Raw genomic sequence first — 144,179 nt, 5'->3', positions numbered from 1 at the left:
AAATAAAGCCCTTTCTGATTCTGATTCTGATTCTGATTCTGATGTCAGTTTCTTCTCTGAGCCCTCAGTGAAGAGACTGGATATGTTAGCTTGGTGCAGAGGTGAGAGGAGGCAGCTAGCCATTGTTTTCAAAAAATATGTCGAATTGAGAAATGGAAAGAAATGTGTACAATAGCTACAATATCGTTATTATTTATTTTCCTAAAACATAAAGTGAGGAAAATTCAAATGCCAGCTTAACTTCAAAGGTACGTTTGTCAGAGCTGGACCAATGAAAAGTAATGCAATTAAATTATTTTTGCTGTTTAGTATAAATAATTATGTTTTGAAAGTTTTTCAGTGTTTGTAACAAGAAATCTTGCCCGATGGTTGTAAAATATGGATTTGATCGAGGGTCTCAATACAGTAGGTAGCACTTACAGTATAACCCTTGATTAAATCCATTAAAACTGATGGGGAGGGAAGAAGAGATTTATGCACATTTCAACTGTTTTAGCATTTCAATGTTTACGCTGCTAGAATGAAAACTACAAATATTGAAATCAGGCTTGGCTCTGTTCCCTGATCAGTGTCAACTGTACGATTACACAGGGAAGCTGTCAGCATCATCTCCATAAATTCTCATTGTTTCCCTTCACCTGCCGAGCATCTCCACACAGCCCATACGTGTTTCCTAATACCCTCCCCTCCCATGCCATGTCTATCCCTGAGGATATGGTGTGCAGTGTGTGTGTGTGTGTGTGTGTGTGTGTGTGTGTGTGTGTGTGTGTGTGTGTGTGTGTGTGTGTGTGTGTGTGCTTGTGTGCATGTGTGTGCATGGCACCTGGTGATAGCCCTTCTAAATCACTGTTACAGTTGATTGGACGGGTTGTGGATCACTCAGGCATCCGGTGCCATGTAAGTCATAAAACCAGGAAAAGAGACCATATATGCCATCAAATGAACAAAATATTAGAAGAACTAAACCATGTGAGTGTGTTTGAGTGTACATGCATGTAAGTGTGTGTGGTGATGTATAAGCAATACAATCATACAAAATATCTCAAATTAAAAGGTGTGTGTGTGTGTATTGTAACTGTCTCCCTCGTCTTCATATATGTGTATATCAGTCCTTGTGTAAGTATACAGTATGTGCATACAGGAGGTAACTAATTGTGTGTGTGTGTGTGTGTGTGTGTGTGTGTGTGTGTGTGTGTGTGTGTGTGTGTGTGTGTGTGTGTGTGTGTGCTTGTGTGAGTGTGTGTGTGAAAGGGAACCAAGACGGTTTATCACCTTAATGTTAGTTTGAGATGTTTTATGGCATCCATGAAGTGTCAGCAGATGGCACCTATGTATGCTGTTTGCTGTTCTGTCGGTTAAAATAGCTTAGACCATAAATGACTAATGGTGATGGCTGCATATCTGTGTGTGTGTGCGTGTGTGTGTGTGTGTGCGCGCGTGTGCGTGCGTGCCTGTGTGTGTTTTGTGGATGTTTATTTGGTTGTTAGTTAGTGTGAATGAGCTGCTGGGCACTGTTTCAGCATCATGACATAATTTCCCCTGAGCAGAGTCAAGAACATCCAAAACTGTTTCACTTGTCCAACAATGAAATTGTATTTGCAATGTGTTTGATTTAGTGTGTGATTTTTGTGTGTGTAGATGTGTCTTTGAACTGAAACTGACGACTAACATCATGACTGCAGAGTACACATTTCAATGTGAGTGTGTGTGTGTGTGTGTGTGTGTGTGTGTGTGTGTGTGTGTGTGTGTGTGTGTGTGTGTGTGTGTGTGTGTGTGTGTGTGTGTGTGTGTGTGTTTATAAGTAAGTAAAGTGTGCTTCATAGGTTATTTAATTTGTGGCTGTGGCCAAGCCTGCTCCTGAAAATAAGCTATGAAAACTTACCGGAGCTGTAGCCTCAGTCCAAGGCCGCCCTTAAAGCCAAGGTTTAATACCTGTGGGAGTGGAGTTTCCAAAGCAGCAGGTTTAATTTAAAATGAATACAGAAAGACAGTGAATGCAGAGGTTTGGTTAGAGGCGGAAGATTCATCATCATGAAAATAACTTAAGGTATTAGAATAATGATAGAATAATTCAACTTCAGACTGATCTCAGTCTCAAGGAACTATATATTGTTTTCATTGGTAATGGCATAATTATACTGGAGGTTTCTTCATTTGTTTAAAAGTCTGTTAAATAATATAAACAATATGGATCTGTTTCTACATCTTTCTTTGTCAGAAGTTTTATTTTGATAATCAGATTAAACTCATTAATCTTAATTAGATTCATCTCATTTCACTTAATCATTCAGCCTGACGTCGTGCTTATGTTAGTCATGTCCTGTAGGGGAACTGTTTTGTTTTGCCCAAACCAATCTGTAGCAAGTGTATCTGTCGCTATACATAGGTAGCTTGATAAATACAAAAGATAACTCATTTTAATCCTACCTACATAGCTCTTATTTGTTGATTGTTTGTCAAGCAGCAACTACAACACCACCAGACCTTTTTGATTGGCTGAACATATCAGAGATATGGAGGGTGATATAGAGGGCTAAACCAGGCTAATGAAGTGCAATAAAAACATTACTGCTTTCTATTGAAAAGTGGAGCAACTACTTGCTTTCAAGTAGAGCTCAGGAAAGACTAAGAGCTGAAAACGATAAGATTAGGTCAACTAACAAAAGTCTAAACCTCTGCATTTAGTATGTTGATTGCATACTCTTTTCACGGTTCCAGGTTCTGACAAAACAAAATCACACAAGGTCCATTTCTTAGCTGTTTTGAGTTGGTGATCCTATAGATGCTAAATTTATATATATATATATATATATATATATTTTTTTTTATTCAGGGAGGGCCAATTAAGAGCAAGCTCTCATTTCCAATGACGCCCTGATTACATGCCATGTAAAATTACAAAACATATACAAATTATTGAACATATTGTAGTAATAATATATACAGTTGCAATACACAGTTCACACATAAAACAATTACAGATTACAATAGGTTGGTTGAAGATGATCTTCTGATACAATTGAAAGCAGCAGAACCTCGTTTAAATGGAGCTTGTGGTGAGATTGTTCTGTCAACTACTGTTTCCAAGCTCACAAATGAACTTTCACTCTCACTTTTTCCTGTTTTCACTGCTATAGCAGCCTCCTTTTATGCCGTTAAGCGTTCAAGTCGATTTCCTGTCCAATACGAGCCAATAACACAATGCAACGCAATGTAAAACTCAGTGAAGAGGCTGTAAATCCTCTCAGCAGTGGTCCCATTTGTTAATGCTGACTTAGAAGGTTGAGACTGTTGATGAATATGTTGTTGTTAAAAAACCCTATGATGGGAGGCATCCACTTTGATCAAGGCACTAAAGCCTCCAACTGCCAGTGTGCCTGTAACATGCTAAAAAACTAAACAATTAGGGCTGTCAAACGATTAATTTTTTTTAATTGCGATTAATCGCTGAATTTCTATAGTTAATCGTGTTTAACCGCATATTTTATCACATGATTAAAATTCTATTATTTTGCATTTCAGAACAGTTTTTAAGTACATATTAACAATGGAAAGCCATTCTTACCAGTGTATCTTGATTGGGAATCAAATGAAAGTTACTTTATGAACTTGATTTTAAGATTTGTAATTATTTATTTACTGTAAACAAAAGATTATTGCACAATTCCTCCAAGTACCTAACTAAAAAACTAAAAATCCCTATCCTTACTAGAGTCAATATAGTGTTTAGTAACTCCTAAATAATGTTGATTACTCACTGACGTCCAGTGATCACCGGTTAATGAGACAGCGTTTGCAGCACCTTGCAGCAGTTCCAGTGTGGCTGCTTTCTCCGTGTGGTACAGGCTGTGTATCCGTAAAAACTACTGTCCCCCTCGACGGCAACGAGACAGGTCAGAACATGCCAGCCGTAGTACTTCTTTAAGACCCGAGTCCTCTACGATGCTGACAGGTCTGCAGTTAGTTGCCACCCGTTTCGCAAGAGCTGTAGTCATTTTTGGGGATTTGGTTTCATCCACAGGTCGGCAAGTAGCAAGCTATGCTAGCAGGTAGCATCACGTTAACTGTACTACTATGCTTAGCTCCGTAGGTGTTAGCTCAAGCTTGACGTGCTTCGGTGATATTTTAATGCGGCTTTACACAATGTGCATATGGCTTTCAACTTGTCTACGAGCCGTCTTTTGGAAAATAAAAAGCACCATTCAGGATTTCATTGCTGCTGTCTTTCTCCATCATGTCTGCAGCCTGCAGCAGCAGGATGTGTTAGGAGGAAGTGGCAGCTTGATGATAAGTAACGGTGCTGCAAAGGGTCAAAATAGTAGCCTGTTAGGCACCACGCAAAGCCGAGTGAAGTGTAAAATAAATTAATAAATGGCGGCATGTGATTAATGCAATTAAAAAAAATGAATCGCGTCGGCCCTTAATCGCATCGCGATTAACGCGTTAACGCTGACAGCCCTAAAAACAATACATGCTCCTCTGAAGTACTTCTCTGCACAAATAACTACAGACCCTGACTACACACCCTCAGCCGGCTTTGTCTCCGCCCCAGAGTCTCTTTTAGTGATAGGCTGTAAAGCATTAGCGCCGACAGAGTGTCAACGTCCTGCTCAGCTGTCAGAGCTCCTCTGTGAAACTGTAGATGGAGTCGGAACATGACTGTAATTACAACACTTGTCATTGACGTGGACAAGAGAAGAAGGCAGAGATACAGACAGCAGAGAGGGAAGAGCCATTCAGTTTGTTCATACAACAAAAGCGTATACATGTTACATGCATGGGAACAGTTATATATGCTCTACTGCATATCCATTTAACAATATCTCCTATAAGAAAAATAAAGATATACTGTAGATGAAACCTGAAAATCAATTCAAAAACTGGTAAACATCCATCACAGTTCACAGACCAATTTGCTGGTTCAACTTACATACTTACATTATTACTGATGTTACAGGTATGCTTACGTTTGGTTTTACTGGCTAAACAGTTGAGAATCATAACCAGTTGATTACAACCTGTCTGATTATTCAATTGCTCATGTTTTTCACATATTATAGCCACGTCGCAGTGCTTCCATATTACTTTGTTGAATACAATTTCATAATATCCAAAAGAAATGATGGCCAAAGCTACAAAACAAAGACACAAGTTTCATTAAACCAAAATTATCCTGAAGTACCAAAGTGGCATGTGATGGTATAACTGGTACTGACGCATCTTTGCAGATGTGTTGTTAGTGTTGACCTCCACCAAGGGCAAACATCTCCATGTAAAGCAACATTGTCATGTGGTATCCACGGCCGAATACATTCATTGTTGTTGTCATACATGTTTTCCACTTGATAAATCAGATGAAATCTACAAAGTGGAAGAAAGTGGGTTTTTTGAGCAGCTTCCTAATGGAAAGCTGAGGAAACAGGCAACCTTTTCCTTTGTAAACAAATGTTTTAGAAATAATTCTCACTGAGACGGAGACACTTTCAAATCCATAAGTTACAACTGCCTGTAAGAAAAAAAAAGTGATGTAAGCTCAGCACTTTTGCAAATGTGGCAAAATAAACAAATGTGTAATTTGCACAGTCCAGTCCTCCGTGTTACATTACTGGTCTCCATTGACTGAAAATGTTGCTGGTGGTCCAATGAGCTTTTACTGTCCCTGACCTTGAGTAGGGAAAACCAGTGCTTCCAGCCAAGTTGACAGACAGACAGACGGGCAGAGAGAGGATAACATTATTATTTTATGGTAGTTGTGGTTCACTGATCTTAATCGTATTGTACATTTTGTGCCTCACAGCTACATCTCTCCATGTCAAAGAGAATTAAAGTTACAGGAGTTCAAAGTAACTTTAATGTTCTGCTGTGATGCCCTCAACTCGGCACTGTATCACTTGTATTAGCCTGCTAACTCTTCTCAGCCTGGTTACCACTGCAGGCCAGCGCTTACTCATTACACTGTTTACTATGAGAGGGACAAATATGTTAAAATATAATATATATAAAAATATATACAAATATTTTCGAATACACAGGTGCCTCTAAGCAAGGCTCTGAACTCCCACCTGTTTTCTTAGAGATTCTCAGTGAAAGAATACTGGAGGAGATTTTTGCACAACGAAAACATCTCTCTTTAGTCTTTTCTGTAGCCATCTCTTATTTTTGTTATCTTTCCTGTTCATTATTTTATTGTTCATCTCTTCCTCCCCATTTACTTCTTCCTGAAGCTCAACCTCTGCACTTCATTGGCTTTCACATGGATAATTCAACTCACAGAACTCACCAATGAGCCTGACACACCAGTGTGCAGTAAGGTCAAGGCCTTACACTTCAAGCAAACCTTAACGTTGCTGCCAAGAAATGGCTTTCAAAACCCTCCTCTGTAGATTCCACAACATGCATGGTTTTTAGGAAGTTGCTAAAGTTGTTAAAAAGAAGAAAAAAAAAGGCTGCAATTATATATCTTGATTTGGACAAAGTAGCAGTAGTGTTATCAAGTGAAAACTATGCCTGCACATATTTTTTTATATTTTTTTAGTGAAGACTTCCAACAACCCCTTGGAAGGTTTTTGCAGCAGCCCGGGGAAAATATCAGAGTTTAGTGTTGTGGGATTGTTTAAGGGTTAGAAGCAGTCAAGCTGAGAGAAAATGGAGGGTGAGGGAGTTTATGTAACATGACATTGCAAGTAGAGCTTTCCCGTAAAGTTAGCCCCAGTGGCGACGTAAGAGGCATGCATGATATCCTTGCCTACATTACAGGCTATCGAGGCTCACCCTTCTGCTGCTGAGAATAAAGATTAATTTGTCAGTTGGTTCATTTTCATCCTATCATTCAAGATCAGAATCAGAATCAGAATCTGCTTTATTGGCTAGGTTTGTGCAAACAAACAAGGAATTTGACTCCGGTTAATATTTGCTCTCAAAGTACAACACTCACTTAACATATAAGAATAAAAAACAGAAGGTTGCTGACAGTTTGGAAAAAGTCGATACAGAGAGAGGCAGATTTAATGTGTTGTCTCAGTTCCCAATGCAGTCACATTACCTGAAGACATGAAACAATGTGTAGTAATAATGGAGATCATTTGTCCTGTCCTGTAATACAAGACTTAGAGTCTACAGCCGTGCTGGCAACTCTGTGAGGGTGTACTTTGAGTGGATCTCCGTGCTTTGAGCAAAATGCTAACATCAGCATGTTTAATATCAACTTGTTGATGTTTAGCAGTTATGTTTGCCATGTTAACCATCTTAGTGCAGTGTGTTAGCATGCTTACATTTGCTAACTAGATAATGCATTTCCTGCAAAAAATGCGTGTGAATGCTGAATAGCTAAATAGCAAAAACTAAACTGGATTTATAGTTAAATCCGTAAGAAGAAGTTGAAGTAGTGAGAATAGTTGGAATAGCGGGAATGCTTTTAATAGTATGAATTTCATTGCCAAGTTGAATAACACCACTATAACGTAAAAGGATGTGGAATAATTAAAAGTTTTTTTTAAAGCTAATGCTAAAGCTAAACTGGATTGCTGGTTAAAATGTGTAAGAAGAAGGTAAAGTTGTAGGAAATGTGGAAAAGTGATAAATGTTCTAATTAATATGATATATTTTAAGTTTAATAATAGCCATATTGTATGAAAGTTGTAGGTGTTAGTAGTAGTAAACATCTGCAGACGCAAATGCTGTTGAATCAGCATTCATACAATTAGCACTAAACACAAAGTCATTAGTTTTGCAGGTATTTGGTCATAAACATAACTATTGGACAAAGTGAAAATATGATAATGGTAATGGTGCAAGATCAAATTTAAACGATCAGTTATAGGCTTCATTGTCTGGGCACTATGAATTTCAGTTCCAAATTTGATGGAAATTCATATAATTAACAAGTCCTCCAATTTATGTCACGGCATAACCACACTCTGGGATTACGTGATATTGTTATTTGTCTAGGGTTTCCGGAGTTTGGTTTACTTGTGAATATGAAACTACAGAAACTAAAGGCTAGCCCCCCAGGCTGAAAGTAAGGATGGCCTCATTTGTCCCCCGCTCGGCGCTGCTTGCTCCGTCTTCAACCAGCTTAGTCCTTGGTGCAACGTTGACACACGGTTGATAGTTCATTTGTAGACATTTAAGACGTGGACATATACAACTTCATAGGGGAAAAGAGGATTCATTAACTGTCTGACAGTCTGTCTTTAACTTCCGTTTTTGTAAACTCTGATACAGGTAAGCCACACCCACCTCAGCCTGGCGATAGTCCAAAACAGCCAATAGGAAAAAGACACTTAAAAATGACACCGCGTTTTCTGATCTGACACCCCAATCAGCCCCAATCAATTTTTATGTTGGGGGGGGGGGGCAAAAGTGTGGGGTTGACAGCCTTAATACAATTTTTCTCCAGACATTTCACTTAAAAACCACAAATGTCAAACTCATGGTGCAGAAAGAGAAGCGAAGTGTAAGGTTCATCATCAGGGGACCATGAATGTACAAAATGGATTGACAAATTATCCAATACATTTTTACCTCTAAAAGATCCAATCTTCCTCCTGTCAGGAGAAACAGAAGGAGTAATGGAATCCATAGAGGACAATTTTAAACACATTTCATCAGGAAAAGAGAAATAGTAAAATCTTGACCTTATACTTATGGATCTGCAGATGAGTTCAGTTCATTTCATTATCCTTCCTGAAATGGAAAAGTTTGGTGGGAAATACATGGATTAAATGTTTCTCCAACATAACTGTGTTTCTAAAGGGAACACTGTTTTTCATTTTTCTTAAAGTGCCCATATTATGAAAAGAAAACACTTTTTTCTGGGATTTGGGGTGTTCTTTTGTGTCTCTGGTGCTTCTACACGCAGACAAACTTTGAAAAAAATCCATCCATGCTGTTTTGAGTGAGATACGGTTTCTGAATGTGTCCTGCCTTCAGTCTCCGGGTGAGCTGTTCAAAATCTAAACGAGCTGGCTAACCGCAACCATTAGCTCGTAGCGTTAGCGTTAGCATGCTACCTCGTTCTCTATAGCAAAGCACTGCTACAACACACACAAGTTCACCATAATCTACAAAAGAACTACTTACATGTGCGCCCTCATTTAGAAGTCTCCCAGCTAATCCTGCCTTGTAACTGACCGAAGTTGGAGAAACAGCCTTTCTTTTACTGTCTATGGAGCTAGCTAGCTGACATGATCTACATCTGAGCTACTGCGCATGTGCGAGTGCAATCAAAGATAGTACAGAAGAAGAAGAAGAAAAGAGGTCTCACTCTGTACCTAAAACAGAGACCAGCTGAAAAGAGGATCTGCAGCAGTGAGAGAGAGCTGTGCAGTACAACAAAAATATGGTGTTTTTTGAAAATTAAACCATGTAAACCTATTCTGGTACAACCTTAAAATACAATTATGAACCTGAAAATTAGCATAATATGGGCGCTTTAAGGATATTGTTTTGGTACAAAGAGGCCATTCCATAACTGATTGCTAGCTACATCAATATAAGTTGCTTAATGAATCCACCCTTTCAATCCATAGTTAGAATAGTTTGAAATACTGAATGTTATACTGAATGTCAAACGTGTTGTGAATGTTACGGATGTTACAGGGATGGATCCTCAACTTTGAACCCTCATTTTTGTACATTACAACTTCCAGCTCGCTCAAAAGTGCTGTCCTGAGTTGAGGAAAGGATAGTATTTCATCTAAGGAGAACGGACTAATGATGCAGTATGTCTTCTGAGGACAAAGTGCTTCTATTGGACATGGAAAGTGTTTCTGCTAAACAGAAATGATGATGGCTGTAAAACATTCTCTCTGGTAGCTCAGTGGCCATTAAATGTTGGATTTAAGCCATGCATCGCAAACAGGATGTTTCAAAAGACATTTATGCTGTGTGAGTCAGAAAGACAGTGTCCTCTTTGCGTTCAGCATTGATCTGGTTTGGCCATGACTAGATTAAAAATATCGCCTGGTGCAGCGTTGTGTGTTATTATGAGTGTTTGAATAATTCAATAAAAGTGTGTGTGTGTGTGTGTGTGTGTGTGTGTGTGTGTGTGTGTGTGTGTGTGTGTGTGTGTGTGTGTGCACGTGCATGCATGCGTGCGTGCGTGCGTGTGCTCTTCTGTTGTCTGTTACTCACTCTTACTCTTAGCTAATTGTGAACCCACAGTTAAAACTTAAGCCATTTTTACCTCACAGTAAATTATTTATCAGCATACATTATTCAACAAGTGTAATAAGTGCAGTGTGCTGGTTAAATGAATACGGGAATGGCAATCATTTAAAAAAACACATTTCTCACTTGATCTAACTGGCAAAAGCTTTTGCATGACTGCAGGGTATTCAGGCTGCCTTCCAGAGCCGTGCCGTGCTGAGCAATGCTGTGTTAGCTTATGTTCTAACTTTCTATGTGATGCTGCACAGATGCCTGTCACATACCATAACATTTGTTGTAGATACTAACAACTGCAGTTTGACTGGGTGTTTTCCGGGGATTAATAATAAGTCTGTTTGGATTGAAGCTAACAATTGTCTGTACTTTGTAAGTATCCTTCACATCAGATTAAATTTATATCACATCATCTGGTATAATTTGTGAAGAATGTGGCTCTGAAAACCATGAAGCATGAGAAAAGCCACCTTTGTTCTTGCTTTCAAGGCCGACAGCACCACTCAAGCCTTATATTGTCTTCAGAGGGGCTGTTCATTAATGGCGCTTACCCACTGCTAGTAGCAGCTCTACTCGGCTCGGCTCGGCTCGTCTCCACTCGACTTGGCCGCGTTACCCTGTCCTCCTTTTTTCATTGCAGATTTAGTACCGCCTCATGCGTGAGGCAAGCGCGGCTGGTCGTCATAGCGCCTCCGCAAGAAACTACTGTGACCTAACTCGACACACACAGAACGTCGAAGGTGTGTTGTTGTTGCCACAGCCAGAAGACAAATTTTGTTTCAAAAGAAGCTGGAGGCAGCAAAAAAAACACCGCTGGCTAAACTATTTAAAAACGGCGAGTTTGTTCAGGACACCCCTGTCTGTCGCTAGCAATGATGACGCAGTGATTAGTTATGATTCTCTCCGACCAATCTCCTAGTCTGCAGGTTTTCACGTCACCTTTTGGTATCGCCTCAGCTCGCTTGGAATGTCGACGGAGGTGATACTAAAAAAAGTACCTGTTGGCAGGTACCAGGGACTTTTTCTCATAATGGAAAACCAAAAAAGCCGAGTAGAGTCGAGGCGAGTCGAGCAGGTACCATGTAATGGAAAAACGCCATAAGTGACGGCAATGCAGGAGCAACATTTACATATTACATTTACGGTAACCTCTTATCAGTTTTAGCTCACTTATCTTCTAAATTCTTATGTTCCTGACAACAAAGCAGGGGGTGTGGAAATTGCTTATCCAGAGGTGTATTGCTTGTTACCCACATGTTCTATTCATTCTATTTACAAGTCCGATTTTCATTGTTTTTATTAGCTCTAGCTAGGTTAGCCATTGTTAGCAATGCCAGTTAATAACAACGCATTACGCTGTTTTTTGTGCATACAAACAGCGTAACATGTCCACAGATAGAATATGGACAGCACTACGTGTACGACTGATTTAGTGAGACACAAATAAGACAGAAGTGCTAATGAACTGTATGTTACTACAGCTTTCACGACTGTTGACCAAGGGGGTAAGCCAGCCTCCGCAAAGCGTACCTACTGTGGAGCCATTTTGATGCTAATAAGCCATCACCCGCCGTTAGCATTCCATTGACTGCCATTCATTTTGGCGTCACTTTAACAGCGAATAACTTTACGTCTGAAGCGTTTAAAGACTTTATTTGTCCATTGTTTATTTCTAAAGAAACACGACAATGTAATATAAAAGGCTCCATTACCTTGTATCTCACGTTATGGCCCCATAGCAGGCGTTTTTGTAAAAATAGGCTAACGATTGTGTCATAACCATGCGACTTTCTGTCACATAATAGACAAATTACCGTAAAGTACAGGAGAAGCTTGCAGGCAGTTTCGGCATTTTAGTTAGCAATAATTAGCCTGTGCCTATGTTATCTCCTTAAATATACCTACGCTCTCCGTCTCTGCAAGATTGGGAATGATTGAGATTTCTCTTGGCACAGCTACCAGAAGACTTACAACTTTCAGACAGGTTGCTCACATCACATCTACGTCATCAAGCTCAGTTGGAGGCTGCGCAGTAACGCTCAGCCATCACTGGAAAAGTGCTTCTAATAGACTTCACTGCTCTCCGTTGCAAGTCTACGGTGTTGCTTTGTCCATTAATTTTACTGTCTATGCTCTTGACGCACAGAGCAGCCATGTTGGATTTTTAGCTCGGGGTACTTGGTGAATCCGTACAAATGGAACGCACTATAACCCCAGTCATGGCCAGCTCATCATCACTGCAGGTGAAAATGTGATGATGTCCTCAGTTTTGGCTGCTTGGCTTTTATCCGTTTACCACTGTGAAGAATAACACAGTGTGTCTGACATTCAGAGAGGTTGGCAGAAAAATAGATAATGAACCGATGTCCAGAGGGGAAGGTAGCTGGATGACGTTCAGGTGAGGTAAAATGTTGAATTTACTTGAATGTCAAGCTTGTTGTGAGTTTAACTCTAGCCCAATGAAGTTGGGACTACAATCATCAGAGCCTGAGTGGATCAGGAATTGAATGATGCCAGAGCTCTAATCTATTTTGAAAATGAAAAAAGATGATTGCCCTCAAAAGGAATGAAGGTAACCCACCAGCAAGGATGTTTGTACGTCCCTCTTTCACTCTCCCTCTTTTGGTAACATCTTGTTTACCTAAGTCTCACTCTCCTCTGTTTGCAAACCTCTCTCCATTTCTCACCATCTCTTTCTACCACTTTTGATGCCTTGTTAGTTCCTATATAACTTATTACTTATTAAGTCAGATCTCACAGGCAGTTATTGCTCATTTGTTCAGAAAGGGATAGATGAGGCCTCAACATAAAACTGAAACAAACTACAATCAAAACCTTCCATTAAACTCAATTCAAAAGTAGTATGTATTTGTTTATTTATTTAACTATAAAGATGAAATTAAATGTTATAATTTCTGCAGGACACGATCTACCATGAAATAACTAATTTAAATACTTTCTACCTCTCCAGTTCCCCCTCTTTATAGATTACTTGCTCTTTTTTTCCACACTTTCATCTCGATAATGTTACAACTTAGTGATTCTCTTTCTTTTTCTCCCAATCTTACTTTGTTCTCTGTGGGTGTGTTTTCATCTAATCTCTCTTTCTTTCGTTATGTCTCATTAGCTCTCTTCTCTGCTGCCTGTCACCTACACACACACACACACACACACACACACACACACACACACACACACACACTCTTCCTCTTTTACGTTCTCTGCCTTTCTTCGGCCAAGTGTTTTTCTTCTGTTGCATTTAATTGACATTCAATCTCTCTCTGTTTCTCTTTAGGTGGTCAGGTCACCCCTGCCTGATTGTATGCTGATGTGCTTACAATTTCCTTGTGTTCCTCATCATCCCTCTTTCCCCTTGAAATGCTCAATCCCTATATGTCATCTTTTTTGTAGCTATTCATCCTTTTGCAAATCCTTTATTCTCTTCTTGTACTTCCCTTGATCCTTCTCTCCCTCCACCCTGCCTACCTTTCTCATTTTGCTCTTGTTACTTCCTCTTATGACTGCCTGTGTCCTTCCCCTTTGCTCCCTCCTTTCTTCCTTAATGCTTCCTCTCCTCTATACTTTTCTAACTATTTGGCTCTTTTATCCCACAATCTCCCCCAGTGTCTTTACTTACCATTCCTTCCCTTCCTTCAAATTTCTAGCCTCCCATTTCCCTTATTTTCTTGTCTACATTCTCTTCTATCTCCTCCACTTCAACCCTTTTTTGCTTCCATTCATTTCCGTCCCACTTCTCCCCCACTTCTGTCTCCTGCCCCCCACCTTCCTTTGATCACCTCACCTCACACGATTCCATTTTAAACTCATTTTACCCCCTGCATTCTTCCCATGTCCTTTGTTCATGTCAAATAAAGACACACATGGCCAGTGTGCACACTCCTTTCTCTCACTAACTTACGTACACAAACACACACACACACACACACACACACACAGACACACACACACACACACACACACACACACACACACACACACACACAAATACGTACATCTCTTTCTGGCTTTCAGAGTCTTTTCTCAACACTCCCAGTAACCCTACTTTTTCATTTCCGTTCCTTCGGTTTTGTTGCATGTTTATTTGTCTCTCTCCAACTTTCTTCCTCTTTGAGCCCCCCCTACTCTCCATATTCCCCCTCCACTCCCTCCATCAAGCCAAATGTCTAAGTACCATTGAATTTTCATCTTCTCCGCCTCTTTCTTTTGTATTTCTTTCTCCTGCTACTCCTGTCAACAGTAATGTTTCCATCAAGGCTGTTGTCACCAAATTACAATGTTCACACCACTTACTTTTCTTCAGTCGTCTCGCACTGTAGATATCACTTTGTGATGTTTATTGAATTCATAGAGTGGATTTTTGATGATATGTCATATTCTTTTCCCCAACCTGCCTCATCTTCCTCTAAATAAGTTAATGATTGTCTACTTTTCCCAAAATGCCTTCTGCTATCTGCTATGGGAACAATTTAGCTCTGGGTTATACTGGTAGCAGTAACAGTTTTGTGACTGAAATGTATTGTGATGCATTTTCTGAAATTCTTGTACAATGGACTTCTTTTGTGATTCTTGTGATTGCTTAATGATGGGGCAAAAATCATCCTTTCTTCTTTTATTCTCAAGGACTGACACCATGTTATACATTTATGAAAAGAAACCATCAAGTTGTATTGTAGCTACTGAAAATACCTGCATGTGATGTCAAATTGTCTAGTTGGCCACAGCAAAAAAAAAAAGACAAACACTGTGAAACAGCTGGACTTTGTTCACTGAAAAGTCCATCATTTTTGCATTTGCATTAGCTGTTCACAAGGTGTTGTAGACACTGTCTAGAAATGGATCAGAACATGTTACACACAGTCAGGTGAAAGATTGAGGGTGGTGAAAAAGATAGGACACAGCATTCTAGTTTTCTTGCATGAATATGTGTTTATAAAGTCTAGTTTTGCAAACATGCATTCATACAACATATCTTCCACCTCTCTATTCTTTCTTCTCCTCCCTTCTACTCCTTTTGTTTTTTAATGTTACATAATATTTCACTTGGTACATTTTTAATCCGCCACTGAATTGGCTGCATAATTTCCGACGTGTGTAAGAAGTTTTGAACATTTTTTTCTGTTAAACTATAAAGAAAAGTGAAAACGGAGGTGTTGTTCTCGAGGAGATGGATTCATTTTAATTGATCCTCAGTGATTTATATAGCTTTGTATAGCAAGGGACAATAACTGGTAGACAAACAAAAGGACAAAAGCAATGATCTAAACACAAGTAAGGCAGTTTCACACTTCATAGAAAAAATGTGCTTCAAAGGGAATTAAACAACTCCACTTCTCTATTCTCATCACTTTTGCTACCTCAAAACCTAAAACTTGGGCTTTTTTCTGTAAATCTTCTCTGAGAAGTCACCAAATTACTGCCTATTTTGCATCCTAAGCAAACTCTGGACTGCTGCTTTCTTCAGTGCTGAGTGAATAAACACATCAGGACTGCCTCTTTCTTTCATATTTCTTTCTCCTGCTACTCCTGTCAACAGTAATTTGTTTTTCTACCCATTACCCCTTGACAATTTCCTCATAAATAGCAACTTTATCCGCCCGTCAAGGCTGTTGTCACCAAATTACAATGTTCACACCACTTACTTTTCTTCAGTTGTCTCGCACTGTAGATATCACTTTGTGATGTTTAATGAATTCATAGAGTGGATGTTTGATGAAATGTTACATTTTGATTTTGATTCTTTTCCCCAACCTGCCTCACCTTCCTCTAAATAAGTTAATGATTGCCTACTTTTCCCCAAATGTGGGATTTGGGTTTGATGCTTCGGGCGACCCCTTTCACATCACTAAGTAATTTGACAGCCTATATCGAGTGCAGATTTAAATGCCAAAGAAGGAGCTGTGGAAGCTGGAAGACAATGGCAGCAGCATGCTAGTTATGTAGCCTACTGGTTTGTGGAGTACACATCATTTTTCAAAACAGCAAAAACCAAATACACATTTTTCCAGACCACATTAGCATTCATAGGAGACATTGAAGCAATATTCTCATGATGAGAGTATGCAGATTAACACAGCCACTGGCAAACGTTTAGGCATGGTTTTGATTTCTTTTTACCCTACTGGACTAATTCCATCAAATATCTGCTGAAACAACGAGATTAAAACGAAGCCAGGAAGGATTTCGTGACAATTATTGGTTCGTACAGGTGTGGTGTCACCTCCCCTCGCCTCCTGTCCCATCCTGTCTGTGTGAGGAGAGAAGAGGAGGGGCAGGAGAGGAAGAGGAGGTGTCAGAGAGTAGACAGCTGGGAGGTATAGTATCGATCCACGTCAGAAGGATGACCTAAAGACAACTCTGCTGGGAGAAGCCTTCAACTCACTTTCTAACTATCTGCCTCTGTCTTTCTGTTTCCTGCTGGTGTGTCTTTTCAGTTCAATTCAAAGTGCTTTGGAATTTTCAAAAGTACTTCAAATGCATCCTATACTATAAACAGATTTATTAACCATTCATAAACTGATTATATTTATATATATATAATTTTTTGGGAATTTTAGGCCTTTATTTGACAGGACAGCTGAAGACATGAAAGAGAGATAGATAGAGGGGGAATGACATGCAGCAAAGGGCCGAGGTCAGAGTCGAACCCGCTGCGTCGAGGAGTAAACCTCTATATATGGGCGCCCGCTCTACCAACTGAGTTATCTGGGCGCCCCACAAACTGATATTAATAATAAGCAACTTGATATCATGACTTTGTCTCGAAAGTGTTGTGTATGTTTACACATACACAACACTTTCTAAAGCCAAGTGGCGCGTGTTATCTGTACGCATTATAAGCTATCCACATGTTTGTCTACGCAGAAGTATGGGACGTTGCATTTGGAGCTATTCGCATGTATGTCTACACTAGAACGGGACGTTGCATTTGGAGCTTGGGTTGGGTTTAGGAAAAGAAGAACAGGACGGTTGGATTTAGGAAGACAATAACAGGAAGCGGGACAACAACGGCACAGTTGGGTTTAGGAAAAGAAGAACGAGAAACGCGGCACACAATCCCCGGTCTCCTGGGTGAAAGTCCTGTGTTTGACCCATCCACCACCCCGACCAACCTCCCTACGCGGATTTTCGGCCTTTCATACTACTCGCTAAAGCGTAAATTGACACGCAATCGCAAGGTAATGTAAGTCAATGGAGGCCAAACGGCGTTGATAAACACGCTAAAAATTGATTATGCGTCTTGATAACATGCCAAAATGGCATACAAATTGGCGTGTCATACATACGCCACTTCATGAGATCAGTTTGTAATAAGATATATGTTTGTAATTGAATTGCTGCCATTTAAACAACTGTCTATCTTTAACTGCTCTATGTGATAATTACAACACCGTTTAAAAGTATATTTAGTTGTTCAAGAAGTCTTTCCCTTTTTTCTTTCCATTCACACACAAGAAATTATGCATTTTGCTTTTATTTATTTTTGTTGTTTTGTTTGTGAAATCAGTCTAGAATTTTGGCAATGACATTTTTGTGGACAAACTGGAATTTTTGAAAAAGAAAACATGTGCACTGTAAAGAATAAAGACTTACAAAGATTGGTTGATAAGATGAAGAAAAGGAAAATGTATCAGTATGATACGGACATATCTTTTCATTTTAGAGACCATCCTCTTTCCCACGTTTCTTCCACTCACTCCCATATATTTATGATCTTTTAACTCGATATACCGGCACTTGTCAGATCTGCTGACCAGCAGCTGTTAAATGTTCTGTGGTCAAAGCTCAACATAAAGCTGTGCTTTTGTAATTTCAGCTCCAGCATCATGCACACAACCTCCTCCTCAGGTCAATACTTCATTTAAAAAATAAAAAAGCTTTAAAACTCAGTTTTAATAGAGTGTTGTGTTTACAATGTGTTCTTGTGTTACTCCCATTAGTTCTGTATGGTTTTAATTAGCTGTTTATTAGGATTTTGTGGTTTTCACTCTGGTCAGTTGCTTTGCTGTATCTTCCCATCTTTTTGGTTTAAACAGTGGGTTATAAATAAAGCTTTTTTACACACTTAGACACTTAATTATACTTTCTCTCACACACGCACAAACACACACACACACACACACACACACACAAACAGACTAAAATCTCTTTACAGGCACACTGTCCAACTCCTGACTCCCTGCCTAGAGAGAGGGTGGGAGAGAGTCATTGGCATGGGGTGAGATAGATGAGGATAGATGATTTCCTCTCCTTCCCTCTCTCTTGCTCATATTCCTTCCTCAAACTGTTAATATTATAACAGTGTCAAAAAGGTTGTGTGTGAAAAAGGTTATGGTTGTGTGTGTCGGGGTTTGACAGAGCTAGGTTAGCAAGGCCAATAGCGTACGAGTGACTGCTTTTTCCCAAATATAATATTGTGTGGTACCATTACATACTTTTAACTTTGAGTATATTTATTCCAAACTGTGTTCAAAGTATGAAGTGGTTTTTTTTCTGTACAACTCCAGATTGAAAGATCTACTGAATGAAGGATTGCCACGAAATGTTGCACAGACATTCATGTTCTCAGGAGGATGGTCTTGGTCTCGTAGAACATTGACCACAGTTACCTTTCCAAAACACAAACAAGTTGAGGGAATATTTTTTGAAATATTTTGCATTTTTATAAAGAATGTTGTTGTCAAGAAAAGTTAATCAAGGCAGCATTACATCAGCCCAAAAGCACATTTCTGCTAATTGCAAACTGCATGAACAACAGTGGTATGAGAAAAGATTGCTCAAGTGTTTAAGGAGAAGACCATACAGACTTTTAGTGTTCACAAATAAGTATAGATACTCATAATCCCATCTTTTTCTAATCAAGCTCCCCTAAACATAATAAATAGTACATGCATATGCAAGACAATACAACTTTTAATTTAACTTTAAATACAAATTTAAATTGTACATATCTAATGTAAATATACGTTTTCTAAACCATAAATAGGAGTATTTATTATGATTTTCTCCATATTACCTGAAGAGCACAACTATTCACAGACATGCTGTTGTACAGCGCAGCCTCCAAGGAGTACAGTACTTTATAACAGTACAAACAATGGAGGCAGTGTAGGATCAGAGTTGTAGTTCAAAGACAATAGATCATATCTAATCTGGAGAAGCGAGTATATGATGATCTTGTGAGAAAATGGTGTGCTAAGGAAAGCAGTAAGAGCTGAGGAAAAAGGTGGAGGTGACGTATTCTTTAAGTTCCAGATAAGAGTGCAGTGGAGTGTATGGAGGAGAAAGATTGGGATTCAGCAGGTAGAGGTGACATGAGGTCTTACTTTAAGCCAGGGGATTACAGTCTTTGATGGAAAATGTGGAGTTCAAGTATAAGAAGAGTATTAGAGTGTCAGTAATAAGATATAACATCAGCCATTCTGGGCCTTACTAAATATGAATGCCTACCTTACTACAAGAGGAATTTTCTGTTTTTGATTAAACTTGGATTTCTTTACTGATTTGGGGACAATGCTTCTCATGGTAACAAGACCAACTTGCCTTTTTAATTTGGGGACAACAAAACATGGACATATGTACCATAGTTGCAGAGTATCAGAGGCTGTTTGTTTGTGAAAGTATTTTTTAACACTTCTTTTGAAGCCCTACACACCCATGGCTCACCCAGGTGTTTTCACTTAATCAGCTTGATTAGGTTTCTTCTCAGTGGGTGCACAAATTGTTCCTTCTCTCTCCTGCAAGTTTTCTTGCACCTGTTAGCGCAGGGCGACTTATTCCTTATCATTCTTATTGGGAAATGAACTTTTGGTAACCTCAAGTAAATCCCATAGCTCCATCAAACCTGAACCTGAGCGCAGAGCTCTAATCAGCCGGAATGATTGAAAACAGCTCTGCAGGCTCTTTGATGAGCTTATCAATGTTCCTCAACATAGAAACACCTTAGTTTCCTGAGTCATTTTACATATATCTATATGTTTATATATGTTTATGCTACGACCATCCGTTTTAATGATTCATCTTTGTTTCTGTGAAATCATGGTTTTTCTGTTTGTTTGGTACAGTAAATACATATAAACAATTACCATTGAGCCTTAGCTGTTGTTGCTATGGAGAAGAAGCCAGTCAGAGGCTCAAATCAGAGCTGTAGCAAATTCAAATGCTTTGTCATTGTAATTCAGAAAGGAACATTGCCACATAGTTGGCAAATACATCCAAAATTAACTCAGGATCTGAAACGTGTATTTATTTAATAAGTATATAAAAGTCTAGGTTAGACTTGAAAGGGGAGATAGAAGGGGAATGACATGCAGCAAGTCGGAGTCAAACCCACAGCCACTGCGTCAAGGAGCAAACCTCTATATATGGGCTCCCACTCTAACAGGTGAGCTACCCAGGCACCCAATGCCATCCAATTTTCAATGTAACAGACAAACAGCTCACCCTTCTGGCTTGAAAAAGCCCACGGTGCAGAAACCAAACTGCATCACCAACTTTTTCTTAGTGAGCTGCACTTCTGTATTTCCAAGACAAACTTCTCTTACTTTGACTTGAGTAGCACTGAACTCTGGCAGCACTGTTTACCCTCAAAAAAATGATTTCCCACTCTTCACTCCTCCGCACGACACCATACAAAGCAGAGAATAGTGACTCACTCTTTCACATAAAACCTTGGATGAAGCTGTCATTATGGGGCAATTATTTTAAAGAAAAGTGAGTGTAGGAAATGAATTGATTCTTTCAGAAGCAAGTCCCGCCTCCTGCTGTCTCACAGTTGGGCGGCTGTCCTTTCTTCAGCAGCTCTTTGATTGCAGCCCTCCACCGTATTGTGAAAAGGGGGATGTAATATTGAGGCAATTATCTTAAATAGGGTGAAATTGACACTCGTACAGTGGATAATCACTCTGCTGGGTGGCAATCATGTTCAAAGGCCAGAGGTGCTGATCGGTGGCCTGATGCACACTCTCAGAGACAGCTGTGTAAATATGTTTGCATTGTTTTGGCACCAATTACATGAGTGAACATACAAATGGCATGTTTTCACATAATAATACATATAATTCAATACACAAAAATAGGTAGGAACCTGACGTCAGCAGGGGCTAGAGGTAGTTATCATTAGTTGGATCATTCTATCATGGTTTAATGAATAAAATAACATAACAAAATAGCTTTTTCTTTTAAATTCTGTGTATTGCTTCATTTATCAGATGATAATTCGATATATGCCTATACAGATAACCAGTGGTGGAAGAAGTATGTAACTTAAGTAAAAGCAAACAACACAATCGTGTAAAAATACTCTGTTACAAGTATAAATTGTGCATTAAAACTTTACTCAAAGTGGCTATATGTAACTTTCAGTTTGTGTTGATTCTAGCGGCCGCTTTGGACAAAAGTGGTAGTGTTTTTACCACACCTGCTGTCGTCAAGGTCCTTTCTAAACGGTGCTGTATTGCCCACTGTATTACCATTGTTAGTGTTACGGGGAGGTCATATAGTTGAGATGAATTTTTTGACAGAAAATCATTCATTTACAATAAGAGATAATGTTACAGATGCGTCGTAGCATTTCAAGTGTTGCAGACGGTAACTTAGTCTACTTTGGATGTATCGTGAGTTAAACCAGGTATCACTGTCACTGTGTCACGAGCCAAAGCAATAAGAAGTTGTTGTAACAACCAACGTAATAATAACTAAGATTTATATATAGCGCATTTCATGAAAACCAAGAACGCTTTACACAAGTACAGGGGGACAAGGGAAAAGAAAATAGTAAGCCAACACAAACATGGAGTAAAGGGGAAACCTCCGCGCTAAATGGAAGGAGCACATAATTATATGTTGGCTACTGATCTACAACCACATTGTACAGTTATTTTATGAATGAAATAGACATATTACATTCCTGAGGGCCAATTCGGGGTGGGTTTTGAATTATTTACAATCCCGTAATTGTCTCCATCTGTTGAAAGCCCTCCCGAAGTTGACTCACATTATCGCCATTGTCGTTCACTTTCCCTTTCCCTTTTTAGCTTTTAGTTGTTCTTCGTTTAATTTCCTTCTTTTCTGTGATGGCCCTGCCCCAGTATCAGCCATAACTACAACAGATAACTTCTAAAATAAGAATTAGGCCTATATAAAGAAATCTCCTGCTTAATTTTCCCTGGCCCAAAAGTAAAGGTGGGGCTAGTTACTTTATATAGTCTACTGCTGGGTAGTTTGTGAATTTCGCTCTTGGAATAAATTAAGTCCTAAAAAGTTACTTTCCACCACAGCACATAAAGACACACACACACACACACACACACACACACACACACACACACACACACACACACACTCTTCTTTGTCAGTACAGTGACAACGTTTTTACCCATGCTTGAATATAGTTTATCTTACAGGTTTTTTTTATTGCTAAAGCACAGTGGGCACAACTGGAGCTACATGTGCTAAACTCTAACTACAGTCTGCACCGCAGCAGTTCATGTGGACCAAACTCTAGTTCGTTTTTCACTGCTTGAACACAGTTTTCAAAACTCTACACATTTATCCCATGACTTTAACCACAATGTGTACAACACTGTGGATTTACAGCACTTTCTTAAAGTGCCCATATTATGAAAAAAACACTGTTTCTGGGATTTGGGGTGTTATTTTGTGTCTCTGGTGCTTCCACACACATACAAACTTGGAAAAAAAAACAACCTTCATGCTGTTTTGAGTGAGATACGGGTTTCTGAATGTGTCCTTCAGTCTCTGGGTGAGCTGTTCAAAATCGTCAGGGCTTTTTACGTCACTAGCCAAAACGAGGTGGCTAACCGTAGCATGCTAGTGCTAGCATGCTAGCTTGTTCTGAACGGCAAAACACTGCTACAACACACACTAGTTCACCATAATCTACAAAAGAACTACTTACATGTCCCTATTCTGCAGGTATTCCACGCAAAGTTGGAAGTGTGCCCTCTTTTAGAAGAAGTCTCCCAGCTAATCCTGCCTTGTACTACTGAAGTTGTAGAATCAAACAGCTAGCTAGCTCATGTAATCCTTACCTAGCTACTGCGCGTGTGCGACTGCCAACAAAGATGTTACAGCAGTGAGAGGTCTCACTCTGTAGCTAAAACAGAGACCTGAACACAGGGTGAAAAGAGGAGCTGCAGCAATGTGCTGTACGACAAAAATATGGTGTTTTTTGAAAATTAAACCATGTAAACCAATTCTGGTACAACCTCAAAATACAATTATGAACCTGAAATTGAGCATAATATGGCCACTTTAAAATACTAACACACTGCTGTCAAAACTGTTAACCACACATTCAAAACAGAATAGATTTCAGTCTGGTGCCTACCAAACACTGCTGATTTCAGTTTGAGCTGAAAGCCTAAGCAGGTGTCTTGTTTTAGACTAGTTAGTGAACATATACGGTTTTTATATAGAGAAAGCTCAGAAAGCCTTTTTTTGTATACAAACACCAAATAAGAATGAAACAATTATACACTGTACCGTTTGAGAGAATCAGGTAAAAGAGCAAAAATACCAATATGTCCGGGTAACATGTCTGAGGTTACATACACAGCTATAAAAACAAATGTGAAAAACACTATACCTTTACTACAGTAAAACTTCTTCCTTACTGTTTTTCAGAAAGTAATGAAGTGAAAGCAATGGAAACACCTCAGTCATTTGTATTTAGAGATGATGCAGACATCCAATGTGATGAAGAAAACTTGCCACATGATGCTGGAGAGAGGCAGAATTAGTCACACTATTCTTTGTTACTGTTATGCACCTTTAGTTTTTTCAAACAATCAGTAATTCCATAAACTACTAGAGACAAAATACTATATTGAAGCAAAGTGCTGATTTTCATTCCTTCTTGTTTACCTTACGTAAAAATTGGTATTTTACATAAAATCTATATCTTTTCTTTAAAGAAACTATTGAATGGTGTGAAGTCACTTCAATTGTTCAAACTGTAAAGATGAGAAAGTTTGTAATGTCTGTATTCGTGTTTGATGCTTTTTACTCTCAGTGTGTTCTGAGTAACAGTGTGTGTTATCTCAGTGAGGATTGTTAGTGTTTGGCTCCACTGAGCCTGTTTTGAGACGTGTGAAGAGTTGTGTTGCTTGGAATGAGTTTTGCAGGAGATGTGAACTGTTTAGTTCAGGTGACTGTTGGTAGTGTAGACTGTAGTTTCAGTTTTGCACGTGTGGCTTCAGTTGTGCCCAGTGTCGTTTAGCAATTGAAAACAAACTGTAACTGATATCACACTGTATGATCCTCTCAGCAGATTTCTTCGCTTTCATAACGTAATTTGCGCTGTGTGAATAATTAACATGCACATTTCTTATTTCATAACCATCTGTAAACAGGATTTAATTGCCCCACCCTCTCCCCTCACGGTTCTTCTTCCCTCATCAACTTCACCTTTATCCTGCATCATCTCCTCAGCATCTTCACATTATATTCATCTTGTTTCCTCTCCTCTTGATGTGATAATTTATATCAGAAGAAGGGGGGAGGGTGGGGTTTTATATTTACTGTCACTCAACAGACAACCTCTTGGAAAGATCTCCCTAATTTGTTTTTCCTCTGATTGTTTTGCTCCCGGGACTGAGATCTCATCAGACAGGCACACACATTTCCATGTTCCGTGCATGCGAGTGTGTGTGTGTGTGTGTGTGTGTGTGTGTGTGTGTGTGTGTGTGTGTGTGTGTGTGTGTGTGTGTGTGTGTGTGTGTGTGTGTGTGTGTGTGTGTGTCTGTGTGTAAATGCAGCAGTGTTTTAGAGGGGAACAGAAGGTGATGTTAGGTGTTGTTTAACAGGAAATTAAAACATGAAGGAGAAAATTAATGAAGATGGGCCATTTGAGAAAATGAGCAGAGGAAGAAGGGTGAGAATGAGAAGAAGGATATTTGCTCCGTTGGTTTTTTTTATACTATTTTATTATTTTCTTGTTTATTATATTATATGTGCAACGCAGTGCTGCAACTAAATATACAACAATATCCACGAGATCCAAAAGATTCACAGATTTTGTTTGATTAAAATTCCATACATTGAATTTTATTTTTTACTTTTTATAAATTATTTTTTACTTTTGTGTAGCAGTATCTAGCTTTTCTTGAGAAAAATATTCTATAATGATCTAAGACTTAGATCATTATAGAACATTTTTCACTTCACTTAGATTCTAAGTGAAGTGTATTAATAATACACCTTCAGTGTGATTGTATGATTATACTGTATAAACTGAAGGGCTACTTGGTCGGCTACTTTGTGCGGGTCTATATATATATATATATATATATATGTATATATATATGATCTTCTACATGAAATATGAATATTACAAACAAAAAAAGCCAGATACAGAAAACCCAGTTCTTCTGTATTCTTCTATTTTTCAACAGGCATAGTTCAGGCGCCTTGTTGTCCTCTGAAGGACCCTTCATAATTCCAACATGGCGGCGTCCATACGTGTGTGCTGTGCCCTCCGCATCACACTCGGAGGTGAATTATTTCTCTTTTTTATCCCCCACAGATTCGCTTAAACATCTCAGTGTATATATCGGAGTATATTCACTTTATTTATGTTTAGATGCGTGACTACGTGGTTATGGTCAGTTCTTTTTACGTTACTCTGGCCCGGGACAAGCCTGTCGTTGCTGCAGGGCTGCCATAAAACGGCACGTCCAGAAACTAACTTTAATTTCAATGCAGTCAGAAAATATGTATTGCATGTCGTTAAGAATAACATGAAGGTGTTTACATTTTAGACTTTTACGTAAAAAAAAATTAATTAAACTCGCTGTCATTGTGTCTGTTTTACAGGTTGATTGTTGCTCGCGTGTGTTAACGTTAGTGCTCTCTAATCGTTATTTAATAAGTTCAACGTCATTAAATGTTAAGGTCATAATTGAAATCTCAACTTTTATCAGGCTTTACTTTCCTCACTCCCTCCCTCCCTCTGTACTGTGTTAATGGGTTGTGGGAACCAAGTGAGAGACCTGGGAGGTGACTGATTCTGCTTAGCTTATGTTTTTTTTTTTTTAAAGGTGCCCTGTCACACGTATTTCATTACTTTGTGGTAATGTCTGAAGTTCTACCATGGACTCTGTAACATGCCTTGGTTACCTTGTTTCAAGCCATTCTAGTGTGGTATAGGAAGACTCAGCTCCATTTGTGCCAGTTCTCATTAATATTCAACAAGCTAAGCTGCTTGACTCTGATTGGCTAACAGCTAGCCAATGAGAGCCTGGCTATCAGCATCCTTTGCCCAGCGCAACTGGGTGAGCTCATGAATAGTAATGAGCTCAGGCAACACCACGTCAGACTGACCAGCTTTTGTAATTGGCCTGATTTCTCCGCTTATTTCTTTTCAGTGGCTAGAGCTGACAGAGGAGGTAGCAATTCATTTTCACATTCACGGCATAACACAAACACATATGGACCTAATATATTTAAAAAAAAAAATTGTTTTGTGTGGCAGGGCACCTTTTAAAAAGTCTCGGTGCTTGTAAGTATCGACCGAAATAACCAGGTACCGATTAGTATTGAAACTTCTTCAATCAAATGATACCTGCATTTGATCCTTTTTTGTACCTAGATCTACACATTTTTTTTACTATTTGTATGGTTTTGCTCGTAACCAATCAGCACTTGATTATTGGATTTAATGCGACATGTGATTGGCAAGCGACGGCAGCTGCTAGTGGTGGTGTAAGGAGAAAAAAAGATATCAAATGAAGTACTCTATCGGTATAATTATTGTACTGGTGTTATACTTTTCTAAACAATGCCCAGTAGCACAATATATTTGTAGCGAGCTACATGGAAGAAGTCAGAAAGTCAGAGCTACTGAAATCCAAAGCAGTTTATTCACTTTCTAATAGGGCTGGGCGATATGGAGAAAATCAAATATCACGATATTTTTTGACCAAATACCTCGATATCGATACCGCAACGATATTGTAGTGTTGACTACTGGTGCTTTCACAAAATATTTACACAATGAGATTTTTGATAAATAATCATTAGTTACATGGATATAATGAGTAAGTGGGTAAAGGCAAATAATAGAACAGTTACAACAGTCTGGTAAGTCTGTAATGCAGCCTTTAAAACCAGGAAAAGACAACACTTATGCCATATTATGATATTACGATATCCAAAATCTAAGACAATATCTAGTCTCATATCACGATATCGATATAATATCAATATATTGCCCAGCTCTACTTTCTACACACACTCGATACACAGATGTCGTCAACCTACCCCAGTGTCTCAGTCATGGTAAATAAACATGAACACTAAATCAAGACTAAAACCCAGGTAACATAAATGCATAACGAAAACACAAGAGAACATCACTTACATACTTAAACTAGGACAGGAACCGTTAATAGCATTGTCCCATGATCCTTTGCACTGCAATGCAGAACAGTCATCACAACGGCATCCTGCCGGCCGTTACAATATCGTTTTTCTTATCGTCATCGCGATATCAACTGCAATAAACACATCGCGAAAGGCTGCGACATATTGCGAAAGACACTCTGAGATTTGATGTTAGTTTAAAGAAAATATCAGTAGAAAACTGCACTTTAAAATGATGTTTTTTTAGTGTTGCCTTTTATATTCAATTCAATGTACAATGTGTTCAATAGAAGAATATTGGATTTTTTTCCCCTTTCGTTTAACAAGCAATACGTTGTATTTTAGCAGAATACTGAAAGCAGCAGAAACGCAGAACTGAGTACACTTTAATATCTATTTATTTATCGCATGTCATTTCGTTATCGCGATATTCAACAACATTATCGCATATTGCAAATGTTCCTATATTGTGCAGCCCTAACACCCAGCCCTAGTCAGCATGATGCGTGATACAACTTATACTTTAATTTGTCATTTTTCAAGTTGAAGTACCATTAAATTGGCGAAGCCTGATGCTTGCAGTTGTGAAGAGTGTATTCATAGCTGTGATGTCTCTCTCCCGATGTCTCTCTCTTTCAGGTGCAGCACCACTCCGTACTGTAGGGGGAGTAGTTCAGGTATCCCAGTTGGCGAGTCGAGCTTCAGCTGCCTCTCTCCAAAGAACCCCTGCACTTCCACTCTTCCCTGCAACAGCATGGCAGCAAACCAGACATGGCAGCTTCTTCAACAAGTGTAAGTACATGGAAAGATTCTTTCCGAAATTCCTTGTCCCCATGTTGGAGCAATAACATCATAATTTGCAGCCCAAAGTGACCCACTATCCTTTTAACCATTTTTATTTTATACAATAGCTTGATTTACAAAAGCACCTGTGAGTTGTGTTCCAATGATAATTGGCCGTTTATTGTTTATTGTCTCAAGTGCCTGTTGCTAAGTTTGGGTGGTTGGCCGGATATCATTCTTTGTTTTCTTTTTTTTTTTTCATTCATTTTCATGTTTATTTTTGTGTGTGTGTGTGTCTGTGTGTGTTTACAGTGACGGCTGAGGAGTTGTGGAGAGGTGTGTTGGCGGAGTCAGGTGCCGGAGCCAGGAAGGGCAGAGGGAAGAGAACTAAACGCAAAGTTAAGAGAAACCTGAACCGAGGACAGAACATCGGAGAAGGTGAGGCATAGTCTGTGTCCGTGTGGACGGACGGCGTGTGTCCGTCCGCCGAGTGTCCGTCCGCCGAGTGTCTGTCTTTCTTTCTCTGCAGATGTTTTTTTTTCTTTCCCGCTTTCTTGGGTGCAGTTCAGAAATTAGAAACTCACAAAATCCACCAGTGTAAATCTTCCTGGAGGTCTGTTCTACACCTTCCAAATATATATTAAATGTCATTAGTTGAAGTTGATTGATTTATAAAACCGCTATACTAGGGAGAGAAATTACCCTTCATTCACTCTGCTGTCCTCTTTATTCAGTTTTTCTTTGAAGAGTCTTAATTCAGTCTCTGTGTCACAGTCTTGTCAGTGTGTCTCTTCTCTCCTTCCTTTTCACTTTAACTAAATCTCTCTAGTTGACCATGCAGTGTTTTGTTTTTCTGGGTCAAAATTTTAAATGAAAACTTTTTTTTTTCAAGTTTTGGTCGTCTTTTTCGACACTTTTGTCGCTTTCGCCCCCCAATGTTTTTGTCACTTTTTCCGATGTATTTGTCGATTATTTTTTTTCGGCACCTTTTGACGTTTTTTTGTGTTTTTATTCCCCACGTTTTTGAATCTTTTTCCGACATCTTTGTCACTTTTTTCAACGTTCTTTTATGATTTTTTTTCCCCTCAAATGCTCGAAAATCGAATAAAACACCCAAATTCAATGAAAGTAGTCAACTGATCATTTATTTTACTTATAAAAAGCGTTTTAGGGAACCCTCCATGTTACTTTATTTGGTTGAAAGAAACCCAAATTTCTGATACTTCTTGAAAATGAAGTTTTTGTGAAAAATTTAGAAAAATATAGAAAATGAAAAATTTGACCCGAGGACAACAGGAGGGTTAAAAAAAAGTTTAAAGATGTCTTCAATGTATTTGCATATGCAGCTCAGTTCAAAAGAATGCTGCTTGTTGTTGTCGTCATGCCAACAGTAGCTGTTAGCAAAAACTAAGCTTGTGAGACTCAGCTGGACTTTGATTAAGGCGAGACACGGCAGGCAAAAACATCGTTTTTTTTTTCCACTGGTCAGTTTTGAGATATTGGGATATTTGTCTTCAATAACATGTCTTCTTTCAGACTTGTGGTGGGAAAAAAAAGTCAGAAATACACATTTAGGTCTTTATTTTACTACACTTTGTCTGTTTGCGTCTGTAGATTTCTCCTAAATTCAACAAAAGTTGGCGTCTCTCTCCTGTACAATTCTGTCGGATCCAAATATGGTCATTTCCTTTTTATCAGCAACCAATCGTGAAAGTAAAAGGGGGGAATTTAACTCTAAATGCGCAATCTCATTGGCTGGCGCCAATTTCTGACAACGTGATTCGTTCAGAATCGTCACGTGGTACGCTTTGACGTTTCCTGGTTTGGTTTAACTTTCTGCGGGACCTTTTGAGGGAATGAATGAAAATGACTTCACGTCAGTCATCGAAAAGAGTACAGCAGTTGTCACTTGCAAGGGGGAAAAGGAAAATTAATGATGGATTACCCGGTGAAATGCCCTCGGGAAGCGCATCTGAACGTAAGCTGTCGATGGGAAACCGGGGGGGTGGTTTAGATATAAGCCAATCTATAAATAAAGGTGAAGCGAACGCTACACAACAGTGGCTGCTTGTTCATGTTACGCGATTGAATGAGTTGATTAGTGATTTAACTTGTCCTAATTGTGGTATGTCAGGGCTAAAAATGAATATAGATCCACAGAATCATGGGTTCTGTAGCAGTTTATTGCTCGAGTGCTGTCTGTGTAAAGATGACAAGTACCGCAGGAGCGTGTACACGTCTACGCGACTTCGAGATGAGTCCAGGAACGATGTCGCATTTGATGTGAATGTGCGAATGGTCCTCTTGGCACACGAGTTAGGATTGGGATATGCAGCTCTCAGAAAAATCAGCAAGTTGTTGGGGCTCCCTGGCCTTCACCTTAAAACTTATCAGAGGCACGGCAAGAGAGTGACAGGTAGGCTATGGAAACAGGGTTGTGTCAGAAAAGCAGTCTGTAGAATTTCTAATGTCAGAAATAGCCCAATACGTGTGGCTGTTATCACCTTGTAACACATTATAACATTACTGTAACAATATTTGTTTTGTATGGATGGAATAAGGATGTATTTATAAGAATAGAATAAAGTGCCATCTCATTCATTATGTTGTGTTGCAGTGGTCAGTTTTACTTTTACAGTACAGATTTTTGTGTACTGTATCTATAAAAACAAAACAAATGAACAGTTATTTTTACAATACACATTTCATTTTTTCAGCAGAAATTGAGAGGGGTCTGGAGTCACTTCACAGGACCAGGGAGCAGGTCAGGCAGGCCTATGCGGATATTGATGCAGATGTGGCAGAGTTGCTGATAGAGAATGCAGATGCAGTCATAAATATCAGTGTGTATTTTGATGGCACTTGGCAGAAAAGAGGGTTCACATCACACTATGGGATCGGGGTGTGCATCGATATTTTTACAGGACTGGTGATCGACTTTTGAGGTTCTATCCTCCTATTGCCATGCGTGTGCCCTTAAAGAAGCTGCCAGGCATGAAGGAAAGATTACACATGAGGAAATTGACAGCTGGAGAGAAACACATGACTGTGCACAACATTTTAGGGGCTCAAGCAAGGCTATGGAGCAGGAGGCAGCGAAGAGGATGTGGGCTAGAAGAGGATGTGGGCCAGGTCCGTGAGTCGCCACCAGCTGAGATACATTCAGATGCTGTCAGATGGGGACAGTGCTGCATTCAGGGAGGTGGTATCCCTCAACCCATACCCTGGGCATGAGGTAGAGAAATTAGAATGTATCAACCATGCCCATAAGCGTATGGGCACAGCACTACGCAAATTAAGTGCTGAACGCAATTTGGAGGGGAAGGGTCTGGGAAAATGAACGGCCAAAAAATGTAAAACATTACAAAATTATTACAGGGGGGCAATTGTAAATAACCAGGGTTCCCTAGACAAAATGAAAAATGAGATCTGGGCTGGTCTCCTCCACAGCACGTCCTGTGACGAAGTCCCCTTGCACACCAGGTGCAACCTGTCCTGGTGTTGGTATAGGAGAGCGGAGGAAAATGGAGAAACTCCAGAGAGCCACAGGCTCCATGCAGGAAACCTTTTGTCTCGGGAGGTGGGCCAGAAGCTGATACCTGTGTACCACCGCATGTCAAGTGACAGCCTGCTGCAGCGCATGCAGCATGGTGGCACTCAAAATGCGAATGAGTGCCTCAACTCTGTTATATGGGCTCGCTGTCCAAAAACAGTTATTTGTGGGTAAGAGTAGGGTTGAGGCAGCCGCAAGTATGGCCATTTCAACTTTTAATGAGGGGGCCTCTGCCATGCTTGCCATCATGGATAAGCTTTGGCTGGAAAGCACTGTCGTTACCGTCACCACCATCAGGGAAACAGACATGCTGAGGATCACAAAAGCCATCCAGTCTGAGAGTGCAAAACGTTGCAGAAAGACTCTGAGCACACCTGAAAAGCTGAAAAGGCATCAGGAAGAGAGGGCTGAGGGGCCTACATATGGTGCAGGCATGGAGAGCTAGGCTTTCAACCCTCATGGGTGAACTTTGTGTTCTGTGTGGACATTGTGTGTTCCGATGGACATAGAAGACTAGAGTTGCAGTTCTGATGATAAGTTTGTGGTTCTCTGTGGTTAGTTGAAGGTCTTATTTGGCAATGTTGTTTTATTCAGTTGTCATTGTTCATGGTCTACCTTGTTATAAACATTTACTTGGCCAGTTGTTTTGCTTGTTAGCAATGTTTTCATATAGAAATGTGTGGAATTTTACAATATAAATCTTTAAAGCCCGTTTTCTCAAAATGACTTTTCTCTCATACTCCAAGTCTGAAATCTCCACTTGTATACCACTATATACAACAAACTTTCCAGTCTTGTACCTAGTTATATTAGGAAGACATTTACAGAGGGATTTGTAAGTATATTATTCCTAGCCTGATTTATATAACATTTTATTCCAAAAAACATGGCGAAAATCAATTTTTTAAGGCTATTGACAGTATATTCTAATTTACAGGATAATAAAAGTAGATATCCATAAATCCCTCTGTAATTTTTTCCCCATCTAATATGTGAACACAATGAAAAAATAATTTTGATGCTGGCTTTATCCAATACTCAGATTTTTTTTTTTTTTTTTTTTTTTTTTTTTTTTTTTTTATATGCAAATTAGCGCATATTAATTAGATAATGCCTAATTTGCATATTTAAACATTAAATTACAGAAAACATAATACATTTTCTCATCTTAATGTAAGTAATCAACTGGGAGAGTTTCATGGTGATATCTGCTAGTTAAAAATGTTACCCTATTCACCCGTAGTGTCTCGCCTTAAGCAAAGCAGGTTTTAATCTTTAATCTCTCTTCAAACTAATTTTCTGAAAGCTGCAGACACCCTAAACTCAAATACATCTGTGGGTACCTCTGTTCATTTTTTGTTATTCGCTACCCTCTCAGTTCTCAATGTACAAGAATAACAAATATAGACTTGCAAAATGATTGGTACAGTATATTTTCTTCTCTTGTGTTCCTCATTTCCCTGATGTTTTTTTTTTTGTGTCCTCTTTTCCTCTCTCCTTCTATGTCTTTACCCACCAGGTCGTGGTGGCTTTCTGTGGCCTGGTCTGAACGCTCCAGTCCTGAAGGATGGGAATCTGCAGACCATGAGTCGAAGAGGCGAGAGTGAGCAGCAGGAGATGCAAGCTGAACTAGGTACAGAGACAGAATGCACTGAATACATTCAAACACAGGCAGACATGCAGTTTTTTGATAAATAATCTCCAGTAATGTAGATGTAATGACTAAGTGAAAGTAAAGGCAAATAATAGAACACCTAGAACAGTCTGGTAAATTCATAAAATGACATCACTTTACTGTAATGCAGCCTCAAAACCAGGAAAATACAACACTTATGCCATATTCCATCCATCCATCTTCGTCCACTTATTAACTTTTGGCAGGAAGATGAAACGCGTCACTTATTTGCTAGTCTATATCCACGACGTTCCACTTCTGGGATTGCTCCCGTGCCGCCAGAAACTTTGCCGGGTTTCACTGTTCTGCCAGATGTCCGTTACCTTCTGCTTTCTTTGAGTTGGAATTTTAAACTCCGGTGGATTAATGAGGACTATGGTTAACTGCTCCTCAGATCTCTGCAGGGTAAATCCAGACAGCTAGCTAGACTATCTGTCCAATCTGAGTTTTCTGTTGCACGACTAAAATAACTTTTGAACGTACGCGTTCCACCAAAACAAGTTCCCTTCCTGAGGCTATTTTGCAGCGGCAACATGGCTCTGTCCAGCGTTTAGCACCACCCAAGACGATTGTGATCGGTTTAAAGAAATGCCAATTAACCAGAGCAGGTTTTTCTCCCATCCCAGAATGCTGTGTGGACTAGCCAGACCCTCCTCCTGTCTGGCAAAGCGAGACTACCTATGTGCACACGCACGTGCCAATTAATGCATGAGATAAACAAAACTGGGACTAACTCATAGGAAAACAGCTCCACAGTGCTGCTAGAGGTCTACAACTCCACAGGGAACCTTTACTTTTGAGAAACAGAAACACACACACAGCACCACTGGTGTGAGATGCCAATTTGTCTCCACTGTGATGTCAGTTGTTAAACCTAATTACACAGTTGATTAGACAGTGACAAATGGCACCTTTGGTGTTTATAATGTGGTGCTCCTTGAAGTCAGTGGTGGCCTCTGTGTGTTCTTGGGCTTCAGTGCTAAATGTGTCGGTTGTGTCTTTCTGCAGTGCGTCAGAGGGATGAGTGGGAGAGGAAGAGGAAGATGAAGGTGAAGAGGGAAAGAGGATGGACGGGAAACTCTTGGGGGGGCATCAGCCTGGGCCCCCCTGACCCTGGACCCAACGGAGGTAAACTAAGATGCAAACGCTCCCATGGTGTACAAACATGTAAACTAAACGTCTGTGTGTGTGTGTGTGTGTGTCTGCAACATTTAAGCCAGATTTATATATCTCGGTCAAGCTGTAAATGGCTGTAGTGACAGAAAAAGAAGAGATGGATGAAGCAATAGAGGAATAATAAGGGGTATAGGCTGCCCTGAGAGTGAGAAAGAGAGTGATAGTTCAGTATGGTGGCCCATTAGGACTGATGAAGATGGGAATGTGACTACAGTGTCAAGTAGGACAATTTCCTAATTTAGAAAGACATCTATTTCTCTGTTTCTCCTCAATTCCTTTCTCTGTCACACTTTCTGTCTCTTTCTCTATCTCAGGCTTTTTATTCTCTCTCTTTCTACTATCTCATTTTTTTTCTTTCATTCCCCTCAACTCTCTGCCCTCTTCCTTCTCTTTGTCACTCCCTTTCCATCTATTTTATAATTATTTCCGTTTTCCTTTCAGTGTTACACTCAGTCTACCTCATCTTCTGTCTGTCACCCTTTTTTTTCTCTCCTATCTCCTCTTCTTTTAATCTCTTTCCTCCCACACACCTGTTGTCTTTTTTTCTTCTCAGATGCCATGCATTTCAGATGCCATGCAAGGCAACGTTAGACACAGAAAAGAGCGTAGGCTGTAAGTAGAGGTGTGTCTCCTTCAGGTATCTCACTACTTTCTAAGCATAAAAACAATGTGTAGCCCCTCAGGATTTTACAAAAGGCCTCAACATAATATTTCCATGGTCTGATAACAACATGTGATTTCAGGTGCTGCCTGGGCCCTAGTAGGGAGGCACGGGAAATTCTAGGTTGCTTCATCTGTAATTTAGTTAAACTAGGCAAATCTAACCAGATTTCAGATTAACTTTAAATTGCAGGCAGAGACAAAAAAAACGGCACCAGTGAGTTTGTCTGACTGTGTGATTCAGGAAGAAATACAGTAGACCTTTCTCACTGTGGACATTCTGACTCATGATAGCAAGAAAATCTATATAGCCCCTGGGTGTCGTGGTAGAAAAATATAGTACTGAAAAGAAGTGTATCAACACTGTGTTCCCACCACCATCCTTTCAGTCCTGTCTGCTGTAACAGGAGGGTTTAAAGGTCCTATGACATGCTGCTCTTTGGATGCTTTTATATAGACCTTAGTGGTCCCCTAATACTGTATCTGAGGTCTCTTTTATATAGACCTTAGTGGTCCCCTAATACTGTATCTGAAGTCTCTTTTTATATAGGCCTCAGTGGTCCCCTAATACTGTATCTGAAGTCTCTTTTATATAGGCCTCAGTGGTCCCCTAATACTGTATCTGAAGTCTCTTTTATATAGGCCTTAGTGGTCCCCTAATACTGTATCTGAAGTCTCTTTTATATAGGCCTTAGTGGTCCCCTAATACTGTATCTGAAGTCTCTTTTATATAGGCCTTAGTGGTCCCCCTAATACTGTATCTGAAGTCTCTTTTATATAGGCCTTAGTGGTCCCCTAATACTGTATCTGAAGTCTCTTTTATATAGGCCTTAGTGGTCCCCTAATACTGTATCTGAAGTCTTTTTTATATAGACCTTAGTAGTCCCCTAATACTGTATCTGAAGTCTCTTTTATATAGGCCTTAGTGGTCCCCTAATACTGTATCTGAAGTCTCTTTTATATAGACCTTAGTGGTCCCCTAATACTGTATCTGAAGTCTCTTTTATATAGACCTTAGTGGTCCCCTAATACTGTATCTGAAGTCTCTTTTATATAGACCTTAGTGGTCCCCTAATACTGTATCTGAAGTCTCTTTTATATAGACCTTAGTGGTGCCCTAATACTGTATCTGAAGTCTCTTTTCCGAAATTCAGCCTTGGTGCAGAATTACAGCCACTAGAGCCAGTCCCACAATGAGCTTTACTTATGATGTGCCATTTCTGTGTCTGTAGCTTTAAATGCTATTGAAGAGCAGAGAGGGGGGGCAAGGTGGAGGGTGGGGGTGTGGCCTTGACCAACTGCTATGCTTCACTTGTTTGCAAGCCATGATGTCTCTCTCTCTCTCATGGGTGGGCCAAACGCTCTGGGCGGGCAAAGCAGAGAAAGGGGAGGTAACCTTGCTCCTTATGAAGTCATAAGGGGGAGATTCCAGATCGGTCCATCTGAGCTTTTATTTTCTCAAAGGCAGAGCAGGATACCCAGGGCTCGGTTTACACCTATCGCCATTTCTAGCCACTGGGGGACCATAGGCAGGCTGGGGGAACGCATATTAATGTTAAAAAACCTCATAAAGTGAATTTTTCATGCCATGGGACCTTTAAATAAGGACTTTGGGTTGAAGGTTGAATGTAATGTCTTATTGTAAAGTCTCTGAAGGTGCATCTCCAGTATAATCAACTTCTCATTACAAACCCTGAGGAACCCTGTGTTAATTCCACCTGATTCACTGACGGAGCTGCTAGCCTCCTGTTCCCAGCCGTATTACCTGTTTAAATCTTGGTCATTGCTGTCAGAATTAAGTTTATCCCATTTACCTCAAACTGCTGACAGTTGAGGGATGAGTCTCTGTAGTCATGCTCCCTCTTCTTGTATTGAGTCTCTTATTTGCTCGTCGTTTGTTCGTTTCTTTCTTTCTTTTCCTTCTTTTTTTTCTTCTCATTTCCTCTTGATATTTCCTCTGTCTTGTTACCATGCTAACAAGCTCTCATGCCATTAAATCCTCTCTCTCTCTCTCTCTCTCTCTCTCTCTCTCTCTCTCTCTCTCTCTCTTACATGTGCAAACATTTTCTTTTTACACACTCTGCCTGTCGCTCTCACTCAAACGCAAATACACACTGGGCCCGGTTACTGTGATGTGCAGAGAGCTGTAACTAGGTTGCTGGTCTCTGATTAGGTTCAGTTTCTCACAGATGGTGAGCTAATGCCCCAGCTGAGAGGTGTGTGTTTGTGTGTTTTCTCCTTGGAGCCTTTAAGTCAACTCTCCTTTGTTTCTTGTTAATTGGTTAGAAGTGAACAGGCTGCTGTTGGTAAGAAACATCCTTCAGAGGTCACCAACAATGAAAAGTGTCAACACAGTGTCTGCTGCAAGAGCTTCTGGGTATTTGTTACGCTTGTAGGAGCCCGGTTTAATCTGTTTATTGTGTGTCCGTGTGTTTGTTTGTGTGTGTGTGTGTGTGTGGGGGAAAGCTTTTGTTATCTAAACTTCTTTCTTTCTTTTCCCCTCTCTCCACAGAAACCTATGAGGACTTTGATTCACGTATTATTGAGGTGAGTGTCTTACCAGTCAATGTTGTTCTTAATTATTCCTAATTATTAAGTTATAAGTCAGCACACTAAACAAGACGGCTACATTGAAAACTGTTCCAAATATTAAGAAAGCAGCACTGAATTGTGAGTAAAAACAGTATCATGCTGCTCACAAACATATTGAACTGTCATGAAATTGTCACGTTAGTTAACTTTTAAAGGTCCTATGACATGCTGCTTTTTGGATGCTTTTATATAGGCCTCAGTGGTCCCCTAATACTGTATCTGAAGTCTCTTTTATATAGGCCTCAGTGGTCCCCTAATACTGTATCTGAAGTCTCTTTCCCAAAATTCAGCCTTGGTGCAGAATTACAGCCACTAGAGCCAGTCCCACAATAAGTTTTCCTTATGATGTGCCATTTCTGTGTCTGTAGCTTTAAATGCTATTGAGGAGGAGAGAGGGGGGGGCAAGCTGGAGGGTGGGGGTGTAGCCTTGACCAACTGCCATGCTTCGCTTGTTTTCAAGCCATGATGTCTCTCTCTTTCTCATGGGAGGGCCAAATGCTCTGGGCGGGCAAAGCAGAGAAAGGGGAGGTAACCTTGCTCCTTATGACATCATAAGGGGAAGATTCCAGATCGGCCCATCTGAGCTTTTATTTTCTCAAAGGCAAAGCAGGATACCCAGGGCTCGGTTTATATCTATCGCCATTTCTAGCCACTGGGGGACCATAGGCAGGCTGGGGGAACTCATATTAATGTTGAAAAACTTCATAAAGTGACATTTTCATGCCATGGGACCTTTTAATTGAGTGAACAGTTTAAATAAAAACCTTTCACTTTATTTTGACAGAAAACTAACTATTTTTTAAACCGAACCACTGGCCACTTGAGCTGAGCTTTTTTAGCAGTGGAAACAACAACACAGCATTGACACGTTATCACAAACAGCTAAACAATGAGCTGAACTCCGGGGGGAGTGGATGGATGATCGGCTCTTGTCAGATAACTCTTTTGCAGCCCGGTAGCAGCTGGCAGCCCGGCCGTTGAGAGTCACTGCTCTAACTAAATGAGACTTTTTCAGAATAATGATGGAGAAAGCCTCAGAGGGGGAAACTGTTTTTAGGAAACTCCAGTGTGGCGTGTACACATAGATGGTGTTGGAGGCACATTTGCTGAGAAAGCCTAGCTGCGGTTGAGCACTACATTGCATGTCATTTTTGCAGCTGCAGTGTGGGGAGATGAGATGGTTAATTACATATCCAGTTTTGACACTTGGTAGTTCGGGATGCTTCATTTCGAAAAAGGAAAAAAAAAAAATCTTGTTTTGAAGGAAGACAACCTCATCAGCTTTTACTAAAATATAGAAGAGCTGTGCTGAAAAAAGGTGTGCATGTTTCTTTCCAAACACTGTGGCCGAGTACTTGAGCTAACTACCGTCCAGTCTGGAGCCCACGTCCCTAACCCACTCAAACCGTTGTGCTGCTTTCCCTAACTGAAAAAGATGACATACTGCTGTGTGATAAGATCAGCTGTATGGACAGACCCAGTTCATTTAGAGTCTCTCTCTGTCGTGCTGTATTTGACCTTCAATCAATTAGCCTTGATGGACCATCCTCACTAAACTAATGGGGGTAATGCCACAAGGTCACACACACACACACACACACACACACACACACACACACACATTAACTTGCACAGGGACACACTCGCAAGTCAAATACACATTCTGTACATAGACTTTCTGTCTCACACACACACACACACACACACACTTGTAGGAAATCAATTTCAGTATCAATATGCCATTTACACCTGGACATTAGAGGTCAGATTACATTTAACATTTCTTTTGATCATACACACTGTATGCGTGTGTGTGTTTCCCCCCCGTCTCTTGTTTTTGTCATTTCTTTATCAATGACCATTTCTGAGTGCGCTTGCTTTCGTGTGTGTATTGTGTGGTTGTGTACGTCTTCTACTCTTTTTATTTGCATTTGTTTATTCCATACACACACAGTATCAGAGTGTGTGTGTGTGTGTGTGTCTCACATTGATAGTCTTCCCCATCCCTCCTGCCTGCATAAATAAGAGTGGTGTCACAGACATTAGGCTTCCCCCTTGAAACTGACTGATGCTTTTATGATGCCATCTCCCTCTATAGATATATGGTGTGTGTTGTGTGTAACTGGGTGTGTGTGCGTGTGTATCTGTGTGTGTGTACACCACTATAAATTCAGGCCTAATGAAATGAAAAAGGCTTACTGGAATAAAAGGCTTGTCTCGCAAGGACGATAATGCCGGCATGCCATTAGTGAACACAGCCAACAGGAGGAGAGGAGGAAGAAGGAGGGAGGGAGGGACAGAGGGAGGGAGGGAGAAGAAGAGTGGAATAGAAAGTAAGAGGTGGTGGAGGAAAAGTTGTGAGAGTGAGTTAGGAGGTTGGGAGGTGAAAGAGAGGAAAAATCGAAAGAAAGTAAAAAGAGAGAACGCTAAGCAGTAGAGACTGATACAAGGTGCCATGTGTCATTAACCATAACAATAAGTCATTAACTGCAGAGATCAGCTATTATACCTACTCTAATATATAATCTAAAATTAATGAAACGCATCAATAATAAATCATTAAAAACATTTTTTACTTGAATTTGCTTTTGTTACTTGACAGTTTTCTATACTCAGTCATACAGACACAGTTTCCATATATTCCACATATTGAGGTTTGATAACCAGCCTTAAAATATATATTTAAAATAATATGTAAAATTAATCATAAGCACTGTATTGACTCCAATGATAACTTCTAAGAATTTGGGGTACCCAAAAGATTATTACATATTCTATGAGACGTGTGATAATTGTTGAGAGAATTATATTATCACTACAAGGTCATATGTATTATCAACCCTGACTATATTAAATAAGTTAATGATTTAATCTTTTTATGTATAAAGCACAATGTGGCTCTTGCGTCACCTATAAATCCAGCTTCACGGTCCAAAAATGCCGGTTAATTCAAGAGTAGAATACAGAGAAACATTAAATGAAAAACGAGCACCCTATATGTATGATTTAATCCAATAATATCCAAAAATGGCCATCAAGTTGAATCTGCGTGCCCTGGCACAGTCTCTGTAAGAATTACAATCAGTTGGACCTTTTGAGAGATGAAAAAGAGAGCGAGGGACGACAGAGAGAAGAGGTAACAGTAAAGAAAAGAATGGGAGGAGAGTTAGTGCGACTGACAGAAAAGTGATGTTCATGGCCTCTCTCCAGGGACAGCATCCACTTGGACAGGACTCGGTGATTTCATTAACTGAGATGGAACGTTGTCAGTGTCGGAACAGGGTTTTTGTCCCTTTCCTTTTTTCTCTCTCCTCCTCTCTGAAGTCAACAACCTTGAAAGTGTTGCTGAGAGTAAACAGGCAGCCGGATGGATGACGGCAATGTTGTGAAAACTTTCAATTGGATTAAACGTTGTGTTCTAACGGCCAAGCGGCGCTCACCTAGACAGACAAAAGTTAATATCTTAAGTGAAATTCCCCATAAGGGGCATTACTACAGCCTGATTATTAATTTGTTAAAAGCATTACCTATATTAGGTATATGTGATACAGACATTCACATTCTCTCTCTCTCTCACTCTATATATATATATATATATATATCATATATGTGTGCATATATGTATATATATGTATATGTATATATATATATATATATATATATGTATATATGTATATATGTATATATATGTATATATATGTATATGTGTATATATATATATATATATATATATATATATATATATATATATATAGTGTATATATCTATATGTGTATATATATATATATATATATATATATATATATGTGTGTGTGTAACTTAAAAAAATATAATGCTGCTGCACCTCATGAAGACTTTTTGTAATTCAAGAAAATTTCAATAAATTACTGTAGCAGGAATCCCATTTGGACCACTTTAAGGTTAAAGGTGCTTTTCCAAATATTTTTAATATTGTGGATATCTAAGTAACATCAAATATTTCCACTTTAAATGGTTCTTAAGATCACATCAGTTCATTTATCTTCCATTCATTCATTTGAAGATAAAAGTCTGCTGCCTTTCATCACCGATGATCTTGAAAGTAGTAGCAGGTTAAACCGGGATGGTTGAAATCTACTTGGGAAGTTGACCCATGGTGACACTGGTCATTAAAGCTCATCCAGATCATAACAGTTTGTCTTGAAGTACACTTAATTGAGGAACACGAACATGTCGGCTGATTTCAAGAAGAACAGAAATGAAAAGATTAACTTGCTCATTGTTTGGCTCACTGCGGCGGTTTGTAGATGTGGAAGCATTGGCCGTGATGAAATGAAGATGTTTTTAATGAAAGCAATGTTGAGTTGTTGAAATTACTAGAGAGAGCTCATTCATCACGAAGACGAAGCCTGTATATTCACTTAAATCAACTTTAAATTGCAGACAAACGCAGCCGTTTCAATTAAATGTGAGAAATGTAATTTGTTCTGTTGTAAGATTCTGATTTACACTTTTAGCTTCTTATCTTTTCCCACATTGTTCATACACTGAAGTCAAAAGACAAATTAACATCAGTTCAATTTATTTTTGTCTCATTTTCTCTTGTTCAGTCACACAATCACACACACATCCACTTCTGAGTCATTTTCGGGATTGATTCATGGTTTCCTGAGCCAACATGACGATTGTTTAATAGACAGTTTGTCATTATGACCAACTCATTTTCACTCTTCCTCTTAATCATACACCATGATAGTGGGTCAGAGATCTTGTGCGTGTAAGGTAATTTCTAAACAATTCAGAATTTTCTAAAACCATATTGTGACTTTTTTAAAGTGAAATCAAACTTTATTCATTTAACAATTCATTGGAGTTTAGTGTCTGTATCTGTCGGTCAGCAGGATCTCTCAAAAACTTTTAAGCAGATTTATTTTGACGTAATCTGACATTTTAACCTATTCGATAATTATCAATATTTAGGCGTAGCTTTGAAATGACACAGAGACTTGAGTTCCAATCCTAAAAGCAGATTTGCAGAAGTTCAGATCTCACTCATCAGATTTCTGGAAGTTTTTTTTTTTTTTCCTTCCACATCCACCTCTCTTCACGTTTGACCATCTAGCTGTCAACACATCACAAGTGCCATACACACTGTGATTACATGACCAACGTCAAAATGAAATTAGTTTGAAGTTTGTTGATCACCAGGGTCTGGACGTCTGGCTGTATAAATCTTACTAAACAAGCTAAGGGAACACAGAAATGAAACCCACTAAAACATGATGTACTGTATATGAATGTTATCATATACTGTAATACTATATGATACATATTATGAAAACTGTAACGCACAATGTAGTGTATTATTTAGAGGTAGGCTATAAGACATGACATTATGAACAGGTGAAATGTAACGTATGTAGTCAGATATTGATATGTAATAATTTGGAAAAGCATTTGTCCTGTAGAGCACCATATGAAGACATTTTTTCCAGTTGTGCAGGAGTAAATAAACTCTTTATACTATTCAGTGCGTTTGCAGTGTCAAGATGTCAACTTAAAAAGAAATGAAGTGTAGTTGCGCAACAGTAAGTCAGAGAAGTGTCTAGCGTTGGCGGAGGTTTGTGCTCTCACAGCGCCTTCTGGTCTCATGGTGAGAACTCCTCCCCTGCACTGAAGCTTATAGACAGATACAGATAGGGAGACATGCAGCAACAGATTGAGAAAATAAGAGATGAAACAGAAGTGCGAGCGAGCTAGAAGCATCCTCCCACCGACATGCTGTCGCTCGTCTGGTGGAGGAAAAACTAAGCCCATCTGCTCTGCTGCTAATGCTCCTCCAAAACTGCTGCATCTTCACCTCAAATGAGGAAAGTAAAGCCAAAAGCTCAACATCACTGGAGGCGTCCGCACACACTTCAACTACAGCACTGTGTGTATGCAACGTTGTGTTTTCAGTGTTTTGGTGTTTGCTGCTGCCCTGAACCCAATCCTTCTGCTGTGGCCCCTGCAGTGAAATTATAAAACCTTTGCTGAAATGTTTGTTACATAACTAGTGAAGCTGAAGGCAGATCTTGACTTTGAAGTTCCCTCAGCTGAAATCCAACACTGTTCTATCACTTGACGCTCTCTGGCGGGGACGAAAGCGTCGAGACAAACTGTGTTTCAGATAAAGTGCCTGAGAAAGGCTGCAGTTGGTCACAAGCTGCCCATAGAAAAGCAAGAGGCAGTAGGTCAATTTATATTTATACATTTAGTCACAAAGTGCTTCACAAGAGTAACATTGTTTCAAAGCAACACTAGAGCACTTTTCGCGCTTCGGTCCCCCTACAGGTTGGAAGCGGAATTGTCCATTACATTACATTATGCAAGTTTGCCAGATCGGGTAGCGGATCTGTAGTTTGAATGAGACATAATGAGACATTACGACAGCAGTAATGGACAATTCCATTCCAATTCCTTACTCCGGATTTCCACTGGATGCGGAACGTCTGTGGACCGGCTGCGCTGCGGAACGGCTCCCTGCTCCGCCGTCCGTCAATACCCACTGAGTGACAGCTGTAGTCACGAGGACCCACAATATCTCGCGAATTCACGTAGAGTGTTTGTTTCCATCCAGAGGAGTAGAGGGGAAACAACTCTGTGCTGTCTTTTCAAGGTGTAGTGCAGGGAAATATGATCCGCCGTGGGCACGGTGTATTTTATTTTGAAAACGAACCGGATTTTTATTTTGTTTCTGAGCTCGACTTCCTGTCTCGCACTATCTGCCGTGTGCTGAATTGCTGCGGAGCTCTCCGGCGTCCGGCAAAAATAGAAGCTCTGCGTATCTGCTCCGGAGGGCTGCGGACCGCCAGCGCTGGGACGCAGTCGGAACGCAGCCGTTCCACAGTCAGTGGAAATACACACATTGACTTTAATGGAAACCTAATGACTCCGCCGACGTTCTGGAGCGGATCCGCAGCCGTTACGCATCCAGTGGAAATTGCCGGTTAGTGGTCCCCTAATACTGTGTCTGAAGTCTTTTTCCCGAAATTCAGCCTTGGTGCAGAATTACAGCCACTAGAGCCAGTCCCACAATGAGCTTTCCTTATGACGTGCCATTTCTGTGTCTGTAGCTATTGAGGAGGAGAGGGGGGGGGCAAGGTGGAGAGTGGGGGTGTGGCCTTGACCAACTGCCACTTTGCTCGTTTGAAAGCCATGATGCCTCTCTCTCAGGAGTGGGACAAATTCTCTGGGCGGGCAAAGCAGAGAAAGGGGAGGTAACCTTACTCCTTATGAGCTCAATGAGCTCATAAGGAGGGAGATTCCAGATCGGCCCATCTGAGTTTTTATTTTCTCAAAGGCAGAGCAGGATACCCAGGGCTCGGTTTACATCTATTGCCATTTCTAGCCACTGGGGGACCATAGGCAGGCTGGGGGAACTCATATTAATGTTAAAAAACCTCAAAGTGAAATTTTCATGCCATGGGACCTTTAAGGAAATGTTTAGCTGTATTAATTGGCTCTGGGAGATGTTTTGTGCAGAGTGGGGAGATGATGATGATGGCATTTTTGATTTTTTTCTTGCGGTGTAAAATGTCTGTGCTTAATTGTTGTACGTGTATGAAGGGATTTTTTATTTAAATCCTCTTGTCTCTTTTTATCCATTCAGCTTCACACACACTCATTCGTCCCTCATTTACTAATTTCTTCTACTTATTTCCCTCCTTGCTCTCTGTGTGACACACATACACACTCACAATATGAGCCGCAGAAGCTTTAACATTTCCAAATGAATAAAAGTCATGTTTGCTTACATAGCTTTTCTGCAGAATAAATACATATTGGATGATGGATATTATTGAATCTATTATCTCTTGTCTTCCCACCTCATTGTTGGATGTAAATAGACAGATATTCCTGTATTTGTATATATTTATAGATGCACTGTCCGATGAATACTGTTACCACAACATCTCACAAAGGAATTGAATTCAGTACACCGCCACAAACTGCAGCCTCAGAAATAACCACAGTATTTTAAGTTTCTTTGTCCGGATTGACAAAACGGATACCAGAAAATAAAAACCACCCACCACCACACAGCCACAGCAACGGAATACCAACACAGCAACAGGCACAACAAAGGTTTTAACCACAGTGTTGAAGTGTCGTCTCTGACTCAGTTTTAGCAACAACAAACTTCACAAAGATAATATTTAATGCAGAGCTTTTTCATGGGATCACATTAGATTGGTCTAGATAGGTCTTGTCTGTCACTGCAGATCATTTAGCAATTTTATACTTTGGCTGCACCAGTCAGTATTTTTTATATTAACAATGGATCAAATGTATAATGGGAAAGGTGTCTCTTGTGAAGTATTTTAGGAGCTTCAGAATCAGGAGTTATAAGAGAAATTGGTAGAGACCAAAATAGAGCTAAAAGAAGAGTAAATATCAGACTTATATCCGCCAGGTCTCAACTCACATGACTCCAAAATGCTAAAGTTGCTCCACATCTCCTGGATTTGTAAACAGGCAGCAGTTTGCTGTCACTTCCGGCATATTTTGTCAACCGTTTGTAACCTTTTAGCTTGTTGGTGGTCCAAGTGGCCCAAAGAAACAAGCAGCTTAAAGCTATAGTGCGTAGTTTCTGTCCCCCCCCCTTGAGGAATTCTAAGTAATGACAACAAAACTGCCGGCACGTCCACATGATTACATGTCATTTAGCTGACGCTTTTATCCAAAGCGACTTACAATTGCTATACAGGTGCTGGTCATATAATTAGAATATCATGAAAAAGTTGATTTATTTCAGTAATTCCATTCAAAAAGTGAAACTTGTATAATGTATACATTCATTCCACACAGACTGATGTGAAGTGTTTATTTCTTTTAATTTTGATGATTATAACTGACAACTAATGAAAACCCCAAATTCAGTATCTCAGAAAATTAGAATATTACTTAATTTTTAGAAATGTTGGCCAACTGAAAAGTATGAACATGAAAAGTATGAGCATGTACAGCACTCTATACTTAGTTGGGGCTCCTTTTGCCTGAATTACTGCAGCAATGCGGCGTGGCATGGAGTCGATCAGTCTGTGGCACTGCTCAGATGTTATGAGAGCCCAGGTTGCTCTGATAGTGGCCTTCAGCTCTTCTGCATTGTTGGTCTGGCACATCGCATCATCCTCAAGGAAATGCACAAAACCTTCATCAGAGAGCATTACTTTGGACAACTCAGCAGCAGTCCAGTCCTTTTTGTCTTTAGCCCAGGCGAGACGCTTCTGACGCTGTGTCTTGTTCAGGAGTGGCTTGACACAAGGAATGCGACAGCTGAAACCCATGTCTTGCATACGTCTGTGCGTGGTGGTTCTTGAAGCACTGACTCCAGCTGCAGTCCACTCTTTGTGAATCTCCCCCACATTTTTTAATGGATTTTGTTTCACAATCCTCTCCAGGGTGCGGTTATCCCTATTGCTTGTACACTTTTTTTTCTACCACATCTTTTCCTTCCCTTCGCCTCTCTATTAATGTTTTTGGACACAGAGCTCTGTGAACAGCCAGCCTCTTTAGCAATGACCTTTTGTGTCTTGCCCTCCTTGGGCAAGGTGTCAATGGTCATCTTTTGGACAGCTGTCAAGTCAGCAGTCTTCCCCATGATTGTGTAGCCTACAGAACTAGACTGAGAGACCATTTAAAGGCCTTTGCAGGTGTTTTGAGTTAATTAGCTGATTAGAGTGTGGCACCAGGTGTCTTCAATATTGAACCATGTCACAATATTGACAATAATACTGAATTTGGGGTTTTCATTAGTTATAATCATCAAAATTAAAAGAAATATGTCAGTCTGTGTGGAATGAATGTATACATTATGCAAGTTTCACTTTTTGAATGGAATTACTGAAATAAATCAACTTTTTCATGATATTCTAATTATATGACCAGCACCTGTATATGTCAGAGGGCGCACGCCTCTGGAGCAACTATGGGTTAAGTGTCTTGCTCAGGGACACATTGATTGATGGATCACAGTGGGACTCCAACCCAGGTCTCCCACACCAAAGGCATGTGTCATATCCACTGTGCCAGCTCTAGAGATATCTCGTTGTATCCCTTGCGCCGGAACAGATTACAAGACTTTGAAATCCGTTTTAAATGTCGTATCGAAACAATATAATGGTGACGACTTGCAAGCAAAGCAGCAATGTCCTTTTAATGATGACCTAGATTATAATATAGTGCAACTAACTCCTGTGCTGTAGTCATTTCTCTAGCTGTCACTGTCTCCAGTATGGCCCAGGCTACATCAATGTTTTGCATGCTCACACGAAAAAGTTTCATATGCTCACACAAACACATGAAACTAAACTTCAGATTTTGTTTTGCTCATGTCCCTTTAGGGGCTCCGTAGTAATGCATAAAACTACTATGAAATTAGTTTTTATTCATAACATTACGTAATGAGTATGACATTAAAATATCTTCTAATCAGTCCTCTAATTCTCTTAATTAACTTGGCGTAATTAACTCATAAATATGACTGGCTAGTTTTATGTACCATAGTGACGTTCAGCAGCTCACTCAATTCGTTTTGGGCTTGTGGTGAATTGATATCATATATTATATCATTGCGTGTGTGTCTGTGTGTGCGTGGGTCTGTCTGTCTGTGTTATATTGTCTTTTTTTATCATGCGTTTAGTCTTTTTCTCTCTCTCTCTCGCTCACACACACATACTGGACACATATCTGCGTGCTCAATCAAACGCACATTGTTTGTGATTGACGACAGACGCAGAGCTTTCACTGTCTGCCTTCTCTCTTTTTTTTTCTTCTATAATTTTCTTTTTCTTCACCGCTTTTCCACTTTTTCGTTTCCTTTACTTTTCTTGTTTTCGCCACTTACCTATGTTGTCTCATGTCTAAAGTGGCAACAAATCATCTCCCTTCCCCTCTCCCCCCATTTGCCACCTCTATTCTCCCTTCCGTCTCCTCCTCATGCCTGCCTCCTTCTCTCTCTAAATCTCTGTTCTCATCTTTTTAATCTCTTTTTCTACTCCCTATTATCCACCACCACTTTTCTCTCATATCCTCTAATGCTATTTCATTTCATTTTCTTTTCTCTGACCTGCCCCATTTCTTCTATTTGACATGTTTTTTATCTCATTTTGCCTTCTCTCTCTCTCTCTCTCTCTCTCTCTCTCTCTCCTCTCCTCTCCTCTCCTCTCTCCGGTCAACTCTAACCTCATCTTTCCTCCCTGTTTCTAATCCTTATCCTCCCTCCTCTCTCGTCCTCCTCACTGTGGTGTATCAATGCTGCTCCCTGGTGTTTTTAAAGTCATATTGCAGTCAGTGGATCAGCCTACGTGGTTGCACGAGGGAGGACAAGGTGCTGTGTGTGTGTGATAGATGACTGTTCGCTGTGCTTACTAACAGGTCGATGAAAGTCACTTAAATCTGGACAGGCGTTCTGGTCCGGATTGACAACACACACACACACACACACACACACACACACACACACACACACACACAGTAAAATGCCCTAACCATCTGTTGTAGTGTTATAACTGCAGATGTTTTCACAAACACATTTGTCTGTTCAATGGGTTCATTGACCTGACTGGAGCAGAAAATACAAAATGTGCACGATCAAAGACCATTTGAAAGCACAGAGACGAGCTGAATATGTAATTATTACATGTAATTTATGTTATGAGCCAAAGCAAGCCCCTTCATCTGCTTTCCTTAGTTTTTAGTTTAGTTTCTTCTTTGTTCTTGTTGGAGATTCAGGGTTTTTTTTTTTATTAAGTGAAATTGCATCTTATCACGTATGGATGACACTGATTGGATCTGTCTACAATCACAAGAGCACATAATGAGCAATGTCAGTAATTACATGCGACAGTGGTTACATTCAGAACCTGTAGAGAAGGCAGCCTAAGATGGTTTTGTGTGTGTTTGGTATTTTAAATAGCGTTCTTAGGCAACACTTCAAACACACAGTTGTATTAATGTTCATACCATAAGTGTGTTTAACATGGCGGCCAAGCAGAACGTGACAGATGTCAGGTGGTGATGCTGTTGTTTATTGTTTATTCGTTGCTGTTTTGTAGGTGAAGAGTGTGTTCAACATGACGGCCAAGGAGGGCAGGAAGAGGTCCATCAGCTGCCTGGTCGCCGTGGGAAACGGCAACGGAGCCGCAGGTTCGACACTGTCTAAAAATTCAACCTAGATCACGACTCTGGGAGCAACTTGAAAGAAATGAAGTATTTTTGACAGTTTCAGGGTGTTTGCAAAAGTTGAAAAATAACTTGTCATATGTAGATATGGGGAAGTGCAGGAAAGAGTTTCGGCACTTGTCAAGCTCTTCAGAAATAAGAAATGCTGAGGAAACTCTTTCACAGACTCCTGAGATTCACCTGCCTTCAACCTTTCACTGCAGATTCTGTTAGGGCGGCTTGATTTAGTTTATAAATGTCATCATGTTACAGTGTTCATGGCGGCTCCTAATCAGTGACACTAATTTAATAAACATTTGAAACAATAAAGCCGGGGTTTATTTGGCCGCATGGCTAACAAATAATACCATGACCTTTTCTCCGTCCACCAGGCTTTGCGTTGGGGAAAGCAGCAGACAGAAACACCGCTCTGAGGAAGGTGAGTACCACAAGGTTTTTATTTCAACAAAAATAATCAATAAGTCAGTTTTTGTGTGTCTCAAAGTGTGGAATTTGTGTATTTTAAATGTACTTACTGAGTAATTGTTTTCAGCAGAACTTTATTGTCAGAGTGCAAACAGCATTTAGACTTTGATTAAAATATATATATATATATATATATATATTTATATTTATATATATATATATATATATTTATATTTATATATATATATATATAAGGTTTATTTAGTTGCTTTTGGTGCTCATATAGCATTTAGACTATAACAGGGCAATTAATCTCCACTGAGACCCAGAATACAAATAACAATAACCACATTTATCATCGTATGCATGCATACAATCCAAATAATTGAATTACTATGCAGATTAATTAACTAAAACTAAAACTTAGATATTTGTTCCCTAGAATTTAACAAAAACTGAACCAGTTTTTTAAATGGCCTATTTGGACTCTTGCGACAAGATCCAGACCTAAAATATTTGCCTGTGTATGATTACACCCTGGTACTTTGGAATCACACAATAAACTTTACAGAGGGCACTTAGAGATAGAAAATCCCCAGACCCTCTTTTATGTAATTCAGCATATTTGACTATAAAGGCTTTATTACAGAGCAGTCCCACAAAACAAATGTAGAGTCCCTTGTGACACATAATGTACCTAATAATTGATGCTAATACAATTTGTTTACGGCAGCAGCAATTTCCCAACTGGGATGCTAATTATAATAACAACACTTTCAGTCAACAAATGACAATGACATCAATGTGTGTTTGTGTGATCTGCAGGCCAAGAACAGAGCGATCCACTACTTGTACTATATAGAACGATACAACAACCAGACCAGTAAGTCATTCTCCTCATTTCAGTTTTTACTTTTTACTTCTTCCTCAACGTTACTTAAGATAGAAACATGTTAAGTTTCTGTTTCGTCCATCATTTTGGTTTGGCATTTTTCAGCTCTAAAAAGTACAATAGCCATGAGCCTCGGCTGCTATGCAGAAGAAGCCAGTCAGAGGGGTGAATCAGAGCAGCAGCAAATTCAAAACTCCTCCTGGTCGCAATTGTAAACAAAGCATGGCTCCATTGTACCTGAACTCATCCAAGTTCTAATCTGAAAGTGACCTGCAGACCATTATCCATTTTATCAACACTGTAATCTTTAGCTTTTACTTGCCGTTAGCAGCGTACACACAGTTTTAAGCCCATTGTTTCTTACAGAGATGTACCTTGGGAGTCATGGATAACTCTTCATCTTTCATTTTCATGTTCAGTCTTTGACCTTCCATTTATTATTTTTATTAAAAAACCAGATGAGAAAAAATGAATGGGGCTTTACTTCCAGAACCAGGGGTTCCCGCAATAGCTTCTCCCACTTCACAAGTCGATTTCTTCCACTCCTCTGGTTTTCCCTTCTACCTCTCTCTCCCTCTCTTTCTTTCCCTCCAACTTCTACTCTTTTTTTTTTATTTTCCCCTTCCTCCTCTTCCTCTCTTCCACTCCTGTTCTTCCTCCCCCTGCTTAGATTTGTGAAGAAAGATATAATAGTTTTAAGTGCACTGCTTGTACTTTTTCTTTTTATTGTAAAATGCTATTTGGCTACTTGGGCTGCTGCTTGAGAGCAAAGCCAGAAAGATTAATGTGTGTGAGTCATCAGCCTCCACCGCAGCCACCGGAGGAGAAAGTTAGCTTCCTGCTTTGGCCCGGGTTTTTGTGTGTGTGTGTGTGTGTGTGTGTGTGTGTGTGTGTGTGTGTGTGTGTGTGTGTGTGTGTGTGGTTGTTTGTTTACTTCTATCTACAATCTTCACTTCTTTTAAGGAGTATCTCATGGGTTTTGTAATCAGGACAGATCTGATAGCTTCAAGGTCATTTTTTTCACCTATTTTGCTCACTTACTCAAGCCACTGTCACCTTTTACTGGCAAAGTTCAGTAAGACAGTAAAAAAAAAAAAAGTTTAAACGTGGCTTGATATCCTTCAGGCCACTCAAGTTTTGGTGGCGATCCTGATCTTGGATTTCGTCCGGCAGATGATTAACAGTTTTTCTTCATGATCGTTAAGCTGGGTCAATGTGTTCATTGGGAGGTCAAACATCTGGATGCCCCCAACTTGGCCACTAAAAATGTTGTTTTGGTAGAAAAACAAACCGCTCCGCTGACCTTCCAGTTGTTGTTGTTGTTGTTGTAACAATGCGAAGCCAAAGGGAATTTGAATACATTTGAATGTGGCAGAGTGTTTGATTGTTTCTGTTTTTGGCATTTCCACCTTTTGTTGGAAGAAATTAAAAGATTTTGGACTGACAAACAACTAGGCAAACTTTCATATGTCCTTTTGGTTCAGCTTTAAGTCAGGGTTGACCGAAAAACACTGGAATGTGGAATATAAAAGTGTAATTCAGTTATTGTTTCTCTCTCTCTCTCTCTGTACCCTCCACCCCACCCCCCCTACAGTTTATCATGACATTCAGTCCAAGTTCAAGAGGACGACGCTCCGCATGAAGAAACAAAACGAAGGTAAGATGATTTTTTTTTTTTTTTTGGAACAAATTATAAGGAAAATAGGAACTTGCTTTTTGTTAAAGAAAACTCAATTCAAACCCACGTAAATATGTATTCATTATTCATTTATTAATGGAAACTATGTGGAATTGTATGCTTTCCTATGTAGACAAATTACACATTGTTGCTATAAGTTGCGATAAGTTATCCAGCTAAGCATCGACTAATAAAATCTCTAGGTTATGACTAGGTTAGAAATTGGAGTTAATTAATTGGAAGGGTGTTAATTGAACACTGTGTCTTTTCTTCTGCATAAGTGGTATTGAATTAGACGGTTCTTTTCAGGAACCTTATTAAAAAAAAGTAGTATTCCAAAATGAAAGACTCATATAAAGAATAATTTAACTAGAATAATTCTTTAACTAGAATAAAGTGTTAAAAAACACATTTAAATGCTAATGAGAAAAGGAGACAAAAACTGTAAAAAAGACAAAAACTTGGAAAAAGATGGTAGAAAGAAGAAGGAAGGAAGTAAGGCAAGAATAGGTCAAAATAGTATCAAAAACTTCAAAAACAGTGACATAAGAAGAAAAAAACGACAGTAGAAGGAAGGAAGGCAAGATTAGGTCCAAAGAAGGCGTCACAAATGTCACATTTTTGGTAGGAAAAAAAAAAGTCTACATAAAGAGGAACAATGTTCTGGCAACAGCCTTGTAACTATTAAACATTTTGTTAAATATCTCACGTACCCCCTGCAGTCCTCCAAAGTACCCCTAGGGGTACACATACCCCCATTTGAGAAACACTGCTCTAGTTGTATGTGCAAACTGTCCAGATAATTTACTATATCACACTATTTGTCAATATTGTAAAATAGCATACCATGATAGAGGACTTCATATTGTCCCGATCTAGTGCTCAATCATGGGGATACAACGTGCATATTTATTCTGTCTCTCTGTCTCTGCAGGTTATGGTCTGCACTGCCACCGGGCGGTCATCACTCTGTGCAAGCTGATCGGCATAAAGGACTTGTACTGCAAAGTAGAAGGATCTGTCAATCTCCTCAACATCACCAGGGCCCTTTTCACTGGATTAGCCAATCAGGTGAAGTCATGTCAGCATAGTGGGAGGGATCTTCTGTGGGAGCGTTCCGAAATTAGTTTGAATTTAAAAGTACCACTCTCTCTTTTAGTGAAAAGTCAGAAACAACACAAAATACTCTACCAAGCAATAAAGGGAGCTCCTAAACATTTTTAAAAATCTGAAAAAAGCACCATCATCTGGTGGAATTATGATGTAGAGGAACATTATTTAAGTATTTAAGCCCTGAAATGCATTTCTGTGTACATTCTAATTTATATCATATACTGGAGATATGTGTACTCTAGAGCTGTATCTCTGTTTGCCCCTCCACCATCAGACACACCAAACAGTGTTGAAGTTGTCTCGCTGAGTTCGGAGTCTAATTTTCCTTTCGGACCAGATAGGGTTTGCGCTGCGCTTGCCGCTGTGTTCAGTGCATATCTGCAGCACGCTGCTGCTGCGCCGGCGCTTTGCTTGTTTGGAAACAATGGATTTCAGACCGCAGCTGTGCCGTTGCCGCTTTTGGTCCGAAAGACCCTTAAGTCACACTTCTCCTTATTCCTCTCTTCACTAACATTTACTTCCTTTTCTTCTTCAACCCTGCAGGAAATTCACCAGAAATTGGCCGACAAGAAGCAGCTCCACGTCGTCGAGTTTCAGTCGCAACGAGGCCCGCTGCCCATGGTGGTGGCGAGTCCGAAAGACGGGGCACGCCCCGACCCGGAGCCTGAAGATGAGATCCCCAACACCCGGCTGCACTGGGACGATGTACGGGCCGCGCAAGGAATCAAACGCTCAATCTGGGCGGGTGTCAAACGCACTATCTGGTAGAGTGGGAGTACGCAGATGACTCACGAGACAGATAATTGGACTGATGGGCGATTTGTTCAAGCAGAATATCAGTTTTTGTTAATATTTCCAAATCTAGTGGATTGTGATTGTTTTGTCAACCGAGGACTAAAGTTACGTTTCTCATTTGAAAACCAAATTCTCCAGAGTCACCCAGTAAAGGCCAATAGTGACAAATATTAATGTTCAAGATGTCATTTTCTTTATAACTGTAAAAGGAAATCTTCTACTTCCTCATCCATGTGGATGTGTTGTAAAATGTAAGAACGTAATAAAGTACGGAACTGTAAACACGTGTGTGTGTGTGTGTGTGTGTGTGTGTGTGTGTGTGTGTGTGTGTGTGTGTGTGTGAGAATGCTCCAACTACTGGAAACTACTTAGTTCTGTACTTCCTGACATGTAAAAGTGTAGCTAAAGTTGAGATCACTTGGTCATTCATCTCTTGTTCATGGCTGAGATGCTACTGAATAACTTGGACATTTTGAATGCTATAATCCTGTACATCTTTGAGTCAAATGATACACTGGTCAACACTGAACTATACGTTTTTTTTTTCATTTTGATGCTCAAGTTTTAGTGCATCCGTGTGTAGAGGTAATGGATAAGAACTGCAGTAACCTACATGTGTTTCTTCTAAAGACTGCTCTCTAATTAAAAAAGTTAAGTACAACCCTATACGTATCATATTAAACCTGTAGAACCAATGATGTTAGGTCAGTGTACCAATATGCTCCAGGTGAGGCTTGAACTCACATCCTCGGCATCACTTTGCAGCATACTGTCTTATAAGTACCGCGCGCTGACCGATTGCGCCACTGGAGCTCAAACATTAACAGAGACACTGCAATGTTTATTCAGTACCTCTACACACTGCAGGCACTGAGCAAAATTGAAACATGTTGGAAGCGTTCCCATTTTGGATTCAAATCAGAGACAGATTGCATTGTGTGATACTGTAAGTCTTATACGGTATCAAACCAGAAGCAGCAACAACATCAACACACACAAGTGGTGATCACAGGTTTGGCTACACTATCACGCACAAGGACATACAGCTCCAGTGGTGTAATCAGTCAGCGCACGGTACTTATAAGACGGTACCACCGCAGAGTGATGCTGAGGTTGTAAGTTTAAGCCAATGTGTTTACATCGCCTGTCCTGCTTGCCTTTTTTTTGCAGGGTGGTAGGGGAAGACTCATGAATATTCATTAGGGAACTCATCCCTGAATGGCTAGTAGTCATTGCCTGCTCTGGTTGGGCTGGTTAGCTTTAGGCAAGAGGAGTGGGATTGGTTGTGGTTAGGGTAAAAATGTAAGGGCGAGCCAATCAGGGATGAGTTCCCTAATGAATATTCATGAGTCTTACCCTACCACCCTGCAATAAAAAAAATTGCGTCCTGCTTGTCAGGTTCAATATGACACATGTAACAAGGGCATCGGTTTACATCCATATCTTGTTTTAATCTTCAGAATATAAAAATGGCAAAACTAGACAAATTTTGGCCTTTCAGCTAAAAAATACACTTCACCATCCTTAAAGTACTGATGATTGGTTGGCACTAAATGTATATGACAAAGACAACATAACAGATTTTGTCAACTCTTCATAGTTACAACAGAGAAACGTCTGTTAGTCTGATTGATCACAAAGACATAAGAGATGGCTCCGATGGCAGTAAGAGGCAACTGTTTGGATTTAAAGTGCTCATATTATGCTCATTTTCAGGTTCATAATTGTATTCAGAGGTTATATCAGAATAGGTTTACATGGTTTAATGTTCAAAAACACCATATTTTTGTTGTACTGCACATTGCTGCAGCTCCTCTTTTCACCCTGTGTGTTGAGCTCTCTGTTTTAGCTACAGAGTGAGACATCACACTTCTAAGATATATAACACAATAAAGGAAAGGGAAAAAGCCAAAAAGCATAACAGGAGCATTTTAAGAACATACCAGTACATGTTTTTTATCCATACCAGATAAATGTAATACAAAAAGGTTTTAAACTTAATTTATTTAAGACTAGAAGCAGGGGGAATGTGTCCAAAGGTAACAACAATCCACAGACCATAACATTTACTCCACGTTCCATGATTCTCTTAAAGGATAATAAATATGATCCCTTGTCTTATGAAATAAATGAATAAATGACCAGTTGTTCAAAATGATATGTGGTTGAAGCACTTTTACCAATTTCATCATTTAGACTTTAAATGATAAAATTCATGCAATTTTGTTTTCACAAAAGCATGATGTTTGGGGTACAACTCCTCATTTACTTTAATTTTTCCCAATACATGATGCTTTAATGTTTTATGGTGGCATAAACACGCATAGACACACACACACACACACACACAAACACACACAAACACAGGATGCACAGTACTTCTTGGAAACCCAGGTCTGTGATTCAGCATCGCTTTTCAGAAGTTTTTCCATCGGATAGAGGAGAGGATTGTGTGGATGAAGTAGAGGAGTGTGGCCAAGAAGGCGAACACCTGAGACACACAAACACACAAGTAAACAGGCTTAAATCTCAGTTTTGTTTTCGAGAATCAGTTTGTGTTGTGATGCTTTACCTACTTAAAATGTAATAGTTTTACATTTGGGGAAATGTAAGTGCTTATTTGCTGTCTTGCTGAGAGATCGATGAGAAGATTGGGTAACACTTTACTTGAAGGTATCTACATAAGAGTGACATGACACTGTCATGAACACATGACACTGTCATGACACAGTCATGACACATGAACCCTAACCATAACCCTAACCATAACTTGTCATGACAAAACCGAATGACACTTACTAAAAGAAGCGTTATGTCATAAACATTTATGACTTGTTTATAATGTTTATGACATGTTCATGACAGTGTCGTAACACTCTTATGTAGATACCTTCAAGTAAAGTGTAACCGAAGATTGGTATCAATCTTCTCATCTAATTTTTGGCAAGAAAATCAAATTGGTGTATATACAGTACTACATTGTTGAACTGTTCCTTTTGACTGTGGCTGCTGAGAATAACGTTGTTATTTTGTGTTAACATGTGTTATTTTGGCACGTCAACAATTGGATTTGAACACTTTTTCAAGGAAATAAAAAAAAAATCAAACACTAAAATGGCTCTAGAAATGTAAAGATACTACAGCTGTTACTTAAGTGTTTTTCAATAAATACTGTATAAAGGAACAGTTGTTGGTGTGTGTGTGTGTGTGTGTGTGTGTGTGTGTGTGTGTGTGTGTGTGTGTGTGTGTTTGTCTATCAGTTCTCACCACAGCAGCGATGTCAATCTGGTAGATTCTTAATTCACCTGATTTCTTCATTAAGGTGATGTAAGCCAAATCCACCCCTGCACTGAGGTAGAACAATACTGCCAGGCCGTGGTAAGCAAAATCCTGGACACAAACACAGATTACATAATATTACTACATTATTCTTTCTCTCAGTTTTTTTTCCCCTTTCATTCCATCTTTCTCTCATTCTGATCTGTTTTTTCTCTCTCTCTCTCTCTCTCTCTCTCTCTCTCTCTCTCTCAGGTCTTACAGCAGCAGCCCAGCCAGAGCTGTTTTGATGAGCTCCAGAAGCGAAGATGACCAACCAGAGGAATGTCATGACGAAGCAGAAGACGGAGACAAACATCACCCAGCCCAGAGGGTTCGGAGGGTCCACATGGGTCGACGCCACCAGAATCCACACCAAACCACCAAACACCTGAAAAGACGAAGGGAGCGAGTGGACAGATGGTATTGTGGTTTTTGAGATTTGACCTTAAACTGAAAGTTGTAAATCACACCAAGGTGTACAAAGATAAATTCCAGACTTAAAGATTTTTTCTGTGATTGCCTTAACTCTCAAACCATATCCCACCCGTCTGGCACACACAATATATTAAAAGCAAACACAATGTAGTTTATAGTTTTACACAGATGTGACTTTAGAAACTATTTACCGGTTAATTCTCTTTTTTTTTTTTCATCTATTTGCTCTCCTATTTGTCAATCTTTAATCTCTAAATTCCATTGCCCCACTGTGACTGTAACTGCATCAAGTCCCTGAATGCTGCATCAGTCTGAAATGACTTGAGATGAATATTTTTCTGCAGTGGGGTAATTCCCTGAAGGCATGAAATCCTGCCAGCAGAAATGTGTGTTGATACTGTTGTTTCTTGCTCCTTATGCAGGCTATTTTCCCCAAAACGACCCGTGACCTACATGCATATTTTCTTTCAGTCTAATTAGGCTACGCTGCAATCCCTTTTTGATTTGTCCATTAAATGCACCTTGGTGATGACAGTTTAATGAAAGGAAAAAAATAATAAGGAAGCCTGTGCAGTTGAAAATGGGCAAAGTGTGGAATGAGAATATGTTTTACTAACTGTGGATCTGATTCTGATGAAACCTTTGACTGTTTTTCTGTCATGATAACTGATCTGAGTGGGGGCTACGTTTGCTGTGTAGGCATCCTTTACCATTATTTTGACTTGGACAGTGCTGTGTTATGGCTTAAACATCCCCAGGTTTCAGGCCGATCTACGCAGCTGCATTCTGTATGGATCCGATACTATTGACTGGGTGCCCAACTAGCTCAGTTGGTAGAGCAGGTGCCCATATGTAGATGTTTACTCCTTGACGCAGAGGGTGGGGGTTCAACTCCAATCTCTGTCCCTTTGCTGCATGTCATTCCCCCTCTCTCTTCCCTTTGATTTCTTCAGCTCTCCTGTCAAAATATAGGCCTAAAATGCCCCAAAAAATCCTATTGACAAAAAGGCCCACTAAATTTCTCTTTAGCTTTACATTTTTGTAGTCTGATTAAAGTCAAGACCTTTTTTGAAGCTACAGTGTGAGCTACACAGTCACAGCTATACAGTCTGCAAATAACAATATCAGCAGGATCTGAAGCCACATCGCTTTAAATGTTGACTAAACAAACACTTCTCTTTACTTTCTAAAGGTCTCTGAGCACAAGGTGGGTGTTGTTTAATTTGCCAGGTTACTTTAGATAGAGCTTTAACCACATCGGTAATAGTCGAAACTCTCTGGAATTCAAAGTGTTATACTGTGTCGTGCCCAACATGGCTGATGCTATGAGCGTGTTAAAGTGAACACACATCATAATTTGACCACAGCTTCATCTTGAAAAGGCTTTGCGTCAATATAACCATGAGTCATGCCTGATTTCATGACCACTGACCCAACTTTGGTACAGATTCAACTGTTGTAAACAGAAATAGGTTTCTATGCCAAGTCATGCCTCTAAGATTTCGCTGCATGGTTAAAGTTCTGAGAAAAACACTGTAAAACTCTTCTCAGTCAGAATCACAGTCACAGAACAGAGGTTTTACTGCTGCACACCACAAAATAACAAAAAAAAAATGAACGGAGATAATTGGTGAAAGTAAACTGTCAAACTGCTCTTAACCCTCCTGTGGTCCTTGGGTCAAATTTGACCCATTTTCAAGAGAAACATTTTTTTTATATCAGAAATATGGGTTTCTTTCAACCAAATTGCCCAAACATAGCATGGATGGATCCATACAATGTTCTTTGCTAGTAAAATTAATCAGTGGAATTTTGGATGTTTTATTAAATTTTATAGCATTTATAGCATTTATAGATTTCTTTTCCCTCTGATATTAACTATTTAAAATAATTAATAATTTCATTTTTTAACAATAAAAAAATGGGCTTATTTTCATATAAATGAGGTTTATTGACCATGAATTCAAAAATCTGTATAAAACTAGTGTCAATAAGTTGGTGTTAGTGGTGTATATACTAGTGGTAGTGAAAGAAAGCTTGCCTACAAACAAGAACAGGTTGCATGGTCGGCAGTAAGACAACACAAGGGTTAAGCAAGGAACTCAATCAGTGGCCAACAGAAGACGTTAATATCCAAAAGACTTGACAGATGCAGGAAAAGCCTTTGGCCATTACGATGTCTGCAAATGTGTTGCATGTTTTTCCTGCAGCTCGGAGTTTCTGCATGGATGAAGCAGGGTGTTAGTGACATGGAACCTACTTCCTCATCACAACACCTCCCTTGATAAATAAAAGCTAAAATAAACAACCTTAAATACATTAAGGTCCAATTATCAGACAAATAAATTGAAACACGTCCCTCAGTGCATTTAGTTTTCCAGTGGTCATATGAGCAGTTTCTATCTCTTGTCATCATCCAGGGAAAAGAAGAGTTGGCCGCATTCTTTCCTTTTAGTATTTAGTAGTAAAACGTGAGCTGTGAAAAGGCAAAGGTGCTCCTCCCATATCAGGAATTTCAAAAGCACATTTTTGCACTTTGCACAGTTCAATTTCAATCTTCAACTATGCATCGTATTATTTATTTGGACATTTACCAACACGAAATGAAAACAAATTCTGATATTTTCTTTGAGGCAATCATATAACTTAGGTAATGAAGTTATCGCATCATCCTGGCATGAACTATTCTTCTATTTTATTCATACTATTATATGCACACATTTGAAAAATGTCATACATTTGGTTCATCTTTTGGATACAAAGTGTACAGCTGAGGCTCCAAACAGTAACAGTGTTAACACTGTGTCTAAAAATTGCCTTTTGTCCCTTACAAGCCTTTAATTCATTTTAATTGTATCTATCATTATGCATCATTCTGTAAGAAGGGATAACTTTTGAGATGTGAACAAAATAAGTTAATTGTTGCCATGAAATAAACTAATGACAGTCAGTTTTGTTGCATTATTCATTGTATTTAAACACATTGACATCAAATCAGTTTATTCAAACTAAGGAAAACCAAAAATTGATCCAAAATGCAAATAATTCCTTAAGAAACTGACGCCAAAGTCAGCCGCTCTGTCCTCTGTCATTGTCCACTCACCAGTTCAGGCAGGTAAAATATATCTGGTGCTGTGGTGCATATCCCCAGTCTGCTGGGCAGGCTCCCCATAGGCTGAGCAGTAGTTTCAGCCATCTCTGCCTCTTCCTTCTCTCGGTTCCGAGTCAACAGCAAGCGCCCTGTCCTCTCCGCTGAACTAACAAAGTAGCAGCAGGTGTCACTCAGCCTTGTAGGAAAACTTAGTTAGCAGGCAAACCCGTTCTGCCCCCGTCCCACAACAGCTCCTCACACTGGCACAAAGTAGACACACCCTTCATCTTACAGAATCCAAGGCTACCTGGTGTTTAATGTGAGTTGGTGACCTGTGAAGGGGGTTTTGAAACAGGGGTTAAGGTTAGGGTCCGAGCAATTTTTACGTCCTGGGGCCACAGTAAAACCTGAAATATCTTCATTGTTGCTGCTGAGTAAAGAAACAGCTCACTGAGTTTTATGTCTTCTTTCTAACTTTGTGACCCTTACATAGTATTAGCTGAGTGCATGGAGCCTCTATCTGTATTGCACACAAGGGCTAGAACAGGAGTTTCTTTTCAAAAATATACAATTGTCTTTATGGTTGAAGACATTTTATTTCAACCACTTTAACCTCACAAACAACATTTTCACTTTAAAGCTGCATTAATTGATATTTCAAATGAAATGTGCAATATGAAAGATGGCACTCGTGGTCACAAACCCACAGAGAAATAATTATCCTGACTCCCTCAAGAAGCACTCCACACTCCACACACAAACTCCCTCACCCTTTCCCCTTCTTCCCCGATCCCCATGTTGGAGTTCAGGGGTAGGATGAGGAAGCTGGTGGACGCTGGTACCAGGTTTGCCCCCCTACCTTCTTCCATCGTTCGCCCCCAGACAAAATTAAAGCGCCAGGCACCTCTGCCAGGATGGTAGCTAACTCCTCCTAAGGATGCTTGTGTACAAAATGCAACAAGCGTTAACTGATATATGCGGGGTCCAGCCTGCACGCCTAGTAAGGCTGAGCAATTTTATCGATTCTGCGATATAAATCGATATTTTTTCTCCCAAGAAAGTATCGATTTTTAAGCCACGAGTATCGATACATAAGTCCCATTCAAGTCCCCCGTGTTAACCCCGTTCACGTTGCAGGAAGAGCGATTTGTCAGCCAGCCGCTAGTGTCGCTGTAGAGCAAGTTATCCGTACTAACGTTACACAGACGCCGACGTTTCTGCGGCGCTGACACACAGAGACGATTAGCGTCCGTCTGACCGTCTGGCGAGGTCGGTGACTCGAGTCTCTTCAGTGTGTTCCATGCCATTGTCCGTTGGAGGAGCCGTCGGCCTTCATTTTGGCCGACCTGACATGTTCAGTCAGAGACAGGGCAGTCGGGACTCAGCCGGAAATGGCAAACGGATGAGCCTCTCAAAATCTGACGAAAATCTTTTAAACTGACCTTTGTCGATCTGAAATGAAGACAGATTCAGCAACTGCACGGTCTATTTCTCGCTTTCTCTCGCAATGTTTTCAGAATCACGTTTCGGTGAACTATTTTAGTACAATATGAGATCGTATTCTGAACAAGCCGCCATGACAGTCTGACTGTGAATTTCCGGAGAAAAAAGAACATGTGACGCGTTTGTCCAATCAGCTGCCGGTTTTTATTTTCTGGGAAACAATCAGACTGTTTGGAAACAATACAGAGCAGCGCCGCCTGCTGCTATGGAAACGTATTACGTTTTGCGCACGTGCAGAGCGTACGCTCAAGTCGGCGTTTCTTCGGTGTGTTCTGAGGAGAAGCCATGGTACTATGTTTACTTACCTGGTGCCTAGACTGGCTACCTCATATGTTCAGTGTCAAGCTAAAAAAGCTGTCAAAAAAACTGTTTAACTCTCCATTGTTAATTGCAATACTGCATTTTATTTACTTTTCAAAGGCTTGTAAGCTTTCAATAAATGGAGCTAATTTTCTCAACACATCTTTGATTCATTTTGTCCAGCATTTGCAAGCTGTAGACTGTCTGTCCAGTCAGAGACATATTGTGTAATTTTGAGGTTTTTAGTTTTCAGTTCAGTTAATTAAATCCAAGTAAATTGATGTATCGAATTATATCGAATCGTATTGAATCGTATCGTTGGCTGAATATCATGATATATATCGTATCGTGAGCTTAATATCGTGTATCGTATCGTATCGTGAGATTAGTGTATCGCTACAGCCCTAATGCCTAGTGGCACTCATTACTCTTTCCAGAACAAGCCCAGGCCCTGTGTATTAAATTCTTCCTCAATTTATGTTGTGGTAGGTAACAGAAAAAGAATGGTGAATCCACTAAGTAAGAAGAAGCACTTAACTGCAAACTTAGCAAATTTAGCATCCATTCCCCGTCAGCCGTCAGCCTGTCCCAAAAAATGAGACAGATCATTATTTTAACACACTTACACTAGCCTGACTAAACGTCAGGTCGTTGGCAGGAAAATCATTTTTAATCAATGGTTTTATCATTAAGCACAATCTTGATTTTATTTTTTTAACTGAAACCTGGTTAGACCATAATAACAGTGCTGCTGTTCTTATTGAGTCAGCTCCCCCTAACTTCAGTTTTATGAGTGAGAATAGAGTGAATAAGAAAGGAGGTGGAGTCGCCATTTTGTTTAATGACTCATTCCAAGGTACGCAAATATCTTATGGAAATTTTACTTCTTTTGAATATGTGGCTCTTCAGCTAAGGTCTTCCCCTCGAGCTATATTTCTAAATATCTACAGGCCACCTAAATACTGTGCAACCTTCCTCGATGACTTTACTGAACTGCTGTCTATAATATGTATTAACTTTGACTGTGTAATTATTGCTGGCAATTTCAACATACATGTTGACAACCCCCAGGATAGAGGGACCAAAGAACTGTGTTGTGTTTTTGAGAACTATGGACTGACTCAACATGTGACGGAGCCTACGCACAATAAGGGTCACACTCTGGACTTAATTATCTCCAATGGTCTAAACATTTCCAAGGTTGTGGTGACTGATGTAGCTCTCTCTGATCATTCCTGTGTTTTCTTTAATGGCACTATCTCGGCGCCCAAAAGTGTTCAAACAAAGGTAATCAGAAAACGGTATATAACTGAAAACACCTGTGAAACATTCATTCAGCTTTTCTCCTCCACACCCGCCATCTCTGGGGTCTCAGTCACTGAGCTTGTAGATCAGTTCAATTGTAAAACTACAAATGTTATTGATGCCATTGCTCCCACTAAGGTCAAAGCTGTCTCTGGTAAGAAAAGATCTCCATGGAGAAATGTCATACTGGTGAGAACAGAAAAAAAGAGAGTGTTGAAGAGCTGAGCACAGATGGCGAAAAACTAATCTCCAGATCCATTATAACACCTGTAAAGAGAGACTTCACATTTATTTTGGAACTGCGGAATGCAAGGCGGTCCTTTTTCTCTAACATTATCGCCAGAAATAATAATAATTCACGTGCTTTGTTTGCTACTGTCGATAGGTTAACAAATCCTCCAGTACCAGTAGCATCTGAACTTTTATCTACTAAGGCCTGTAATGAATTTGCCTCCTTCTTCAAAGACAACATTCAGAAAATTAGACAAACAGTCAGTGCCTCCATATCAAGTACAGGATATGTGTTGTCACAGTGTTCAGGCAAAACTAATTCCAATATGACACAATTTCATACGATCAACCACAAGAACCTGGAGGACATTATACAACATCTGAAAACCTCCTCCTGTTGCCTTGATATTCTACCAACGGGCATTCTCAAAAATGTTTCGAATTATTTGGCTTCAGATCTTCTAGAGATTGTAAACACGTCTCTTCTCTCAGCTATCTTCCCACAGGCCCTGAAAACTGCAGTCATCAAGCCACTCTTAAAAAAGAATAATCTAGACACGTCACTAATGAGCAACTATAGACCGATATCAAACCTTCCGTTTTTAAGTAAAATCATAGAAAAACTTTCTTGTCACTAAACGACAGTTTTGATGCCTTCCAGTCGGGTTTTTGACTGTACCACAGCACTGAGACGGCTCTTGTTAAAGTCTTTAATGACATCCACTTAAACACAGACAGTGGCAAAACTACAGTCTTAGTATTACTTGATCTCAGTGCTGCATTCGACACTGTCGACCACGACATATTACTAGACCGAATGGAACACTGGGTTGGCCTTTCTGGCTCAGTACTAAACTGGTTTGAATCCTACTTAAAGAATAGGGACTACTTTGTGTCCATAGGTGATTATGTATCTGAGCATACAAATATGACATGCGGAGTTCCCCAAGGCTCCGTTCTGGGGCCTTTTCTGTTTAACATCTACATGCTTCCACTGGCTCAGATTATGGAAAACAACAAAATAAGTTACCATAGCTATGCGGACGACACACAAATTTACATAACCTTGTCACCAGGGGACTATAGACCAATACAAAAACTGACTAAGTGCATTGAACAAATTAATGACTGGATGTGCCATAACTTTCTTAAATTAAATGAAGAAAAAACTGAGGTGGTTGTTTTTGGAGCAAAAGAGGAACGATTAAAAGTCAGCACTCAGCTACAAACGACAATGTTAAAAACAACAGACAAAGCCAGAAATCTTGGTGTAGTTACGGACTCAGACCTGAATTTCAACAGCCACAATAAGACAATTACAAAGTCAGCCTATTATCACCTTAAGAATATATCAAGGGTTAAAGGACTTATGTCTCAGCAGGATTTGGAAAAACTTGTCCATGCTTTTATCTTCAGTAGACTTGACTACTGTAATGGTGTCTTTACAGGTCTCCCTAAAAAATCAATCAGACACCTGCAACTGATTCAGAACGCTGCTGCTTGAGTCCTCACTAAGACCAAGAAAGTGGATCACATCACTCCAGTTCTGAAGTCTTTACACTGGCTTCCAGTGACTCAAAGAATTGATTTCAAAATACTTTTGCTAGTTTATAAAACGCTAAACGGTTTAGGTCCAAAATACATTTCTGGTCTGCTAGTAAACTATGAACCACCTAGACCTCTCAGGTCATCTGGGACAGGTCTGCTTGTTGTCCCCAGAGTTAGAACTAAACAGGGGGAAACTGCGTTCAGTTTCTATGCTCCACATATCTGGAACAAAATCCCAGAAAACTGCAGGTCTGCCGCAACTCTGTTCTTTTAAATCAAGGCTGAAGACTTTTCTTTTTGTTCTTGCCTTTCTTTAAATAGTTGTTCATTTCTTATGCTGAAGTTGCATTGTTGAAACTGTATTGAAATCTATATAAGCATGTAAAGACAAATTAAAGGGTAAGACCGGTGACACCTGCCCATTCTGGGAACGGCGGGGCTTGCGAGTGGATTACGTGTGTAGAGCAACGGCTTACACATTGTCCCATACTAGCACTAGCACCATCTGCTTTTATATTTTTAACTGCTTTTAATGTTTAATTTCTTATACTGCACTGTAACTTTTATTGTTGTATTTTAATCGTTTTTGTGTAAAGCACTTTGAATTGCCCTGTTGCTGAAATGTGCTATACAAATAAAGCAGCCTTGCCTTGCCTTGCTATAATAATAAATACATATATTCATTGTTATCCAGTGAAATTACTGGTTTAGCAGGGGGTGTAGGCTTTATCCTGTCACATTCTCATTAGGGGCTGAGCCCCCCCTAAAGGTCTGATCCTAGAATCACCCCTGGGAAGTACTGATTTTATTGGGTAATTTTTATGCCAGAATCTGTGATAAATGCAGCATTGTTGACTGGAAATCTGAAATATTCTGGCATACTATCTCAGAGAACTTGTCGCCTGAGGCTACATTATGTAAAACTAACACAACTTACCTGACAGTACACTACAGGTGAGTCTGACACAGAAACAGAGAGGATGAACAGACAATACACTATTCTGCAGGTGCATTGTCTTTGCAAAGAGCAGGGGTACAAGTGTCTTAAAGTTTCCGTATCATTCAGTCTGCTCTACTGTACTGACATTTTGCACATGAAGTTGTTTCAATACTGTCAATACCGTACATCCAAACTGGCCCTTTCAAAAAATGAAACTTTTGAAGAAAATTGAAGAAAAAGACTTGTCAAGGTGAGTCATTTATCCATTATACATTTACATTTTGTTACAATGGTACAAGCCTCTGAGGATTTATTAGCAATTTAAATGTACTGTGCTATACTAACGCTAAGCTCTGCTATTACATGTCTTGTCCACTTTCTAGTGAAATGCTTTAATGTCACTTTGATTTGTAAAAATGTTCACTGCAAGCTGGACGCAAACTTCTGTCATTCATTATTGATCTGTAATACATGTTTACAAATTTTATTTAATTTTTATTTACTTTTTTATTTTACCTGTACAGTAAAGCCACCAACAACAATAAATAAGTAACATTTATCAATACCTTCCTTGTATTTTCACTCATTCACTCACTTTGGCACTATTGTTAATAAGCAAGTTACTCTTGCTGACATAAATAAAAAGAACGAAAACACAAAATGTAATTCTGTGTTTAGTCAAATGACAAGTCGGCTGTTTATTTGGTTTCTTTGTATTTTGGTCGTCTTGTTCTTGATTTGGGTTTTGTCTTATTAGGACCTCTTCCATCGGATGGCAGAGAAAATGGCATGGATGAAGTAGAGAAGAGTGGCCACATAGGACATCACCTGAAAACACACACACACACACACACACACACACACACACACACACACACACACACACACACACACACAGAAACACAGAAACACACGGATGATTGTCACCTTCAGATAGAAAGATGGAGGTGTTGCCAAGCCTGGTCACAAGACCACAGACAGATGTCAACACATTGATTTAAACAAGACAAATAGAGATGCATACAATTGCATTTGAGCTGCAAGATGAGATTATATATTTAACCCCCAAGTCATTACAATTACACACTGTGCAGCCAAACATTATTCAAACCCACAGAACTTAATTTCAAATTCTAGTGGAGATCTCAAAATTTACAAAGATGCCAAATTTGTCAGGTTGAAATGGGTAGAAATATGTATAAAATGACACAACTAGATAAAATGACGCATGCAGATTACTGTACTTCCTATTTGATTGAATTATGTAGCAATTAAAAACATAGCTCCTGTTGTGGTTGTGTATGTTTCTGTTCCCTGTTTGTATATTTCTGTTGCTGTTTTGTATATTTATTCTGTATTTTTCTGTTCCCTGTCTTGTAGATTTATCCTGTTTTGTGTATTCTGTGGACTGTTTTTCGTTGTGTATATTTCTGTTCCCTGTTTGGTATTATGTTCTGTTTCCTGTTTTATTTTGATAATCTAGTTTTCTGTCTAGTCGTGTCTTGTTTTACTTCCTGAGTTTTCCCGCCTTGGTTGATTACCCTGCCACTCCTAATGTGTTTCACCTGCTGTGTCACCTGCCCCTCGTTACCCCGTTACCCAGTGTATTTAGTCCTTGTGTTTCCCTTGTCTCTGGTCAGATTGTTTTGCGTCTGTTTGTGTTTCCTCACTGTCTGTTCGTGCCTTGTCAGCGTGTCTAAGCCTGGTGCCTTTGTTTTTGATTCTTCTCTGTGTTGTTTTGTAAGTTATTCCTCTGAGTTTTTTCCCTGTGTTTTCCCAGCCTCTGTGCTGTCGTTTTTTGTTAAATAAATCCTTGAGTTTAAACCTCCTTCCTGCCTTTTCCCTGCATTTGGGTCCTTTAATCCCTGGAAACCATCACAGCTCCAAAAGAAACGAGCTGATACAAAAATAGTGTATATGATGCTGACAATCCAACCTTAAAGCTACTTAAGGGGAGGTTTATGTAATTATTCTGTACAGAAAAGATCTTACTGTTAACTCTAAATTGGAAAAATCATAGAAATGCTGTTTACATGTTAGTTTCCCCAAAATGTTAATTTAGTTATGTACATCTGAATATTGTAGTATGTGAATAGTAATTAGAAGAAATACAGAAGTGTGTGTGTTACATACCACTGCAGCAATGTCCAGTCGATATGTTTTTAGACCAACTGATGTGCCCTGAAGGGACTGAAACGCTGCTCTCAGAAGGGTGACGTAAGCTAGAATCACCGACGCACTGAGGTAGAAAACCACCGCTACAAAATGATAACCCACATCCTAAAAAGATACAGTAAGAAGGCAGGGAGAAAGATTGATGGAGAAAGAAGGCAGCCGGAGGAATAATATGTTAAAATATGATTGGTGAACAAGTTTATGGTATCTACTGTATCTAAATTAAATCAATCAGCAGGTGGTGGGCGTGTCTAACCAGGGATGGCCAGATGCCGCTCTGATTGGCTCCGCAGAGGAAGATGAAGAACCAGAGTGTCGTCACTACGAAGCAGAAGATGGAAACGAACATCACCCAGCCCAGAGGGTTGGGAAACACAACAAGTTCAGCCGATGCCACCAGCATCCACACCAAACCCCCGAACACCTGCAGGGGGGGCGGAGAGAGGGGTGAGGGGGAAGAGACAGAGAGAGAGAGAAAGATGGATTTAAAAATGTAGTTTTCTCGGCTAGCGTACATTGCATTTTAGAGTTTTGTTTTTGTATAACTGACATACTGTGAATAACAGTATTGCACCTTTAAAGCTGCAATAAAAGATTTTTTGGCCACTTGGTGGCAGCAGAAAGTTGTAACCACACACTTACATATCATTTTTAAAGTTACTTGTTAGCAAACAGTTGCTTATGTACACATCCTCCGTTTGGAGTAATGTTTGTGTCTACCTGCTGAATGTAAGTAAATTATTCTCTCTCTTTTAGTGATGTGTTTGGTCTCTTCCAACTCCTGAGGGAAATATTCGGCTTTTTAGCTGCTAAATGCTCGACTATGTCCCCAGTCTCTAACTTCAAGTCCCACTACCGACCAAATATGGAGTGCGGACTGGTAGCTGGAGAGGTGCTAGTTCACCTCCTCTGCACTGCCAAGATGCCCTTGAGCAAAGCACCAAACTGCAAACCACTCGGGAACCTTTCTATGGGCAGCCCCCTCACTCTGACATCTCTCTATTTGTGCATGTATGCTATAGGTCCTGGGCATGTTTGTGTATTTTGGGCCTGTGTGTAACTGTAACAACAGAGTGAAAAATGTAATTTCATGTGCTTCATGTGTAAAATTGGTGGTGTGCCTTTAAAATAAGGATTGGGCCTTTAAAACACAGACGCACACACACAGTCAAACAAACGTCACTCTTGGATATAGTTTCACATTCTTTCTCTTTCCTCCTTTGACAAACATTGTGCCTGAAAGAGTGTTTGGTATTTAGATTAGGAAACATGAACCTCCACCATTTGTCCCATGATAAGAGGTGTTTGCTGTAGTCACTGTGTACAGGAAAACAATTTACATTAACAGCTATCGTACATGTTAACAAGTGTCTGCTGTGGAAAAGGCCTTGTGTGTCTTAGCTTTGATTTCATCCAGTTGGGCGGTTAAGGGCTACACACAGGTGTCTCTACAGCTCAATCGATCAGCATTAAGCCATGAAGTATCAGGTGTGCAGGAGCAGAGCTGGCACAAACACTTGAAGGGGCACATTATGATCCACAACACATGGATTTTCTGGAGAGGATTTTTACCATAACTGCAGCAAAGAACAAACCCTCAGCCTCTCAGGTGAAGACTTAACATATGTAGAGAACATAACTGCCCTCCCAGCTTTCTGGAAAAAGTACCCTACAGTATAAACCCATTTTAAAACAACCTTTTCCCATAGTACACATGTCTTGCTACAAAGTGATTTTGAGGTGCAATTTTGACAGGGATAATCAGGTTTGTATTAGAAGCTTTTTGCCTGAATTTGTGGAAGACATACATACTTGTGGTGTGTCATTTAAAAGGTTGGCATGGTTTTATGGTTGAATATATATAAGTAAACAGGATATCTCCAGGGTTCTCTCTTCTCTCCTCATCTTTCTTAATGAAGTCATCCAGTCTACTTTGCTAAAGTTAAACCAAAATAGGTAGTTTGTTACTACGCTATTTAAAATATTGTCACTTAACCAGCTGAATTTCCACCAATAATTTGGAAATTAAACACAGTGAGTTCAAAGCCAGGACAGTCTGTTCATAATCTGCCACAATGTTTTTTTTAATAAGCTAGGCAACCAAAATTCAATCAGACTACATGGAAAGAATGTGCCACGCCATAAAGTAAATAATTTACCTGCTGGTGGTTCAAATATTTTATTACCAAAATACATTCATTTTCTCCTCAAATGTTAATTTGAAGGTACGAAGACTTTTTTTATGTTAAATAAAATGTTTACTTCATTGAAACTACAGTATATGATGCTTACACTCACATTTCATGCACCGTTATGTATGAGAAAATGTCCAAATGTGTTTTGCATTGTATTTCAGACAGTTTGCAATTTTGATTAGAATGTAGATGGAGTTCTGTGGGTTTAAACAAGGGCTGTCCACACAACATGAGTACAATCTCTCACTGGTAGAGAACCTATGGTAAAAGTAATGTTACAGTTGGCTGATGTTGCTATGAAACAAACAACGCTTTTCATAACAAAAAGATTTCAACTCAGCAAATTATACATTATCTGTTCTGGTTTACAAAGAGTTTACCCTGATGTTATATTCCAACATTGTTAATTGGTAAATAAGTATTTTAACTAAAAAATAAATAACAATAACAAATCTGTGGCTAAGTATGTTACGGAAAGCTGGAGAAAACGTGGACCCAAAATGCAGAGGCGGAAACTGAGGAACGTTAGATGATTTAATAAAAATAAAAGTATACAAAACCAAAGGAGTCCGGGAAAACTAGCAGGCAAAAATGGAATCCAAAAATAAAGTACAGTAAAACAGAAACTAAAACACGAACAGGGAAGGCAAACAAACTTGAGCCAAAACACACGGGAATGCTAAACTGGCTACAAGACACACACAATGATCTGACACAGGACAAAGGGAACACAAAAACTAAATACAGAGGGTAACGAGGTAACACAAGACAGGTGACACAAGGGCTGGGAAACAGGTGAAACACATTAGGGCTGGGCAGAACAATCAAAAAAGGCGGGAAAACACAAGACATGAAGTAAAACCAGACTAGACAAGACAGAAAACCAAACTATCAAAATAAAACATGAAACTGAGCAAAATACAGAACAGAAACAGACTACCAAAATAAGATAAAACACACCAACCCATAACAAAGTATCCTTTAAACAGACAAAGATATGGGCTTCCTGTAAAAGCAACCTGATCTCACAGAATTCCGTGAAATGAACACGGCCCCTTAACTCAAAATATTTTTCACATTGTATTCAGGGGGCAGGCAGCTAGTGGATCAAGGAAAAATGCCTACGATTTGAGACAAAAATGAAATTGCGCTGAAACCATGCAGGAACGCATAGTGCTAAGGAAAAGGCCATGGGTGGGCTTAGCCTACAGTTCCGTGACACACGGGAAGAACGGGACGATTGGGTTCAGGAAAAGGTAATGAGTGTGCTTAGGGTTCCGTGACACGCGAGAAGAATGGGACGGTTGGGTTTAGGAAAAGAATAAAGCAACTTTAGGAAACGTGACATGCAGCCACGAACCCCGGTCTCCTGGGTGTAAGTCCTGTGACGGAATTTTCACACATTCCGTGCCACCACCACTATATACTAATATACTAAAGCTCACACTCCGTTGCAAGTGTCCACTGATTGTGTAATGATCTGCAGCTGTCGCTAATATATTGTCACAGTTTTCAGTTGCAATACAAAGCAAAATGAATTGTTCAGTACATCTGTTTCTCTTTATCTATTACTATTACTAACTATCCTGCCAAATATTACAGAAGTCATTAATGCGCTGTTAACAGTTCGTGATCATTTCACGGAATTCTGTTTTTGATATCACGTTAAGTGGTAAACCAGTTCAAATCAGCGTGTCAGTGTTTCTAGTATTATGTAACAAGTCCCCTCATTTGTACGACGCTCAACTTTGGATTCAAACCTTTGATGGGAGAAAGCCACATTAGTTGATACCCGAAGGTGCTCGAGCACAGCATGTTGAGAAAGTGAGATACACAGGTGAGCAAACACAATTCATTACTGTAAAAACACAACGTTACTTTACACAACTTTATACAAACATTACTTTAATCTGTAGTAGTGGTATCTGCAAATATTGTGTAAGCCTTATCTCTGCTTCTCCATATCAGTCTTATCTTTCCCCATACCAGAGGAACATTATCCATGTATTTCCATTCCAGGTAAAAGGGAATTGGTCCGCAGCCCATTACATTTCCACTGAAAATCTATCTTTGAAGTACAAAATACTCTCCGCCAGGTGGCTCTGAAATGCTTGTGTCAAAATGTACGTCAAGAAAATTCTGCAACATGATTCACTTTCTCAATGTTGATTCATATGTTCAAAACAATCCTTGCTTCACAAATACATATGTGGTGATTAGTGTATTATGCTGCTGCTCTTTTGGTTGGTTTTCATGTGCATTTTGATACATTTGGAACCATTTTTTGTCTTATTCTATTGGAATTCATTGTAACTGGTGTGAATCCCAGCTGACTACAGCTGCCGTCCACCCCCCAGGAGCTACTGTAGCTTTCCAGAGCCCTCTTCACGCCTACAAGGAGTGAGCATTTTAGTGGAGTGTTCCTTTAAATCAATGGAATCCAACCTACAGTTTCCCACATGACCTAAACTCGGTTTTAAATGTTTGTTTGAAATAATTGCCAACTCAAACAACACTCTATATGCTGTATTTATCATTGCATTGTTTGCAATCTTGTTCAGTTCATTCATGTAGCACACAAAATTTCACTTAATTTCATCATTTCAGATGTGAATGAGGAAAATGTGTTGTGCAATTGTGTGATTACGTTTATTTTTCTTCTTTCTGGTTTCTCCTTCTACCTTCTGAACTCCCTTTGTTTGAAATTGCTCCATCATTCAGTTTCATTCCAGTAAAAACAACAATGGACAAAAAAGCTACCGAGCATCTTCAGCTATCTTCAGCTATCTTCCCTGCCCTTTTTTATTGTGAAAGAAAGCGATCCTAGAATAAGTGAAGACAAGTACAGGGACATATAAAAAGCCAAAATAGGTTAATTACGGTAAGACGACTTACGACAAAAGCAAACCCTGCCTTTTTATATCTGTGATGGTTTAGATTTACAGTGCCAACTCTCACCAGCATAATAAACATTACCAGTGCATTTACAGTACATAGTAGGTTATTTCATGGAAAGGTGAACTGGCCAGCAGCCAGGAAAAAAAAGATCCAAGCCAGCAAGTAAACCATGTGAGCTGATGGTTGGTTTAGATTTACACCTCCCTCTGCAACTAAAGCTGTTTTTCCACCTGTGTCACACAGATTTAATCTTTAGTTCTCTGGCCCGAAACTGTGGTGGGCTGTAATATTTTCTGAATAATTCATTTAAACAGGAGCTTTATCAACATATTGACTCTTAATTGACTCAAGTAGGGAAATTCTCTCATATCCCACCTCCACAGTGAGGACAGCTGCACCTCAGGACAGATTTGAGGGATAAACAAGAAATGGAAGGTTTCAATAATAGTTTTCCCCTGAAGAACAAAGAATGCGCCCTAAATCCACAAATTTAGAAAATTCTGATGAACCAACATGATCAAAGTTTGATTGGAGAACCAGATCTTGGTTAGTTAAGGTTTACCATCTCTTGCCCTTCACTACTGTCCAATTAGGAATAAAGACACAAAAAAAATTAGGTTTAGTATTTTTATGGTTAGCAACTACAAACTACACCTCTGTTAAGAGAATTTTTTCCAAAGTAGTCTATATTGTGAAAAGGGTGATGAATACTATTGCTTAATGATTAAAACCTTAACTTTTAAATGCTTTACTGCAATGTAAAGGATTAGATAACCTTAGAATGGTTTTACAAGCTGCCTCAAGCTGAATTTTAAACATTAATCAGAATGTGTAAAATGTTAAAATTAAATTAAATAAAAATCCTTCTAGAAATAGTGGTTCTAAATACATTTCTCCTCTCTGAGAGTCTGGACATAGCTTTGTGACCTGCAGTGTTTAATGTTTTGGGCTGATTTTTTTTAAAGTAATTTTCTGCGGCTCAAGACCCAAACATGGGGTGTACAACAGTGTTCCAAATTATTATGCAAATTATATTTTACACTGATTTTCCTAAATGGTCAATGCAAATGAGATAATGTATATATATAATATAATATAATTTTCAAGTCACCAACCGTTAGGGTATAAGTCAAATTTCATTGAACAAACCACCCAATGAAAACAGTATTTTTTCAAAAATAAAAAACTCAAAATGCACTGTTCCAAATTATTATGCACAACAGAGTTTCAAAGCATTTTATAGGTTGTAAAGAACTGAAAATGGTAATTTGCTGAATTTGCAGCATTAGGAGATTATATTTACTGAAATCAAAAGCTATTTCAATTAAACACCCGACACTGGATAAGCGGACGAAGATGGATGAATGGATTTGCATTGACTATTTAGGAAAATCTGTGTAAAATATCATTTGCATAATAATTTGGAACACAGTGTATGTAGAAAATGGTTACAATGTTGCAAATTGGTCCATTTCAATAATTGTTACTAAAATAAAGCTATTGCATTACAGAATACTTTCAACCTACAAGTGAAAAAAACTATACAGGCCAAAGTAGTGTAAGTTTTTCACTTTTGCTTTTTGTTGCCAAAACTTGTTAAAGTTATTGTTTTCCTATTGCTATGGCAACCTGTGTTTTTCACAATTTGTCCTATGGGAACAACTGTCAGTATAAACTTAGTCTCGCATTGCCAGACCCTCCTCCACAGCACTGTGGAGGAGGGTCTGACTAGTCCACACAGCATTCCGGGATAAGAGAAACCTGCACTGGTTTGTTGGCATTTCTTTAAACCAATTACAATCGTGTTGGGCAGCGCTAGGCACCGGACAGAGCCACGGTGCCGCTGCAAAATAGCCTCAGGAAGGAACTTGTTTTGGTGGAACGTGTACATTCAAAAGTTTTTGTCGTGCGAGAGAAAACTCAGATTGGACAGATAGTCTAGCTAGCTGTCTGGATTTACCCTGCAGAGATCTGAGGAGCAGTTAACCATAGTTCTCATAAATCCACCGGAGTTTAAAATTACAACACAAAGAAAGCGAAAGGTCGAAAAGAGGGAGATGCGGAATTATATCCGAAAAACGTCGTGGATATATTATAAACCCAACTTGTTGCCATGTTTTCTAAATAACATGACCACACAACAATCAGTACTAAAAAGAGTAGGCTAGATGAAGAGTAGATTGTTTTGACTGACGGGGTTCTCAATAACCAGTTTAATCGGCATATCCTTGTATCTTATTGGACCAGACCAAACCTATCAACTCCACTAATCTTCACGTTTGCTGGTCCCTCTGCTCTGTGTTGGCTCTACTGATCAAACACTGAAGCCTGCTGAGCAACATAACAAGACAAGAGAGATTCCAAAACCAGATATGCAACAAAGACTAGCCTCAAGGAGCCATGATGACAGATTGTCAAGGAAACAAGATCATAATATAAATGATGCTGACCCAAGTGAAATAGGCAGATAAAAAGAATAAAGTATTAGTTTAACAACTCACTTGGGTAAAGAGCAATGAATGAGAGACCAAAAGGGATAATAAAAGAGGAGAAACCCAAGGGGAAAGAGGAACTCCCAAATAATAACAAAATGCCATGACAAGATGAAAAACTTACAAATTCAGGGATGAAAAACAGGTCAGGAATGGAAGTAAAGATCCTGCCGCCTGTGGGCAGAAAATCTCTCGACATGGTGGAAGTCATGGTCCAAACACTGTATGTGTATGTGTGTGATTTCCTCTAGAATGAGAGGTGTCACCTGTTTTGATCTGCTTTTTAAAGACTATCTTTCTCCCCCTTCCCCCTCCCGCACCTCCCTTTACATCTTCTCCACTCCACCTACTGATCCACTCCAATGGGCGAAACTACCAGTTTGACAGGTGCTTTTTGGCTTTGTCAATGGTTCTTGCATGTGTTATTCTGTGCGCCCTCATGTTTACAGTGTCCTGTTGGGTCTTTGTAACTGGCAACCAACTGTTTACATGCACACAAGTGATTGAAAGACAACAAATGCAGCATTCACATGGGATATGCATGTCCAACCTTCTAACTCCTTATCAGCTGAATGGTTGAAGACATTTTATTTCAACCACATTAACCTCACAAACAAAGTTTTTAATTTAAAGCTGCACTAATTAATATTTCAAATGAAATGTGCAATATGAAAGATGGCACTCGTGGTCACAAACCCACAGAGAAATAATTATCCTGACTCTGCAGCCTCCCTCATCTCTTGGAGTGTTTGAGTATCTTTAAGCACATTATTTTTCTTTTTAAGGGGCCCGCAACTTCACTGTTTTTTGTTTTCTTTCGCTTCCTTTATTGACAAAAATAAAACAATACATATTTTTACTTTGCTTTAAATTCCAGTCAAAATCCACGATTTTCCAAACATGACAAATCAGGCTAATGTCTGGGCAGACATCATGTGCGTATGCTAAATCTTTACAACTATGAAGAAAATGAAGAAAAAAGCAAGACGTAGCACATAAAGATTTGCTGTACTTTACTGTTTTTTCATGAGGCAAACCCCAAACAAGAAATATATATACAGTAGATTTTAATATTTAACCTGCAGAGATAGGAAGTACCAGTGGCGATTTTAGACCCTTTTTCTCAGCCCCTCTAAAAATTATAATAAAAAAATAATTCTTTTTTATTTATTGTTTATTAATTTTAGTGCCTCAAGTTAGAGTTTGTGAACTTGTCTGTTAGTGACAAACAGGACAAACAATTACAGGTTCAAAGAAACGGTTTAAAAAGGTTTAATATCCTGTGTCGCCAATGCTATGCACCTGTAATCCAGTCAAGGAAAGTTTTATGTGTTCAATATTTATTGTTTACACCTCATTATCATTTCATTTGATTCTGGTAGTCCATAAATGGACTTTCTTAGTTTTTTCATATGTTCAATATTTTGCATTTATCCTCTGTTATTGCTATCCAGTGAAATTACAGATTTAGGGGGGGGCTTTATCCTGTCACATTCTCATTAGGGGCTGAGCCCCCCCCTAAAGGTCTGATCCTAGAATCACCCCTGGGAAGTACTGATTTTATTGGGTAATTTGTATGCCAGAATCTGTGATAAATGCAGAATTTTTGACTGGAAATCTGAAATATTCTGGCATACTATCTCAGAGAACTTGTGGCCTGAGGCTACATTATGTAAAACTAACACAACTTACCTGACATTACACTACAGGTGAGTCTGACACAGAAACAGAGAGGAGGAACAGACAATACACTATTCTGCAGGTGCATTGTCTTTGCAAAGAGCAGGGGTACAAGTGTCTTAAAGTTTCCGTATCATTCAGTCTGCTCTACTGTACTGACATTTTGCACATGAAGTTGTTTCAATACTGTCAATACCGTACATCCAAACTGGCCCTTTCAAAAAATGAAAAAGTTATTCAAATTGAAGAAAAAGACTTGTCAAAGAGAGTCATTTATCCATTATATATTTACATTTTGTTCATTGTAAACATAGAGAAACATGCAAGGAAACAAATCTTTTAAATGCTTGTGTCAGATTTTGAATGATACAAGCCTCTGAGGATTTATTAGCGATTTAAATGTACTGTGCTATACTAATGCTAAGCTCTGCTATTACATGTCTTGTCCACTTTCTAGTGAAATGCTTTAATGTCACTTTGATTTGTAAGTTCACTGCAAGCTGGAGGCAAACTTCTGTCATTCATTATTGATCTGTTATACATGTTTACAAATTTTATTTTATTTTTATTTACTTTTTTTGATTTTACCTGTACAGTAAAGCCACCAACAACAATAAACAAGTGACATTTATCAATACCTTTCTCGTATTTTCACTCATTCACTCACTTTGGCGCTATTGTTAATAAGCAAGTTAGAAATATAAAAAAGAACAAAATAAAAAGAACGAAAACACAAAAAGTCGGCTGTTTATTTGGTTTCTTTGTATTTTGGTCGCCATGTTCTTGGTTTGTGTTTTGTCCTATTGGGACCTCTTCCATCGGATGGCAGAGAAAATGGCATGGATGAAGTAGAGAAGAGTGGCCACATAGGACATCACCTGAAAACACACACACACACACACACACACAGAAACACACGGATGATTGTCACCTTCAGATAGAAAGATGGAGGTGTTGCCAAGCCTGGTCACAAGACCACAGACAGATGTCAACACATTGATTTAAACAAGACAAATAGAGATGCATACAATTGCATTTGAGCTGCAAAATGAGATTATATATTTAACCCCCAAGTCATTACAATTACACACAGATTACTGTACTTCCCAAGCTGATACAAATATAGTGTATATGATACTGGCAATCCAACATTAAAGCTACTTAAGGGAGATATGAAATTACTCTGTACAGAAAATACTGTTAACAGACTCTAAATTGGAAAAATCATAGAAATGCTGTTTACATGTTAGTTTCCCCAAAACGTTAATTTAGTTATGTACATCTGAATATTGCAGTATATGTAACTAGAAATTAGAAGAAATAGAGAAGCTAGGATCTGTGTGCTTGTGTGTGTGTGTGTGTGTGTGTGTGTGTGTGTGTGTGTGTGTGTTACATACCACTGCAGCAATGTCCAGTCGATATATTTTTAGACCATCTGATCCCTGAACGGACTGAAACGCTGCTCTCAGAAGGGTGACGTAAGCTAGAATCACCGACGCACTGAGGTAGAAAACCACCGCTACAAAATGATAACCCACATCCTAAAAAGATACAGTAAGAAGGCAGGGAGAAAGATTGATGGAGAAAGAAGGCAGCCGGAGGAATAATATGTTAAAATATGATTGGACAAACACAATGTTGTGAACAAGTTTATGGTATCTACTGTATCTAAATTAAATCAATCAGCAGGTGGTGGGCGTGTCTAACCAGGGATGGCCAGATGCCGCTCTGATTGGCTCCGCAGAGGAAGATGAAGAACCAGAGTGTCGTCACTACGAAGCAGAAGATGGAAACGAACATCACCCAGCCCAGAGGGTTGGGAAACGCAACGAGTTCAGCCGATGCCACCAGCATCCACACCAAACCCCCGAACACCTGCAGGGGGGGTGGAGAGAGGGGTGAGGGGGAAGAGACAGAGAGAGAGAGAGAAAGATGGATTTAAATAATGTTTTCTCAGCTAGCGTACATTGCATTTTAGAGTTTTGTTTTTGTATAACAATGACATACTGTGAATAACAGTATTGCACCTTTAAAGCTGCAATAAAAGCTTTTTTGGCCACTTGGTGGCAGCAGAAAGTTGTAACCAAACAAACAGTTGCTTATGTACACATCCTCCGTTTGGAGTAATGTTTGTGTCTACCTGCTGAATGTAAGTAAATTATTCTCTCTCTTTTAGTGATGTGTTTGGTCTCTTCCAACTCCTGAGGGAAATATTCGGCTTTTTAGCTGCTAAATGCTCGACTATGTCCCCAGTCTCTAACTTCAAGTCCCAGTACCGACCAAATATGGAGTGTGGACTGGTAGCTGGAGAGGTGCTAGTTCACTGCCAAGATGCCCATGAGCAGGGCACCAAACCGTTAACCACTCGGGAACCTTTCTATGGGCAGCCCCCTCACTCTCCATTTGTGCATGTATGCTATAGGTCCTGGGCATGTTTGTGTATTTCGGGCCTTTGTGTAACTGTAACAACAGAGTGAACATATAAAATTGGTGGTGTCCCTTTAAAATAAGGATTGGGCCTTTAAAACACACACAGACACACACAGACACACACTCAAACAAATGTCACTCTCTTGGATATAGTTTCACATTCTTTCTCTTTCCTCCTTTGACAAACATTGTGCCTGAAAGAGTGTTTGGTATTTAGATTATGAAACATGAACCTCCACCATTTGTCCCATGATAAGAGGCGTTTGCTGTAGTCACTGTGTACAGGAAAACAATTTACATTAACAGCTATCGTACATGTTAACAAGTGTCTGCTGTGGAAAAGGCCTAGTGTGTCTTAGCTTTGATTTCATCCAGTTGGGCGGTTAAGGGCTACACACAGGTGTCTCTACAGCTCAATCGATCAGCATTAAGCCATGAAGTATCAGGTGTGCAGGAGCAGAGCTGGCACAAACACTTGAAGGGGCACATTATGATCCACAACACATGGATTTTCTGGAGAGGATTTTTACCATAACTGCAGCAAAGAACGAACCCTCAGCCTCTCAGGTGAAGACTTAACATATGTAGAGAACATAACTGCCCTCCCAGCTTTCTGGAAAAAGTACCCTACAGTATAAACCCATTTTAAAACAACCTTTTCCCATAGTACACATGTCTTGCTACAAAGTGATTTTGAGGAGCAGTTTTGACAGGGATAATCAGGCTTATATTAGAAGCTTTTTGCCTGAATTTGTGGAAGATATATGTAATTGTGCTGTGTGTCATTTAAATAGATGGCATGGTTTTATCGTGGAATGTGTATAAGTAAACAGGATAAGACTTTTGCCACCAGTTCATCCAGGGTTGTCTCTTCTCTCTTCTTAATGAAGTCATCCAGTCTACTTTGTTAAAGTTAAACCAAAATAGGTAGTTTTTGTTACTACACTATTTAAAATCTTACCACTTAGCCAGCTGAAATTCCAACAATAACTTGGAAATTCAACTGCACTTTTAAAGTCTAGCTGTTGGGTAAAAATTGAAATGAAAGTTAATGTGCCTTTTTTATGTAACATTGTCTCATAAATGCAGAAAATCCAGGTTTCACTTGTAAACAGTGAGTTCAAAGCCAGGATAGTCTGTTCATAATCTGCCACAATGTTTTTTTTAATAAGGTAAGCAACCAAAATTCAATCTGACCACATGGAAAGAATGTGCCACACCATAAAGTAAACAATTCACCTGCTGGTGGTTCAAATATCTCTAATATCTCAAATAAATCTCTACCAAAATACATTCATTTATCCCCAAAAACTCCACCATTATGTATGAGAAAATGTCCAAATGTGTGTCGTATTGTATTTCGGGAAGTTTGCAATCTTGATTAGAATGTAAATGGAGTTCTGTGGGTTTAAACAAGGGCTGTCCACACAACATGAGTACAATCTCTCACTGGTAGAGAACCTATGGTAAAAGTAATGTTACAGTTGGCTGATGTTGCTATGAAACAAACACGACGCTTTTCATAATGTTAATAATTCCAAAAAAAAAATGCTTTCAACTCAGCAAATCTGTTCTGGTTTACCAAGAGTTTGAAATATTTTATTCAGAAAACACCCTGATGTTATATTCAACATTCTTGTGAATTAGTAAATGAGTATTTTATACGATGGCCGACAGGGGCAAAACAACACAACAACAACTTCATTAATTTGACAACAGGTGCAGCATTCAGCAAACGCGCTGCAAATACACACAACACAAACAAATACATAAACGCGCTGCAAATATGAAACGATGCAAAAAGAAAAGCACGCAAACCCAGAAAACAAATGCAACAAAAACAAGCAGCATCCAGATTACACAACGGAAGTTCTCCAGACCTCTAGAGGGAGCAGCTAGTGGAACAGCTGGATTTTCGACCCCACGGGGAGAGAGCGCTCTGCCTTTTTATTAGAGTCGGGTATGGCTACAGCCTGGAGAACTCCATAGACTGTATATTAAATTCATATTATTATTATTATTATTAATAACATAATGTATTAGTAATATACAGTCTATGCTCCCGTCTCATGCCCTCCCAGCTGGTGCCATCCCCGAGCTTTGGTTTTTCAAAATAAAAGCTTGCGTCTGGTCCGCTATGTGTTTGTACTTTGGTGTGTTGGATGTTTGTGAACTAAACAGTATTCTGTTGATAACCGTTGTTGTATAATCACAATATTACACTTGAGGAGGCCTATACTTAAGTAATGGGCCTTTCGGACCTCGAAATGAAACCCTCTCATGTAATATGGCTTAAACAAACGTCAACGTTAAACGCTGATGCAGTTTTAAATGTTTTATTACCACGAGTTTACAGACGTCTCTGCTGATTGAGTTTCACCTGTGACCTGAGCCGAGACACACCCACCAAACATACAGACTTAGAATTTACAGTCTATGCAGTTGCTCTCTCTCTCTCTCTCTCTCTCTCTCTCTCTCTCTCTCTCTCTCTCTCTCTCTCTCTCTCTCTCCCTCTCTCTCTCCCTCTCTCTCTCTCTCTCTCTCTCTCTCTCTCTCTCTCTCTCTCTCCCCCTCTCCCTTTTTTTTGTTGCATTTGTTTTCTGGGTGGGTTTGCATCGTTTCATATTTGCAGCGCGTTTATGTATTTGTTTGTGTTGTGTGCATTTGCAGTGCGTTTGTTTTAAATATTTGTTTGAAATAATTGCCAACTCAAACAACACTCTATATGCTGTACGTATTATTGCATTGTTTGCAATCTTGTTCATTTCATTCATGTAGCACACAACATTCCACACAGATGTGAATGAGGAAAATGTGTTGTGACATTGTGTGATTACGTTTATTTTTCTTCTTTCTGGTTTCTCCTTCTGCCTTCTGAACTCCCTTTGTTTGAAATTGCTCCATCATTCAGTTTCATTCCAGTAAAAACAACAATGGACAAAAAAGCTACCGAGCAAGTACTCTGACAGTTATCTTCCCTGCCCTTTTTTATTGTGAAAGAAGACGTTATTGTGAAAGAAGTGAAGACAAGTAGGCTACAGCCGCGGCGTCAGCTGATTTTGCCGGGGCTTCAGCCCCGAATGTTTAGAGTGTAGCCCTGAATGTATTATGAAAAGTTCACTGACAAATATGAAACCGGACAATTGCCTATGTAAACGTGCCTGATCGCCTGGCCTTTCATAACGTACGCTTATTTCTCCGTGCCTGTCACAAAGCGATCCCTCCCCTCTCTGCTGCTCTCTATCTATCTCTTTCTCTCTCTCCGATAGAAAGAGACAGGATGAGTGGGGAAAACTGTGGTAATTGTAGCCTATATGTGGCTGTGTGTGTGCGTGCGTGCGTGCGTGCGTCTCTGTCCATCCGTCGGTCTCTCCGTGTGCCTGATCGCGTGTCTCGCTATGAGAAGTCAAGACATTAGGGGCTTTCCGACCGGAGGAGTTTTTGCAGTTCTTAGAACTAAACGTTCCTAGAACACTTTTTTCGTCGTTCTGACAGGAAAAATTTGGGGATTTTTAAGTTCCTCTGGCCGCTGTAGCGTACTTTTTTAGCTCCTACTTCAGAGCAGGGTCTTTTCCCTTTTCCCTTTCCCTAGGTGTACTTGATTGGTCGAACTTATAAGTCACGCCCACTGCCAACTCGGAAACTTGCAGACAGAGCAACAACGGGACATTTTTAACAATTTTCACCATCTTATTCATCATTAAATTCACTTCTGACAACGTTTTAGGCGAGAAATTAACTGTTTAGATTTCAAATATAGGCAGTCTTGCGAAAATTTATGCCGAATTGACAATTTGCTTCAAAGTTTTCGGAGTTGAGAAGCTCCATCAAGTGAGGCGACACCCAGCAAGTGCCTGCCCCGGCCGCTAGCTCGTCACTCGGCCAGTCATGCTCAGAGACCTCTGGAAAGCTAAGCTGGAGGTCTCTCAGACCGCTCTCATAAATAAGAGGCTTCTATTTCGCCGTTGACGGTTCGTTTGTTTAAATATCACAACACATGTCCATCATAAGATTAACGGGAACCTGTGGTTAAGTTAATGTAAGTTAAGTTAAACTCCACAAGCGTGTCCTGCGGCTCACCGGCAAAGACCGTTGCAGTGCTTGCGTCACTCCCTTACCCCTCCTACCAGTCCCATATGGCCACTTGGCCAGTGGGAATGCAAACGGAAAAAAAGATTCTGGGGGAGAGTAGTTCTTAGAACTGCTTAGAAGTGTACTTTTCCTCTAAAAAGTACTATCCGGTCGGAAAGCACCTTATGAACCTACAGTGAGACCTCGCCCGCTCAGCAGGGGTAGGAGCGACTATAGACCGCCTCCGCGGTAGGCTACCGACTCGAAGATCCAGCAGATCAGATAAGCACAGCCCATGACTTGTTGTCGCCATAGCGACTGCAAGCAACGGTGATTAGACTGTGTTGAAAGCGCCACTTTTCAAGCTGAAGCCAAGAAGTGCTCTACCATTAGGCTACATTCAAGTTAAAGTGGTGTGAGGAGTAGTTCAACTTGGAAATTGCAACGGACTCAGCTCTATTAACCTTGCATTACAGTGCTTAGCATACATGTTTTGGGGATGAATCTAATGTGCTGGTGTTTCTGGTTGTTACATGCTACAAGGTGTAAAGGGGAATCTAACTCCATAAGGGAGTGAATACGTTTTTAGTATAAGGTGAAAGAAACATAAGTTGAAGTACTCCTCCACGACTCCTCCAAATCACAGAGAACACAGATGGGAGGAGTTATATTTTGAATGTGCACAAAGTTTTGAGCAGAAATCTTGTTCAAATACATCTGAAATATTACAGTCCAGGGCTTTATTAATTCATTAAAATGAATGAATGTATCATTGAGGTGAATAATTGTCATGTGCACATTTAAGGAGGTTACTTCCCCAACAAAAGACGCAAAACAGGAGGGAGGGGTAAATGATGCCAAGGCTACATGTGTGCTGACTCAGATAGAATTAGAAAAGTTGATCCAAAAGGAGAATAAAGTTGAAAGCAATACAGAATGCCTGAGAGCCTTACTGCAATATATTCCATTATGTCTTTATATTTTGAATTGTCCCCTATGTTTCCCTTTACATATATCCAGCATAAATTGATTCAGAAAAGGGTAGAAATAGGTGCATACAAATTCACCTGAACCCCCCCAGACCCCCCGCATCATAGGTCGCCACACAGATCTGGAAAAAAAACCCTGGGCTTTGGGTTGGCAGGCCAGTTATGATTAGGCCAAATGTTGGTGCCATCTAAATAACATCTACAAACTGGAAGCTAAAATGAACATACACTGGCTATTAACGAGCTGGGCAAGCCAATTGCTGTTTTGCACTGCATTCAGTTTATTTAAATGGGTCCGGGCTAAGCCCCGAACCTCCTCAAGTCCTAGAAACGCCCCTGACTACAGTCACATATAAAAAGCCAAAATAAATTTAGAAAATTATGATAAACCAACATGATCAAAGTTTGATTGGAGAACCAGATCTTGGTTAGCTAAGGTTTACCGTCTCTTGCCCTTCACTACTGTCCAATTAAAGAAAAAAAAAAAAAAGAGGTTTAGTATTTTTATGGTTAGCAACTACAAACTACACCTCTGTTAAGAGAATTATGTTTCCAAAGTAGTCTATATTGTGAAAAGGGTGATGAATACTATTGCTTAATGATTAAAACCTTAACTTTTAAATGCTTTATTGCAATGTAAAGGATTAGATAACCTTAGAATGGTATTACAAACTGCCTCAAGCTGAATTTTAAACATTAATCAGAATGTGTAAAATGTAAAAAAATCCTTCTAGAAATAGTGGTTCTAAATACATTTCTCCTCTCTGAGATTCTGGACATAGCTTTGTGACCTGCAGTGTTTAATGTTTTTGGGCTGATTTTTAAAAAAAAATTTAAGTAATTTTTTTACTTAAGACTCTACACCATACATTGTAGAGAATGGTTACAATGTTGCAAATTGTTCCATTTCAATAAGTGTTACTAAAATAAAGCTATTGCATCACAGAATACTTTCAACCTACAAGTGAAAAAAAATCACGACATAAATCCACCGGAGTTTAAAATCCCAACACAAAGAAAGCGAAAGGTAACGGACATCCAGCCGAAAAGAGGGAGATCCTTTCAGATGTGGAATTTCGGGCGGCACCGGACCAATCCCGGAAGTGGAACGTCGTGGATATATTATAAACCCAACTTGTTGCCATGTTTTCTAAATAACATGACCACACAACAATCAGTACTAAAAAGAGTAGGCTAGATGAAGAGTAGATTGTTTTGACTGACGGGGTTCTCAATAACCAGTTTAATCGGCATATCCTTGTATCTTATTGGACCAGACCAAACCTATCAACTCCACTAATCTTCACGTTTGCTGGTCCCTCTGCTCTGTGTTGGCTCTACTGATCAAACACTGAAGCCTGCTGAGCAACATAACAAGACAAGAGAGATTCCAAAACCAGATATGCAACAAAGACTAGCCTCAAGGAGCCATGATGACAGAGAGTCAAGGAAACAAGATCATAATATAAATGATGCTGACCCAAGTGAAATAGGCAGATAAAAAGAATAAAGTATTAGTTTAACAACTCACTTGGGTAAAGAGCAATCAATGAGAGACCAAAATGGATAATGAAAGAGGAGAAACCCAAGGGGAAAGAGGAACTCCCAAATAATAACAAAATGCCATGACAAGATGAAAAACTTACAAATTCAGGGATGAAAAACAGGTCAGGAATGGAAGTAAAGATCCTGCCGCCTGTGGGCAGAAAATCTCTCGACATGGTGGAAGTCATGGTCCAAACACTGTATGTGTATGTGTGTGATTTCCTCTAGAATGAGAGGTGTCACCTGTTTTGATCTGCTTTTTAAAGACTATCTTTCTCCCCCTTCCCCCTCCCGCACCTCCCTTTACATCTTCTCCACTCCACCTACTGATCCACTCCACTGGGCGAAACTACCAGTTTGACAGGTGCTTTTTGGCTTTGTTTGTGCAGCGGGAGGCTCCGTTTGAATTTGCATGAATTTGTATGGGAACCCACTGAACTGCATTCCTAAAAGGAGAAAAGGAGGGAGGAAGGGAGGAAGGGAGGGACGGAGAGAGTGAGGGAAAAACAGTTAGATTTGTCAATGAGGGTGTAGGAGGATAGGAGAGGACAAACAGGGACCGACATGTAGAGCAAAGGGAGAGGCTGGGATTTGATTTATCACCTGTTACACCTGTTTCCAACTGACACCAGAAAAGAAATGATCCAACCAGCGGAGACTGCAGAAAGTTTCTACTGGTCCCAGCCAAGAAATTGTCCAACACACAACCCACTGCCATCATTTCTCTAATATTACTAATGATACATTTTATTTAATGGCCCCCTTCAGGACACCAACGGTCACCTTGCAGTAGAATAAAAACAAAGACATAGACAAAACACGATAGAACAAGAGACATATGTCATATTAATTTGGATACAAAAACGAATAAGTGCAATTCCTAAAATGTCAAACATATTGTGTTTAGTGTTTGCCAAAGATGATGTCAAATGTCAGTCAGCTGTAAGTCACAGAAGTGGTGTGATTTGAGATTGTGATTGTGCTTTTGTCTCCGAGTGGTTCATCCAGTCAAACTGCCAAACACAGCGTGATGGTTTCTAGGCAGAGGGATTTAATCTCTGCATAATATACAAAACCTTTTGTGTGGGACGACTCAACGTCTTTTTTTAATCTCTATCGCAACACAGTGTAAATTAGTCTGCTGCATTGTTACGAAATAAATAACACATACGCACATTTGAATTTGTTGCTCCGTTGCTAAACGCTCATCAGAAAGAAACATGAAAACCATTATGTTTCACCATTGTGTTTCAGTTGAATTAACTTTTTTTGTTCAAGCCGTGGGTTTAATAATGTAAGTCACAAATTAGAGATTTTTCAAATTTTATTTTAACTTTATTTATACAGGTTATCTAATAGAGACACCGGGTCTCTAACTCAAGAAAGACCTGTTTAGATTACTGGAAACAATGTAGCTACCGGCTCAAATTATATACAGTCTTAATGGCAAAGAGTGTCTCATTGACTTCAATATCATGTTTAACATCTAAAAGTGTTCTCATTCCCTAGTTTACCAGCATGATAAAACAGCCTCGTTGAATGACGAGGGCTGGTTTCTAAATGACGCACAGAGCTAACTAGCCTTTTTAAAAGTACACAGCATCCCAATACAGTGCAGTGAGTCATTTTGTAAGAGTAGATTTCATCTTGTCCAAAGAGGAGATGTTGCTTTGTTCTGCATATGTTGACACACCCTAAGTCAACCTGTTCATCTAGCTTCTGCTAAAATCAGTCAAGTGTGTTTGGAGACCCATCCTCTGTCGCTACACATCTAAAGGTCATTGGCACCATGAAGTCTAATTGGACTCTTTTTTTTTGTTTTCTTTTTTCTTTTTTTTTTCTTTGAGAGAAGGAACAACCTTCACTCCAATTACACTTCGAAATGCGAAAAGCGAGCTGAGCCAGAAGGCAAAGCTTTTGATCTACCGGTCAATTTTCGTTCCTATCCTCACCTATGGTCACGAAGGCTGGGTCAAGATGGTGTAGTCTACGTGATATGCAGGTATACGCAGTATACCCACTAAGAAAGCTCCAGAATTTCCATATACCCACTTAAAAATGCGCAATGACATGTAACAACATACTTTCCATTATAATTTTGATATATTTTGATATGTCATCTGGGTTTTTTTTCCGTTGCATAGGCTAAATAAAGGTATTTCCTCCGTAAATTGGTGCTTAAAAGCGTGTCAGAATGCAGAAAATGAATTCTTTGAAGCTGAAAATTTTCCTTGGGGAGGACACTCTCTTATATCTCTACCCTACAGTGGCCGACAGGGGCAAACGCCCTGCAACTTAAGAAAACGCACCCAAATAGACAAAACACAAGCAAATTAAGCAACTTCATTAATTTGACAACACATGTGCAGCATTCTGCAAACGCGCTGCAAATAAAAAAACGATGCAAAAAGAAAAGCACGCAAACTCCGAAAAAAGTGATGCAAAAGAAAAACAACTTCATTAATTTGACAACACATGCGCAGCATTCAGCAAACGCGCTGCAAATACACACAACACAACCAAATACATAAACGCACTGCAAATATGAAACGATGCAAAAAGAAAAGCTCGCAAACCCAGAAAACAAATGCAACAAAAACAAGCAGCATCCAGATTACACAACGGAAGTTCTCCAGACCTCTAGAGGGAGCAGCTAGTGGAACAGCTGGATTTTCGACCCCACGGGGAGAGAGCGCTCTGCCTTTTTATTAGAGTCGGGTATGGCTACAGCCTGGAGAACTCCATAGACTGTATATCAAATTCATATTATTATTATTATTATTATTATTATTAATAACATAATATATTAGTAATATACAGTCTATGCTCCCGTCTCATGCCCTCCTGGCTGGTGCCATCCCCGAGCTTTGGTTTTTCAAAATAAAAGCTTGCGTCTGGTCCGCTATGTGTTTGTACTTTGGTGTGTTGGATGTTTGTGAACTAAACAGTACGGCAATCATGCTAATGAATACAATAACTTATTCAGCAGATGTCTTACTTACAACACGATGGAAGCAGTTTTGTGTTTAGATGTGCAAGCGGGATTTATTCAGATTGATAAATCCCACGGTAAATTGGCTGGTTTACTAAACGGGGAGGGACTATAAATCCTGTCTGTTTTTTGTATTTCAAGAGCGACTTGCTCCACAATATGAATACAGATTGATCACTTATTTTGTTGATAACCGTTATATAATCACAATATTACACTTGAGGAGGCCTATACTTAAGTAATGGGCCTTTCGGACCTCGAAATGAAACCCTCTCATGTAATATGGCTTAAACAAACGTCAACGTTAAACGCTGATGCAGTTTTAAATGTTTTATTACCACGAGTTTACAGACATCTCTGCTGATTGAGTTTCACCTGTGACCTGAGCCGAGACACACCCACCAAACATACAGACTTAGAATTTACAGTCTATGCAGTTGCTCTCTCTCTCGCTCTCTCTCTCTCTCTCTCTCTCTCTCTCTCTCTCTCTCTCTCTCTCTCCCTCTCTCTTTCCCTCTCTCGCTCTCTCTCTCTCTCTCTCTCTCTCTCTCTCTCTCTCTCTCTCTCTCTCTCTCTCTCTCTCTCTCTCTCTCTCTCTCTCTCTCTCTCTCTCTCTCTCTCTCTCTCTCTCTCTCTCTCTCTCTCTCTCTCTCTCTCTCTCCCTCTCTCGCTCTCTCTCTCTCTCTCTCTCTCTCTCTCTCGCTCCCTCTCTCTCCCTCTCTCGCTCCCTCTCTGTCTCTCTCTCTCTCTCTCTCTCTCTCTCTCTCTCTCTCTCTCTCTCTCTCTCCCCGTGGGGTCGAAAATCCAGCTGTTCCACTAGCTGCTCCCTCTAGAGGTCTGGAGAACTTCCATAATCTGGATGCTGCGTTTTTTTGTTGCATTTGTTTTCTGGGTTTGTGTGCTTTTCTTTTTGCATCGTTTCATATTTGCAGCACGTTTATCTATTTGTTTGTGTTGTGTGTATTTGCAGTGCGTTTGCTGAATGCTGTGCATGTGTTGTCAAATTAATGAAGTTGTTTTTCTTTTTGCATCGCTTCTTTTTTCGGGGTTTGCGTGCTTTTCTTTTTGCATCGTTTTTTATTTGCAGTGCGTTTATGTATTTGGTTGTGTTGTGTGTATTCGCAGCGCGTTTGCTGAATGCTGCACATGTGTTGTCAAATTAATGAAGTTGTTTTCTTAATTTGCTTGTGTTTTGTCTATTTGTATGTGTTTTCTTAAGTTGCAGGGCGTTTGCCCCTGTCGGCCACCGTACTACCCTGACCAGGGAACGCCTCAAAGTCCCCCAGTGACCCAGGGAAAGGGAAGTTTGGGGTCCCCTGCTGAAACTGCTGCCCCTGTGACCCGACCCCGGATAAGTGGATGACGATGGATGGATGGATGGTTGTTTCTATCTGAGGATGTAACCCAGTCAATCTGACATGACTGTAGAGAAATTTCCAGAACCTCTAGTTCATTATAGCTGTAACCTTTGCTGTTTAAACACTTAGAAACAAGAACAGGAAGTAGGACATGATGTCTTTCCAATTTTTGGCAACAGAAAAGTTTGTTCAGGAGTATTGTATTGTATTTTATTTGAAAGGATGTCAGAAGTTCAATGACCACACCCCGTCAAGGGCTTTTTGAATGTGGTATGATCGTATGACGCAGTATTCCAATGTTTAAGATGAGGTTATCTTTACAAATAAGCCCCTCCCTTGTGGGGGGAGGGGCTTAGGAGACCGTTTTGGGCTTTAGTGGAAAGGGGGGTGGGACTGAAAAGTTGTTGATGTTCAAATGTCCTGGATCTTCGCAATCCTACCTACAGCACCTTTAAGCCATAAAAACATCTTAACATGTTTAAGTCATGACCCAAGATTTATGAAAGTTAATTAAGTAGCGTGCATACCTTTTAAAGATGTGAGCTGTTTTCCATGCAATTTCCATGAATGTAATGCTAAAAGTTTAACATGGTAATGATTCATCCTAATAGTAAATGTAAGTTAAGTAAGAGGATAATCGGAGCCTGTCTGTGCCCGGACTGATCCAACCTCTCACTGCTCTTGTTCTTTTATACCAGGCTATAAAAAGACAACACTGTGATAATTAACTCTGAACACTGCTTCTATACCCTGTAACTCTACACTACGTACACACACACACACACACACACACACACACACACACAAACTAATGTTGAAATAATGGGTGGAGATGAATGACAGTTCAGAAAACAGCTTGGTGCAAAAAAAAAAAAAAAAAGTCTGTAACAAACAACTGATTATAATGTTTATTAAAAAATAAAACAGAATTTGGCAATATATATAAATTGCAGTATCAACATAATGTCACTATTGGTTCTATTACATAAATCTGCAGTGTCCCTCCCTTATAACTGTAACCTGTTTTAATGTTTACTGTGGTGGGAATTCTAAAGGAGTGAAGAAATAAATGTTCGTTGAGACCAAAGTTGTCTTTGTCTATTTATTTAGCCACAATTAATAAATCAGAATTCCAATAGTTAATAGTTTCAGCTGAAAAGACAGAGCCCTGTACCACACTAGGTGTTTCAGAGACCAACAAATAAGTGCCTCAACCATCCCATTTTATACAGTTGGCTTCACCTTTAATCCAGACAGGTTAAAGCTATTTCCTAAATATGATACATATGAGATGTTAAACAACACCTAGTGTGCTGTCTAGAAAACTGCCGACAGTTTTGAGTGTTTATCTTTTGGCTTAAAGTCAGAGCACTATGTTCAATCCACAACTTCTGGTTTCATAAACAAGTGTGCATCTGAAGATATACTAAGCCACAGGGTTCAGTCTGAGGGCAAGGCTTTTTGCAACATACACATAATCAAAAAAATACAATTACACAGTTAGCATACTTAACTAAAGACATACGTTTGACACAACATTTACTTTAAGAGGAGCAGAGTTAACTCCATGATTTGATTAAAGAGGGATCTTTGGTGATACTGTTAGAATTGTACACATTGTCCATATTTTATTTTATTTCTATTCTATTCAGGCAATAGGCTCATAATCCATAATCAGCATCTCATGTAATCACAAGGTACAAAAAATGTTTGTGTACTGTGTGTTATGTATGTGTTAGCATTGTGCTAGCATTTCTCAAAACTGGACCACTTTATTTCTTGTCACAATGCAGAGTCAAGGCAACAAATCCAAACAAAAGACTAAAACCAGCTATTAATTGATCCATTGTTGTCCAAAAACTATTAAAAACATACAGTTACACTGGGTGACATGTTCCTTCATCACAATGAACATGGGCACTGTAGTTTATTTTGAGTCGACCTACATACACAGTCCTGCTGCCATAAACTAGAGCACTAACTATGTATTAATTCACAGCTGAAAAAAGTCCCTAACAAATATACTGTACTATTAAGGTAACTCCTGTTTGGAAGTCAGAAAGTATTGAGAAATGCATTTTCGATTTTTAATGGATTTATTGACAGTAACATAAATATAGAATATCACCAGCCTTATCCTTTAAGATTTCACATATCAAAACTGTTCCAAAATGTTTTTATGGCACATGTAAAGCTTTAAGGCAAACTGATCTCTAGAATACACTTCAATAATGTTTTTCTATTTGAATATTCCCTCCAAGTGATTTGATGTGACTGTTACCGTGACACACGGAGGAGGTCAAAGGTCAACTCTGTGATATCAAAGGCAAGATGCTGATGCATGGGGTCGACAAAGATCTCTGGGCCTCCTGATTGGCCAGTGGTGTGCTGGGTGTGTTTGAGAGTATCCAGGGTGGCGTGGATGACTCTGGCACGCTGCTCCTCTAAGGGTGGGTCCGCCCAGCGATGACAGGGCAGCGAGGGCGAGTGAAGGAGGAAATAGACAGACGACATGTAGACTTTGACAAACTCCTGTTTTAAATAGGACAAGTCTCTCTGCGAATATAGGAAGGAAGAAATGGTTTATTTGCAAACCTTGTCAGCTGTCTGCCGTGACAATATGCACTGGAAGCACAAACACATTTTAACTCCTTGGAAGAGAAAAGCCACCAGGTTACTTACACTGTCAGCACCTACTACAGGTCTGTACTGGTATTACACACACGTATGCACGCACGCACACACACTGCAGTAGGTAGGTCTGCTGCTTTGAAAAGATTCCAGGCTGTATTTAAAGGATTCTGAAAGACTTCTGGTTTATTACATTTATAGTCACTTATTATCACTTGGACCTTATTTTCATTGATTTGGCCGTGACTTCTAATACTTCTAGTAATAACTTTGTCTATTAATAAGTGAATTGCTTGAAATCTTGGAGCACAGTGACATTGATCAAAAGAAATCCGGCTTGGTGTACTGTTATTTATCTACTCTCTGGAGTCTGTCCATAGATACTGCCATCTGTTGTTTTTTTTTGTACACTCCAGGGCTGAGGGCACGGCCTGGACGCCTGCACTGGTATGCAGAGAAATGCATTTCATCCAACCAGGTAACCACCACTACCGTGTGCGCGTCACACACACACACACACACACACACACACACACACACACACACACACACACACACACACACACACACACACACACACACACACACACACACACACACACACACACACACACACACACACACACACACACACACACACACACACACACTGACCCTCTGTGCTCTGCTCATGTTGGTCTCAGCATCCAGCCAGGCACTCTGAAAGAAAACACCAGTTACATTTATTCTAAATTGTGCACAATTATTGAATGATGTTGTTTCGTAAACCCAATCATCTAAAATCATCAGGATTTTCTGGCAATTTAACAGATGAGGTGAGTCACATTGCTTAAGGAGCTCTTCACTCTGAACTAATTAAATGACTGTAATTTTAAAATCTAGATGATGTTTCAAAAGCTTCCTAATTTAGCTAGGAATGAGTTTCTGGAGGAAACACGTTTTGGTATCAGTAACGGTGAATACATTTCTGGCATGAAAATGTTCACAAAGGATTATAAATGATTGACTGACCCTGAGAGCATCCATCAGGTCTGGTTGGTCCAACAGCATAGGAAAGGTAGAAAGTATAGGACTGCATATCAGATCTGAAACGGAAAGACATTTGAGTTCTTTCTAAGAACCATGAATATCTGCAATTTGGATAAGAAGCATTACATGTGTATATTACCTGCATTCTGCATGGTAGGCCTGTCCATCAGTAGTGTGTCGGCTAGCAGCTGCCTGTGTAGAGCCAGCAGGTGGATGCAGCTCAGACAATGCAGCAAAGTGTCTGGAAGGAGACTGAAGAGGAAAACATACTAACACATATGCAATGAAGTAAATATGCTCACACATGCAGTACATTTGGCTGAGGTGAGACACAAATGTCTCCAAATGAATCTAGTAATGATTTATAGTTTCTAATAGGGCTGGGTATCGGCAAGAATTTTCCGAATCGATTTGATTCTGATTCACAAAGTCCCAAATCAATTTTAATCCCGATTTGATTCTATATCAGTTAGGTAAGGAACATTTCAGTTACAATACCAATTTAGCTTGGATATGAAAGAGATTCTACAATTGTACAAGGTTCCCTCCAACCTACTGCATTTTTAAAAAGGATCAATGTTTACATTAAGAACTGACCCCAAAGCAGTTACATAATGTACTTTTTATTTAACATGAACACACAATAAAGTGCAGCTCTACAGACTCTACAGTCAGTGAGTATTGAGTGACATTTCATTCTGATATCTTGAGGTGACAGAGAGAACCCTTTGAAAATGGCCATGCCAGTTTTTTTCCTCACCCAAATGTAGCCTGAGATCGATTCCGACTTTTTAAACCCAGCCCTAGTTACTGAATTACATCCCATAATCCACTTCATGTTAAATCTCTGTGGTAAATCTTTCTTACTGATCCTCCCACCTGAGCTGCGTTCTGGTTCGGCTGTTGGATGATTTCAGCTTTATAATGATTCTGGGCTGCTGCCTGGTCTGAAGAAACTGCTGGAAAACACCAGCTGGAGCTGACAGGAGAAGGAGAGAAAATATCATGATACAATCAAAGTTTGTATACTGAGCAAGTTTCAAATCTGATTATCTCATTTCAACAAATACTAATGCTGTTGTATGCTTTTATTTAGGCACGTTGTCACACATGTAACACAAGTGTTGAGCTCTGCTGCGTCTTCTTACATCCTCTGGTGACTGATGCCTCCACCGCGACATCCTTCTCATAAGGAGTGCCACCATTGACTGGCAGCTTATAGATCCTAAACACAGTTTAGATAAGATTACTCATGCAGTAGGTATGTATGGTAGGTTTTATTTTCACAGATATCCATTCATTCTTTCAAACACGACGTGTATAAATAAAAATGCATGACGTTGAAAATAAAAAAGTGTATTTCATATTTGTATTGTGTTGATTTAACTGTATGTATGATGGTCTATTTACAGTATGAGACTGTTTGCATGTATGAATAATACATATTGTGAGTATGTATGCGGCTGGCTGCATAAGTGAGCACATTTTTGTGGATATAATACTGCGTGCACTGTATGCACTGATATACAGGTATGTGTGTGTGTGTTTTGTGTGTGTACCTGTTAGGGAGTGGATTTCCAGTGTCATCGGTCAGTTTGAGGAAAGACCAGCCGCAGCTAAGGTCCCCTCTCTCACCTGTAGACTAAAATACAACCAGAAGATCGGACACAGCTGTTTCCCAAAACACTCTCTGCTTTGTTACCAATTGCTCACATGTAGAAAAGAGAAACTCTGCTTTTTTTGTCTTTTGTGACAACAGAAAAGGGTCTCAACAGTAAAGTGTCTTATCTTACTTAATCTAATCACTATCACATGTGTATCTGTATCTGTGTGTGTGTGTGTGTGTGTGTGTGTGTGTGTGTGTGTGTGTGTGTGTGTGTTTGTCCTTACATTGCGTATAAAGGTGACTCCCAGTTCAAAGAGGATACCGAGGTCAGGAGATGCAGAGTTGCAGCGGAGGAAACAGTCTCCATCTAGCAGGGCGGGTAGCATACCTGCCATCTGGAGCAAACAGACATACACAAACACTTACGCTGAATTTCAGTTCATTTAAGTCTGAAGCACAAGATTAACTTCAATGCTATGGTTTAGTTTTTTTTTTTTTTTAGCTTTGCTGGTGCCAAATCTGTCAAATTCTATCATTGCAACTCAGGAACAATCATCAAAGTTTAAGTAAAGTTCACATCACCTGACCAGACAGAGAAAAACAACCACAACAGTGTGAAATTCCATGACCATAATGCTGAAAACATACCCTTGGAGAGAAGCTCCAGGTCTTTGGAGTCTTGGAGTTGTACGTCGCCCTCACTGTGTGGATGTTACTCAACACCTGAAACACAAGTACAGCTCATTTAAAAAAAAGTCTGGGGTAGAACAAGAGAGTGAAAGGTAGGAAGGTCTAGTCTGAATAACAATGTGTTATAATTTCATAATTTCCTTGAGGTCAGTCAGGACCACTTTGTCAAAATAGATTCATTCATCTGCAATTTGTATTTGGTGGTATGGCTCTGTTCTGGGGCCTCCCCGCACTTCCACGGGCATACGTGGAAAGCATGAGGCAGGGAGAGCACACGTCCCTGGAAAGCCTTAAGCGGGGAGAGCAGTAGTGGAGGATCCCCATAGGGTACAGAACACAGCAGCATCAATGACATGACATTGATTAAGTCAGACAACATGAATTTAGGCTGGGGTGGAGGTGGTTTGCATGTGCTAGCAGAGATGCAGCAAGGTAGGCTGGGAAAAGCAGAGCGTGCCATTTGGAAATCCAATCAAAAGTGGGAATCAGCTGAGCCATCAGCTGGTGTGCTGGCTTAGGAACTGTCAGCTATGAGCTGAGATAATAGCCAAGCTTGACTCCGTGACCTGCCAGAACTTATGCTACGCTTCATTTGTGTCATAAATGAATAAGAGTTGCCTGACATATGGAATGTGACAGTTAAATAACAGCTAACATACCAAAAAATAACTTATACATGATTTTTCCTAAACACATTATGGAGATGAATCGCGTGAAATGTGCATACAACTTTACATGGATTTTGTAATCTAATTTAGCTAATAATTTTAAAAAAAACAGTATTTATTAAATTGTTTCCACACTGCAGAGACTTGGGTAGGGTAAAAAAAAAAAAGCTGTATATACAGCAGAAATACCTTACCTGAGTTCCATCAAAGGCACAGAGGCGGATGTGTCTGCTGAGGACCTGAACTCCAACCCCAGGAGTAGGAATCATCTTGCAGCTCCACAAACTGAAACAAACACAAGTCCTGACCTGCCGAGCACGAACCTACGAGTCACAACGGGAGACTGATAAGTTAACAGAAATTTGTTTTTGTCAAGGAAGCCTGTTCATTACTGGATGCTTAACAGTGTGAGGAATCTGAACATTGTCTTTAATAAACACACACACAGTATATATATATATATATATATACACACACACACACACACACACACACACACACACACACACACATATATATACACACACACATATATACACACACACACACACAGTCTCACCCTGCCTGTGTCTGGATCCAGGAAGAGGTCACTAAAGGAGAGCTGTGATTGGCTGAGCTTAGGCTGAATATAGTGACTTCCTCTGTATGTTATACCTAGAAAAAAGACACACAAACGGTTACTGCTTTGCCTTTTTAATCATACGTAATTTTTGGGTTAAAGAAGTACTGCTACTAATAGTGACTGGCACCATTAGCAGCTGTAGTGGGTGTGGTATACATTGTGAAGAAAAACCCAAATGGTCTCTCTGCCTCTGCTTCTACCTGCAGGACTGTTGCTCTTTGATTGGTTTTAAGGATGCCACTTAGATTCTGGGACATTGTGATCTGTATTTTACAATTTTTGGAAATTTTATAGACAAAATGATTCATCAATTATTCAAGAAGATAATTGGCAGTTTAACTGATGAAAAGAATTGTTCATTGAAGCCCAAAACAGTTAATTTATCTGTAGTGTGTTCTGAGACAAGTGTGCTACAGTATAGCTGTCATCAGCACCTGCATCCCTGTCATTTTAAATTAACTTTTAGTGCTCCTAAAACTGCTCAACCCTTGACTTATTGGTATACCTTATTAAGTGTGATTGTGTGTGTGTGTGTGTGTGTGTGTTTGTATAATGACCTTCCTCCATCAGCAGTTTATTGAGAGATGATGGTCTGAATCCTGAAGGTATAGCTCCCATGGCAGAGAGCACATCTGTTGCATCAATCTGACACACACACACACACACACACACACAAAAACACACACACACACACACACACACACACACAAAACAATAAATATACTGTATATACAATTCACATATTGTGGATTTAATATTTGTTGATAGGAAGATTAACAGTAGCATCAGTTCCAGTAGCAGTAGTTGTAGTGTATAGATATTTACCTCAGTCAAAGCCTTTCTGACAGTACTCCAGTTGGAATGTGGAGAACTGCTGTTGAAGAACAGAGGAATTTAAATTGAATTGATTGATAATCAGTGAGTGTTAGTCGTGCAGAGAAGTCTCTCATTCCACTTTAGTAGCAAGAATCACTGACGAGGTTACTTCTGACCACAACGCTCAATCTACAAAATCTACAAAACGTAGGTTAAAATGTAGAACCTCTGTTTCTCTTCGTCATCAGTCAGTTCTTTGCCAATCTGCTCTTCCTCCTCCTCTGACTCCTCCTCATTGTCATCATCATCGTCCTCATCTTCATAATCATCATCATCAACACCAGAGCCAATCTGAAAAGTGAGCCAAAGATCCCGAGTTTCGCCAGTTTACAATAACACAATACAACTACTTGTATTTAAATTAAAGGGATACTTCACCCATTTAGCATTAAGGTTTTTATCAGTAGAAACACAATAGTATTTTCGAATGACCGTGCTTCCCTCCCTCTTGTCCCCCTGAGACGAGAGATCTCTGTATTGTGGGTCTGGAAAAAAATCTTCAAATGACGGAAAGCGACAATTTTTGCGTCATCGGAAGATTTTTCGGAAGCGAGATGATGGTAAGACTACAGCCAGTAGTAGGGGCTACTTCCGCATGTTTTCAACCCGCCCATAGGGGGTTGGACTGTCGTCTTTATCCGTAGGTTACCGAAGCAAAACGAGTGTCAGCCATCTTGAAGCTAGGTAACAGGGAGCTCCGTCTTTTCAGCAGAAAACTTTTACAACATTATGTGCATTCAAACTACCGCACATGTGTACCACCGGGATACATTGGTACAGATCGGAGAATATGCAGGACACTTTATTACAGACGGAATACTCAACACACTACGTGAGCTTCGTCCGCTACGGAGACCAGCACCTCAGCCTGCGGTGTCGCCCGATGAAAATAGCCGGGGAAAGGGACCTCGACAGCGGTGTGCAGAAGTTCGAGGCGAGCTAGGTGGAAAGCTAACGCTAGCCGGCCACCTGTTCCATCAATCCTGCTTGCAAATGTCCGCACATTAGACAACAAACTGGACTACATCCAACTTCAACGAAACTCCCAACGCGAGTTCAGAGACTTGACAGAGATTGCTGTGTTTTTGTTGTTGTGGAAACATGACTGAACAACAGTTTACCGGACTATCCAGCTACCAGGCCGGCTGCTCTGTCGCTGGGTAAGACTCGTGGAGGTGGGCTGTGTTAACAAGGACTGGTGCAGAAATGGGGTGATTTGTATCCAACTAACTGCTAACTGCTGGTGGAGTTTGTGACTGTTAAATGCCGACCATTCTACATTCAACGCAAATTTACAGCTGTGTTTATACTCGGTGTTTACAGCCCACCAAGTGCTAATGCTAGTATGCGTTAGCTGAACTTCACGGAGCCTATGTGTTTGCACTAAATGTAGCCTTTTTGTATGTCGTTTTTATATAATGTCGTTTTTATATATTTTAAATGTGTAACACCACTTGAGCCACGGTGAAACTTTGTTTCGTGTATATGGTTGAAATGACAATAAAACACAGTTGAGTTGACCGTCTCAGTCTGTCTGTAAACGGTAGGCGTGGCTTGGGAGTGGACTCTAAAGCAGCGAAGCAAGTGTATTCTGGGATTTGGTGTCTTTCATCCACATGAGCCAAAAACACATTTTCTGGCTTTTCTCGGCCTAGAAGCCACCAATTTCTAAAACAAAATTCAGATTTCTACTACATAAGTGACCCAATGTAAAGATATATTCATCTTTACGACGGTGAAATATCCCTTTAACAACACAAGAAGGTTTAAAGGTGCACTATGAGTTCCTGCATGGTCACTTCTGTTGACGTTCCAAGTAAATTTCAAACAAAACAGAGCAAGCAATTCCGTAATTGTCATGACTGACTCAATGTCACTAACTCCCACCCCCTTCCCCAACCATCTTGTCGGTGATTGGCTGGAGTGGTTTGTTCTATTTAGGTGTACAGCCTGTGCTTCTAGTGTTAGTTTGACGTTTACGACCCTTGTGTTGTCTCCTGAGACCGGGCTTTTTCACAGTGTGTTCAGGGGCCAGGCAGCTAGCTGATCAAGGAGAGATGCCTATGATTTGAGACAAAAATGAAATTGCGCTGAAACCATGCAGGAACTCATAGTGCACCTTTAATGTGATGCAGAGGTTTAGCAGCTTGTGTACCTTAAGGTAGGTTTTTGGAACCACTCCTGTGTTGCCTTTAGTATCCTGAGCCAGCCACCATCCATCTCCTGTCTTCCTGATAATCCTCAATACCTCCCCCCTCTGAAAACAGCAGGGAGACAAACAAGTCATGTAACTTCACATTGTATATGCATTACTAACAAACTTTCTGCTTAAAATTAAAGAAGTGTGTAGTTGACAAGCTTGTCTGGAATACTTCCCTTCATAATGTTTCCCTGTTAGCCTTTCTGTCACACTTTCATCGTACCTGCAGGGCTGTGCACATATGATTTGTGGGGCAAGAGCACCCTCTTTTGTTAACAAATGTAATAAAAAGCAATGTTTGAGTGGCAAGGAAAAAAAGAAAAAACTAAAGCAGACTTTTGAATTTACTTTGTAAGCACTGTGTTTGTAAGTTCTGTCGACAACAAACTTAAAGTACTTTTTTTTCTTCATTTCCTGATTATCTGTTATTACTGGAGATGCTTTGAATGGCTTATTAGACATGATGATAAAAATACATTGTGGTAGTAGCAGGGAACCACGAAAAAGGCCTCAGCTCCTAAACCTCAGTACTCAAGCACATGCAGCAGTTAAAAAAGAGGTCACTTTAAGAGATTGGGCCTGGGTTTGAGCAGAGGGTTTAAAACTCAAGATACATGACCTGAAAGAGTCATTTGTTACACGGGTAAATTTCAAGTGATGCAAGAAAGCTGCACGAGGGGAATGCTGGAATTGTAAGCTTGCATCTCCAGCTGAACTCTGGCTACTCATTATAACCACGTCTCTTCACCCCTGCAGTACTTCACCTGAACAGACAGATCTCCCTCCTGTTCTCCTTTGAAATCACTGAGGGCTGTGTAGATGCGAGGGTCTGACTGAGAGGGCGGTTTCACAGCTTGTTTCTCATCTTCATCAGCACCATCAGCTTCATCATCTGCACTGTCTTCGTCGACTTCATCTTCGTCGTCTTCATCTTCGTCGTCTTCATCCTTTTCCTTGCTGTCTTCCTTTGAAACATTTCTGTGGATTACAACATGGTAAAGTGAAACATTTTGGATGAGATGGCAAACTAATGTCTTTATTTTTCTGCTAAACCCGAAAAAAAACAACACTGAGATTTAAAGTTCAAATGAGCTGGATGTGATCGATGCTTTGAAATGTATGTTTCCGTGCAACTTCGTTACAAAGGATAAATTGTGGGGAAATTGAGCCGTTGCAGAGAGGAATGAGATTTATATAATTGGATAACAAAGAGAGAGTATGTCTATAATAAAGCAATCATAAATGACCCCTATCACATCTCTTTATTTTCTTTGCAATGAACACACAGGCCACTGACCCTGCAGCAGTACTGGGTCCTGGTGGTGAAAGCTCCAGAGAGAGTGTGTTTACACGCTCCAAGATCTTCAGCAGTCGTCTCTCCTCTTCCTGCTTCCTCTGATCATAGTTCCCCACTGGAGCCAGCTCATCTGCCTAGAAAATCAAGCAACAAATTACAACGTTAATTTAGCTAGCGTAGCTACCTTAAGAGAGCAGAACAATACACAATACAGTTGGTTGATATGAGCAATTGTTAAGCAATACCAAAATAGCCTGTAAGTGATACCTGACTTTCTTTGAAAATTGTATTTGATCTATTATTTAATCAATAATGTACAGTACTGTGCTCATGTTGTCATATTCCTGTCATTGAACAGACTGTAGCTGCCAACACAAACAAAATCATCAGTCTGGTTTCTCCCATGATAATTGGAATGCTGCCTCCATGATTTTTCCATTCAGAAAACAGGACATGATTTGGAACCATAAATGTAACCAATTTTCAGGATAAACCACTGATATAGGTCAAGCAATAGTATTGGTCACATCACTGCAATGTACCTCTGACTCACACAGGCGCTATGGTAAATGTTGCCCACATAACCCCTTTTACTCTTGCAATGGGCAATGATTTTATGTTATTTAGTATATTTCAGTTAAACCACATTGTGATGGTTTGGTTGCAATTTTGGAGGTCATCTAGGATTGGAACTGAATAATTGTATTACATACTTATTACAAAGAATATACTTAAAACTATTCACAAGTGTACAGACTATACAGCACACTAACCTTGGTCAGTTTCTTCAGTGTCCTTAGTGTCTTCTCTGCCGACATCTGCAGTTCTTGACAACTGTTTGGAATTGGACATTAAGATAAAAAAAAATAATATATATATATATATATATCAAAGTATTGTTTAAGAAAAAGGCAATACAATCAACCAAATCACAATAAGATAGGGAAAAAAGTAAAAGGACAAAAAGCGGAGTAAAACCATGTCCCTTCAATAGTTTTCAGTGATTGTCTTGAAGAGGGTCCTAGTCTTAACTGGAGTTACTGTGAGTAAAACTAGTTTAGGGAGCACTGGTGTGGCTTTGTTGGAGCTGTTTACCTCCGAAATGCCTCTTCAGTGGCTCCATCCTGACTCTGCACATCCTTCACCAGACTGTCAACCTGGATTAGAAAAACAAGAGTAATTGACAGTAAATACAAGGGTGTTGATAGTTGAGTACATCTGTGCAATTCACAGAGTATATAATGGATGTTTAATGATAATATTCTGTTAACCACATAGCTCAGATCTGTTCCATATGTTGGATGTTTTTGCTGGCAACAAAACTACAGGCCAGCCTATGAATGCCTTTTGTTAAAAAAGAAAATATTCATGGTCACCAAATATCCTATGTTCCTAGCCAATCTTAATTTAAAATCTGGCTTTTTAATGTTTCCCTACTTCTTGACTGAGCACTTCATTAAACAAATCATAAGGCATTTCTCTTAATGTGTTCTGGAAAATTCGGCATTCACCCCATTAACCCAAAAGCACTTACTTTTAGGGAAATTCTCTTTGACTTTTATCTTTGTTTACATTGCTTAACGTTACTGAACGACCATACGTGCTTCATCTTCAGTCATGTATGTACATCTATGCTAGCACAAAGCACTTCTGTAACAGCAAAGGGCTTTTACAACAAATTGGTCAAAACGTAGCTAGCTAATTAAATACGGAGCTACTAACAGTTAGCTATAGCTCAAGCCTTGGGGATCACTTTATTTAAAAAGTGGTCGGTAAGTGCGACAGCTGCAACAAGGTAACTGTTGTGAAGTAAGTTTTCCTGTAACAAACCTGTTTTGTGATTTCGTCCACTTCTCTCTGGACAAGCTGCAAACGTCCTTTTCGTTTTGGTGGCATTTATACGCTGTTTATGGGGCATATTCCATGTGTTAGCAGACAGCCTAGCTAGCTAGCTGACGCTACACTTCCACTGGTCGCCAGGCAACCGGGCTCCTCTTCATGCTTGGGCTTGAGCTTTACCATAGACTGTAAATTACCGTCTGTGGGCTCTAATGCGTGCTATAATTCGTCTAATCTTTGTTTATTGATATAAACAATATGTGTTGTGTATGTGTTTTTTAAAATATATATTCATACATTTAGTTCATTTTACATCAGTCTTGAAACAATCTAATGCTTTCCTCTTGGTAAAACGTTACCGCCACCTACTGGAGTGGAGAAAGACCATAAACTGAGAAAGACAAATCTTCCTCTTTTGGATGGTGGTTAATTAAATGACAAATGCTATATTTCCAGTGGTACTTCCCCAAAATAATATTCTAATGTCGCTGTTTCCTCATAATATCTGTTATATAACAAACTTGTTTATGGTGTGTTACAGCAAAACCTGTGATCCGTGAGATTCTGACTCAAAGATGGGTTGGTGTACAAACCCCAATTCCAATGAAGTTGGGAAGTTGTGTAAAACAAAAATAAAAAACGAATACAATGATTAGCAAATCCTTTTTCAACCTATATTCAATTGAATACACTACAAAGACAAGGTATTTAATGTTCAAACTGATACATTTTATTGTGTTTTTGCAAATAGCTTATTCACTCTTTTTGAATTTGATGCCTGCAATGCGTTCCAAAAAAGTTGGGACAGGGGCATATTTACCCATGTGTTACATCACCTTTTCTTTTAACAACACCCAATAAGCATTTGGGAACTGACGACACTTATTGTTGAAGCTTTGTAGGTGGAATTCTTTCCCATTCTTGCTTGATGTACGACTTTAGTTGCTTAACAGTCCGGGGTCTCCGTTGTCGTATTGTGCGCTTCATAATGTGCCACACATTTTCAATGGGAGACAGGTAGGCCAGTCTAGTACCTGCATTCTTTTACTATGAAGCCACGCTGTTGTAACACGTGCAGAATGTGGCTTAGCATTGTCATCCTGAAATTAGCAGGAATGTCCCTGAAAAATACTTTGCTTGGATGGCAGCATATGTTGCTCCAAAACCTGTATGTACATTAATGGTGCCTTCACAGATGTGCAAGTTACCCATGCCATGGGCACTAATACACCCCCCATACCATCACAGATGCTGGCTTTTGAACTTTGCGCTGATAACAATCTGGATGGTCCTTTTCCTCTTTGGCCCGGAGGACATGACGTCCATGATTTCCAAAAAACAATTTGAAATGTGGACTTGTCAGACCACAGCACACTTTCCACTTTGCGTCAGTCCATCTTAAATGAGCTCAGGCCAAGAGAAGCCGGCGGCATTTCTGAGTATTGTTGACATATGGCTTTCGCTTTGCATTGTAGAGTTTTAACTTAACACTTGTAGATGTAGCGACGAACTGTGTTAACTGACAATGGTTTTCCTGAGCCCACGTGTACATAATGATGTTGGTTTTTAATTCAGTGCCGCCTGAGGGATCCAAGGTCACGGCCATTCAATGTTGGTTTTCGGCCTTGCCGCTTACATGCTGAGATTTTACCAGATTCTCTGGATCTTTTGATGATATTATGGACTGTAGATGATGAAATCCCTAAATTCCTTGCAATTGTACGTTGAGAAACGTTCTTAAGCTGTTGGACAATTTGCTCATGCAGTTGTTCACAAAGTGGTGAACCTCGCTCCATCCTTGTTCCTTTAATACCCAATCATGACCAATTAACCTGTTCACCTGTGGAATGTTCCAAACAGTTGTTTTTTTTTTAGCATTCCTCAACTCTCCCAGTCTTTTGTTGCCCCTGTCCCAGCTTTTTTGGAACATGTTGCAGGCATCAAATTCAAAATGAATGAATATTTGCAAAAAAAAACAAACAATAAAGTTTATCAGTTTGAACATTAAATATACTGTCTTTATAGTTTATTCAATTGAATATAGGTAGGAAAAGATGTGCAAATCATTGTATTCTGTTTTTATTTACGTTTTACACAACGTCACAACTTTATTGGAATTGGGGTTTGTAAATCAAGTCTATCGTTAGGTGTCTGGCATTGCCAGACCTGTCAGATTTTGTGCCCATGGGCCTCTGCATTCTTAATCTGTGCCTGTCAGCACTGCAGAGAAAAAATCGTAAGGTAAAGGTTTGTAAAAATCAAATTAAGTACTCAAACTGAAGACAAATTATTTTTGTTCTGCTTACTGACTGTTAATTGCAGCTCTACAGCTCCATATCTGACCAGTGCACAGTATTGCAATATTATACAAAGTAGACACCTGCAGCACTGTAGGCTGTTATGAAACATGTTGCCTTCAGGTTCTTCTCGTTAGCCTCCAGTTTTGAATTTATTTTAAAAGAAAATCAATACTGATTTCAAATCAATTTTCAGCGCTGCTATAGACAAAGGTTTAGGGTATACTAGTTGCTTACAGGCCTTCTGAAAGTCTGTCAGCACAATTCTATTCTATTCTACTATCTTTTCCGAAAACAGGACTTTACGATGATTCGGGTGGAATTGAAGGCAGCAAATATGCTACATCCGCCGGCCTCCAGTATTATGGTTATGTCACTTACCTGTCATGGCTTCCCCTGTGGCGCTTATTCAAGGGGCCAGCAGAGGACTGGGGCTTGAATTCTGCAAATATATATATATATATTCGCCTGCTATCGCTTCACCCACAGAGAACTGTAGGAAGCATAACAATGCTGAAGAGATCGAGATTGTATTGAAATAAATGCTGCTAGGTGCATCATCCACGAGCATGAGCAAGGCTCTTAATTTCACCACACTTTAAATGTTCTCTTCCAATAGGTGTGTTTGTGTTTTTAATGGAAGTCTACATTAAAGGGCAATATTTTGTACTGAGTCTGGTGCCATTTCTTCTTTCATTGAAGTAGAAAGAAGATCATTTCCTACACTGGTTCTTCCAGCCACTCAATAGACTCATACTATCCTTCATACTGTGCCCCAGCTGTGTCTATCCAGAGGTCCAAGGAACCACCAGTTTATGCTTATATTTTTTTATATTTTGTCTTTTAATGTAAAGCACTTTGAGTGTATGTATAATGAAAGTTGCTTTATAAATAAAATTGCCATTACCAGTCACCCTTTTACACCCATTCATTCAGCTCGACCAAATTCCTACCACGTCTTTCGATTGATTAAACCATTGGTCTGTATTGATTCATTTATTCTCCCTTTCAGGGCATCATTTCCACCTTGACAACCAACACAGTGGGTCCCCTGGTCATGGCTACGTATTTTGCCCCCCCTCCTTCAGAAGGGTGGCGGTAGTTTCGGTCAGCAGCCTGCAGAGAAAGCAAAGCAGCACAGCGGCATCATCGTCAACATCACCGCCAATGTGGGATCCATTGGCGACAATGGTAGGTATTGTGTTTCTGGTGGTTACTCTGTGGTCATGTATGCATGCATGCTGATTCATTTGTGTTCCTCTATGTTTTCCTCTCTCCACCCTCCACCCCCAACCCCTCCTCTCAGGTCTTGGTGGTTGGTACAACTACAGAATGTCTAAAGCAGCTCTCAAGATGGCTACTAGGAATCTTTCTATAGAGCTGGGACGCAGTCGGCCCAAGGTAGGTTTGAGTGTTCTCATAACTACAACGTTAACATTTTTATTTTGGAAATACCACAAACAAATGAGGCTGTTGTTAGCCTCAGTCTGTCATACAAAACCAGCATGTAAACCCATTGCTTTTGTCTTATAAAGGGTTAATTAACTTGTTTTTGGTTTTCCAGGTGATCTGTGTGTCCTTACATCCAGGAACAGTCAACACAGACCTCTCCCAGCCATATCACAGGAACGTGCCAAAAGACAAGTTGTTCAGTGCAGAACACTCCGTGAACTATCTGATGAGCATTATTGACGCACTGAATATTGAAAAGACTGGCAGGGCGTACAACTGGGATGGGACTGAACTTCCTTGGTAGAAACAATAAATGTACAAAAAGAGAGGTGACTTTACTCATCTCTATTCATGATGCTAAACCTCTCATCGCTGTCTAGACCATGCAATAAGCTGGACTTTTCACTGAAAACCAGAGGAGTGACGGTCTAAACACTCCCATACAAACCTCTTTCACTACCTCACAACCAGCCAAATTGCTTAAATCACCTCTGATACTTGTTGTCGATGTTGTTAATACAGCCATACATCAAGGCCTTATTTGGATTTGATGCAATAATATACTTACTAATGATATAATGTAGCACAGAGAGTTTCCCTCTTCTTCCAGTCTTTGGGGTAAGCTAAGCTAACCACCAGGACCAACCTCTTAACAGACAGACATGAGAGTGGTACTGATCTTCTCATCCAACTCTCCTGAAAACAAATAAAAGCATGTTTCCCAAAATGTGAGGAACGATTTGTGTGATTCCTGAAAGACATTTCACATATTCCTTTTTGTGTTTCATGTCTTATTGTTGAATAACATCAGTTTATGTCATGCCATTAGACAGCTGAATTATGTGTCACAGTATCAAATTACCACTATGTGGTTTCACTGAAAGATACTAAGCGATAACATAAAACCATTGCCCAAGATAAAAAGGGGTTATATAAAATGTATTTTTGTTAACGCAGCACCTGTGTGGTCAGAGGTACATTTTAATGATAAAGATGTAAGGCACAGTGGGCTATGACTAATTGGCTGGGTAATGACTGAACTCAATCTTGTTAAGGGATTTTTATACAACGTTGACCTAATTCTTACCCATCAGTGTAACAAGGTTCATTTTGTTAGACTATTATTACAACTATATGGTACAAAAAAGTATTTCACTCTATCTTAGAAGCCAGCCCACTCTTCGGGTCAAATTTGACCCATTTAAAAAAAGTTTGTTGTCAAAGAAAAAATAAAGTAACGTGGATGGTTCCATACAACCATGACTCTTCACAAGTAAAATAAATTATCAGTTCACTTCTTTCATTGAATTTGGGTGTTTTATTTAATTTTATAGCGTTTGAAAAAAAATGAGAAAAGAACGTTGAAAAAAAGGGGAAAGAAATTGACAAAAACGTCAAAAAATCGACAAAACAAATCTGAAAAAGTGACAAAAACGTCTGAAAAAGTGTCGGAAAAGACGACCTAAACGTTAAATTTTGACCCAGAAAAACTAAAAGTTGCAGGTCGACAGAAGACAACACGAGGGTTAAATTTGGTTGAAAAAAACGTTTTGAAAATGGGTCAGATTTGAGCCGAGGACAACAGGAGGGTTAAAATCCTCACATTTATTGCAGTTGCTCAATGCAAACGTCTCTTACAACACAGTTCATTACTTTTAACCAGAAGATGGCAGCATTTCAAGACTCCATTAGTGCTCTTTGGTTACTAGCCATACTCCTCACATGTATGGCTATGTATGTAACGCAATTTGCAATAATTTCCATAATGTCACAAATGTGACATTATGGAAATTATGCAAATTGCGTTTATTGTAGTATGATGGCCTTCCTTATTGTATATGTCCTGCAAGTGATGGTGATGAAACGGTGATATCATAACATACAATGATAAGTCCTTAGTGATTGAGATTATGTCTGCAGTGCTCCACTTGTGACTTTAATTAAATACATTTAATGGAGAGAATGTTACATTAATCATTATGGTGCATTTTTACTCTTTATGGTGCTTGTTAATATTAGCTCTATTTCTTATGGTATTACCTCACTACTATGAACTTCAATTTGTCTGTTGTCTGTGTCTTAGTTATGACTATATAACCTATGTTTGTTTGTAGGTTGTTTGTTCTTTAAAGAGTCAGTTTACATAGCTTAATTGCACATTTAGATAGAATATTTATGTTTAAAATATGTAAGTTCAACTGTGACATTTAAGTAATTCTTTATATATAAAATAAATCAAAAAGGATAAAAACTTTAGGCTTTAGAGGCTTTAGAAGTCCTTCATTATGTCTGCTTACTGATCTGATCAATTTTGTAACGCAATTTTTTTTTATATCTTAACCATAAGCTATAGCTTTAGACACATATACAGCATTTGAAAACTGAGATTTCAGGAATGAATTGCCAAGAACGAACGAAATAAAGAAAGAAAGAAATGTTGTCTTCTGAATGGTCCCAGTTATTGCTTTTCCTTATCTAGCGGAGTGTTGTTGTTTGACCTTTGTATCTTGACTGTGCTTGCTATCTAATGCTCTGTTTGATATCAGATCTCTTTTAAATAATCAGGTGGCTTTTAAAATGCATGTTAACCTTAATATGACTATACATAAGACAATTTCTTTGTGACGGTGTTACATGTTTTCATTTCTTTCAACGTCTAATTGTGGTAAAGATCCCATATTATGCACAAATCAGATACAATGACTAGAAATGATCTGCAGGATGACAAAATACTTGTTATTAGGCTACTCCTGAAAGAAAGGCATTTCTACATTAGGCTATGCTATTGCATGCAACTACAGGGTTACAACAGTTCATTTGCATGCACATTTTGATTGGCAGCTTTGTGCGTAGGCCTACATCACACGTGTAGGCCTACGTCGACTGTGGGGAATGAGGGTGACAGCGAACAGGGTCTTAAATAAAGCGCCCACAGCTGCACGGACTGGTACTGTGTGTGTTTGTTTAATATTCCAGCTGGGAGCAACCGCGCCTCATTGCTACTGTATAGCCGACAAGGGCGAGCCCTGTTTTGAATTTCTTTGTGTTTAAGTGTAGAATTACAGTGCTGAGAAAAGAGAAAACCGGTCGGAGGAGGTAAACAGGTTCGGGCCTCGGCTGGAGGAGCTGGTGTGACGTAGCAGTCCACCAACAGAAACACACACACAGACAGACACACGCCACACACCGGCTGCTGCTGCTGCCGCGCCTGCCAGAATCTCAATGTGGGGAAATGACCGCGAGTGACCTCAAAGAAAACACTGCATTTTAGCGACGGCTCGCATTTCCATTTCATACATAATTATATAAAAAATGCGCGTTACATTTTAGCGTGATATTCTATGGTAAAATACGTTACATTTCGGAAAAGGATACGGTTTAGCTGCTCGCGCTACTGTCTCACTAGCTTACAAGCAGCAGGGCTAACATTAGCTAGCTAAGCTAAAGTAGCCGGGCTAGCTAGTACATTTGTTTTTCCTGCAGATGCTAGGCTAGGCTAGCTGCTGCCATGGATAAAGCCAAGTCAATGATCGACAAGAAAGGAGCGTCGGGACCCTTTCATGTCAACAACTGTCAGAGCCAGAGGGGGTTTCACGCTAACGGCAGCTGTTGCAGTAGCAATACATTCGGCTCGAGCACCGGCGGACCCAACAGCAGCACGTTTGAGAACATGCATCATCTGCACCGCGGGGACGATGCGGAGTGCAACGGGTCCCCGGCGAAGAGATGCAGGCTACGGAGGAGGACGGAGTCGTTGAGGCGGAGCAGACCCCGTAAGTGTTAACCTTGTGAAAATCAAATGTAATAGCTAGACTCTCGTTAAGTTATGCAGTGTGCTGCATGGGCTGGTATGACTTGTTCTGATGGTGAAAGCGGTGGTGTTTGTATGAACTGGGGTTAACTGCAACCCTCGGCTGTGTAATACCGATCACAACCGTGCCGTGTTGTAATGAGAGAGCAATAACCTCCGTTCACAGCCTTATTAACTGCTATTATCGTTTCGTGGTTTGTGTTTCAGATAACAATGTTGTCCCTACAGGTCTCTTTTTTTTATGAGATTAGCTAGGTTGTTAGTGTCTCCGGCTGATCTTTCCAATCTACAAGTCTGTTGTTGTCAGGGAGACACCCTTTTGTTATTATGAGCTTAGGTTGAATTTGGTGAGCTGTGATTGGTCGGTTCCCGGTGGTGAAAAAGCTCCTGATAAGTGGGTCTGGCTTGCCTCGGCCAATCAACACCCGACCTTTGCCTTCAGGAGGCAGGGGGACCCCGCCCCCTTATTTGTCAAGTATTTCGGAGAATGTGAGTAAAGATCATCAGGAAAACTTTACAGTTTCTATGCAGAATGTAGAAAAGTGTCGTTTTATTCAGTGTGTGTGTGAAGTCTCTTTAAATACCCAAGACTGACTGAGGCCTTCTAAGCTCTTCTGTAACGAACGTGTCTAATATCGTTTATTTGATTTTTCACCTGTGAGCTGATATTTTGCCTCACAATGAAGTTTATAAGTGAAAAGAAACCTGGTAAGTGTGAGCTGATTTGTGTTTCACTGTATCGAGAAAGCCTATTAAAACAAAGAAAGGATTTAAATGTCTATACTCGTTTTTTTCTTAAGGTGAGGTTAAGTTTCTCTTTCAAACTTGGTATTAGGCTATTTGAACCAGGATAAAAAGGCAAACAGTATACTCTTGAATACATAAACATATGTGCTGTTCTTTGGATTTTCTGTCATGCTTTTGCAGGCAGCTAAATAGTGTTCACAGCAAGGAATTTCAGTGTCAACTTCCTCACTGTTCCTTTTCAGGGCTGTTTAGTCAAGCCCCAGGGTTTGTTGTGGCTGATTGTGGCTGTCATGGTTAAACTTGTTCTTATGCCGAATTGTTTGCAGTGAGACCAGCTGCATGTTTAGGGGCCTTGTTGTTAAGCCATCTTGTCAGCATTCATTACATCTATCTGTAATTGTGTTAGTGAGAGAGAGAGAAATAGTTGGAGACATCCTTTTTAGTGTCTACTTTCACATTTATATAACTGAAACTTGCATATTACAACATTAATCAAAATCAGAACTGGCCAATAGTTCAATTTGATCATTTATTCTCTCACCGTATGATTTTGTAATGACAAAATTCTTATATTGAGATTTTGTGGTTAATCATTCTAATGTAAAAACGAATAACAAGTTAAGTTTCTACTTACATCTTTCACAGTATGAGACCTTCGACACACTAGAGTAGACATATTTTGAAAACAATGAGATTTTATCCAGCAAAACACTAAAATCATTTGACACAATAGGCCGAGCATTGGATCAACCTTTTACAAAGAAAATATGGATGCTTAAGTAAATAAAGCACCCTCAATATTGTGATAATGTTGTGGTATTTACTTGTTATTGCATATCACTTACCCATAATCAGAAGCACTTTTTATTTTTTGTGGGTGCAGTTCTTTATTCATAATGTGGCTCCAGCTACAAGGTGGAAATACTGTACATTCAATGTTAACTTACGCACCGGCTATCTCCATTCATTTTCCGGCTATCTCCTTTCCTTTCCTTTTTTCTCCTTTCACTGATATTTCATTAGTAAGTTCATTTGTAAGTATGAAAAGCTAAATAAACCAATCTGGAAACAGGAAAATTATCATGAGAAAACATCACCAAACAACAAAATCAAAATTTTCATCCAGTGTAATATGGTCTGTATGGTGTGATTATGGATGGACAAATAACTGGAGAAGTGTGATGTTGCAACGAACATACAGCTGATAAGGCATTGATCATTTGCTGTGGTTGCTGTTACGCTCAGTAGCCTGAGAAAGAAAGAGGCCCCACACCAGAATTGGACCAGATTACGTAATTAAGTGGACATTTCATCAGTTAACTTTGAAATGTCCAGTCAAAGCGCCCCTGGTTTATAGCTGAGTTATCCTTGGATGGACGCCAGCCGTCCTGATAAACCCAGATAACCCTCTAAGCCTTTCCCTTACTGAGGGCTGACCCTGGAATGTATTCCCCTCGGGGATGTGATTTTTCACTTTTGTCCTCAGATTTTTTTTCTAATCAGTGTTTGAGGTGGTTGGATTGGGGTTATTTTTGGGTAAGACTGGCTGCAGTACCCTGGGTTTACACCAGAAGTAATTTGGCAGCAATTTTCATTGACTGTTTAAGAATTTAATAACAATTTATTTGAACAAACAGGCCCATTCTTCAGCTCTTTCTACAGTTTCTTTTACACTTCTTCTTTTATATTATTTTTCATTTGAAAAACCCAGATGAGATGTTGTCACCTGTTTTCATACCAATGTTTAAACCAGACAATAAATACTTTACTAAATGAGTATTTCAGTGCAGAGCAAAACTGCTTTGTGGGCAATTTGGCACATACTGTTAAAAGTTAAAGTTATACCATTACAGCCAAAACCATAATAGTGGAAGACCCAACCATCTTCATAGTGTAGTCTTCCGCTTGTGTGTCCATGTGTCGGTGAGATAAGTGGCTTTGAAGGAGGTTCAAAGATTCAAAATCCTTTATTAATCCACAATGGGGAAATTCACACTGAGGCGTGTTGCACCATCACATCTACTGTGTGGGGTCCCCTTAAATAAAAACAGAAAGCTCAGTAGAATTGGTAGGCTTTATTATCAGTATTTAGAAAGGTTGCAGAAACAGTGCTTCTCCCAACAAAATTAATTTGATATAGACACAGAAACACCATTGTAAGAAGTACGATTTTATCATACACTGTTAAGTTAAATTGTGATTTGAGCTACAGATATGTTAAAAGAAGTTTTACATACAGTTTTAGCGGCAGTATCTACAGCACTAAGTTGTTTTTGCCCAAGCTTTCAAAGAAATCTGAATTGGCAAATTGATGCAATGTTTGGTCTCAGTTTTTGAGAAATTTTGACTTGAACAAAAAGGTGTGACTCAGAGTTTTGACTAAAATTCACATTGAGTTACAGATACCAGGGTGTTATAATATAGGAAGGAAGACGGGGAAAAACATACTTTTCTTGGAATCTCTATAGGGAGGGATTTCATAGTAGTTCAATTGTTGAGACTAGGCTTTGGCTGCCGATACAAGGTGGTTGGGGGTCGGGGCTGGAGCGGTAAGTTTGATGGGCAATGCTCCTAGAAAATGAACATTTTAGCTATTGAGAATCATAGAAAAGTCATAACATGTAAAAATAGGACCTACGTTTAGAACCCTGGATGTTTTTTGGTAAAGTTAGGTGGTGACTTGAAACATGTTTAGGGCAATGAGTACAGTTTCCAGCTGGTTATAGTCTGAGTGTAATTTAGTCACAGATTAACTCCCATGAAAATATATATATATAGGTTTGTCAAAAAGGTCTGCCACAGGTCAAGTCAGTGTTCTACCACTTCCTGTTGCAGATGGATTGTGAACAGTGTGTGCTCACAAGTTTCAGTAAGGGTGTAGGTGATTTGTTTGGGGGGGGGTTCTGTCCTCATGTTCTCTTTAATGTGATGTGTTACTAGACAGTAGAAAAGATAGCAGCCAAGTTGCCTGTTATATAAATCTCATTCCGCAATGATCTGCATGCATGTTAACCTGCCTGTGTGGATTCGTAGACTGAAATGAATTCAGATACAGTAAAGTGTTTATTGTTTAGGTAAACCTAGTAGTAGTAGTTGCTGGAGGGCCAATGCTAGTAGGAGGTATTAATGTATTTGATACAGCAGTCATATTGCAGGTGACCTTTGTTGTTGTAGTAGTAGTAGTAGTAGTAGTAGTAGTAGTAGTAATACTTACAAGGATTATTCTCCTGGAACAAGGGAATAATTGGCTTTTCTGCTTGAAAAATCAAATAATTGATAGAAATAGTTGCAGATGCAAAATACAATGTATTACATCCAACTAATATATTTTCAACTTTCTCAAGTTCAACAGGCCAAATTCAGCTGCAAAATCTAATGTTTAAAATTCAGTGTTAACATCCGGTAACCCAAGGAAAAGCAATCTATTCTAATCTAATCTATATCTAGAATCTGGATCGGTAGTTTGCCATAGTAGCTGCAGCCAACAACTATTTTGTCTGCTATTTCATCACTAAATTCACTTTTGAGACTTTTTCATGCAAGAATCAACTGTGTAGAGTTTGAATGTGGGCATTTTTACGACAATTGATGGCCAATTGCACATTTGCACTGATGTTGTCAGACTTGAGAGGCTCCAGTCTGACGTGACAGCCAGCTGGTGGTGGCCGGGATCGCTCCCTCGCCGGCCGACCAGTGATGCTCACAGACCCCGCTGTCAGCTGGAAGTCTGTCAATAGACTAGTTAATAGAAAGTTTATTTCCTCAATCGTTTGTTTAAATAACAAAACACAATTATCTATTCTAAGATAAACAGCAACCTGTGGAGGACAAAATATTGTTATGCTTAGTAATGAGTGCATATTATTGTATCCAGGGCTCCAGACTCAAAATTTGAGTGTGCGCGACTGAATTTTACATCCGGTCGCACATGTGCGACCAGTAAATTTGACCCCTTTTTTACACGTTAAACGTCGAAATTTCAGTACCTGAGAGCGCGTAAGCTCAAGCTTATCTGTCCTCTCTGAAAATTGACAGAGAGCGGAGACGGAAATGCCGATAAAGTGGTTTCAAGTGTGGTTACAGTTTTTCAAAACTTCACGCAGACAGCGTTTGCTGCGATATGATATTAATGGAGAGCCGAAAGCGGTCGCGGTGCTGTTGATGTTACACACTTCCTAAGCAGGCACGACAGTGGTTTCTGTGCCCTGGTGACTGACTGACAGGCTGAGGTTGTAAGGCAAGGCAACTTTATTTCTACAGCACCTTTCAGCAACAAGGCCATTCAAAGTGCTTTACATGAAACATTAAAGAGCAGTTAAAAACGGTCATGAAAATAAAACAGGCTAAAAAAGAATATCCAAATACAAAAACATAAAAGTTACAGTGAGTAAGAAATGAATAATTATTCAGTTTAATAGGTTGTAGGGATGGGTTTGGGAGGAGGAGGATTTTGTTTAATTAATAAAATAACAATGTTCTAAGTACATAGGATAAATAGGTTTGCAATCATTTTTACAACTGAAATAATTGTTTTGTAATTATAGACGGAAAGTACCAAAAAAAGGTACCATTGGGTAACGGAACCGAATTTCAGGTATCAGTACCAATATTGGTTCAGTAGTAGCCTAAACAATGCATGTTTAATTGTAATGCTGATAGTAATTGTAGACTAGAGCTGGCATATATATAATACATATTTTTTGTTTTTCATGACAACGATGGTGCTGTTGGTTAACCTTCTATGTTGCATCTTCAAAAGTGACACTGAATTTGAAACAGCACATTGTAATTTCTGCATCTATTATCAAAGTGTTTATTAGTAATACAGTGGAAATTAGTAGAAATGTGAATATTTGGTTAGCATGTTGATTTACGGTGTGTGCCCCTAAATTTTCTGGTTGCGCCCCTAACATTTTCAGTTGGGGGGCCACTGTGCTCCTAGTGAAAAAAGTTAGTCTGGAGCCCTGGTAACCACTATATGCAGACCGTGTTCAGCTGCCCGCTGGTGTATTTTTTTGTCTTATCACAAGTGTGCTGTGCAAGTGTTGTTCTTGTCCTGTTGCACACAAACACCATGCCTGAGAATAAAGGAGGTCTTTTAACAATAGGACGTTTAACAGAAACAGTTGCTGCCAATAGTTTGAAATTTGAAAAGTAAGCATGGTGAAAAAAAAAAACATGCATTTATGAGGCCTTCTGCACTTTGTTATTTAAGTCAGGCGGTATACACACATATACCGTACCTTTTTATACCAAGACCTTTCACCTACATCGATACAAATCATTCCTCACCCCCCAACCTTGCTCCTTGCCACACTGACCTTTAGCTTAACACATTGCGTGTGCATGATGTGTGTGTGTGTGTGTCTGTCTGCTTTTGAAATAAAACCCCTGCACTATGAGGACTTCAGGACATTCAAATTTTCACTTCATCTATGCATGGGTGTTTGAGGGTGGAGCAGCAGTGCTTAATTAGTGGCCTTTGGGCAGCAAAACTTGACGTCTCTGGGGGAGTTGCATGCCTTGGTCAAGGAAACGTTGACAGGAATCTGCTGAGGGACCGCTCCATTATAGTTCCTAGGTTTTTGTAGAAGATGTATGTGTGAATTTAGCCACAGGGCTTCAGTGAATGAATGAATGAAAGAAAGAAAGAATGTAGGCCAGTACATTGTGTTATGTCTTTTTAGTCGATGTGCGGCCACGTTTCACTGACTTCCAAGTGACAGCAAAAAAGGAATGTTTCTCCTGACATCATGTAGCAATTTTGTTACTGTCACCGTTTTTTTCCACTGCACAAGGACATGATGATGGGAGACTATAAATCTCAAGTAGACTAATGAAAAAAACAGTCAAATGACTCTGTTTATCCAGAGAACACCTATGGTTCAAACAGTAGCTCAGGCGTTTGACTGGTTGTCATTTAATAGGCCTCAGGTCACAGGGCTACATGTTACATTAAGAATGCTGCTGCCATTATTTGTACTTGTGAAACTTCTCAAACTCAATATTTGACCGAAACAAACAAAACCTGTTCCTCATGCTTTGAAAAATGACAAAATTCACACAGCACTTGTTTATCTGAAACCATAAGCACTCATTGATGCTATCAGGAAACATCATGCTGTTAAATTAGCATTTCCTCCCCCTCTGAATAGATGTGTTCCTTATTAGTGTTGATTATAATGTCGAGAATTTGTGTAACTTGAGGAATTTCCACTATGACAGCATTACATTTTAGTAAGGGAAATGTGCAGTTTCCTGGCACATACATGTATAATAGGTTGAATTTGTGAGCACAGCATTAGCACTGACACAAAATACTGTCTCCTAGCAACTCAAAATATCAATAGATCAGTAGATATTTAGTTGTTCATTTCAGAGAACAAGCCCTGATTTGTGGTACTGTGATGTCAAAATAGAGACATTTAGATATTTTATTTAGATCGTGTCATGTGCTGGTTGAGAGTGTGTTTTTGGCTGAGGCTGTGAAGGGAAATGCGATGGTCACTTGAGACAGACACCGTCATGTTCCTTAGCTGGCCTCTAACAGTGTTGCTTTCCATTATATCAGAGAAGAAGATCATATTTCTTATTCCAGCGTTTCACAGTTCTGCCTTAACTTTGGTGCTTGTTATAAATCTTTACTTCTTACGGCTTTTGACCTCAAAACATTAAAAGGACAGAAAGATCATTATCAAGCTCCCTGTTTTTCCAGTAGTTGGTTTGAGTTATGTATCTGAGATTAGTGTTGTCAAGAGTGGAAACTATAATGAAGTAGTTTAGTTCAATATCAATCTGTGAATTGGTTGTTTAAAAAGTCTTATCATATAAGCTCTGTTTCAGTTTATTTGACCTATTTTTTATTTATTTTTTTAATCAGCCAAGGGAATTTTCCAGAGCGGACACACAAAATCTATGCTTCTCAGTTCATGTTTACAGACATTAGAGCAGGTCAGTAGGTGAGAAGGGACAGTAACAAAAAGTCAACCAAACATGAGGTGATAGATGACCCCTGCTATAATGTAACCAAACACCAACCACTGTAGTAGAGCAGCAGCAGGTGTACAGGTGGCAGCAGCAGTGGTGGTGCTCGCAGTCATAAAGTTGGTTTCAGTTACGGGAGTACTGCAGCTTTCAGTGACCCAGTGCGCATAAAGGCCCGGACACACAGAGCCGATAATCGGCCGTTTGACAGTCTGGCGAGGTCAGTGACTCGAGTCTGTTCGGTGTGTTCCGTGCGGTTGTCCGTCTGAGGAGCTGTCCTTCATTTTGGCCGATTTGACATGTATAATCGGCGGGGCGGGCACTGCCGGCATTCGGACTCAAATGACCCATCTGATTGGTAGAGTGCTAACCCGGAAACGGGGAGCGGAATGAGCGTGACTAGAGTCTCTCAAAATTAGGGCTGAACGATTTTTGAAAATAATCTAATTGTGATTTTTTTCAAAAATATTGCGATTCAATATGCGATTATTTTTTAAGCTCGTCTTCTGTATTACTCAACAAAGACAAGCAATAAATCATCATGTATAGTACGAACAATACAATATTAGATAGATTAAACAAACTGTTCTTTCCTGGAGGCCAGGCCTATATGTGATGATGAAATTAGGTGATGCATGAATTTATATGAATATCATCTTTTATTGAACTACTTCAGTCACAGTAGTATATTGAGCACTGACCAAGCCTGGTGTAAACATTCATATGAAAGTCAAAAACAAATCACACAAACTAAAGTGCAGATTGCAGAAATATAAAAAACAAATATGTGGCTTTACCACACTTAGTAGTATTTACATTTAATTATCATTTACTGTAATAAACATATGTAAACATGTGGATTGCACTTTTTAAACACTGTCTTTGAACTTTACTAGACAGTTAAATAAGTAAAAATATAGTATATACAGTATATACAACGGTGTATTTTTTTTTTTTACAGCACACACAGAGGAGCTGCCTCCAGCCCCTCCCTCCCCTCATGAAGTTGCATGCCGCGTGCATGACAGCGTCAACATTTCACTCACACTCAGAGAGAGAGGCTATCGTTACGTTAGCAGTAGCATGCTGCTGCTGGTCTTGCCGTGGGATTAACTGTACTAATAAAACCGTTGACAACAACGCAGCCACGCTGCTGTGAAAGCTCCCCGAACGTCATTTATCAGAGTCTGGTTGTTATCCCTCCCTGTGGCAGTCTCCTCCACTCCATATCTTTATAACGGAGCTAGCTAACTGGAGCTAACCGCTAATCAGAGCTAATCGTTGCTAACCGAGCCTTCAGTTCTGCGTGCCTGTATCCATTAACTGCATGTATGGACTCGAGCCCGAATAAAACCCTTCATTTTATTAAAATGGCTGTAAAAGTTTTAAACTACAACTCAGAGTTGTTTTAATGACGGCATAGCGTTAGCGTGCTAAGTTGATGCTTTCTCTGCGGTTACAGACTGATTTGCTCTTGCGAGTCACGCGACCAAATCGCAGCCTTTGCAATTAGGAAATCGCGCCTTAACATATCGCGATATTATCGCAAATGCAATTAATCGTTCAGCCGTACTCAAAATCTGACAAATCTTTTAAACTGACCTTTGTTGATCTGAAATGAAGACAGATTCAGCAACTGTACGGCCTATTTCTCGCTAAAATGTTTTCAGAAACACGTTTCGGTGAACTATTTTAGTACAATATGAGATCGTATTCTAAAGCCACCGTGGCAGTCTGGCTTGAATTTCCGGAGAAAACAGACCCACGTGACACGTTCGTCCAATCAGCTGCCGGTTTTCATTTTTTGGGCAACAATACAGATTAGCGCCGCCTGCTGTTATGGAGACGTATTACGTCTCATCTCTTCGGTGTGTTCTGTGGCACTTCTTTGACCAACTCGGGGAGACTGATCAGTCCAACTGCCTTTTCTGCCGATGGTTGGTGTGTAAGCAGTAAGTCTTTCACAAAATACCATGAACACTTTAGTCTATATCCTCGACGTTCCACTTCCGGGATTGCTCCGTTGCTGACGGAAATTCCGCCGGATTTCAATCATTTAGGCTGGATGCCTTGGTCTGCCTTTGTGTTGGCATTTTAAACTCCGGTCGATTTATGAGGACTATGGTTAACCTTTTCTCAGATCTCTGCAGGGTAAATCCAGACAGCTAGCTAGACTATCTGTCCAATCTGAGTTTTCACGACTAAAACAACTTTTTAAACCTACACGTTCCACCAAAAGTTCAAGAAGTTTTTTCCTGAGGCTATTTTGCAGTTAGTAAACACACGGCGCTCAAAGTTGGCCCCTCCTCCACAGCGAGAGAGAGAGAGCAGCCGTGGTGAATGGAAAGAGGGAGCGCTGAACAAAGCAGTAAATCCGAGTAATAAAACGTTATCTCACAGCTGTTACGTTCTGAAGCACAAATAAGCACATCCACACCACCGCAGGAAGGTGCCACATTGCCGGATTTTGTGTGAATGCATAGCTTCATCCTGTCTGTCTGTATTTGTAAACTTGTGCATCAGTATGAAGCACCAAGGGGCACGTAGGTACCTGGGAATGAAAACTGGCTGCACAACCTGCACACTGTTATTGGCTGGGGGGGGTGACACACCCATGTGGGGCCCAAAGGCTAGTTGCTGATGCCCATAAACCTCACGCACACAGAAAAATAAGAAGAACAAAGAAAATACAGGCAAAGGGCAGAGTCTCTGCAGATACAGACACTGCCACACACTTCTAGTGGGTGATAAGTGACGATTAAGAGGGATTACGTCTATACATTGATGTTCAGTAAAATACTCCATATTAACATAGAATGCAGATCAATACAACACCACCACATGCTATAACACACTTTTAACAAAACATATTGAACATTAAGAGGTGCCACTATGGCAGGAATAATGTATTAGATGTTATACTGTTTGAATTACTATGTTAACCTTCAAGAAAAGAACAGCAAAAAGGATGTAACAATTTTTAACTGGCTTCAGCCCAATGTTGTAGTTCGTTATACACAATGCTGTCACACAGTCACTGTTGTCACAGTGTCACTACAAACTGTATCATCACATGTGATATGATATACAATAAACACTAGATTGAGGGTTGTTTAAGTTCAAGTCAAGCACTTATATAGTATATGCCACCACTGTCTATCATAATGACTGTTATATTGTTATTGATACCTTACTGTATTTGGACAGCAAAGATGGTTAAGTAGCACAAATTGCTAACAGCATTTATCACCTAACATCCCAAACTCAAATCTGGTGGCTCTAATCTAAAAGTGGACTTTGCCTCAATAAGCCAGACTGAACCATTCAGTTCCCTTCAATCTCCTTATCATCATGCGAGGGCAATGCTGCAAGCACAGAGAGGACCAGGAAAGGTTAAAACGTCACCAGTCATACGCAAAATGAATCAATTTTGATATTTGTTTAATCATTTTTCAAGCAAAAATGCCAAATATCCCTTAGCTTGAGCTTCTCACTTGTGATGTTTGCTGCTTTTCCTTGTCGAATGTGACCGTAAATGTAATATTTTTGAGTTTGTTGGTTGGTCAAAACAAGACATTTAAAGATGTTATCTTGGCCCAAAGAACACTTTGATGGCCATTTTTCACAATTTTTGTGGTTCATTTAATAAGTTACTCATATGAGCGGTTTAACTTTTTTAAGTTAATTTGTGAAGTACCATGTTTTCCAGTGTCTGGGTGACTCAGTGGACTGGCCTGTCATTGTGCAGAAAATATTTGGATTGAACATTCTTTTGTTGATAGCTGCTGCTTTCCCCAACATGTTTTAGTGAGTGTGTCGCGAACAGTGGAACACTTACAAAACGTTTAATGTTTCAAAGACTAAAAGAATGCTGAGTGTCCCTCTCTAATGTGACCCTCAGTAACCTCACTGTCTCACCATGACTGTCACAAGGAAAGAGCACAGCGTTATGAAACATTTGCCTTTCTGAACCAGAACAACCAGATATTTGTTACTGCCAGTGCAAAGATAAGGGCAGGTGGCTTCTAAACATAGCTAGAATAGAATTTTTCTGCCAAAGGTAAATACATTTAATAGGGGATTTTTGTTTAGTTTTAACCAATGTGATTTTATTGTTATCATATATATATATATATATATATATATATATATATATATATATATATATATATATATATATATATATATATATATAAATAAAATGTACTTTTAACATTTTGGAAGCAAGTGTTCTCTTTAACGCTCTCTGATGTACTTCTACGTCTGATATAGTAGTTGCTTTGTGGTGCATTAAAAACATCTTGCGTTATCAGTTGTCTTCCATCCATGCCAGTAAATCTGACTTTAATTGAATTAGATCGATCGAGAAACAAGAAGCATGCAAAAGACGGTAGGAGGACCGGGAGAGGGAAAAGAAAATAGAAAACTGAGGGAGCAAGAAGGGAGGATAAGTAAGTGAAAAGGGATGAAGCCAAATAGGAGATGGAAAGAGAATGAGGAAGAAAGATAGTGTGTATGAGAACACCGTAGAGAGGCTGAGAGATGTAGGTACGTGAAAGAGGAAATAGGAGGCTGAAGAGACAAGGAGAAGAGGAGATGATGGAGGAGGGGGGTTGACTGTTTCCATGGCGATTGTGGCAGTTTCTTTTTTTTATATAGCCGATTGTGCTGAAAGATTTCTTTTTGTTGTTGTTGTACTCAACGGCTGTGCTGTATAAACAGAAAATATTTAGGTCAATCATTGGTGAAATAAAACGATAAAAAATATTGATTATAGGGAAAAGAATCGATTTTAAAAATCGTCGCCAAAAAACGAATCACGATACATAGGATTTTCAGACAGGCGTCACAGGTTGATGTCTGGTTGTCATTGTTAGCAGAGACTCCAGTCCAAGGCTGCAATTAACAGTTATTTTCATTATCAATTTATCTGCAGATTATTTTCTTAAGATGATGTATTTAAATAGCTTGTTATGTTCAACCATCAGTCAACATCCAGTCAAAAGATATTCAGTTTACAAACATATATGGGAACAACAAAAAGCAGCAAATCATCACATTTAAGAACCTGGAAATCACAAATATTTGGCCTTTTTTGCTTGAAAAATGACTGAAACGATTAATAATTTAAAGTTATTAAAATAGTTGGCAGTTAATATCTGTTGATTAATGGACTAATTGTTTCAGCTCCACTCTAGTCTACAGTGTAGTTCCACACACTTCACTGCTAAACCATAGAGTTACAGAATTACACTGACTTATATTGAATAATTACTAAATAGTTCTCTTTTATTTCTTTCTATCTGTCTTGTTTAAGGGTCACTTAGATGATTGAAACTTCAAAATCATTGAATCAATTTTATTCTCTCAGCCACGTTTAACCTGGTTGGGAAGACAGTCGCCATTGAGGGTTGGATGATGTGCGTTGACCAATTCAGATAAGAAAAACATGATCAGCAACAATATAATAAGTTAATTTATGACCACATATCAGACATTGTATTTACTGTATGTTGGCTGTTAGCATAATGACACCTCTTTAATCACAGGTACTTTATAACACGGCTACTGTCTGTCTGGGTTTTAGTCAGCTTTGGTCTAAATAAATACATTTCTGTTGCTTTGACAAAAGTAAAAAGTCTGAAAACATGGTTTTTTTTTGCAACTTAATAGTCATCTTTAAAAAAAATGTTTGATTGTTAGCGTCAGTCAAATCCTGTTTTTTTTCACTTTGGTATGTATTATGTGTTGTTTTTATGGGTAAAGCAGTTCATTACAATCTTCTCGTTCTCCTCTCCTCTTCTTAGCCTTCCCCTGGTTCGGTATGGACATTGGTGGCACCTTGGTCAAGTTGGTGTACTTTGAGCCAGTCGATATAACTGCAGAGGAGGAACAGGAAGAAGTGGAAAACCTCAAGTCCATCCGACGCTACCTCACCTCAAACGTGGCCTATGGTATGTCCACACACACGCACGCACGCATGCATACGCGCACACACACACACACACACACACACACACACACACACACACACACACACACACACACACACACACACACACACAACTGGTCACTCCAATATACTTGCATCTGTCAATTCACTTGGCACAGGGAAGGTCAGGTCATGGACACTTCACAGGAAGATAGCAGGATATATTTTACAGTCTGTAACTAATGGATTGCATAAGATTGATAAGGTGTTTTGTTCCTGACTTCAGGTTATTAAACCAGATCATTCACCTCAAAGGTCTGAAGCTGAACAACATCACCACATTACAAAGAAATTACATTTTTGTAGGTGATAAAAGTGCTCAGATAAACTTGAACCACAGCTTTTCGTAGAGTGTGTGTGCAATTTATAAATCCACATGAGTACATCAGGCCAGAATCTAGTATAGTGTAAACATTGTTCATTCCTCACTCAGGTAAAACCGGCGTCCGTGACGTCCACCTGGAGCTGAGGAACCTGACCATGTGCGGCAGGACGGGGAACCTGCACTTCATCCGCTTCCCAACGCAGGCCATGCACCATTTCATCCAGATGGGTCGCGACAAGAACTTCTCCAGTTTGCACACAACACTCTGCGCCACCGGAGGCGGGGCATACAAGTTTGAGAATGACTTCAGAACGGTAAGGTCAGAGAAAATGTCAGCGTTAAGGAACAAAAAGAAAAGTTACCATTAGAATCTTTCTCACTGCAAACATTTGGTTTCTGATAGAGCTGCAACGATTAGTCGATCGACAGAAAATTAATCTGCAACTATTTTGATAACCAATTAATCACAAATAATTTTTAAACCAAACATGGAAAACATTTGACAGTTCCAGCTTTTCAAATGTAGGAATTTGTTGCTTCTCGTTGCCTTGTTGCCTCTTCCTACATCATACTAAATTGAATGTCTTTGAGTTTTGGACTGTTGGTCGGATAAAACAACATTTAATTACTTATTTCTATTGACCAAATTATTAAGTAAGAAAATAATCTGCACATTAATCGATAATGAAAATAATTGTTAGTTGAAGCCCCAGTTCATGCTAACTAGGCCATGTAAACAGCTCTGTCACATTTAAAGTATACAGAATTAAAGTTCTCACCAGTTATAATCTGATTTTAGCAAAATTGTCTGTCTGTGTCAATGTATTTGCAGTTGATTGAGGTTATCCATACATTTGTACATGATTTTTGGAAGTGAGCATATTTGATATCTGTCTCAGTGCCTGTTTACCTGAGTTCATTGACCCTTTCTGCAGTGCAGAAGGATTAATGGGGGGTCTCTCTCTTTCTTGATCCGCTTCCATACTCTTTGTGTCTGTATGCGGAAGTACAATCTGTAGTTCCAGCAGGCTTTCTGCTGGCCTGTGAGTAGGGTGTCTGGGCACTCGGAGGAAAGTTTACCAACATTATTTTGATATAAAGTTGGTTGAATATCAGCAAAGTATCCATTTGAAGTGCATTATATAATCTTTTACTGTAAATCATCTTAAACAGTTCCAACCCGTTTGATAGTGTTTTGCTAAAATAGTGTCCTCCATTTGTGCTGCAGATGGCTGACCTGGAGCTGCTGAAGCTTGACGAGCTGGACTGCCTGATCCGCGGCCTGCTATTCGTGGACCGGGTGAGCTTCAATGGACACCCAGAGGGCTACTACTTCCAGAACCCATCAGACACCGAGAGCTGTGTGAAGAAGACCTGCACCCTGGACAACCCTTTCCCCATGCTGCTGGTCAACATTGGCTCTGGGGTCTCCATACTGGCCGTGTACTCTGAGAACAACTACAAACGGGTGACTGGGACCAGGTGAGGAGGGTAGATAGACAAATGTAAAATACAACCACCAGCTAAAACCTGCAACCTCACAGCAAGCTGCCACCTACTCTCCTACTATTATAGCCAAGTGACCTGGTGAACTGAAACATTGGACTGAAATTAATGACACTAAAAAAAGAGCCTAGTGAAAAGGGATATATTTTGCATATTGTTATCAATTGGGCCCAAAACCAATGGAAAGACAAAACTAGTTTGTTCCACTAAAGTCCACGTTGAGCCCAAAAAAAAACATGTTTTGAACTTGAAGTTGTTTTGCATGCATGAAATGTGCAAAGGGTGAAGGTGGCTGAATACTCTAGCTTCAGTAGATCCGGTAGATAAGCCAGAATCAGCTGTTTGAATTCCAGCCGTTCATTTTCTCTGGTCACCTTATGTACTTTGCTACTTATGTAATCGTAGCAGTTGATTGCGATTAGATAGTGAGCTGTTAAAAACAGTCAGAAGATCAAAGAAAGCCCCTTCCAGACATGATGAGAGCATGTTGACTTACACTTTTATTTTATTTAACAAACCTCCTAATTGTCTGTCACAACTTCACCCACCACAGTCATCTATCACATACTAAACTTATGTTTTTTTTATTAATGCTGGGCAAAGGAAGATTATTTGTATTATTTCAAAACAACTGTCCCATATTCATATGTTGAATTATTTTGTGTTGAATTTCTTTTCTCGTGTATTTTGCATCACATTACATACCGGAAATAAAAGTTGTTTAGAGAGTTTAGAGGTCTGGTCTGCACGCCTTAGGTGGCGTAAGAGACTGAAATACTAGGAAGCGATCTTAGAGCTGAGGACAGAAGTAGATAGGAATTTAATTTAGTAAAGTAAACCTTTGCATAATTCATTTCAGACAAAAAACATTCACATCTTCAACACCCCTTTTGTTCTCTCTCCTCCCCTCTCATATTGTCTCTTTCTCCATGTATTTCCTTCCTTCACATCTACTCCTTCCTCTCTTATTATTCATTTCCCTCTTTTATCTTTCCTCTTTAACATCTCCTACCTCTTGCTCATCCTCTTATTTTAACACTCATGTTTTTCACTTCTTCTCCAACCCTTTTTCCTCTGTTATTGTCTCCCTCACACTATATCTCTGGCTTTATCTCTTACCTTTAGTCTGGGAGGTGGTACATTCCTGGGCCTTTGCTGTCTGCTGACGGGCTGCGAGACATTCGAGGAGGCGTTGGAAATGGCCAGCAAGGGCGACTCTACCAACGTGGACAAACTGGTGAAAGATATCTACGGAGGAGACTACGAGCGCTTTGGCCTGCAGGGCTCTGCTGTCGCATCCAGGTGAGTGCGGAAGACACAGTCATAACAGAAATACACATACCAGCAAATGGTGTATAAAATAATAGCTGACAGGGTACATGAGACACACACACACAGTATGTATACAGTTAACTTGCAGCTCTGTGTTCAAAAGTTGATCCATAAAGCAAAGTGAAAAAGGCATCTGATTAGAATCACTGTTTCATGTGATTGTGTTCCATTTGGTAATTCTTTTTAAATAAAACACATGCACACCCGCTTTGTCAAACAAAAATTGTTTACTGTTGTTCTAAAGGTTATTAACATTTACAGAGGCTATTTGTTTTTTTTTCATTTCATTTGTTAAGAGTTCATCAAGCTTAAATAGGTCTGTGTGTTTATGTTTACATGTAAAGTTATCTTTTTTACATGCTGTGTTTCTTATGGTCTGTTTTTACAGTTTTGGCCACATGATGAGCAAAGAGAAGCGAGACAGCATCAGTAAGGAAGACCTGGCCAGAGCCACACTGGTCACCATCACTAACAACATAGGATCCATAGCACGGATGTGTGCTGTCAATGAGGTACACACACACACACACACACACACACACACACAGGATCCTATCACCCAACACACAATTTCTGTATGTGCTTCATTTTCACCCAGGTTTGTACTAAATTACAGAGGGACATTTGCCTTACCTTTTTTTTATACATAAAAACTGTTATGCTAACTATACTGTATGGTTGTTGCTGCAAGATGTTATGTTTAAAGTTTAAAACATAAAGCCCTAAAATCCCATCACTAGTGATGTTTTGAAACTATTTGTGAATGCTGATGAGTTTCAAATAATTGTGGGATTGTCGGTGCTAATTGGCACCACAGTACAATCAGCATCACAAAAATTAAACCACAACAACCAAAAGTGGTTTAGTGTAATAGTTTAATGACTGATGATGAAATGAATAAGTAAAGGGTTAAATGAAACAACTGTTGAAGCGGGATTTGAAATTTCTTTCGGTGACAGCAGTCAAATCAAACTCAAACTTGTTGGTTTCTGGAGTGGGGGATCAGCCTGGAGTCTTTCTGTGTGCTGTGAGCTTCTTTACAGTGTTGCATTGTGGCATGGCGATCAAGCAGCATTGTACAGGGCTATCACTGCACACAGAGCTGCAGCGAAGACGCGCACACATTTCCACCGACCGTAGGGTTGAGGGCTTATATTGATGGAATGGAATTAACCAGTTGTCCTCTTTTGAGTTTAATTATCTTTAATGTTGAAGGTGTTTCCCTTAAATGGTTTTAGGGATAAAAATGTAGATGCTAAAATTCTCCTCTGAAAGCTAGACTGATCTTCGAAACCAAGTGACCCATCATACTACTCTTTTGGTAAAGATATATCTTTGGCCTTTACAAAAATGATTAGTTTTCAAAAGACTCACTGAGCACTTAAAGGTGCACTATGAGTTCCTGCATGGTTTCAACGCGATTTCATTTTTGTCTCAAATCGTAGGCGTCTCTCCTTGATCCGCTAGCTGCCTGCCCCCTGAACACACTGTGAAAAAGCCCGGTCTCGGGAGACAACACAGGGGTTGTAAACGTCAAACAAACACTAGGGACACAGGCTGTAAACCAAAATACAACAATCCACTCCAGCCAATCACCGAATCAAGATGGTTGCGGGAGGGGGTGGGGGTTAGTGACAGTTAGTCAGTTAGTCATGACAGTTACGGAATTGCTTGGGGGGGAGGGGCGAGTTTGCTCTGTTTGGTTTGGTATTTACTTGGAACGTCAACAGAAGTGACCATGCAGGAACTAATAGTGTACCTTTTAAGCAAATAAGAAAAATAGTCTCTACTAGTTTTTCTTTTTCTGGCTGTGGACAGAAAGGGACCTCCATCTTATCATCGTATCAGCAGAAAACTACATTTTTATAATACTGGTCACAGTCTTTCCTACACACCTGCTTAATTTACACACTTGTGTCACTGCATAATGTAAGGTAATTTGCCTAAATTATATAGAAGCAAATTATATATTTCCATGACACACAAGAAAGGTTTAGCAGCATTTAGTAGTTTTCTGGCTTCATTGCAATTTTTATCTTTATTTTTTTTTTATTGGTAAAAAACTAAATTTAACCAGCATTTGGTTGGTTGCTGATTTGTTAGTGCTCCTAGACTATAAGGCCTTTTCCATAGTAGAGCAAGAGATTTACTGGTAACCAGTTGATCAGCTCTCCAGCACCACCATGTGGTGAGGAACAGGTGTTGCATTCTGAACACTACTTACTGATCTGTTTCAGATTCTTTTTTAAAATAATGTATGACCCTATCTTACTTTTATTCATTAATATGTTGAAAGACAGATTAAAAAAATAAATAAAATATTATATATTATAATTTTGTGCAATCAGTGTATTCTAAATGCACAGAGTAACATTTGGCCTTTCACATTTTCTTTTTTTCTTTTTCGAAGACTTTATCCGACTTTAATAGAATCAGTGGTAGAGAGATGACAGGAAATGAGGGGAAAGAGAAACGGGAAATGACAACAAAGGTCCCCGGTCGGACGCAAACTGGGAACGGTGCAGTTCAGGATCGGCTCTGGGCCACCAGGACACTCCAGCCTTTCATATGTTCAAATGAGGATTTATTTAGTTGTTGTTGCATTTGACATAGTTGTCACACACATAATGGGGCTAGATTTTTCTGACTTTTTTAATGTCTCTCTTCGTATCAGAAAATCGAGCGTGTGGTCTTTGTTGGGAACTTCCTTCGTATCAACACAGTGTCCACAAAACTGCTAGCCTATGCCATGGACTTCTGGTCTAAAGGACAACTAAGAGCCCTTTTCCTGGAACACGAGGTGAGCACTCAACTAATGAACTATAGGATGGATTTAACCAAGCTGTGGATTCCTAGTCAAACCTGAAGGAAGTCAGGGTGAAAACTCAAACCTCCTTTTTTTTTCTTTTTTTTTTTTACTAAAGCTTTAGTTTTTAGTTTTGTTTACTAAATTAAACAAAACCAAATATCATCCCAGGCAGCATTTATAAAAAGTCTTCGTTTTGGATTCCTGAAACCTGCAGGCACTCAGTAAAACTCACATCATACAGTATGTGTAAAAAGTGTATGTGTGTTTGCACCAGGGTTATTTTGGAGCTGTCGGGGCGCTGATGGAGCTGCTCAAGACAACAGAGGACCCGTAAAAGAAATGATCTTGTGACATCATCAACCCTCAACAAGACGATGTCATCCACCCCTGAATGCTGTGATGTCATCTACTCACGATGCTGTGACGTCATCAACTTTTGATGCTGCTGAAAGGTCCCGTTCACAGAGGCCGCTAAAGGAACACTAAGAGAGACACAGAAACTGAGAAAAGCCATTTTAATAATTTAACACTTGTAAATAATGATAACCTCTAACCTTCATCTCCTAAACTTCCCTAACAGAGTCCCCCTATCATAGAGGTTTTAATATTGTAATCTTTAATTTATGGTTTCCTGTAATCACTCTGTTGATTCCTGTAATCATCCCTGTGTCAGGAAGCACAGAGACGGAGTATTTTAGTGTTTTTTGTCACTGTGTATTTGTGTGAATAGCTACTGTAGCATTAAGTCCTGGAGGCTGTGGTTCCACGGGCAACTATTTGTGCAACAATATTTTAATGTAGGATGTCTGCACAGATATTAAGTTACTCTTGAATAAGTAATTGGGCATTTTTACCTGCAGGGGCTCAAGATTTCTTTCTTTTTTTTGTGACCACAGAAATATAATTTGACCAGCAATGCCTCCTGCCTTCAGCTGTCAGTGTGCAGACAGTGGATGCTGTAAAACCATCAAGACCACAGATAGTGGTCCCCCAGCTCCAAACTGCAGCTGCACAGCAGTCGTGGCAGCAGCTAAGGGTTGGGAAGCAATTTGTTGTTGCCTGTTTGTTGCACAAAACGTTGCCCACAACAATGCTACAGTCTTTTAAGGAGTGCACTGAAGCCAAATCCTGTTGAGGTTCGTACGGCACCTGCCTTCTTCAGCCTAGATGGATAACCTATAAACGGTCTTTGATTCTTTCTGTTGCTCACTGACTGCACATGGCCTTTGCTTTTTGTTTGTTTCTCCTCCATCTGCCTACATGTAAACAACATTAACAACACCATATTGCCACACATGCATACCTAACCTGTTGAGTTTAGTGTTAGATGACGGGACCAAGACATTGTTTTTCAACAGATGGCGCTACAACTGTGTCCGCATTGTTGATTTCTGTTAACTAGCATCACCACAACTACAGTTCAGGACCCAGTTGGCCTCAGCGACCTGTGTTTGTGAAATACTTTGGGATTTTTGTAATCTCTGTAGGAAATCATCCTTTCTTTTCTCTTACCCTTCCCGGTCTGTCAGCATTACTTCAGGAGAGTGGAGGCCTGCCTTGTTTGGATGTTGCAGTGTGATTTAATGAGGCGGCCAGGCTGACCTAACACAGGCTGCTCCATGTGAATCCTCGCATAAAAAGGGTTCAGCAGTAGATGCAGAAGAATAGTGTCATCTTTTGGAAGACAATGGGGACCAAGATGCTTTTAGCCAAGAGTTGCCCCTCATGTAAAATACACTAATGCAAATTTGCCAGCAACAAAATCAATGTATTTACTGTAGATTAGACTCTTGTTTTACTGTATAATGGTGCAGATATTGTGCAGTAGTTGATGCTGTATTCTGAAAGTGCTGCTGGGTAGGTGCAGTTTTATTCCCCCCACTTTATACTCGAAAACAATGACAAAAATGTTATAGTAGTTGGCCAACATTTCCCAGCTACAACGCCAATTATCACTTTTTTATTCTTCTTAGACCATTTCAGACTGTGCTTCATTTCAACCATGAACACCTGGGGTATTGAACACGCCCAGGTCCAGATTGAGTAACTTGTGTTTAAAGGAAAATTTGCAGAACTGATCAGAATTAACCACACTTATGCAAAAGATAGACATTTAAGCACTTTTTTTTTTTTTTTTTTTATGTATTTACAAAATACTAATAGTTTAAATTGTAGTGAAACTCTGGCCTGAGATTCTAGGATGGAAACCCTTCTTGCTTGCCTGTAATAGTGTTATGTTATTATGCATGACAAGAGGCTTTGTCATCAGTGAACTTTCCAGTCATCGTTAATTAATTATAGAATTATTGCATTATAGCTGTTTTAGAGAAACATGGTTTAGAGTTTCCTGTAATGTTTCCTGTCCCAGCTGGGACCTTTACAGCCTTTTGTCTGTGTTTATTGCCCAAGCAGTTGAACAGTAAAGCTGAGTGCTACAGTCTCCACTGTCCACTGCTTTACATATTAAGTACCACTGTCTACATGCATTTACTCTCCAGCAGAAAAAACTGTGCTCTTTCCCTTTTTGGAATCAGTCTGTGTAATTCACCTCCATCTCTCAGTTTTTTGTACTCCACATTATTTGTTGTTAAAATACCTCCAAGCAAACACTACCAACACTTTGTGGTGTGTTAGTTTTCTGTGTTTCTGAGCCTGATGTACACGTGTACAAGGGTTTTTATATTTCACCTACAGTAATAATAACAAGGGTAAAATCCTAATCAGTTATGTTGCAGTAATGTTATGCAAGTATTCTGGACGTCTCATTGACAAAATTGAGTGATTGCAGTTAACTCCTCTTCACCTTCTAACATACCCGTGGACTACACTTTGACCCCAACAAAAAACATGTTTGCTGCTATTCAGTTCTTTTTGTGTTCATTTCTAAACAGACAAGACAAAGGGCAGTTTGATTATAGGCTACGTAGTTCTTCGACAGTTGTTATTTTAAAGGTCCCATGACATGGTGCTCTTTGAATGTTTTTATATAGGCCTTAGTGGTCCCCTACTGCTGTATCTAAGTCTCTTTTATATAGGCCTTAGTGGTCCCCTGATACTGTATCTGAGGTCTCTTATATAGACCTTAGTGGTCCCCTGATACTGTATCTGAGGTCTCTTATATAGACCTTAGTGGTCCCCTAATACTGTATCTGAAGTCTCTTTTATATAGACCTTAGTGGTCCCCTAATACTGTATCTGAAGTCTCTTTTATATAGACCTTAGTGGTCCCCTAATACTGTATCTGAAGTCTCTTTTATATAGACCTAGTGGTCCCCTAATACTGTATCTGAAGTCTCTTTTATATAGACCTTAGTGGTCCCCTAATACTGTATCTGAAGTCTCTTTTATATAGGCCTTAGTGGTCCCCTAATACTGTATCTGAAGTCTCTTTCCCGAAATTCAGCCTTGGTGCAGAATTACAGCCACTAGAGCCAGTCCCACAATGAGCTTTCCTTAGGATGTGCCATTTCTGTGTCTGTAGCTATTGAGGAGGAGAGAGGAGGGGGGGGGGGCAAGGTGGAGAGTGGGAGTGTGGCCTTGACCAACTGCCACATGATGCCTCTCTCTCATGGGTGGGCCAAATTCTCTGGGCGGGCAAAGCAGAGAAAGGGGAGGTAACCTTGCTCCTTATGACATCATAAGGGGAAGATTCCAGATCGGCCCATCTGAGCTTTCATTTTCTCAAAGGCAGAGCAGGATACCCAGAGCTCGGTTTACACCTATCGCCATTTCCAGCCACTGGGGGACCATAGGCAGGCTGGGGGAACTCATATTAATGTTAAAAAACCTCATAAAGTGAAAATGTCATGCCATGGGACCTTTTTAAGATGATGTTTTTATCCACAGGAACTCGCAATACACTAACCTTTAAAACGTTTTGCCGTTGAAGCAATTGTGTTTGCAAATTATAGATTGAACAGAATCAAAATAGATGAGGGTCCTTTTTTTGTGATTTCTAATTTTTATTTTTTCCTTTTTAATAAACGCATTAGGTAACAGAATACATAATAATCACATTTTTACAGAGTGGATCCCCTGCAGTTCATACAAACTAAAAGTCCAAAATTAATATATATCTACCGTGGATACTTTGATTGTAATAGGCATTATTAACTACCTATTAGCTTCAGTATTCCAAATACCAACATTTATGCAAGTGTTAAGAGTAAAACTGTGATCAAATACTTTTCAAGTAGTAGTGTTTTAAAAGGAGCTTGGAGTATTGCAACCATTTCCTCTGGAAACATTGAATCATCAGTGTGTTCAATCCTGCTTGTTTTCAGCTGCTATGACGCTGCAAATGTTCTTTTTGGTTTGTTTTCTTATTTTGCCTTGTTCCAACTCATGTTTGGATGATAATAGTGGCCTCGACCTGTCAGGTACCACTCATCTTTAAAATCAGGCTGGTGTTGGTTATCTTGTGCCACCCCTTCTTCTCATCTGAAAACCCCAATCAGTTGCCTTCACTGTGTGTTAGCCTTGTTACACCAGTCTGTGCCCTTCAGTTTCCTGTGTGATTTAATTTCAATTTCTTACCTGCTGTACTTCACCTCAATGTGTTTGTAACGTTGTGAGTGCAACCGTCTTTTGGTTTCACTCTTTCTTTCTGTGCTTGTTTTCTTTGCCATTGTACAGTAACAGAATAGTCAGTGCAGTTAACACACATTCACAGTTTGAATATCAGATTGTGGCATTCACAACTCACCTGTTAGCCCCAAGTGTTTCTTAGTACAAGAGCAACATTAACTTGAACTGCAGTGGTTTTAATAATACAGTTTGATCATTTGAAAAGCCACAGCATCCTTTAGGTATCACTGATCATTATTAATTAAATAAACTTGAATTTTAGATGTTTTGGGCAACTATTTGGTTTGGGAACATTTTTCAAAAGGTATGTCCTATTACTATTTTTATCCTTTTGTTTTTGTCGCAAGTAGTAAGTAATAGTGTGGGTTAATGTGTTTTCCCCATGTGATTTGAATATACTGTTGTGAAGAATTTCTTTTAATGGTTTGATTGTGTTTTTTTGTTGGCACGATAGAACCAGTGTGACTGTTTCCAGAAATGTAAATCCCTGCTATCATGCTCTGTCAGGCTGAAGAAGCCTTATCAAACATGTGATTTAGAGCACTTGAGTTGTACCTTTGAAACCCATACCACCACTGTCCTGCAGAGCCTTTCATCTCAGAACAGGTCAACACCCAAGTAGAGTGAGCATTTTATTCTGTTTTAACATTTTACGCTATGCTGTTTAACATGTGGCTCAGTCCGGGTGTTCGTTTTAAGATAGATGACATGGGTTGGAAAGTTATTCATTTTAAAGTGTACCTGGTATGTTCGCAGTGACTGTATAATTGCAAGTTCTAACATAATTTTCATACTCAACTAATGTAAAACTGTTTCAAGCCAGAGTTACAGACTGTCGTGGCAATCTCATGAGTTTAAATACTTGTAGTATTTTTGTACCTAACTATTGCAGTAATTTACTGCTGCAGCTTCAGTATTTTGGAGAACAAAAAAAGGAATAACACTTGTGGAATTGAAATTCTTCACATAAACTGTGTTGTTTTCAGCAACAACACTCATGAAACACATTATTTAAAGCAGTATCACATCTTGCACTGTAGTTGACATTTTTGTGAGGTTCCTTTCCACACATTTTCTGTGACTACAACACAGATACGGTATGAGGCAAGTATTCAGTCATTTGAGTATATTAGCTTTTAAGCATAGATTTTCTTCATTTGTTATCGTGAGTCAAAAATGTGGGTGTTTATTTGTTTGATGACGGTCCGAGTTGTGAGGTTGGGTTTTAAACCTCACTAACACTTTGTTTTGGGTTCATTTCCCACTGGGACCACCTGTACTCAGATCAGCATGTGTTTCTCAGTACTGCAATGAGCTTTTTTTAAAGCGCCGCCAAACGGCAAATGCCATGTCATCCATAGTGAAAATCTAACCAACGGGCTATGCAGTAACTCGTCCATCAATCCCTTGGTCCCTTTCAACAAACTCACCTTTTTTCTAAAGCTACTAGAGTTAATTTGACTTGTTTGTAAATGTAAAAAAAAAAAATCTATATATATATATATGTTAGTTTGTCCCAGTTAGACATCCTGTTTAAATCTTGACGGAGAGAGTTTCTCCTCTTGAAGTTTCTGTCCTGCTGATATAGTTAACACTATTTAAGATGGATGCTCGCAACAGGATGGTTTAGGCCGAATTATACACCAAAATGAGCGTACCAAGCATATGTTTTCAGTATGATCTGTGTAACATAATCATGTTTACCTACAGCTATTATCCTAGTTTAGGATAGACATTAAACTGTAAACACCTTGTTGCTGTCAAACCTCATGTTGCATACTAGTCACGGTGACATAATGTCCCTTGTGACCTTCTGGCCTGCTTTATACCCCACTTTGCTAAAAACGTCAGGATTTCCTCAGAGGTTAATCTGGTCAAACATCCTGTTGTGTGAACACATCCAGCCTTTACAAACTGTCTTCTGGAATGCTTGACTAGCAGGACGGACCTTTTCACCCTTGTGTATTTGATTGTACAGAGATTTTGTAAATAATATTAATATGATATATTCTACACCAGCAATCTGTCCGTTGATTACGTTGTTTCAGCTGTTCAGGGCCTGGCTTCCCAAACATGACTCGGCAATTCATTTACAATCCCAATGCAGACAGAAGATGAAATGAGACAAACTACTTTTCTCTGCAGTTTTACCAGAGCTGTGATGAATAGCATTAGCAAATCCTTTTAGGAGTCTGTTTTAACCTGCTTGTGGTATATGATTGATGAGAGTTTCCTCATTAGGACTAGATACACGTCTAGATGTTTATCAGTGATTGTCTAAAATGGTTGGCATACAATGTGCATGTGTTAAACCCCACAAACATTTATTGTCACTTTAAATAAAATGTCCTCAATTTTATTCAGATCCATTTGACTTTGAATAAAAGTAGCCATGCTAAATAAGTCATTCTTGTGATTGAGAAGTGAAGGGGAAATGTGGTATGTTGAATAAGTCTTTAACTGGCATCGATGCTCTTGATGTCCACAGCAGGGATGATGATTTTCTGCCTGCTAGATTTCAGTGCAGCTCCTCTGTGACCTGGATCTGGGTGTGAAAGTTTTGGGAAGCCAAGTGCTGGTTGTTGGTGTCAGTTCTGCTGCTGCTTTTAACTCCGGTTTGAAAACAGAAAGGGTTAGAAAAACAGAAATTGAAATAATTTTTTTTTTTTTTTTTTTTAAATGGCTCCCTGCCTTGTGCAATGCGTATGTACTGAAGTGAAGATATTTCTTTTGTTCTACAAAAGGAATTAAACTAAAACTGGATGAGAGATTTGTGTTCTGGATGTTTCTTTACTCACTTTGCTGTGTTTATGAAAATACATAAATAATTAAAGAAAAAGACAAGAAAAAAAGACTGATAAAGAAACAAAAATAGCAGAAGCAATGACAGTGATTTCCTTAAAATCATTTAACATGGTTAGGTGAAATTGTATAAGTTTGTTGGAGCTGAAAATCCTACAGGAGGATAAAAAGAAGTGACAGCTGACTCAACAGTTGACAACAACAGTTGTTGATGACTACATTAGTTTACATAACAATGAACAAAGTGTTAAAAGTGAAGCTGATAAATGTGTGATATGTGCTGTGATACATTTGGAGGATTGGGTCAAATTTGTCCCAAGTGGCATCCAATGGCAATACAATCCAAGATATAGCTCAACATTAACCTCAAGAGAATATCACTACAAAAAAGACTATGGGAATGTGTCATAGGTACTATAAGCACTGCACTGCATAGCCTATATAAAAAAGTGCCATAACACTACACATAAGTCATTGATGTCACTTTTCAGAACAGACTAAATACAAGTCACCATATGGGGCCCTGAAACTGGCAGTGATGGCCAAAGTATTCAGATCCTTTACTGGAGTAGGTCTATATGTAGCAATGTAACCACATAAAAGTCTTGTTGTATTATTTGCAAAATGTAGTTAAAGCACTTAAAAGTTAAAAACATGGCTCATGATTGCTACTGTTGTACATATTATAAATTGATATTCTATTCTGTTATATTGCTGCACTATACTATATTCTACTATATACTGTTATATCAGAATCAGCTTTAATGGCCAAGTGTGAACACATACAAGGAATTTGAATTGTTGTACTACGCATCATATTATATTGTTATTCTATACTATTTTATAACGCTACTGCAATGTGTCTCATTTCATGTGTGCCATATTATACTATATGTTCATGTTTCATTGACCCTTGCAAAATATTCTATTATATTAAGACTGCCTATCACACCACTTTCACGTTATCCGCACCACTCACTTCATAATGTCTTCTACTTATTTCTGTTACTTTCTATAATTATCTGTATGTATGCATGCATGGTGTTTCTGTTGTACTGCTGCAACAACCAAATTGCCCACAGGGATCAATAAAGGTGAATCTTATCCTACTATTAGATAATTAATACAGATGCAATGTGTGAGAAGTATTTTTTTGTAGTTGGTTGAGGTAGAGAAATGATTAAGTATTTTACACATTGGGCTTGATCTATAATAATGCATTATTCCATGTTTGCCATAAAATCTTAATTTGTAATGCAAAGTAAGTTTATTTAACAACAAGGCCCTGTACATAAGACAACTGAATGGAGGTATAAGAACATAACTAAGATATGATATTGTAAAGTAATTTGTATAACATACTGTGTAAGAGCCCAGAGTGTACTGACATCAGCTTTTTTTTAATCTCTTGTGTTAGGCTCATGTCATATTCCTACATCGATTTGTGTTTTAATTTGTTTTTGTCGTGATAATTACTTTTTAAAAGCCTATCCTATAATATATAATATATAATATATATATAATATAACTACCTAATAGTTACATAGCAAAATCATAGTTAGGCTTAGCTTAAAATGGATTGTAAAAAGAAATGTAGCTAGCCTAAGCTTCCTTTAACCTCCAGTTGGTAAAACAGATTAGCAGTTTATGAAAGTAAATGAAAACAAATTTGATTCTTATGTCTTTCAGTAGCTCATTCTCTTTCAGCTCCATATGAAAATTAATAAATAATAACATAAAATTAACTACCTATCCTAGCTGACACTAAGATAAAGCTAGCTAGCTACTTACCTGACGCTACCATTAAAAGCCTGTGGACCTTAGCCCGCAAGCTAATGCTAAGAAATTAACATTAGCCTGACATTAGCTGATGAAAGTTAGCTTCAGCTAGGTAGCAGAGCTAAAATGGATGGTACCTTAGACATTATCTGCTTTGTGTGCTATTTAATTGATGTAGGCTATTGAGTTCTTAATATATATGTATTTTATTGACAACCTTTTACCACCTTTTGTGTGTGCTTTTACCTTTAGCCTACCACAGAGATAAAAAGCTGATAAAGTCAGTACACTCAGGGCTCTTTAAGACCATAATGTTTAATAGCCTATTAATAATAGGATATCAAACATTATGGGACTATTATGAAATATAGCCATAAAAACACGTACCATTAAGTAAAATAAGGGGACCTATTGAGACACACTTGGCTTTGTGTGTGGAAAATATCCCCGGATCCCTCCCCTCATATATTGAGTTTGCGGGCTTAGTTGTGTTGCAGAGCACCTTCAGGGTGCAGGAGAGGCAGCAGCAGAGAAATATGTGTTAGTTGTCTTTGTTCGTTTTTATTTATTTTTATTGTATCGCCTGTTTGCGTTTCTAGTCAGTTGAGCCGTGAATCGGTGACACATGAGGAGCTAAGACCGAATGGAAGCGAATGTAAGTAAACACGCACTTTTCTTTTCGCTTCTTTTCTGTGTGTTTTGTTTGACTGCAATCTCTCTCCAGTCTCAGTCGCCTCTCTCTTCCCTCCCCTTTGCAAGGACGTCACTTTGTGTCGAAAAGTGGAGGGACTTCAGGGCTCAAATGAAAAACACTTTAATATGTAATGGGGGATGAGGTCAGAGTAGATAATTAATAGGCTACTTCAACAAAAAAAAAAAAGAAGCATAACGGGCCAACGACGCATCAAATGGCAATATAATAGAATACCAAAAAAAGGCCTGCTTAGCATAAAACGTTGACTGCGCAAGTCATATACAAAATTGCTGATTTCATTTCAGCATTGGGCGGACACATTATGTGCAGGCTCTCAGGCATTCTGTATTGCTTTCAAATATGTATTCTCCTGTGTAGGACGTCTTCATCCTCTGTGGTTTTTGTTTGTGGAATTAACCTCTTTAAATTTGCCTGTTCACATCAATGATAAATGAATACATTTTAATTCATTTATAACCCCCTGGACTCAGTGGCGGTTCTACATTGAATTACACCCAGGGCATACCCCCTTCGAGCGCCCCCCCAAAAAAAAAGCAACAACATTTTTGCAGAATTACTATATTATAGTGTATATTTATTTTAAGTTCTGATACTGTCATATTTGGTGCAGAATTGTGTTCATTGTCTTTTGAAAATGTTGGAGGTGGAGATTGTGCAACTTAAAAATTGTGTTCCCTGTTGTAATTGCAATAGTTAAATAACTAGATTCTCTTAAGTGTGTTTTTCAAATATTCTAATGAAGGATTTGTGCAATTGAGAAATATAATTTTCTCTTTCACTTATGTTGTTATAATGAAATATATATATAAATGTGCCAAATATATATAGGCCTACAATCAGATATATAAAAAATTTAACAAGAGCAGAGAGCAACAATAATATAAAATATTAAGAATAATGTGCAAATAAAATATAGAATATTCTAAATAGCACAAATCCATCATCACACAAATGTGAAAACACACTAAAGAGAATGTAATTATTACACTATTGC

The 144,179-nt window shown here is 39.4% G+C and overlaps 7 protein-coding genes and 1 non-coding gene across 11 annotated transcripts; 3 read left to right on the top strand and 5 right to left on the bottom strand.

The window, feature by feature from the left end:
• Positions 1 to 25,628: 25,628 nt before the first annotated feature.
• mrps5 (mitochondrial ribosomal protein S5) lies at positions 25,629 to 55,375 on the top strand. Its single transcript, XM_078273419.1, has 12 exons — positions 25,629 to 25,698; positions 28,207 to 28,359; positions 28,663 to 28,788; positions 33,423 to 33,536; positions 34,587 to 34,706; positions 37,927 to 37,961; positions 50,084 to 50,174; positions 50,582 to 50,628; positions 51,441 to 51,498; positions 53,102 to 53,164; positions 54,120 to 54,256; positions 54,842 to 55,375. Exons 1-12 carry the CDS (start codon positions 25,650 to 25,652, stop codon positions 55,064 to 55,066), a joined length of 1,218 nt encoding a protein of 405 aa, XP_078129545.1. The 5' UTR covers positions 25,629 to 25,649; the 3' UTR covers positions 55,067 to 55,375.
• A 437-nt stretch (positions 55,376 to 55,812) lies between these two features.
• On the bottom strand, positions 55,813 to 55,906 carry trnai-uau (transfer RNA isoleucine (anticodon UAU)). Its single transcript has 2 exons — positions 55,869 to 55,906; positions 55,813 to 55,848 (listed from the first exon to the last, which is right to left on the bottom strand). It is a non-coding gene; the product is annotated as a tRNA-Ile (tRNA).
• Positions 55,907 to 56,519: 613 nt separating this feature from the next.
• LOC144532577 (myelin and lymphocyte protein-like) lies at positions 56,520 to 62,163 on the bottom strand. 2 transcript variants are annotated; one of them, XM_078273420.1, is made up of 4 exons: positions 61,950 to 62,163; positions 58,632 to 58,799; positions 58,399 to 58,483; positions 56,520 to 57,584 (listed from the first exon to the last, which is right to left on the bottom strand). In XM_078273420.1, the coding sequence occupies exons 1-4, from the start codon at positions 62,040 to 62,042 to the stop codon at positions 57,397 to 57,399; spliced, it is 534 nt and encodes a 177-aa protein (XP_078129546.1). In that variant the 5' UTR covers positions 62,043 to 62,163; the 3' UTR covers positions 56,520 to 57,396. The 2 variants fall into 2 exon arrangements, with proteins under 2 accessions (XP_078129546.1, XP_078129547.1); XM_078273421.1 differs by having other exon boundaries at positions 57,421 to 57,584; positions 58,361 to 58,483; positions 61,950 to 62,158.
• A 5,829-nt stretch (positions 62,164 to 67,992) lies between these two features.
• LOC144532579 (myelin and lymphocyte protein-like) lies at positions 67,993 to 77,813 on the bottom strand. Its single transcript, XM_078273423.1, has 4 exons — positions 77,649 to 77,813; positions 70,196 to 70,363; positions 69,898 to 70,044; positions 67,993 to 68,592 (listed from the first exon to the last, which is right to left on the bottom strand). The coding sequence occupies exons 1-4, from the start codon at positions 77,733 to 77,735 to the stop codon at positions 68,518 to 68,520; spliced, it is 477 nt and encodes a 158-aa protein (XP_078129549.1). The 5' UTR covers positions 77,736 to 77,813; the 3' UTR covers positions 67,993 to 68,517.
• A 1,659-nt stretch (positions 77,814 to 79,472) lies between these two features.
• On the bottom strand, positions 79,473 to 88,489 carry LOC144532578 (myelin and lymphocyte protein-like). The gene is made up of 4 exons (XM_078273422.1): positions 88,341 to 88,489; positions 80,912 to 81,079; positions 80,602 to 80,745; positions 79,473 to 80,082 (listed from the first exon to the last, which is right to left on the bottom strand). The coding sequence occupies exons 1-4, from the start codon at positions 88,425 to 88,427 to the stop codon at positions 80,005 to 80,007; spliced, it is 477 nt and encodes a 158-aa protein (XP_078129548.1). The 5' UTR covers positions 88,428 to 88,489; the 3' UTR covers positions 79,473 to 80,004.
• Positions 88,490 to 93,665: 5,176 nt separating this feature from the next.
• nphp1 (nephronophthisis 1) lies at positions 93,666 to 106,172 on the bottom strand. 2 transcript variants are annotated; one of them, XM_078273593.1, is made up of 20 exons: positions 106,039 to 106,172; positions 105,304 to 105,365; positions 104,982 to 105,042; positions 104,209 to 104,342; positions 103,676 to 103,889; positions 102,867 to 102,968; positions 100,878 to 101,002; positions 100,661 to 100,709; positions 100,393 to 100,480; positions 99,773 to 99,867; positions 99,408 to 99,536; positions 98,504 to 98,578; positions 98,140 to 98,250; positions 97,809 to 97,891; positions 97,398 to 97,474; positions 97,129 to 97,228; positions 96,389 to 96,501; positions 96,232 to 96,305; positions 95,875 to 95,919; positions 93,666 to 95,145 (listed from the first exon to the last, which is right to left on the bottom strand). In XM_078273593.1, exons 1-20 carry the CDS (start codon positions 106,102 to 106,104, stop codon positions 94,867 to 94,869), a joined length of 2,082 nt encoding a protein of 693 aa, XP_078129719.1. In that variant the 5' UTR covers positions 106,105 to 106,172; the 3' UTR covers positions 93,666 to 94,866. The 2 variants fall into 2 exon arrangements, with proteins under 2 accessions (XP_078129719.1, XP_078129720.1); XM_078273594.1 differs by having other exon boundaries at positions 100,661 to 100,706.
• Positions 106,173 to 108,570: 2,398 nt separating this feature from the next.
• Positions 108,571 to 110,100, top strand: LOC144531992 (uncharacterized). The gene is given in 5 exon segments (XM_078272409.1): positions 108,571 to 109,045; positions 109,357 to 109,419; positions 109,421 to 109,535; positions 109,651 to 109,745; positions 109,909 to 110,100. Coding segments are annotated over 5 exon segments (780 nt in total). The 5' UTR covers positions 108,571 to 108,730.
• A 2,834-nt stretch (positions 110,101 to 112,934) lies between these two features.
• On the top strand, positions 112,935 to 135,914 carry LOC144532376 (pantothenate kinase 1-like). Of its 2 annotated transcripts, none has more exons than XM_078273092.1 (8): positions 112,935 to 113,569; positions 127,146 to 127,292; positions 127,764 to 127,969; positions 128,884 to 129,137; positions 130,287 to 130,463; positions 130,882 to 131,005; positions 133,168 to 133,293; positions 133,577 to 135,914. In XM_078273092.1, exons 1-8 carry the CDS (start codon positions 113,305 to 113,307, stop codon positions 133,634 to 133,636), a joined length of 1,359 nt encoding a protein of 452 aa, XP_078129218.1. In that variant the 5' UTR covers positions 112,935 to 113,304; the 3' UTR covers positions 133,637 to 135,914. The 2 variants fall into 2 exon arrangements, with proteins under 2 accessions (XP_078129218.1, XP_078129219.1); XM_078273093.1 differs by lacking the exon at positions 112,935 to 113,569 and adding an exon at positions 114,117 to 114,315.
• Positions 135,915 to 144,179: the final 8,265 nt, after the last annotated feature.

This window comes from Sander vitreus, chromosome 17 (genome assembly GCF_031162955.1).
Source record: "Sander vitreus isolate 19-12246 chromosome 17, sanVit1, whole genome shotgun sequence".
Lineage (NCBI taxonomy): Eukaryota > Metazoa > Chordata > Actinopteri > Perciformes > Percidae > Sander > Sander vitreus.
This window is presented reverse-complemented; position numbering and strand designations above follow the sequence as displayed.

Excerpts from the sequence above, each read along its gene's own strand:
- mrps5 (XM_078273419.1), top strand. The coding sequence starts at position 25,650 with ATGGCGGCGTCCATACGTGTGTGCTGTGCCCTCCGCATCACACTCGGA. Across the intron at positions 50,629-51,440 it reads GAAACACCGCTCTGAGGAAG|GCCAAGAACAGAGCGATCCA; the intron begins GTGAGTACCACA and ends TGTGATCTGCAG. Across the intron at positions 54,257-54,841 it reads TCACTGGATTAGCCAATCAG|GAAATTCACCAGAAATTGGC; the intron begins GTGAAGTCATGT and ends TCAACCCTGCAG.
- LOC144532577 (XM_078273420.1), bottom strand. The coding sequence starts at position 62,042 with ATGGCTGAAACTACTGCTCAGCCTATGGGGAGCCTGCCCAGCAGACTG. Across the intron at positions 58,484-58,631 it reads GCTCTGGCTGGGCTGCTGCT|GATTTTGCTTACCACGGCCT; the intron begins GTAAGACCTGAG and ends GTTTGTGTCCAG. Across the intron at positions 57,585-58,398 it reads CACCTTAATGAAGAAATCAG|GTGTTCGCCTTCTTGGCCAC; the intron begins GTGAATTAAGAA and ends TGTGTGTCTCAG.
- LOC144532579 (XM_078273423.1), bottom strand. The coding sequence starts at position 77,735 with ATGACTTCCACCATGTCGAGAGATTTTCTGCCCACAGGCGGCAGGATC. Across the intron at positions 70,045-70,195 it reads GCGGCATCTGGCCATCCCTG|GATGTGGGTTATCATTTTGT; the intron begins GTTAGACACGCC and ends GTATCTTTTTAG. Across the intron at positions 68,593-69,897 it reads GACTGGACATTGCTGCAGTG|GTGATGTCCTATGTGGCCAC; the intron begins GTATGTAACACA and ends GTGTGTTTTCAG.
- LOC144532578 (XM_078273422.1), bottom strand. The coding sequence starts at position 88,427 with ATGACTTCCACCATGTCGAGAGATTTTCTGCCCACAGGCGGCAGGATC. Across the intron at positions 80,746-80,911 it reads GCGGCATCTGGCCATCCCTG|GATGTGGGTTATCATTTTGT; the intron begins GTTAGACACGCC and ends GTATCTTTTTAG. Across the intron at positions 80,083-80,601 it reads GACTGGACATTGCTGCAGTG|GTGATGTCCTATGTGGCCAC; the intron begins GTATGTAACACA and ends GTGTGTTTTCAG.
- nphp1 (XM_078273593.1), bottom strand. The coding sequence starts at position 106,104 with ATGCCACCAAAACGAAAAGGACGTTTGCAGCTTGTCCAGAGAGAAGTG. Across the intron at positions 101,003-102,866 it reads TTCCAAAAACCTACCTTAAG|ATTGGCTCTGGTGTTGATGA; the intron begins GTACACAAGCTG and ends CTCACTTTTCAG. Across the intron at positions 96,502-97,128 it reads CGAACCAGAACGCAGCTCAG|TCTCCTTCCAGACACTTTGC; the intron begins GTGGGAGGATCA and ends TTTCCTCTTCAG.
- LOC144532376 (XM_078273092.1), top strand. The coding sequence starts at position 113,305 with ATGGATAAAGCCAAGTCAATGATCGACAAGAAAGGAGCGTCGGGACCC. Across the intron at positions 127,293-127,763 it reads CACCTCAAACGTGGCCTATG|GTAAAACCGGCGTCCGTGAC; the intron begins GTATGTCCACAC and ends TTCCTCACTCAG. Across the intron at positions 131,006-133,167 it reads GGATGTGTGCTGTCAATGAG|AAAATCGAGCGTGTGGTCTT; the intron begins GTACACACACAC and ends TCTTCGTATCAG.